This window comes from Cavia porcellus, unplaced genomic scaffold, assembly GCF_034190915.1.
Source record: "Cavia porcellus strain 051 isolate PalLab524CR breed Dunkin Hartley unplaced genomic scaffold, mCavPor4.1 scaffold_1, whole genome shotgun sequence".
Classification (NCBI taxonomy): domain Eukaryota; kingdom Metazoa; phylum Chordata; class Mammalia; order Rodentia; family Caviidae; genus Cavia; species Cavia porcellus.
The window spans coordinates 72859542-73003720 of NW_026947484.1; the positions used below are offsets into that span (position 1 = coordinate 72859542).

Genomic DNA, 144179 nt, shown 5'->3' on the forward strand with positions numbered 1-144179 from the left:
AACAGAAATACAAGGAGTTGGCCTCCATCACATCTGTGGTTAGTTCCGTCTGTCATTACCAGACCACTCATTTTTTGCTACAGTGTAATAGCTTAGGAGTTCTTAACAGAGGCTTGGTGACACTTAAAGGCGCCAATGCGTGGGGTTCTAAAAACTTATGAATCTTCTGAAATCACCCACCCCAGGGGATGAGCCCTCTCTTTTGGCACATTTTAAAGGAGCCTTAGAACCTTTCACAGAGGTTAAGGACTCCTTTAAATAGTTGTGATTGTCATCGTTCACTGTGTCTCCCCTCCTTGAAGCCTCATTGCTGATTGTGAACATTTCATTGTACAGGACTTTAAATTGGGCAGAGGCTCAGGAGTGGCAGAGCCCTGGAGTTATTTCCCCCATGTGTTAGCAACATGAAGAAATTTGGTTCCTGTGAAAGTTGGCCATAAATACTAAAGAATAAAAACCTAGGATCAGTTAACAGCCATAATCTCCTCCTAGCCATCTCCAGTCCTAGAGCAAATCATCTGTGAGGCACATTCATGCATATTTAAGGACATCAATTTGACCTTTCATTCCATTTCTCTGTTCACCCAATCCGTGCATTTGGGTCTATGCCCATCCATCCATGTGAAACAACTCCCTACAACAAGTCTTTCTCCACTGAGTGAGAACTACTCTGTTCTCAGATTCTAATCTTGGTGTATAATTCCACTGAGTGATCCATGGTTGAGATCACTTTCTTTCTTATTACTTAATGCAGTTCTGATCTTAGACATAAAAATAATATTTTCTGTAGCATTTTCAAACATTGTACAGCGTTGTGGTTAATATTCAGTGAAAGTGAAACTGAGATGGAGGGGGAAGACAGGAAAGGGATAAAAAAGAAGTAAGATATTTTACTACAATGTTTTACTTACTTTCTCATCAATGAGATGCAATTCCTGACACCCACAGCTCTAAAGAGGAAAGAGATTTTTTGGTTCATAGTTTGTAGACATTGTGGTCAATAGCTGGCTGGGCAGGGAGGTGTGTTAGTTACTTTTTACTCATCGCTGAGACAAAATACCTGATACACCAAGTTGGGAAAGGAAAGGTTTATTTCTTACACTTTTTGAAGGTTTCAGTCCATATTTAGTTGGCACCAAGGCAGGGTGGCATGGCGGGGCTGCAGTTCATGGCGGCTGCAAACAGCAAGCAGAAACCAGCAAGAGAACAAGACACTCCTTCTTCCTGCCATTACATCACATCCTGGCTCCACTCCTATGTGAGTGTAGCACTGATACTAAGCACTATACAATGAACCAATCACAGAAGCATAATGTAAACACATGAGCCCTGGGGGCCACCCACATAAACGATGACAAGAGGCAAGGCAGAGAAGAAAGACTTGGATCAAAGGAGGACAGAGGGAGACCCTTCCAGGCCTCGCCCCCAGGGACCCATCTGCTCCAATGAGGCTTCACCTCCCAAATTACAGTTAGCTGTAAACTCCTCCAGGGACTACTTCACACAATGAGTATCATGTCCCTATGGCCCAGTCACCTCCCCAAATTCCCACCTGCATGAGCACATGAGGCTTTGGGGAACATCTGGATATAAACCATAGCACCCATATACCAGATCCTTCAGTATGTGCAGTCATTATGTAATGCAAACATGTACTAATAAAAATAAAAATTACAATATTAAAAATATCTTATGCCAGGGATTTGGCTCAGTGGCACAGCACCTGCCTGGCAAGCATGAGGTCCTGAGTTTAATTCTTGGCACACACACAAAAATTATGTACACGAATAAAAAATGTATATATTGTAAAAAAAGAAAAGATTTCTTCTTGAAATCAAAATGACCATTTTTCATATTTAATGAAGTAATTACTGATACAAAAATTTTTGTTGTATTTTAAATTTTAAAGAGTCACTTAAGGCTGCACATGTGGTAGTAGATTTTTGCTTAGCATTTGGCAATCCCTGGGTTTAATCCTCAACACAGCAAGGAAAAACAGTGGATAAAGACCAATTCCAGAAGTGGATATTTCCCTAGATATTTATGAATTTCCAAAATTGAACCAAGAAGATTTAAAAATCCTGCATAATCCAATAACAGGAAATAAAATGGAAACAATAAAAACAAACAAATAGAAAACAACAGAACAAAACAAAACAAAAACCTAACAAATAAGAAAAGCCCAGGACCTGATGGATTCATCACTGAATTCTACAAGAATTTTGAGGAAGCTTTAGCATCACTACTCTTTTATCAAAGTTGAAAAGGAAGGCACACTCCCGGAGTCATCCATGGAAGTTGGTCTCATCCTGATTCCAAAACAGACAAAAGACCCAACGGAAAAAAGAGAACTACAGACTGGTCTCTGTAATGAACAGATGCAAAAATCCTCAGCAAGGTACTGGCAAATCAAGTGCATGGCTTCTCTTCTATGAGAAACCCAAACTATAAATAAAAAGCAAGATGTGAGATAGCTTAGGGAAAGTAGGGCTCCAGATCTTTTGCAAAATGAAAGGGAATCAAGAGATGGAAGGAGGGGAAGGTAGGAGAAGAGAAGAAGACAAATAAGGAATTTAGATATGTTATGTACCTACACCAGCTCCCCACAAGGAATGTTACTATTGTGTGCTGCAAACATGCACTGATAAAGTAATAAAAAATCATTAAATTGTATTCCACCTCAGTAGCCATCATTGCAGCCTGTGTTTCTCTGGATCAGTCAGTTGCTTATGGAGGGGGTAGGATGGGGGGTTTGGCTCCTGTTTCCCAGCCCGTGCACTGGAAAAAAGGGGCTGGCATCTGGCTCTCCCCACATCAGCTCGCAGATGGTGCCAATTCCCAGGAAGGCCTTGCTTCTTGTTGACTTCTTGTTCTCTTCTCCAGCAGTCCATGAATGGCACTGACTCATGGGAGAAGGCTGGGGTCTGGCTGTCTCCCACAGTGGCCTGCGCGTGGTGCCAATTTGCAGGGAGAGCTTACTTCTTAGTAAACAGTTTTGAATCAACAAACTAGCTTTTAAAAACACATCCTCATTAAGGAACACTGAGATCATTTTCTATTATTACAAACAGTCCTGAGTGAACATCCTTGAATAAATATCCACATGCACTTGTCTTAATATTTCTTTGTTTCGACCTTTTTTTTGTAGTTGGGAACTTAGCCTTTAAAAAAGCAGTTGAATTGCATGATCTCAAACTTTTCCTCTCAGAGTCCAATTCAGAAGGTATTTCAGGTTAAACCTTGATGTGCTAGCTGATGCATAAAATATATCTTGTATTTCTCAGATAAGAAAATATTTAGTGTTTAAAAAAATAAAAAAAGAACTAAAAAGAAACCTAAACTTTTAAAGATCGCTAGAAATTCTTCTGGTAATGTGTATTCATACTATGTTCTTGCAGCTTTTCGTCACCTTTTTGCCTCGCTCAAACCTGATACTATCATGTAAATTGAATTGCCCTCATAGCAGAGCTTGTCTGAACCTTGTCCTACAGAACAATGTTCCTTATGCATATTCTCAAAGGTAACGATTCAAGTTTTCCCTTTTTCTTTAAAAATAATTGTAGCTATTGTTGAAGAAGAGAAAGGCAGAATGGACAGAACCTGAATTATAGATGGTTATTAGCTTTTCTGCCTCAGTGAAAAGCATTACGTGAAACAGTACCCTGCACTGGTTGAATGTTTGTACAATGAAAGACAGGGAGAGGTGGAGGAGTGTTCAGATGAAGAGAGGCGGAAGGGACACCCCAAATGTGTGATCCTTGGCTGGGTCTTGACTTCTGGACTGGGCAAAAATTCTGTAAAGGACATTGTTGAACAAGTTGAAAGTCTAAGTATAGATTGTATGCTAAGCTTTCTGAATTTTGTTTATTATGTTGTTATCTTAAAAAGTCCGTTTCAGATCCATATTGCAGGAAATGACATCGCCATTTATTTTTAGATGTATCTTACTGTGAAATGTACACAAAATATATTTTACTGTGAAAGCAGAGAAAAAGATACGTAAACGCGGCAAAGTGTTAATACCTGATGATGAGCCTAGGTGATGGGTACATAGGAATTCTCATACTGTTTTTATAGCTCCTGTAAGATTGAAATGATGCCAAAATAATAAGCAGAGAAAATTGTTCACTGAAAAAAAGCCTCTTCAGAGCAAATGCTACTTTTTTCAAGTGGGGTGAGGATGGATGTGATCAGAGAGGGTTATAGCTATGAAATATCACTCGAATGTGACATGAGAACTTCTCTTCAATTTATGTCACCTATGCACCATGTTTTTATGCACTGAAAGTAAGTTAAGGGGAAGATGAAACAATAGACAAAGGCATTCAAATGAGAAATGAATATTTTCTAACAGTTTTCATTATGAAAAATTTAATTTATAGAAAATAGAGAATAGTAAAATGAGCACTTAACACAAAATTAATAATCGTTGACATACTGCCATAGATTGTCATTTATTATTTTGTGCTAACATCTTTTAAAGTAAAGATGTCATAACGTTTCACCCCTAATACTTCAGTGGGAAATCTAAAAATCAGTAAAACCTCCCTATTATAAAGACATTATCATACTTGACAAAATGAACGATAATTCTTTATTATCACTTATTCTTTGTCTATGTTTAATTTTCTCATGTGATCCCCAGTGCGTCTTGCAGTGATTTTTGCATATCAGGATATAGTCAAAGACTATGTATTGTCCCTGATTATTTCATATCTTAAATCTTTTGTAATTTACAACAGGCCCTGTTTCTGTTCTGACCTTTAACTTCTTTTCTATTGTGAACAGAAAATAATCCAGGGTTGGGGTTTGGGAGCGTGAATAGGGAGTTTGAATAAGACTGAAACTATAAATAACATGAACTAATGGTGCAAAACACTTAAAAATCCAGAATGTTTATTTTTATTGAAACACACTGCGTACTATTTTGAGTGGGGTTTACCATCCCTGGAGGCTACTCTTCTATTTAGTGAGGATGTAGTCTTCATCGTGCCCAATCTGTAAGTGTCTCAGTAAGACAGTTCGTGAGCATGTTCTCTTCACTAATACGCATGTGTCTGTCCGCATTATTTTTGTTATTCTGCCTGGCAGAACGACTTCAAGGTCTTTGCCCTTGAGAGTGACTTGAGACATTAAATCCATGAACTTCCAAGGGCAGGAGGAAGCAAGGAAAGGAAAGTGCTTTTGGCCCCACTTGTCCTGTTATTCTTCCCCTCCTAAGATCCAAACCCTAAACCTGAACCGATGATAATAGCTAGGAACCAAAGCACAGACACCGTATTATGACGTGGGCTGTCCTCTTCCTCCGCTCCAAATCTGAGCCTTGAGTCTCATGTAAGCAGCTGCCAGATGCAGCCCGAGGCAAGAAACAGCACCACGATGGCATGTGACATTTTGGCAGAAACAAGCCGCTCTCCCAGCTCTGCCCTTTCTCCTCTCCGTGCGTCAGTGCCCCTGCAGTACACAGCATGAGCAACTGTGCTGCTGACAGTGTGATTTCCCGTGTGAATGAAAGGTTGCTTCATCAGGAGGTGACACCGAGGGTCTGGCTTTTGGGAACATCTCCAGTTTGTTGCTCTGCTCTCCCTGAGTGATGTGGCCTCACCAGGTGCAGGCATCTCTTGCTTCCTGTTTTATATGTGTTTCTTCATTCCACTCAAACCCCTTTCGCTGAGAATTTGGGCCCGTGAGTTCTCAGTGCTGGAAGGGACCTCAGAATTACTGACACCAATAACACCCACATTTGTTTATTGCCCCTCACACTATTGCTTATGTGTGGCGGGCGCAGTGGTTAACACCCAAGGCTCCCAGCATGCAAATTTCTGGTACCACTACCTGTCTAATTCCCACAAACTAATTAGCTACTCTGCTTGAGTTTCCTCACCTATAAAGTAAGGGGAATGATAACATCTCTTCACACTGGGGTTGTGTCGATATATGTGTGTAAAACACACATTACAGTGCCTGGCTCATAGCAAGTACTGTTTGTGTCACTATCTGCAGGTGTCCCCTCTTCAGAAAACACCACCAGGGATGGTAGATTTCCAGGCTCATGAAGCAAGTCATTTAATCTTTGGTCAATTGCAACTCCTTGGATTGGATGATTTGGGGTCAAGGAGGGAAATATAGTACTAAAAATATACTAGATACCATGGGTGAATTTTTTTTTTGTATGCTGTGTTTTGTAACTTTCTGTATTATTTGTCCCCATTTTATGACTTACATGTGGCAAAAATTGAAGCAAAAAGGACTTGGGAAACCTATCAGAGTCAATGAGTGAATGAAAGTCAGGATGTGAATGTGGAGTTTTAAGGCTCCAAAACATTAAATCTTGGAAGTCATTTTCCCATTAAGACCTCGGTTTCTGTTAGTAGTTGGCATGTGGGAAGCTCTCAAATCTTAACTTTTAAATTTAAATGCTGTCAGTGCCCTCTAGGACCATTCCGTCTTTTCTTTCTTTCTTTCTTTCTTTCTTTCTTTCTTTCTTTCTTTCTTTCTTTCTTTTCTCTTTCTTTCTTTCTTTCTTTCTTTCTTTCTTTCTTTCTTTCTTTCTTTCTTTCTTTCTTTCCATCCTGCTGAAGTTGGTTGCTTACATTTCCCTTTACTGGATTTTACTGAATAAAAATGTCCATAGATTGCATTTGTGTCTGGAAACTTTGTCCCATAGAAACAATGACTCATGTGGAAAGAAGTGCTTACCAAAGTGTTTTTTTTTTTTTTTTAAGTTCTTTCTCCTGAAGGACAGCAAGTTTCAGAGTCAGTGTTCAGTCTCTGACCATCTTGAGAGGCATTTCTCCTCTTGCATTCTCACTAAGGTAGTCTTTTCCCTAGAGAGTCCTAGGAAACAGTTCAGTGCCCCTATGCCTTTACTCTAACTCTTTATCAGGTGTGTGGCTGTAGTTGCTTCTCGGAGCAGGCCGGGAGCAGCCTGTCTCATTTTGGACAGTTTCTATTGCTCACTTTATTCATTCAACAGATACTTGAAGAGGGCAAAGATCCTTGTGCTCAGTGCTGATACAGAGTCTGGGGATATAAGAGAATCCATCTCTTGATCCACCTGTTGATATCACCTCTGCCCTCTTTAACTGCAGAATTTCTGATCCTGAAGATGGTTTGCTTGTTTCCTGTGTGAGGAAGATTTTTTTCCTCCACGTTTTCCATGTTAAAATAAAACAAAACAAAAAAACCTTTCTTTAATATTTTAAGTAACCTGAGATGATGGAAGAGAATGAGTTTGCTGACTTTCTCTGTGAAATGAGGACAGTTGATTGAAAATTTCAGGTATTGCGTTGTCTTACCCAGTATGATAATGTTAGTGTACTGGTGTTCATTAATCATATTAAATAACTTGAACTGTATTCCTATGTGTTCTTCTGTCTGTGTCCCATTGATTGATGAACTGTCCTAACAGCTCAGGGAAGTGGGTACCATTATTCTTTTTACAGATGAAGACATGGAGGCACAGAGAGGTTAAGTGATATATCCAAAGTCATGCAGCTAGACCGTGGCAGAGCAGAGCCCAGATCTGAGAGGGCAAACCTCCAGCATACTGCTGCGCAGTCACTTTTATGGGAGGAGGAGCTGAAAGGGGTTCAAGGGGCCCAGAAAGTAAGAAGTAACTTAAATACTGGGCTTAGTATCTGACCTCACCTAGTGGTGTCACCACTGTTTGTGGCTAACAGCTTGACCCCTGGTCTCTCCATGGGGCGCCCTAGTTCCCTGCTTGAAGGAGCCAGCTCTCTACACACTTTCCACACAGTTCTTGGGAGCAAATACTAGCATTTCTTTCTTCAGTAAAGCACTGTTAGTTTCTTTCACAGGTTCAAGCTGCAGCTTATACATATTTTTTTTATTTTAATGTACTTTCCTTGGTATGGTTTGGTTCCTAGATGTATTTCAAATCTGTCTGCTAAACAGGCAAAATATACTTTCAACCCAAATCATAAACAAAGGGACAATTTCCATAATATAAGTCTTCACAAATTAATGAGTGAATGAACAACAGCCACATAGGAAAAAAAAGAGCAAGACAGAGGAACAGGGAGAGCACAGAAGCCATCAACAGTGCATTGCCTATGTGGAAAGACATTTACCTTCGACCGATGTTCTTACTACACACTGAAGTTACGACACCACTTTTCCCTCTGGCCAATGTAGGCACACGTGTGTCTGTACCTGTGCTGCATCAATTTCTACCTGGTGATATGTGCTGCAGACTCCTGGTTACCTATCTGCGTCCTCAGTATATGCTTTGTTAGGCCAGAGTTTCTCAGTCTTGGCCTTACTGATACTCTGGGTAGACAGTTCTTTGTTCTGTGTATGGCAGGATGTTTAGAATCATGCCTGACCTCTATCCACTAAATGCCAGTAAACACCTCCCGCCCTCCTCCCCCCACACTCAAGTGATGTGGGGATCAGAGCTGCCTCCAGACATTGTATCCTCTGGGACACAAAAGTGCCTCCATTTAAGAACCACTAGTTGAGATTTTTACTGATGCGTAGCCCATACCCAAACTCAGTGGTTTAGAATAACAACTGTTTTATGGCTCATAATTCTGAAATCTGGATCTGGCTCAGCAGGGCACATTCTCTGCAGCACCTGAGCAGTCACTTAATGCTTGCGTACTTGAGGGGCAAAGAGAGCTAAACTCAGACAGAATACAGAGATGGCTGAGGTTTCCTTCTCTGATGTCTCTGATCCTCTTTCCTCACAAATGACCTCTCGGTGGAGCAAGGAACTGGAGGTAACAATACTCTGTTTACGTGGCTTTTCTATCCAGATAGCTGGGTTGTTACATGGCGGTCCCTGGTTTCCAACAGCAGAAGAATCCAAGCTGCCTGAGCCTCTACACCTGTTGCTGACTTTCAACTGAGCAGTTTTCCACATTTCAATATAAAGTGAAATGTGTGTAGGGAAAAGTAGTGGGTGTTGCCACTTCTTTTTATTTATTAGCTTACCCAGGGAGGGTAGTTCAAGTAGAGATTGTGCAAAAAGTTTGCCATTAGCCTTTCTTGGGCTCACAGTGTTTGAGCCTGGATCCTCTGGTCTTCAGGTTTTTACTTGATCTGATCATATATCTGCCTTCTTAAGTTTCTATTTTCAGAGTTAATTTCCTTTAGAGCTTCATTTTCACTTCCTCAAAGTTGTGTTCCCTGACCACCAAATCATAGCTCCTTCTCTCCAAGGTCCTTGATGTCCCTCCTTACAGCACTCTTCTACTTGTCACATAGGCCAGAGCAAGTCATGTGGCCATGTGCAGAAGCCACGTAACATAAGAGGAGACTTCACTTGCAGGAAAACATCAAGAATATCGAAAAGTGTGGTTACATCAAAGACCAGCAATCTGTGTCTCTTTCTCTCTGTCTCTCTTTCTGGCACTGGGGTTTGAACTCAAGGTCCCCTGCATGCTAGCAAACATTCTCCCACTGAGCTACATCCCTAGCCCAGTTTTCTTTTACTCAAGGAGGAACCCCTATTAAAGTGTGGGGGCTTTGCTATCTCATTCACTCTCCAGAATCTATCAGTGTTTGGCATATAGGCCAACAATAAATAACCACTGAATACATTTACTTAGTTCTGAGTTACTTGGGGGGTACTGGGAATTGAACTCAGAGGGTGCAGAACTATAACCCTCACTCCTACCCTGTAAAATTGTAAAAATTTGGTACAGGGTTTCACTAGGTTGTCCAGACTGGTGTTAAACTTGTGATGCTTTTTCACAGATTGCTGGGTTATAGGAATGTACTACTGCACTGGGCTTGAGCTCTGAGTTTTCTAAACTTTAGCTCATCATCTACAAAAGATCCTGCCTCAACATGACCATGGGAAGGATTGAAATTCCTTCTTCTCTTTAAAATAGACCTTGTACATTTTAAGTGGTTTTCTAAAAATGCATTAGTTTCATGTGACCAAGTCAAATGGAATATAAAATCAAATTTTCTATTCTTAGCATGAAAGACATTTTTCCATTTTCTTCTTAGAAACAGGAAATATTTGATGATTGTTGTTAGTTTGTTAATATGATTTCAAGTCATTTTTTTTCTGGGTTTATAGAGAGATACTTGAGAAGGTATATATATTCAAGGCACACCATGTGATGATTTGATAGACATATACACTATATAATGATTACCATGATCAACTTTCAACACATCCTTCACCATATGCAGTAATCCACTTATCCTGAATATTCTTTAGAATAGTTTTATGTTCATTTCTTTAGGGAAAAATGTTTAAATGTCAGAAAAAGGATTTGTGGAATTGAGCCAGAGTAATACTTTCAAGAAGTTGTTAACTGTGGATTTTTACATCAAGGTGAGATCAAATTTCCTGAAGAGCTTTTGTTATCCAGGTGGTCTGGGGATTTTGCAGGAATTTTTTTCCCCTTGTACTTCAGTTCTTGTTAAACAATAAATGTAAAAATGTAGAGGGCTTTTATACAATTCTTTGAGGGAACTTTGACAGCTGTGCATTGATGCACATAAGGTACTCTTAATCTTACTTTTTCTTTCTAATTATGGTCTTTTGAAGGATCCTTAATCTTTCCAGGAAAGCTGGATTTATATTTCTTTACTGGTTGCCTGGAATAAAGACTCAGAAGGAAGTGATAAAACACTGGAGATAATGTACAATTTCAGAATACTGATATTACCTTAAAGTAAAGTTTGTATATTGTATTATACCATTTCCTGTTACTGTAACAAAATTCCTGGCTACTTTATATAGCAAAAAGGTTTATGGAACATGGAGTTTTGGAAGCCAAAAGTCCAAGTTTGGGCAGCTCCATCCATTTGGCCTCTACTGACGGCCTTGTGCTGGATGGCACCCCAGTGGCATTTTTTATAACAACTCCCTCTCTTAGAAACTAACCAGGGTCCTGAGAGAGCTCCATGAACCCCTTCCAAGAGAAACTAATTACCTTCCACTAGGCCTTGCCTTTTAAAGATTTCACCATACTGGAGACCAAATTGCCAGCAAGGAATCTCTGGGGATGCTCAAACCACGGCACATACATCACCATTCTTCTCCCACTTTCCTACAAACCCATCATTTAAAATATTTCGGTACATATCCAAATGTGAATATAATGTAAAAGTGCCCTCTTTCTTATGTGTAGTCTTTCAGTATTCATATGTCACATTACCTTCAAACAGAATAGTGGCAACAATACTGTATGTACCTTAGGTGAGTTTTAAGAGAAATGTACTCCATAAAAGTTTGCAGGAGCAACTTCATTCTGGCTGAGGCAACTCTGGCTCAGACAACTTATTTCCCTTCTCAGAGTTGGTGCTCCATAAGGGAGCAGGAACTGGGGAGATGTCCCTTCTAATTCTCAGATCTGGGTGCCAGCAGCAAGACAATACTACTTAGATAAAGATAGTTGGATTGGCCTTTAAAAAAGAAAATAGTATGGAAATATACCATATAAGGGTCTTGTGCAAAGTTTGAAAATGTTGGATGGCGATCAGTTTTTTTGTCTTTTTTTCAGAGTACAGAGTCATGTTTTTGATGGGGGAAAAAAGAAGTTCATTCTTATTGATCTAACAGAATTTAGAAGCTTAAACACATAAATGTTTTCCTTTCCTTGAAATGGCTACATGAAAGTTCTAGCTATATTAGAAGTGCTTACATCATAATTTAATGCAAGTGTCCAGAGAGCTAAGGAGTAAACAAGCAGCCTTCGTAATGAACTGATGAATTGAGGCTGAGGTCAGCTGGAGGGAGGGAAAGAAAGAAAAGTCTGTAGACGAAGCAGCTGTAGCACAGGGGAGAAGGTCACACCAGCATTCTGTAATGTTATTGCAGCGTGGATGGGGGAGAATTTCTTCTAAGGTGAGGATGGCAAACAGTGTGTCAACACTTTCCTGGTGAAGCGTTAGCCAACCGGAGAATCATTTCCACGCTCAGGCACCAGGGCCGAGAGGAGCAAGGATGAGCAGAACAACCCGGTTTTAAAATGATCCGTTTAGACCTTCATAGAAGGAAAGACTGTTTGAAGGGATTAATTTATAACAGCCTGGGGGAAAACAGAACTGAAGAGTGCCTAGAGTCAAGGCAGGTTCTGTCCTAAAAAGGTATAGATTTGGAAAATGCAGAGGCGCTGGAAGTGCTGAGCACAGCGGGGCATAAACCCTTTTTCTGTATCCAGTTGCTCTCGAAAAGGCCTCTACCCTCTCCTTTTCATCCACTCAGCAGCCACATGGCTCAGCACACACTGTGCAGGGGCCTCAGGATTGAAAAACCCGTAAGGCTCCATCTTGAATCTCTGAATTCATGTATGGAGTCCACCGGCTGTGGGAAGGGGCAGGACTGGGTCCGCTAGGGCAAGACACAGTGCATGGTCTTGTGGCAGCCAGATCAGGTTGGAGCAGGTATATCTATACAAAGCCATCAGTGCTGAGGGCAGGCCACAGGAGGTCTTGGTATGTTTCCCGGGAAAGGTGACGTTCGTGAGAAGCAGGAAAAGCAAGTGTGGGAAATCAGGGCCAGCGTTATTGAAAGGGGAGAACAGGCATTTCAGAGGCAGTGGAAGGAGACATGTGCAGAGGCAAAGAGGCTTGCAAGAGCGAGGCATGTCGGGGTTTCTCAACACGGGAAATTTCCAGCTGCTGTTAGGGACACCTCCTGCATTGCATCTCAAGCCTTCGCCATCTGAGCTGGATCTCAAGAGCACTGAGTTTCGGGTCCCTACCAAGTCACTGTGAATATAACTTCACTTACAATTCCCATCATGGAGTCTAAGGAAGAGATGACAGGAGGCATTCATAAGATGTGCAGCCCTTATAGAACTACTGGATGTCGTCCTCACTGGTTAGGTACTATTAGGATTCCTATGTTAAAATGAACACAAATGGCCATAGAGTCACAGGGAGGCTGGCACCTTGTCCAAGGTCACACCGGGGAGCTGTGGACCTTGGATCTAACACAGGCAATCTGACTCCTGGCTCTCAACTCTTAGCCTAGGTGCTGTGCTGCTGGAGACTGAATGCCCAGTCATGACTAGAAAAAAACATAAACAAAAACAAAAAACACAAAGACTGTGCTTTCTCTCATTTATGGAGAGCTGTGTAATGGTGATGATGTCACACTGTGTGTCAGCAGGTCACAGACCACTGCAGCTCCCTGGCCTGCCTGCAAGGATGCCCTGGCTGCCCAGTTCTGAGTGAGGGACTGCCTTGGCTGCGGTTCCCTGCCAAAGGTCTAGCCACTTGCAGGGAGGGTATCTGAGGTTCCAGTTACTTACATCCAGCAATCCTGATGGATCACGAGGAGGCCATTGAGTTCATATTGAGCTCAACTTTTCCTTCTGATTCATCCCGCTTCCTGCCCCTCTGCCCTAGATGTTGATACCTCCACATTTCTTAAGGATCAGCACACTCACTCAGAGCCTGTGATCTAAGAACCTGTTACAGATTAAAAACTGGTGGTCAACTTAATGCCAGTGTAACTAAATCATCATGGTCCTGAGCGTAGATGTTCCACCTGAGAAAAGTTGCCAGCATAAAGAGAGACATGGAGAAGGAGGCGTTGAGGAATTCTGGATTCTATGTGTTGCTGTTTGAGCCATTGGTTCTCCTGGAGAAGCTCTGGTCCTTACATCGCTTGCTGGCTCCAGAGGGGAAGATGTGTGCTACTTAATCTCTAGGATGAACTCGCCATGCTGGCTTCCTGGCATATACTTGACTGTGCTTACTGTCAGAGGATCTTGGGGCCTCTATGTCGCTGAGGATGGCTGTGGTGCTTTACAGAACAGCCCAGGTCTTTTTTTGAGTGTGACTTCTTGGCTCCAGTGTAGAACCCTCAACTTACCAGCATAGCTCCTTCACCCTGCTGGCATATACTTTCTAGCTTCCACAGCTGACCTTTGGGCCTTCCCAGTGCAGATCCATAAAAAAGACTGGCGTGAGTCCTTCTCGTGGGCTCTAGACCTCCAGTTGGACTCATGAGAGACTGGGTCTTCATCTGGACTCATGTGGGACATTGCTGTGGGATTCAGGCCCTTGGCTGAATATTCTATGTCTTTGGTATTGTGGGTAGATTTTCTGCATTTTCTTGTGTTAACTCTGGGTGACCATCATAAAGTAATATTATAAACCCCATATCCTGACTCTAATTGTTCTCTGCCCCACCCCTGACTACATCAGAACCCGATCTATGACACCAGTTCTATCCACCAGAGCTCTGTGTCCTCTCCGTCTCATTTGTGACTTCCTTTCACATTGGTTTCCTCTGGTTTTTCATGCTCCAGATTAAGTAACTGTGAACAAAAGTTTATACAGTTTTCAAGAAGCGGCTATATAAAGCCTCAATACTCCCCTCTTGTTTTAGTAGACTCTGGTCTTCAGCGCAGTTTCAGGTTCACACAACTGACAGGTGGTATAGAGAGTTTGCCTATACTCCCGCCCCATTTCGGCCTCCTTTGCTCTCAACCTCAATTCCCTAGGTTCTGGCAGTAGATGGAGATTGTGGGAGACCCCTTTACAAACAAAACTCCCATTAGAATGGTTTGCATGCATTAGTCATTGCTTTTATCTGTGACCCCGGGAGGGAACTCAGGGCCTTGCCCATGCTAGGGCGCTCTCTTAACACTGAGCTGTATCCCCAGCTCCACCCTCCGCCTTGTTTATTAGTAGAGGCTATTTTTAATATCTGAGTAGTTGAAAGACTTGGTTCTACTAGTCTTGTAGCTTTGGGCAGACTCCAACTTGCTGGGCCTCAGTGTCACATATCTGGAGTTAGAAATACAAGTTCAGGAAGGATTTCACTAGATAACACATCCTAACTCCGACCAAAGTCTCTGGTGCTTAATAAGGATTCAGAAAACAGGCATTTTTGTATAAACAAGCACAGGACTTCATATTTTTGTTTTCTGTGGCTTCAGTACCACATTGCTACAACTTGGTAGATCAAAACAGTAGAAGTTTAGTCTCACACTCCCAATTTTCATGCTTCTGGCTTCAGATGTCAGAGTTCAGTTCACCAGTCTAAAAATCAAGGTTCTCAAGGAAAATCCTTTCCTGACTTACAGCTCCTGCCTGCTGCTTGCTTCCTTGACTTGGGGCCACATCACTCCCAGTCTCGTCCCCTCCCTGTGTGTCAGATCTGTCTGTTTCTCTGGAAAAAGATACACGTGGCTGAGGGGGAGCTGACCCTGCCAACCTAGAATAATCTAGATGCAAGACCCTTAATTTAACTATGTTTCCAAGATCCCGCTTTTTTTTTTAATCAGGAAACGTTTATCAGAGCCAGGGATAAGAACCTCTTACCTTGGGGTGGGGCATTTTTCAGCCTGCTGAGCCTTTGGTTCCTGTCCTGTGTTAAGGAACAGTTCTAAATATTTTACTTGGCTACCACTTACTTAAACAGTCCCCTGTCTCTTCCACTTCATCATTAAAAATATCTGTTCTAAGAATCTTTATTCTCTACTCACAAGAGGGACAGTGACCGAGGAAGGGATTGGGTACCTTAAAAGTCTCAAAAGGAGATCCACTTATTGTTTGTGCGGCATCTTTCCAATGTTTTAATTAACTGTGGGTGCCTTCAATTTACATTTTCCAGACATCTGTCTCATTCAGGAGATTGGACCATGTCTGGGAATTCGAGTTTCTCCATGCCCCAGGGGATCCTTATCCTCAGCCAAGACTTGGATATACCAATTTCTCCTAGGAAGCCCCCCACCCCTTAGAGGGTAGCCCCTTTCTGCCTGCCGCGTGAGTGTCATCAGGACATGACTGATTCTTTTTTTTTTTTTTTTTAATTGGAAGGATGAGGCAAACAAAAAAGGGCAACCCTGGAAAGTGAGCAATCCTCTCCGTACAGTATTCGCTGAAAGAGCTCCCTCGCGGGAAAGCTTCCAATCCCGAATTAAACAGCGGATGACGACCGCCCGGATTTGGCAATCCTGCGAGGGAGCTCGTGGGTCTGACCCGCGAAGCCCGACCGCGCCCCTCGGCTATAGGAGCTTCCGCTAGGGGGGCGCGCAGTGGCGACCAGGACACGCCGGACCCCGCCAGGTGTTCACAGAGGTCCGCGGGCGTCGGGGGCTGCGGGAGAGTGGGCTTCTGACCCCTCCCACTCCGCCCCCAGCGAGCCGCAGCCACTCCCGAGTGGCGCGGGTAGGGGTGTGGGGAGGCGCAGGTCTATTTATTCTGGCCTGAACGCCGGCTGCTGGGGCTGCTCCCAGCTACCGGCCGTCCTGCCCGGAGCCCCAGAGCAGGCTGCTTCTGCCAGAGGGCTGAGGACCCAGCGCTTGCGGCTGGCCGGGTGAGGGCAGCCGTGGTGCGGGGACCCGAAGCCTAGAAAATTTCGTGGGGACGTGGAAGTTCCTTTGCGGATGAGGGGACGCGGAGGAGCTGCTCCTAGTCGGGGTCCCTGGGCCGGAGTGTCTGTCTCAGGGGTGATGGGCGAGGGAGGTCAGGTCTACCCCCGGGGGCGGGGGGCTCCCCCGGGTGGAGGTGGCGGTGGGGTGCGGGCGCACGCTCAGGTTTAGCCACAGCTGACGGGGCAGCAGGATCGGGCTCAGCGCGGGGTGCCGAGAGGGGCAGGACAGGACAGCGTTCGGCCAGGCCGGGTGCGCGCCGCCGGCATCGGGAGAACCGTGCACCGCAGCCCGGCACTGTTCCGGCCCGCAGCCTCCGCTCGCCGCCAGCTGAGGTGGTGGGCGGAGCCATGCGTGACCCCGCCTCCGCCGGACGCGGCTCCGCGCCCGGCCGCCCGCCCAATCTGCAGCCCGGGCCCGCAGCGGCAGAGCCGGGTGGTTCGTCTGGCCGGTGGAGGCTGAACGCGACCGTCGCGACCCGCGGCACCCGCCGACCGGAGACCAGCGCCACCCGGGGACGCGCTCCGCTTGGCGCCGCCGCCGCCTCCGCCCCATTGCCTCGGGGCCGCTGGGGCCCGCGCCACCCCGGCCGCGATTCTCCTCCTCTTCCTCCGGGCGAGGAGGGAACGCGAGAGCCGAGCCGAGGCCCCTGCCGCCGGGCTCGGGCTGGCGGAGGCGGAGGGACGCGCGCGGCCCCCGAGGAGCGCGGCTCAGCTCTCTGCGGCCGTGGCCGGCGCCGGGGCTCGCGCTGCCGCTGCGATGGCGAGGAGATCGGGCCCCGGGCGCTCCGGCAGCGCCGCCCGCGCCCCCGGGACCACCGAGTAGGCACCTGAGCCGAGCGCGCCGCCGCCCAGGGGGAGGGGAAGGTAAGCGGCGAGGTCGCCCGCGGGCCGGGCTCCGCCTCCTCGGCCGTCCCGGGGGCACCGCCAGGGCGCCGACCCCGCCTGGCGCACCTTGGCTCTCCGCGGGGGAGGCCTGGCCCGCCGGGTGCTGCGCCCGCTCGCGCGCAGGGGGAGCCCCCGCCGGCCCGCGCCCCGAGGTCGGCGCAGGGCTGCTCGCGGGCCGGGTCCTGCTGTCTGTTTCTCCGTCGCTCCTCTCAGTACGCTTACGGGGACGGGAACAATGGACCTTTGAAAGTCGGTGTGTACAGCTTAAACTTTCTGGGGAGGGCTGGGGCGAGGGAGTAAACCGCACAGGAAGCCGGCTGCGGCGAAAGGTGGGTGCAGCGTGCGCGGAGGAGCCCTGTCTTCGGGGCGCGCGCTTCCACTCTGGGTGGGGGGATCTTTGTTTCTGACGGGTCCCCTGGGCTGGCAAGTCCTACCCTGCTCACCTTACTTTATCTAAAAGGAGGCGAGGTTGCAAAATCGTGTGCAGCCTTCTGTAAAGCAGGGGCGTCAGCTCCGGACCTGCACTCAGCTTTGCGTTGTAGAGGTGGGGAGATCCTGGGAGAGGAGGGGGCCCTTGCTGTGAGGACCCAAGGTGGGGTAGGGCATGCTGCGCAGTAACTACACCCTCGGTGATGAAGCCGAGGTCCTTACTTCCCTGGGTACTCTGCTGAGGGTTGCTGTGTGTCACCAGACCTCTCCGCGGGGCGGAAACAGCTCACTTAAAGTCCCCATAAGGTTGGGAAAACAGACTTTGATATATGCCAGCTTTCCTCAGCAGCTGAGGGTCAGGATGTAGAGCGTCTGATAGTTTTCGGAACTTTTATTTAGCTCCCGAGCCACTCACTGCGTTGAGTTCACGCCCCTTGTGCTAGCGAGGCGACCGGAGGCAGCCAGCTTGTGCAGTTGCACGTGTTGAGTGTGTGCAGAGGTCTTGTGAGTGAGTCCAGTGTAAAATAAAAACAATTTCCAGAACGAGGGAGGAGAGGTATCATCTGAGTAGAGGGCTGACTGAATTCCCAGGGTAGCCAGGCGTACTCTTTGGAAATGGCCACTCAAAACAAAAACATGTAAAACAGTTTGCCCTATGGGTGGATAGCATAGAGTTCCTGAGTTTTTATTTGATCTGTGAAAAAACTTACTGTTTCAGAGTTTGTCTGGGCAGCACAGTCTGCTTGTGTTGTCTGTCCAAGGGTTTTTCTGAGTTTGCATTTCCAGGCAGAGCACGACTGTGTGCAGCAGACACGACCTCTACTTAGAAAACTGTCACTTGATGGTGTTGTATCCATTTTGTATGTTGAAATCACGCCCCTCAAATATCCGTATGTGAACTAGAGGGTGAGTAAACAGGCTTTCACCTCCGTCTAGCGCATGCTGTTTTATCTGATGAGTGGGTATCTGCATGTGAGAAAACTAGCTTAGAAGTAGTACTGAATCATCTCACCTGTTTGTCAGCTCTCCATGGGACATTTAGCTGAGGACTGGCTCTTTGTGTGAGAGAGGGAGTGAGTGTGTGTGTGTGTGTGTGTGTGTGTGTATTGGGGGACTGAATCTGTAAATTGCTACATGGTGCTTTTGTGGAGTTCCTGAATCATAGTTAATTGACTTCTTGATCTAGCCAGTAACTGGTGGAGTTTTTAAAGCCTCAGATTCACAGCAGGGAACATGAGTGGTGCTATCTTTGCTTTCATGTACTGGTAGACTCAATCAAGCCTGTCCTCAAGCAGGTCCCTAGAAAATGAGAAGACAGAAATGGGCAGAGTACATTGTGGGTCATTTCGAAGTTGAAAGGTCACTGCATACTAGCTGTGGGCAAGTTTTTGAAGTTGAGAAAGATGAACCACACTTCAGAAAGAGAAAATATAATAATCATAGTTGAATTTACAGTTTGAGGCTCCCAGTTTAAATGCTATATATAAATATTTGTGACAAAGTGCTTTAGAGTATTTATGAATGTTATATCATTAATCCATCCACTCACCATCTTATCTATTGACCTAACCTTTATGAATCACCTGTTGTGTTCCAGAGGCCCGGGAAGGAATTTTCACCATATGTTTTGTGCACTGTTTTGTTGGTAGACAAAGGCAGTTGAATGGAGAGTTTGAGGGTTTGCAGCTTGGTGGCTGTGGGAATGAGAAAGACACACTCTTCTGTGGAAATGAGTCTGGGAAGCCAGAAAGGAAATTGACAATTAGGAGTCCAGGAAATTGACAATTAGGAGTCCAGTACTGGTGGGAGTGGTCAGGAGAACCATTAGGCATAAGACTTTTTAAGAAGCCTGGAGAGGAAGTGATTGGGGGTGGGGTGGCAGAGGAGTTTTTGGGGAAAAAAACCCATATTTTTGTTGGCATACTAGTGATTGGATCCATCATGATAGGCAAGTGCGCTACCACTGAGCTATGTCCCTAGCCTAAAAAATAAATACAATTTATTAAATCAGACAAAATAGTGGAGACTGAAAACTGGTGCCATGGGCATCATTTTAAAGTGTAAAGACTTAAGTGTAAAGGGTTTAGAACAAGTCTCTGATAAATGCTAATCGTTTGTGGTTGGCAAATCCTCTCCTTTTATTCTTCTGTAAAATAAGTTTTTAAAGACTTTATGGACCATTCTGAAGATTTAATTCAATTTAAATTTACTGTGTATGTGACAGATTTACTATGTAGCTACAGCTGTCTGGTATGAAAAGGTATTTCAAGATGTGTGTGTGTTTTAAAACTATTATAACTAGTTAACTGTAACTCTCAATTAACCAGTTGATCTCAGCAATAGATTCCCATTCTTTCCAGAATGTTCTGAACCCCATCATGGGAGCCCAGTCTTTGGTCTTCAGGCTAGCTGTTGAAATGTGGTATTCCCCACTTGTCTAACCGCTGGAAAGCTTTTCATTCCGTTTGGATTGTGACATTAATTAGATGGGAGACTGGCTCTTACAGTAAGTCATTGGAGAAGGGCTTGTCTGAGTTTGTACCCTCATTTCCGTCCTCATCTCCAGGCCTCCCAAGCCATGCTGATGCTTCTCCCCTCTTTCATCCTACCAAGGTGGAAATGGGGAAGAAAAAAGAAAAGAAAACTTTCCGGTTGTCTCCATTTGTAAACAGAAATGGAGTAATTTTTAAGCAGACTGTTGAGGAAAGGCTGTTCTCACACCACCAACAGCTGCTGTCTGGGTGAAACTTGAATCTGTAAGCTTGCTTTTAGTTCTCCATTTGAAATGGACTTAAGCTTATCTGACATCTTAATAAATTGTCTTTGGTAGAAATCACAACTCAGCTATTTAAAGCTATCAAATTAAATGTGACTTCTTTGGTGAGAGGAGGTAAATTCTGTATAAATGTTTTCTGGATGGGGCTCTATATACTGAATCGTAGCATGTAGTTACAAGGAATCTTAAAAATACTGTTTAAACAAGGAAGCTCAGACCCAGAGAGGCTAGCTAATCAATCAGTTAAGATCACATAGTAAATTAATGACTGAGCTGGGACAAGAACTCCTGTGTCCTTTCCCTGCAACACCCCGTATATATTCTTGTTTATTGCAGTTTGGCTTGGTTAACAGTTGCTATTTTAATTGTCAAATAGTTCATATTTGAGTATAGACCCAATTTAAGGCGAGTAGTATGTCTTTTCATTTCCCAATTCTTACTCATGAGATTTTGCACAAATTGGGTGATGTTACTTGTAATGGATTTCTATAAGATAAGGAACTAAGAATAAGAATAATGTTAGCTTTAGTTGCATTTTCTATTTAAAAAAAAAGACAGATCTGAAACATTATACCAGAACATACTTTTTCAAAGAAGCAAGTTCCTGGGAACATCAGATTTGTCTTGTGAATCATCACATAAAAGCATACAAGGAGTAGTTTGTAGGTTCTTTTGTTTTCCCTGCACTTGCTTTGGGAAGCCTTTAGTGTTGGTTTTCAGGAAGTAGGTTCAGCAAAAATTTTGTTCCATTTCTGTGTGTACAGAGCAGTGCTGGTTGCTCTGCAGCCTCAAGATAAATGAGGCGTAGGGTCTGTCTTAAATTAGCTTTCTTAAAAAATGAAAATTTGGAAGCTTTTCTAATGAATCAGTCCTTTGATCTACAAGGCAAATTTGCTTTAAAGTTATTGTTAGATTAACCTTGTAACCATATATGTAACAAGATCCATATTTTCAGTATAGCCTGGGTGATGACAAACCTTTTACATTTGTTGTATCAGGGAAGTTTGATGGTATTAGATGAGAATTTTACGTTATGAGAAATCACTGAAGAGAAATGGTGGCATTCTTAGCTTTACTGTATTAAAGAATTTATTCTTAGCTTTGTTATATTCAGGAATGTATTTAATACCATATTCAGCTGCCCTTCTGACATTGGTGCCATAACGCATTGTAATTTAAGACAATCCATACTGAGTCACTGAGAAAAGAATTGTACACCTTGACAATGAATTTGATGGAAGTATGTATCTTGAAACCTTACATCAAGTAAGTATCTTAGGTGTGGTGACTGCATCTCCAGGAGTGAGAATTATTATTGATTTAGAGGTGCTTACCTTGGTATTGGCTTGTACTTTGGAGACTGTAAACCTCTGTTGCCATAATTGTTTTCTGCTATTGGTGATTCACTTCCCTGAAGAATGAAAAGTTCTCACATACAGTGAAACTGAGACATTAATTACTAATATCTTAGGGATTAGCAACCTTAATTTAGCACTAAGGAAAAAAAAAAGGTCATTGGGATTGTTTTTAAAAATTGTGATTACAACAAAAAGCTCCCCCAAAACCCATAGTGAGTTTCTGATAGCATCAGTGCCACCACTGTAAAATCAGCTTTATAATACAGTTTTTTTTTTTTTTTGTCTTTTTCTTTTTTATCGGTACCGGGGATCGAACTCACGACTGCCTGCTTGCAAGGCAGATGCTTATGCCGCTGAGCTAAATCCCCGGCCCCTATAATACAGAGTTAAAAAAAAAAATAATTATAGTCTGTGAATGAAAAAGATGTGGCTCTCATTGCTTCCTAGGTACATAGAATACCTGTTCCCCAGCTGGCTCGCAGCATATTCAAATGCAGGTTACTGCGGCTGAGGTTGAAGACCTGGCAGTTTGATCTGAGACAGATGTGTATGAAGATACAGCCCCAAAGGCCAGCTGAGGGTGAACAGCCTTGCTGTCCGGCTTACTGACATGTCTTGATTAATGACAACTGCTGCTTTCCCAAGTGTGCGTCGTGAATAACTTTTCTGAACTGCCTGGTTGCCTTTGTTGCCTCTTGTTTGTGCTTGTGGAGCTAAGAGCACAGCATGCAACCCTTACTTGCCTGCCTGGTTTTCAGCCATTCCTGTTTATTTTTTGATTTTACAGAGAAAAACCAATAAAGACAATGGTAGAGTATCAAAACAAGATGATGGGACGTTAATTGGTTACTATGTTGCATATTTTAATCTTCACAGTAGTTGTTCAGATTGTAAAATAGGAGCCTGAAGCTGTCTCTGTTTAGCAATTCAAAGTCTAGCCTCCAGGAAGGTCCTGCCTTTTGACTCTCTGGCACCCTGGAGTCTTGGTGGTCAAGCAGCACCAAAACTGGTGAGAAGGGTAATATGATCCCAATGGCAGGCCTGGGTTTAGCCTAAGGAGACAAGACTCTAGCTGTTTTTATTTTGGCATGGGAATCCCCTGCAGGTGACACCTTGCCTGTCAGCCTTCAAAAAACCGTGGAAGATTCCATGGGTCTGTTATTTTCCCTGCCATATTGGTCATGGATGGGCAATCCTTTGCCATTTTTGTGGCAGAATTCAGTGATCAATTTTATAGCACATTCACAAAGTTAGGAGGTCACCAGTGGTGGTCTGATGGTACCCATTTGGGTGAGCGACTTTGCCAAGGGCCTTTAGAAAATTTAAACTGTTCCATTCATAGAGATTGAAGAAACTCATGCAATTCCACATTGGACCCGCCAGCCTGGTTTCTTTGCCCTGTACTGAAGTACCTTGTTTCCTGGAACCATCTCTCCCCGCTTTTCGCTGGCTCCTGCACTCTTTAAAGGTGAGGAATGTAGACGTGTATGTGTGTTTTTCACTGCTGTGTCTCCATTGTCTAGCAGAATCCTTGTGCCAATAGGTGCTGAAAACTGAATGTCTTCCCTGCTGGGGAAGGTTTTGCTCCCAGTAGCTATAATTGTATTAAAAAGAAGCGGTGTATTCCAGTTTCTTGCCATTAGTGGAAACCTTGCTTTAATGATGGGTTGAGTGGCCCTAGATCATTTCAGTTTGGACATCTTATTATTCATTTGGCATAGTTCTTGGTTTGAAAGGCATGTCAAAACATAATGTTTCACATTCCCATTGCATTTCGGGGCAGTATATCTTAAGATCATGAACATGGGGTGGCTGTGCTTGTTCACCAAGCTCACCTCTTGCTGTATCTTTCCCTCCACCTTTTGCCATTCTACCAACACAAGTTTCTTGACTCTTTATTCCAGAAGCATTTGAAAGCGTCTCCCCTGACACTGCAGAGAATGCGTCCCAGAGGCAGCTCTGCCCTTTGTTGTACCCTTAATTAAGTCAGCCTCCCTCCAGTCAGGCTTCTGCTCTGGTTCTCTCTTTGAAGGTCAGCTGCTGGCTGACGACAGGCCTGCATGTCATTGTGTGTGTGCCCTGCGCAGCCAGCAGTCCTTCAGTGTCAGCGGACTGGGGGCCTCTGAGCCTTCCCAGCCTGTTGCTAGCAGGGCCAGCAGGTGCTCTACAGAGCATGGGGGTGGAGGAGAAAGCAGGGCAGCGGCTTTTCAATAGAACCTGCGAGCGGGAGTAACAGAAAAGCGGAAAATGACTGACAGCTGAGCCGACCCTGTCCCCTTTGTCTCATTTTCCAGGTTCGGGTTATAGTTTTGTTATATCGGAAGACAAAACTATAGCAGATTTAGTCAGGGATCCACAGGCTTTTATTGGAGATCTATGCTCAATTCTGCAGAATAGAGCGAGAGCCCGTACCTACTCCTTGCACCCACTGGGCAGAGGGTTTTGTTAGGTGGTGAGGAAGGAGAATTTGGTTGGTTAGGGCGGTTACTTCAGTTACTTTGTGTGAGCCTTAAAGCAGAGTGGTCTTCATTGTTCTGTGGGCTTAGGGAGACTGGAATCTCCTATTTTCAGGAAAGTAAATGATCTTCAGAATCTCTCTTCCTTAAGGTTTCAGTTGATTACGTGGCATGTAGCGTCATCCCGTGCAGTGTCCTCCTGTAATTCTGTTCAATAGCTCTTTACTCCTCCCAAAGGCCTTTGTACTTTGCTCCTTTAAAATTGTACTTCTGCCAGAGCAAGAGGGTTAGATATTCTTACAACTGCCCTTTCCACCTGTGTGGTCCATAGTAGCTTCTTTTTTGATGTAATGATGTCCTTTAGCATCAGCCATCTAGGCTTTAGGGTCAAGGATTTCTTCTTACGGACATTAACACCTTGAAAAAAGATTAATTAGTATGTTTGGTGTTAGAAAAGTTGTTCCTTGTGTTAAAGGATAGAGGTTTTAACAGTGAATTTAAGATTTTTCTTTTCTTTTTTTTTTGGTGTTTGAAATGGAACTCATGACCTTACATTTGCCAGGCAGACCTTACATTTGCCAGGCAGATACTAAGATGTTTCTAAAGGTCATGTATTTAGTTGTACTATTGGGAAGTACTTTCTTGGTTGAATTTTGGCATTAGGCATCATAAATAAAAATTCTTTGTTTAGAGGATTCATATCTTAATAAGAAATTCTAACTTAATTTTTCAAGAGTATATCTTTTAGTGAAATTGTGGCTGATTTACTAATCTGAATTCCTTTAAATATAGACCATAGCCACTTGAGTTTTGTTCTCTCAGGGTAAGTCAACTCAGTATTTTAATTTTTGTTATCCAACAGTTTACTATTTCATGACTCTTACTAACTTCTCTTAACTAAAAAATGAATTTCTGTGCTGGAAAAATAAGTTTTTTTTTGCCTTAAATAATACTCCAATGCGTAGTGACACAGATTTATGAAAAGAAAGTTAAATCTTAGGATATGTTTAAAATATTTCTTACCATTTCCCTGTATCATGTTTTAATAAAGTTAGTGGCTTTGGAGGAATTTTTCCTTCTGAGGAAGAAGATAATTTGAGTAATACATGGTTGGCTTGGAGAATATCATTCACTATGTACCTGAGTCAATCAAATGGAGAAAGGAGGTAGGGGAATATTAAATAATTGACATTCTCAGCCTTTTCCCTGTTGCTTCTAATTAAGGGTCGACATCTTCCACTTCCGTCAGTCAACACTGGCCTGAGTACAGTCAGTTTAGTAAAAATGAACCAGGCTAGAAATCAGTAGCTAACTGCATAGCTGGTTATTTCTTGCTAGTTGCCAGACATTTGCAGGTGACTGTGAATCATACTGATTTGAGAGTTGAAGGAAAGAGGCCAAAGAATATGAAAAGTACAATATTACAGTGGAGACTTGATGGCTGTAACTGTGTAAAGGGGTTGTCTTGTGTTCAGGTGTGGGCGGTATGCTTACATAAAATCACACAGATCTCTGAAAGAAAGTGACCGAACTTTTTCAGTGAACTGTTTTTTCCTAACTAGCTATTTGTATTGACCTAGGATTTTTGCTAAATTTCTTAAAAGTTGTTGTTTTAGAAAAGCACATTTTCTTCTGTGTGCTCTGGAAATAGAATATGTAATACAGTATATTACTCTAAACTATATATATATATATATATATATATATATATATATCAAAGAACCCCCAAAACTCTTTGTTCCAGAAAGCCTGTAGATATGTAGAGCACATGATCTTTATGACAATATTTATCACACTTAAAGATTTGTTTGAAAATTTGAAGGATCTAAAAAGTCAACTCTGCTGTTATTGAACAGTTTTTATGATAAATATTGAACTCATTGTTTATTAACATACAGTAATCTGAATTGAAAACAAAACTAAATAAAATTATCCCCTTTCCAAGCTCCCAAAAAACCAAACCCCAAAGTCTGAAAATCACTTTGATGTTTTCCTATATTTAGGCTCATTTTCCTAAGAGTAGAAGTTTGGGAATAGGGAATCATTAATCGAAGATTCTAAGTAGTTGGGGGCCACTTAAATATTTTGTAGGGTCAGAAGTACTACTACTAATAGTGAAATTTATGGTACTTTTCATAATAATTCAAGTACCTTTTCTGGCATGTCCTGCTTTTATTGCTTTTTTTTTTTTTGTACTGTTTGATGCATATTTTTACTTTGTGAGTAGACTAGTCAGTATTTTATAGGTGAAAGAGTTTTGGCCCAGACTGGACACTGTAGCTGGTAAAGCCTTGGAGGCGGAACCAAGGAGCTCCATCTCCCCGCCCCTAGGAATTTACCTATGGCTCTACCTTCCCCACCCCTAGGAATTTGCCTCTGGAGCCAAAAGAATACCAGTGGGCTACCTGTGCATCCCTAATGCCCCTCAGGCACCACCCCCAACCTAAGCTACATGTATGCCCCCACTCCACGTGTTCCACATAGAGATGGGGGGGGGGTGCTGTGCCCCACGAGATTGGGGATATCTCTCCCCATATTCTCAAAATAAAGCTCATTTATATTTTATACCGCTGCTGCTGGTCCCCCACAGTTCTATCAATAGGGAGTTTCCAAAATCTTAATAAAAAGCCAGATTTTGACTAGTTATGGAAACCATTGGAAAGCAAGGCTGGTTACCTTACAGAATTGACCCTTGGGTTGAATATTGTTTCAAAATTATGCTCATCCGAAAAAAGAAACATTTGATGGTCCCATTCTATCTTCTTGACTGTCCCTACCTGCGCTTTCCATTTAAAAATAAACCCTCATGAAAAGCTTAGGTGGCTTTTGAAAGAGCTTAAGTGAGTCAGAGGAACCGCATTTTCATTATGTGTTCAGTATGGTGGCACGGATGCTTACGTCCTGGCATCAAGTGCATTGGATGGAAGGGCTGGATGATTCTGGGAACTGATGACATGGTCTGGGGACAATGTCCTCAACCATGGAGGAAGTGATAAGCATGTGTAGCAGTGAATTTGTTTGCATTTTAGCATCTCAGGAGTAGAAAGACCATAAAAACTAAAGCCTTTAAAAAACTCTTACTAGTTCTGAAGTACTGTTGGCTATCCCTAATTTGAGTATTTTCCCTTTGACCATAGCATTTCTTGGCAGCCAGTATAAACATGGAGAGTGGGATGTTTTCCATTTACCTGTGTGCTAGTACATTTCATAGTGTGTGGTTCAAACTACTGTGTTACAAATCGTGAAAAGTTAACTTTGTCCAGGTTACTTGCACCATCATTAGAAGTCCTCTCTGCTGTTGTTCATGATATCTTTTAGTCACTTGTTAGGTTTCATATTAGAATTGCATTTTGCTATAGTTAATGGATTTATTTTTTGTTTGAATTAATACATATTAATTTCACCCAACTCAGAGACCATGTTAGAGATTAAATTTCCCAGAACTGCAAGAATATTGAAGAAGGATTGAATGGTTAATTCTAATCTCAGTCTGTGTGTGTGTGTTTGAGCAAAAGACAGAGAAGAAAATAAAGAGAGACAGAAACACAGAAGATCCTGTAGTGGTTGAACAGATTGTTTGGGAGTTTATTAATTACACAAAATCGAACAGCTCTGAATGAAAGTGCACTTAATTGTTTGGCCTCAAATATAGATGTGTATACCTAGCATTTGTGTCAAATGCCTTTGGAGGAATTTGTGATCTAAATTAAACCATCACTGACTGAGAATCTGCAGTGGGTGAGGTCTCGTGAGAATACCAAGATGAGAATGGATTATTCTAGTCTCAAGAAGCTTGTAGTCTGCACTGCAGCAGATGCACGAGTACCTACGTCTACTGAATCACAAGGCTCACAGCCTTGATGATCCTGGCAGAGCTTTAAACAGGGAAAAGCCAACAGATTGCAAACATAGTGAAATTTCGGGAAGGCTTTGTGGATGAGAGAGCACAGTGTTGAAAACTATGTGAGTTTCTCAGTTTTCTGACAATCATTCCTCCTTTTGCAGGTTAAAAGGGAGCGTGTCCTTCAGTGCGATCAAATTTTCAGAGTTACTGCTTTTGGTGATTATATATTGTAATTTATTATCAAATGGGTTGAATTCTCTTACGAGCCATATACGTTCATCCCATATTCAGCTGTTTGAGGTAATATACTCATTTTTACCAAGTGTTTTATTTAAAAAGTGAGTTTTAAAGTGTCTTTTGGGGAACACATGAGAATTAAAAGTAGTTGATACTTCTTTGAATGCTTACTTTTTTCTTGTCTTTTTGTTTTTTATCTTTTCGGTTACTGTGACATTTTCATAGTGTTAGTAATTTGTCTTTTTTTAGTATTAGACTAAATTGCATGTGTAGAAAGTTTTCTTTTGGTCCTGGGATCAAACTCCTATCTTCATGAGTGTGATGCTAACTAATGCTGTATTACTGAGTTATACCCTGATCCCTGCCAGTATAAATTTTTAGTGGCTTGGTAGCTTGTTTTATAATAAGCCTTTTGGGCTGTGACTTTTTGTCATCCTGTAAATAAACACTCACACAGTACTTCTTTCAAGGGACATCTAGATACCAAAAGTTTTGCTTTAAAAAACTGAGAAATGTATTTCCAATTGCCGTATTAGTAACTTGGGTTATGTCCTCGTTTTGGATTCTCTGACTTTAGGGCCTGTCAGAGAGTGTGACAGTCCTTAAAATATAAATATTGATGTGTCCCTTCTATGTATTAAGGGCTTTTTCGATAGGGAAGGTGCATTACAGCCCTTTAATAAAGGTGTGTCACACACACACACACACACACACACACACACACACAGAGCGATAAACCGAAACAGCGGTCTGTAGCCAAGGTAAACTGGCACCCCATGCTTGCACTGAAGCCTGGAATCCCAGAGGAATCACTTCCTTATCTTTACCGTCCCTCCTTTGTCTCTCAAAACCAAAGCCCAAGCAGTAGGAATGGCTTTTTGGGTACAGCTGCTTTGTCCAGGTAGCCTGGGGACCTGGACACCATCTGGTTTCCTGTCAATTTGCCCTGCCTTCCTAACAGCTGGTTTCAAGGTGAATCCCCAAGTCATGTTTCTGCCGGCTCTGCAGCTCTTCTGCATCTCCTCTGCGGCTCCTGTCACAGCTGCTCCCTCCAGTGAAGTATCATTTTCCCCTGCCAAGGATTTAGACCTGACTTAGCCATCAATAGCTTTTTTAACCTAATTGATTCAAAGTAAAAGTGAAATGAAATCTTAAAGATAATGTGTTTGCATCATATCTTTAAAAAATTTAACAAACTGGTGGGGCTGTTTGCTTAAATATGATTTTTTTTTTTTCTGCTTTACATTTTACTTTCCAGGATAGGATGCTTGTGTATTTTGTGTTTCAGTAAAACAGAGCTGCTGTGTTTTCTCTGTCACTGTATGGAGGTACGCATCCCTGCATGTCCTCTTAGTTTGTGGCAGGCACCACCAGAGTTTCCTGTTGGTTTGCCCTTTTGTGAACTTGCAGGCGCGAATTATTCTCAGTGGGCTGGTTGCTTCATTGAGCTGCTCACCGCCTTTCCTTTCTTTATCCTCACAAAGGGACCCTTCAGCCTGTTAAGTCCTGACAGCCCTCCTCACCCTGAAACAGTGAGGAGGCATCGGATGACTGCAGCCCAAGACACAAAGGCCTCCCCCTCCCTTTCATAGCAGATGAGGGTTGTGATCCCAGAGTCTGGCCTTCAGGAATATGTAGTTCGGTTTCTGCATTTGTTAACGGAGGCTGGAGGCTGTAAAAGGTCTTTGTTGTACTCCTCCTTTTGTCTCTGCCCGGTGTATCCATTGTTTTGTCTGCTGCTTGGCATCAGCAGCAGTTTCTGCACCTGCACCTTGAGAGATGGTGTTTTTCCATTGTCAGGAAACATGTGTTCCCTCTAAATAATTACTTTTGTTCACAAATCACAAATCACAGCTCACAAACCAGGTGTTTCTTACAGACACACTGACTTTGAGAATGGTCTTTGCCTTGAATAAAATCAACATCAATTCCTAATCTGACTTCCTTTCTGTTCCCAGTAATTTTCAGGTCTTTTGGGTCTTAGGAATGTTTATTTGTGGCATCTCTAATGACCCTTTGCATGTAATGGATTTGCTGAGATTGTAGAGCAGTTTGGGCACCGTCATGACTAGAATCTTGTTATTTGGCAAAAGATGAGGGGATTAATTGTAAGGTCATTGAAAGAGGTCAGGTGGCTCTGAGGTGCTCTAGTTGTTAAGGAGCAGGTGTACTGGAAGAGTCCAGCATCCTTCACTTGTCCATGGTCACTGCAGTATGATAGTTATGGTTTAGCTAACCGGCTTTTCCTTCCTTCCCCTTCCCCTTCTCACCGGTAGCCAAGTTTCGTTCAAAGCTTAGTCTTATAAATCCTCACTCTAAACAGGGCTCCCCAGCCCTTCGGGTCCATAGTGAAGGGGGAAAATGATAGAGCACAACTATGTCTGTATTTTTGGGGGGAGGGGCATGGAATCAAATTCAAGACCTCACACTTTGCCAGTAAGGACTGCACCACTGAGCTAAATCCCAGGCCTACTTGATCCACATTTACAGCTACTGCCTGTCCCTCACATTAGCCTGTGCTCAACTCATGTCAGTGCAGTGATGGCATTAGATTCCTGTAAGAGTGTGAACCTACACTGTGAGGGATCTGGGTTGTAGCCCTCTTTATGAGCATCCTAATGCCTTGTAATTTGAGGTGGAGCTGAGGTAGTGATGCTAGCACCAGGAATGTAATGATCGTATATGAAAAGCATTAAAAAAAATACATCTCTACTCGTTCCTCCTGAAAAAATTGTCTTCTATAAAACTGACCAGTTCTGCTGTGAAAAGTTGGAGTACCACTGCTGTAAAGAATATAAAAAATAAAAAAGGACTTTTTCTGTGTCAGCTTTTCGTAGGTAAAAAAGAGTCATGTCTTGTATAGTTCAGTGAACTTCTGCATAGAGAGTGGCTGAAAGGATTAATATGTCATCTCAAGCCAGCATAGTTCTGATTACACTGTGGCAAAAAGGTGTTCTTTGGAGTTATTGCTTCTCACTTGTTTGGTCAGACATAGTAGCGTAACTGTTCAGAGCCTGATCTTGAGAGTCGGTGTCTGGTTCTCTCTACTGGCTGTGTGATGTTTGAGGAAGTTAATCTTTCTAGGCCTCAAAATTTCTGATGGGCAAATGGGGATGATGGTATTTACTCATAAATTTGCCATACCAAGTTTGTACGTAGCACTCAAAGTGTTTAATACTGTGCTAAGCAGTAAACATGTTAGCTGTTTTAAAAATCTGAACTATAACATTTGAATGTGTACTGTTAAATTTAATTTCAGGATCTAAAGACTTCAGACCTTCTTACTGTATTGATCAGAATATGTAGTTAAGTGAGAACACAGGTAGAAATGCTTAAATTGCTTAATCCTGTGATAAATTTAGTGGGAAACTTCAACTCCCAAACATAAATGCCTGTCTTTCAGAACTTTCTAGGCCACCCTTTGGCCCTCATGTGACATGTAGACTTGTAACTCCAATTTGAAGACTTTAGCATAGTGATACTCAAAGCATGAACTTATTTGAGTGCCACCAAGGTATATATATATATATATATATATATATATATATTTTTTTTTTTTTTTTTTTTTTAAATGTAAAATCCAGAGTTTCTGCACCAAATAGGCCAGAATCACAGGCACAAAGCCTGGGAATCTACGTTTTTAAGCAGCTTCCCTGGTGATTGTTATGGACACTGAAAACTGAGACCAGTTGGGGAAAGCAGTTGGCCCTAGATGCTCATTAGATTCACTTGGGAAGCATTTTAAACATACAGATGATTGGATGCCAGGCTTCATCATTCTGATACCATTGTCTGGGCTATGGCCCTGGGTATTAGCATTAACAGGTGGTTATGTTGTGTAGCTGGTGTGGAGAAGCAGCCCATTAGAAGACAGTTGGTACAGGGGATGGTTTACAGAGTTCCTTTACTGCGTTGTAAGCTGACTTGATACTTTGCAAAAGTCATTCCAGTACTTGCCAGGGTCTGGGAGGGAATGAAGGGTTACTTAAAGGGTGAAGATGGGCCCATGAAAGAAATCTTAGAAGTGGAGGTGGTCATAACTTTGTGTATATTTAATGCCACTGAACCTAAAATGGTTAACATGGCAAGTGTTATATATATTTTACCATGATAAAATACTGTAGCATTTCACATATCCTGAGTCTCATTTTGTTTTTTTTTTTTGGTTCTTTTCACAGTGAAAAGGTATCATGTATGCCACTGGTTCCAGGGGACAGTCCCCTGCTTTTGTACCTCAGAACGGAAGCAGTCATCGCTCACCTGGTTATGTTCCAGGGAAGGTTGTCCCCCTGCGCCCCCCTCCTCCTCCAAAGAGCCAGTTGCCAGCTAAATCCACCTCCATCAGACAGGAAGCCCAGCCGACCTTTGCATTCTCCCCTGAAGAACAGCAGATCCAGAGAGACAGCAGGAAGCAGAAGAGACACAAGAACACGTTCATCTGCTTTGCCATTACTAGTTTCTCATTTTTTGTTGCACTTGCAGTCATTTTAGGGATATCCTCAAAATACGCTCCAGATGGTAAGTGTGTGTGCATTCGCGTGCATGTGTGTGTTTGTGCCCGTGCATAAAGGGGAGGAATACTAAAGAACTTTTATTGCATTAATTAAGCTCCATTACTCAGGTAATATAAAGTGTAACTGCTTATAAATGAAGATAGTTATTCAAGGAATCCATTAGAAATTAGAAATTTGATTGGTCTTTTCTATTTTTCTACTTTGTCCTGGTACTCAAATTGTTCTTGGGACATCTTTTTTGGAAATGCTTTTAAGAATCTTTACTGAATTCTTCTGGTGACATACTTTTCGTCCTTTGTGACAGCCATTGTTCTTGGAATGCCAAAAAGGTTTGTTTGTTTATTTTGGTCTCAAGTGTAATAATAAACTAGATTTGATTTTTAAAAAATGAAGTGACCAAAAATAATACTTGTGTTTTGTGGTTTGAAATAGATTTGGTAATACACTTCCAAAAGAGGGGTTGTATTTTTGAGTTATACTGTATATCCTTGAAGAAAAATTTTTCACCAGGATGGTAACTTCTGATATTTTTGTCTAAAAATCATTTACTACATCATAGTTGAATGTCGTGTAGTGAGCTTTTAATTTCTTAAATGGTCTTTGCTTTTTTAAGAAATCAGATCATCAAAGAATTGCCTTATAAAAGAACCCAGTGTGTGGTACATTTTAGATATGTATCGTGATCACGTGATCATCATAAGGAATTTGGACCTGTACATGTTATATCTTGCTAGTTTTTTCCCCACCCCCTCCCCTTCCTTCAGTCCCTCCTCCCCTCCTGACTTACAAAAGCTTTGCTTCTGTTTTATCCTTCTGTTCTCTCTCTTTCTTGTCCCTTCTTTGCTTCACCTCAGCCCCATCCCTTGTTCCCCTTTCCATTTGAACATTTTCTTCCCACTTCCCAATATCTGTGGTATGCTTTGGCCCTTATTTATACTTTTGGTTTCTCTCTCACATCAGAAAAACAATGCAGTATTTAAATATATGTGTCCAGTTTATTTCACTTAAGAGTATAGTTTCAGGGTCATTCATTTAGCTAGGAAGTTTCAAGCTTAGCCTTCATTAGGGCAGAGAAGTATTCCATTGTATAAAAACCCCCACATCTTCTTTATCCATGTATTAGTGGATGGGCACTTCGCTTGTTCCCAGGATTAGCTACTACAGACTGTGTGGCTATAAATACGGGTGTGCAAAAACAAAACACAACAACCCAGTGTATCTGTCTAAAAATCAGGGTGCTGGAGGTGATAGAGAATCACACTATTACAACCTGGATTGGGCCCCAAATACTTCTCTGTGTTTTAAAAAATGACATCTACAACAGATTTTTGTCAAATTAGATGTATTTTGTCAAATGGCTGCAGCAGCTGAGGAGCATCACGCTATGTATAAGACTTAGAAACACTATTCAGGTTTTCATGGGTGATGTGGAGAATTTATAGGCTGTGAGGTCCACATGGGATAGAGGACAGGGACATAGGCTAATATTCCTAAGAGAATAGACTGGAAGTAAGAGAGATGCTCATATTAAGTAACATCTTTGTTGCCACAGCCAAGCAGACCACACTATGAATTTGTAACATTGATTCCATTGCTCGCAGTGGTACTGTACTAACTTCCTGTCTCTTCTTCCCAGTGGACTGGCCAGTTTCACTGCTGTTGACTTGTCCTTTCTAAGGAATCTGCACTAACAGCATGCCCGACTGGTGGGAAATAGGGGCTTAAAGCTGTGGTTTTCTGGGATGTTAAATTGCTGATGCGGTTCCTTGAATCAGCATTCTTCAGTTTCACATGTTGGCAGTGTAAGTGCAGACTATCAGTGGAAAGCTCTGGTATGCTGAGGTGGTTCGGAGCCAGCCTCGCTGTGGTTTTTGCTGTTACAAAGCACTCAACTGCTCTGCCAGTGGGTAGCCAGGAAGGCAGGGCTGCCTGAGCTATTTTTCAGTGCTTTCTGTACACCATACATTTCCTATTAAGTAGATTTTATTAGAAGAAAACAGACTGGAATTTTTGGTGACTGTTCTGGTGAAGTATACTCTCTTAGGGAATAATTATTAAAATAATTAAGAGAAATTATGTAACTACAGTAGTAGGCTCTGAATCTCAAGCCTGGGTTTCCACTGCACTGGTTGAGTACAGTGTTTGTTACATGGGGCATGGATTTGCCTTGTAAATAACACCATAGAGAATTCAGCTAAGACATTTCATGGGATGACAGGGAGGCTGAAGAAAAGTTTAAGAAATCCTCACTATTAAGTCAGAAAAATTTTGTGCATTCTTATTTCTTTGATGAGAAGAAAAATTGAAGTATTATTTTTACTTTTATTATTTTTTTTTGCAGGGCCAGGCATCGACCCTCATGCATGCTAAGCAAGGAGTCTACCACTGAGCTATACCCCCACTATTAGAATTGTTAATAGTATAAGTGATGATCCAATTATCAATTTTGTAATTCTGTGAGAAAAATTAAGCCCATGAAATAATGGCCAAGGCCTTAACTAGTGAGGCTGATTTTAACTGTAGTTACTGTCACCTCTATGAGGAAACATAAGCCTAAGGCAATGTAAGTGTTTTGAAATATGATTGCATCAGGGTTATGCAAGTTCCGAGTGAGGACTCAGAATGAATAATCTTTTTTGTGTGTGTGGTACTAGGAGTTGAACCAAGAGAGTGCTGAGCTACACTGCTAACCCTTTAAGAAAACATTTTTATTTTGAGCAAGACGTCATTGTATTGCCCTGAGTGGCCTTAAAATTGGGATCTTCCTGCCTGCATTGGCTCCCAGGCAGGGTGGCACATGGCAAAGGGGCAACCATACATGATGGCAGAAGACAGCAAAAGCGGCAAGCTACCTTAACAGTGTCTTTCTGCCCCATTTGTACTGTAACTAGGATGCTGCAGTTAAGGCTGTGCCAAACTAGTCACTGAATTATCACACACATGTAATCCCAGAGTCACACATGATAGGTTCCACCGCCTTTAAAAAGCTACTTCCCCATGACTGTGTGAGGCTTGGGAACATCCAGACACAAACCATAACATTCTGCCCCTGGGTCCCCAAAGACTCATGCACATTTTTTTATTCAAAAGGCATTAGGTGCATCACCAAGAGTTGCCAAAGCCCATAGTTTGAGCCTTGCTGAAAAGTTTAAGTCCCAAGTCTCCTATGAGATTTAAGGCAAACTCTTAGCTGTGAGCCCCAGTACAAATGGAAAGAAAGTTAAACATTTCTGACTTCAGTGGTACAAGATAGGTATTTCCAGTCCAAAAGTTGCAAACAGGGACACAAAGGAATGGGACCATGCAAGTCCAGAATTCAGTAGGCCAGACATTAAGTCCTATAGCTCCATGTGTAGCAGCTGAGGCAATCTGTGGCCAGTTGTGAGCTCCAAAGGACTTGGGTAGCTCTGCCGGACAGCACTTGCAGCAGTTGTAGCTCCCATGGCTTCTCCCTTGACCCTACTTTACTCCTCCCTTCCAGATTTCCTCAGATGATTCATGCTCCTGATGTCTTCAAACTTCTGGGGGTCTCCACTGCATCCTCAGCTTCATACTCATAGCTTTTGGAATGGAGTGCTCTGGGGCTCTCCTGGAAGGAAAGGCTTTCACTTTTGCAATTTTGAGGAAGGGTGGAGTCCTGTTGCTTCTTGTGATACCCTCAGGCCATCTTTTCTATTTTCCTCCTCCTCAGCAATCAAGATCTCCTTTGCTCTATCTTTGCAGTCCACAGCTGTGCTGAAACTTCCTTTCTGGTCTGACTCACAAGGTTTTAAGTCATTCTTTTGGGCCCTTTGCTTTTGATTCTCAACATAAATCTGGCCAAAAGCCCCAACAGTAGCCCTGCCACCGGGCTGCATGAGGCTTGGGTCAAGGGGGGCAGGCATCTAGACACAAACCATAACAGAATGCTGTCTTCAGCCCCTGCCTTGGAAGAGGTGCTGGTATTGCCAGCTTTGTGATTCACTGTGCATAGGCAGAAGCTTGTGACTATGTAATACACATACAGTTTAGCAATTTTCATTTACCAGTGTGTTGTGATTTTTATTCTTATTTTTGTGGTGGTGCTGGGGATTGAATCTAGGGCCTCATGTATTCTAGGGGAATGGTCTACCACTGAGCTCCATAACCAAACCCATATTTTCTTTTTCTAAAACAGCTTTCTAGTGTGAGTCCAGGGCAATCATAATTTTCCCTCCTATTGTTGGTTTATTTCCAGAGTAGATAGTTCAGGGAAACTCCATTTTTACCTTCTGCAGTTTGACCTGAACTATATATGCTAGCAACTGAGTTCTATGGTAGTAACTTTTTTTTTTTTTAAAAACTGTTCAAGTAAAGTTTATGACATTTCTCTGGTGAATGAGAAGGGTAAAATTTTTATCCTAATGGCACAAAATCCAAATGTTTCAGTACCTTACTTGGAGATCTTTTTTTCAGTGATAATAATGCTTGGATTTGGCTGCTGGTACTTTTGCTTTTGCTTGGATTGGATGGGATATCAATGCTGTGTTGTTTTATAGAGAATTGCCCAGATCAAAACCCCCGTCTCAGGAACTGGGATCCAGGACAAGATTCTGCAAAAAAAGTTGTGATTAAGGAGGGTGATTTATTCCGTCTGACCTCAGATGCCACAGTGAATTCGATAGTCATTCAGGATGGAGGTGGGTAATAGTCCTTGACCATAGGAGCCACAAATGTGGCCTTGATTGTGATGGTTGCTTGATGTTTTTTATGTGGAAATCTGCTCTTAAATTGGATGTGTCACTCTGTGGGGATGTGTGTAGTTCCTAAGTTTGAATCATAGAATTGAGGAGGTATAAGGACCTTAGAAATAACTCCCCACCTGAATTTATAGACCATGAACAAGACAAGTGATTTCTCATAAATGAATCTTTGTTATACCTGATAGAGAAACAGTTAACACAGGTTACTGCCATAAACGAGATTCAGGTTTGTAGATTTTTAGGTATGTTTTCTAGAAATAATTTGTCTCTAAAGTGCATAAGTGAATACCTCTATAGTGAAATTCATATTCTTGAATATCTTTAGTATGTTGAGAAATTAACTCCTCTTTTTTTTCTTTATGTTGAAAACTAGTTTAGTTTTCTAAACATACCCTTAGTAAATTTTGCCACCTTAATTGTGCAAAAAAATATACATATATCCTTTAAAAAAAAAAAATATATATATATCCTTAAAGTGAAATTGATTTTTCTACAACGTAGGAGGATGTTTAAGGAGTTGACTTAGCATAATGTCATTCCCTGCAGGACTGCTTGTATTTGGGGATGATAAAGATGGATCCAGAAATATTACTTTGAGGACTCGTTACATCCTAATCCAGGATGGTGGGGCGCTTCATATTGGAGCAGAAAAATGCCGCTATAAATCCAAAGCGACAATTGCTTTGTATGGCAGGTCAGATGAAGGTGAAAGTATGCCAATATTTGGCAAAAAGTTTATTGGTGTAGAAGCTGGTGGGACACTGGAGTTACATGGGACAAGGAAGACATCTTGGACGTCATTGGCACGGACTCTGAACTCTTCAGGCTTGCCCTTCGGGTCCTACACCTTTGAGAAGGACTTTTCCCGGGGCCTCAATGTAAGGGTCATTGACCAAGACACAGCCAAAATTTTAGAGAGTGTGAAGTTTGATACTCATGAGTACCAAAATGAGAGTCGGAAACTTCAGGAATTTCTGAGAGTCCAGGACCCAGGACGAATTGTTGCCATAGCAGTCGGAGATTCAGCAGTCAAGAACCTCTTACAAGGAACTATCCAGATGATCCAGGATCGCCTGGGAAGTAAGCTGATCCAAGGACTGGGCTATAGGTAGGTGAGCCTTGCTCTTACTCCGCAGCCCTGGGTGAGAGCCCTGTCTGTGAGAGGCGAGAGGGTGGAGAAAACCCGCAGCGCCCCACAACCTGGCCACTCCGCTTGGGTTTGCTTTGGCCTTGAAATTTGGGATTGGACAGTTGTAAATGGGCTACAAAAGCTCTTGTCAGGGATTTGATTTATGAAGTCTTTGGTGAGCTCTCCTGTCACATTTGTGAAAAGAACAGAAATATGGTACTGAAAAAGAAATGTTACTTTTGAAGAAACTTTCTTCTTTCACTACATTCTGGCTAACTTAGGCAGCTTAGGACTTGAAAGGTTGGGGCATAGTTCTCTGCTAAAAGGATAACCTGTTATAGAAGCCCAGTGAGGTGGGAGGTGCTCAGTTTTCTTTTCTGTAATTTTTTTCTGAATCTTTTGCATGCTAATTTGAATCTACTTGTTTGATTGGCTCTATCTATGGAGTTTGACAAATGTGAGGAGGCAAAACATGGGGGAACTAAAAAATCCGTTCAGACAGAATTTATCTGTACTCTGTGATTTTTGTGCCATCTGCTTATTAACTATGAGTTCCTAACATGGTCTTGAGTCCTGGTGCAATGTTTAATTCAGAAAACAGAAGTTGTAGTTCTGCTGAAAGTTAGGAAATACCTGCAATGTGAAAAGTCCACATACTGAAGTGACCTAGTTTGCTTTTCCTGTGATGTTAGGTTATTGAATGTACTATTGGCTACAGAAATTTTAGAAGACGAAAGTTAGTAAAGAAAAGGAGTCTGTAAGACTTTTAGAAATGACTTTTATTCACCTTTTTTTTAAAGAGTAACTTCAGAAGTATGTTGTGTAGACAGCAAAGAAGAAAAGTTTTCTGTTTAACAGAGTACCATGGGCAAAATTTTGGAGTTTTTTTTTTTTTTTTAATATGTATACAAAAAAGGGCTAAAAACAAGGATGTAGTGATTTAGCACAATGCAGTACCTATATAACCACCATCTAGGTCAGGAAATAGAAAATTGCCTTTCACCGAGCTATGAACTGATTGCTTTCTTCCTACCGACAGCCATTCTTACATTCATGCGATACACTGAAATTTACTCTGCCTGTTTTTCTAACTTCATAAATTGAAGCAGACAATATGTTTTATGTCTAGTTTTTTGTGTTCTGACATTCAGCATTGTGTTATTTCATTGTCATGTATGTTATTTTGTGTAGTGCTGGCTCATTTTTGTTGTTTATTTTCTATTTTATGAATGTGCCGTAATATATTGACTGGTGGACACCTGAGTGGCTTTCCAGTTTGGATCTGTTACAAGAAATACTTCTCTAAATGTTCCTTTCTCATCTCTCAATGAACATGCACATGTATTTCTATAATTTATGCACTTGGAGTGGAAGCATGGTCTTTTCAAGTGAGGCACACACTGTGTTGGTCAGCTCTCTGTTATTGTGACAGGATGCCTTAGATAATTGACTTCTAAGAGGAAAGTGTTTATCTTGGCTCATAACCGTGGTCACTTGGCTGTCACATTGAGCCTATGGCTCAAATGCGGCTGAAGGGACTGGGTCCCTGTATCCCCGTCAGGGTACTTAATGATTTAAAGCCCTCCCTCCTAAAGGTTCTCTCAGGACACTGTCATCTGGGGATCAAGCCTTCAGCTCATGAGCCTTTTGGAGTCGTTTAAGATGCAAACCGTAAAAACCACTAATGAGTTACCTGGTAGCGTTGGGGATTACAGTGTCTATTTCCTTATGTTATCTTGGTTTCTAGATTTGCATGATCACCAGTATGACTATTTTGACTTTGGTTATTTTGCCTCGCTGTATTGTACTGCTTTCTAAATTCCCTTTGAAATACCATCACTGTTTGGGTGGAGGAATTAGAATTGTGAGCTTTTGCTAACCCTGCATTCCACTGACATTTATCGCTTGTGTTCACAAACACACTCCTTTGAAGACAATGTTCTAGTGTGTTGAAATTTTCCTCAAGTGGAGGAGGGAAGTGAAGTATTTTGGAGATAGTGTCAGTAGAATACAAAACTGTTTTATAGTTGCTGAGACAGTTCCGGTATTAAAGGACATCTCTGACAGTCTTCTTTTTCTCTGTTAAATATGAAATAATAAATTGAGACATTTGGTATTAGATCCTTCCTGCTGTGTCAAAGGAGTAAATAGATAACACTGTCAGCCAAAGAGTCACTGATCTGCACAGGGGTGGTGTGGAATTTTACGGGCGTGGGCATGCTTTGGGTTAATTTTTAACCAGTGTCTATTCAGCCATCTGTCTGACACAGATAAGGTTTTGTATTTTTCCCTTAAGGTAGGAAGTTGATCGTTTTCTTTTCATGTTTTGAACCAAGAGCTTCAGGGCAAATGTTCAGGCTTTTTGTTGTGTTTTTCTTCTTTGATCAGTTCTGGCCACAAGCTTGAACAAGTCTGTCAGATAATGCAGCTTCACAAAAGTAAAATGGCATTTTAACAGAATGCCATTTCACCAAAGACTCAACAGTGTATAACATGAAAGTCTGTTAGAAGAGTGATTCTGCAGGTTTAAATGTTAAGAAACCTCTTACTCTGCTTTGCAACCTTTTCTGCACACTGGAAATGTTAAAAAATCCTGATCCCTGGTGCCAGTCTTGGATCAGGATCTCAAAGTGTAAGATGCTTTGGTGATTGAAGGTTAATAATTTCTGGTCTACCTTCTAGGATCTAATTTAGGTCTTCTGTAAGTGTGGTCCCCTGACCAGCAGCATTGACATCGCTTGGAAACTTGTTGGAAAGGCAGATTCCCCAGTCCCACCTGGGATATTCAAAGGTGGGATCTAGCAATCTAATCCCTCTAAAAGGCAAACCTTTTAGCGCTTTCAGTGATACAAAACCCTCTGTGCACATGTGCCATAGGTTTGCTGCCACTACTGGGTGATCCTGAGGCTAACTGGAGTTTCAGAATCATTGCTCACATTCAGTGGTTCCAGGTCTAGATCCTCCTGATTACCTGGAGGAGTACAGTAAGTGTACTCTTACTGAGCCTGCCCTTTAGATACCAGCTTGGCTCTGAGCCTTGGTATGTATTACATATTTATGAAAAGCTCATGTGATTCTGTTACGCAGCTGGGTTTCTGAGACTATTGCGGAGGATAGTTTGAAAGAGAAGTCGATCATCGTTTTGAAGGAAAGGCCCTGAGTGTGACTAGAACGCTGTGCAAGTGAGATGGGTGTGCAGCAGGGTAGGAAGCCTGTGATTAATTGAAGTCACAATGTTTTATCTGTTACAGAGCTGGATAAGGAAGTACTCAAAAATCAAGAGTGTTTTATTTCTGTGATGTTGATTATTTTGATCAAAGTTTGGTGTCGCAACCTCATGGGAAAAAAGAGGCTTAGGGACCAGCAAAAGTGAGATGCAGGAATTAAACAGCACCTCTCCACACATCTCAGTCAAAGACTTGGGTCAACACTGTGATAAATAATCACATGTGCACCCTGTTTCCCTTCTAGGCAACCCTGGGCGTTAGTTGGAGTCATTGATGGCGGAAGCGCTTCTTGCAATGAATCTGTGAGATACTATGAAAACCATAGCAGTGGTGGCAAGGCGCTTGCCCAAAGAGAATTTTATACCGTGGATGGTCAGAAGTTCTCCGTGACAGCTTATAGTGAATGGGACAAAGGTAAGCTTTACTGTAATCTACACTTTTGTAAATTATACAATAATTTTGTATAATTATGATTTTGTAAATTATCACACTGGTAAACAGTGTGATAGATTTTTTTTTAAGGTATAATGTGTTCCTATCCCAGTCTGTCTGGTTGATTTCTCTACCAGTTGAAACTTGTATCCCTGCTGTATGTTAAGTCTTTCACACTTGAGAGTTTTTTCTGGACTAGAGAATGATCTATTCTAGTTTGGGTATCCCCAGTTGAACTTTGTTCTTGATATTTGAGTTGAGCTACAGAGTGTGATTCGGTAGTAGAAATGGACTTGCTTCCGGGGTTTGGTGCCAGCTGAACCAATTTGAATGTGACGAGGTGAGCTGTCTTTGCGTATGTGCTTTGGTGGTGAACATGATTTATCCTTTGAATCTTCATGCTGACAAACCAGCAAATAATACCTTTGAACACAGGCTGTGTATACAGACTTTGCATTTACCTGGCAAGTTTTACCCTCTGATACAGCTAACACATTTATCTATGGACAAATCGAAAACAGGAGAGCTACACACTAAAAGTGAATCTTCAGCCCATTTTTTCAGATAATTATTTTATTGCACAGTGTTCTAGGATTTAAAGAAGTCTTACGTATATTCTCCCTATTTTTTTTGTTTTGACTCATTTTCCTAAAATAGTTATTTTATGTCTTCAAATGTTATTAGAATACATGTTTTAATTCTGGCACAGGTTGTTTGGGGAGCCCCTGATTTTTTCTTTGAAGGCCACTGTGAAATTTTATGGTTTACTTATCTTGCTGTGTGTGGCTGCCACCTTTCTTTTCCAAGTAAATATGTTACCAGATTAACATAGAGTGAGTAAAATCAAGGGGCACTAATTGCGTCTCTAACTGCCCACAAAGCTTTGTTTACACTGGGATCCTACCTCTATTTCAAGCAGCAATGTGACAAAGTGTTTACTAATAAGGATTTCTGGTGACAGAATGTTGGGACTCCTGCCCCAGCTCTTTCACTTACTGATTTTACTCCCTAAATCTCATTACCTGTCTGATGAATAGGGCCACAGGAAACCTGCATGTAGGGCTGCCAAGGGTAGCAGATGTGAAGATGTGGAGTTTCCAGTGCAGTGTGTGCGGTAAGAAGACGTGTTGATGGTGCAGAGGGACTTGAGTTACAGTGGTTTATTTCAGTCACTGTGTTTAAGGACTGTCTTTCGCTTAATAGCAGATAGAGTCTTTAGAGTGCAACTGGAACATTTTCATGTGGCCTCCAAGAAACCTGGGTTTGGGGTGAGACAGTGCTGTCAGGTAGGAAGGCATGGTCCAGCTTTCTCCTTCCCACCAGAAGGCCACTTGTTCTACACTGTTGTTGCCTTTGGCAAAAGGTCCAGGCAGGTGAGGAGCTCCCCTGAGCAGGGTTTGCTCCTTTGAGAGGAGTTTACCGCCTGCTTCCAGGAAGTGGATGATTCCTGACCCATCTTAAGTCAGCCCTTCCTGTGTAGGAAATGTCATCTTTATTCCCACAGTACCAGGGCCCCTCCTTCCTGGGCGAGGGCCATCCGAGCTGTGTGTCATAGGCCATTGTCTCATCCCATGTTCCCGTGACTCTTACTCCCTGGAAAAGGTGGACATTCTCTCCAGGAAGCCGGGAGACTGAACTGACTTCCTTTTAAGTTTCCAGTTAGTAGTGCTAATAAGAGGTAACCTCAGGCAGAATTTTCTTCTAAAGCAAGAAAAAAAAGTGAATTACTGAGCAGTGTAATCTTTTCTATTTAATTTTATTTTTTAACAGATAAGTGATCTTTCAAGTCAGTACTTACCTAGTAGTCATCTCAGTACTTATCTAGTAGTCATCTTTTTGAAGAAGTATTGAAGTTTTACATAAAACAGTGTTTTCTAGTTCTTTTTTAAGACAGGAATTTTTTTTTTCTTTCATTCTTTTTGGGTAAAACTTCACATTTTGGGAAATGATTGTTGCTCCCATGAATTGTTTTTTTTTGGTGCTGGGGATCGAACTCAGGATCTTGTGCTTGCTAGGCAGGCACTTATGCTGCTACTCTTAATCCCCAATCCATGAATTTTTTTTTTTAAATCTTTGTTTTTAAGCTGCCTTTTTATTCTTAAAAGACAGAAGACAGTATAACATAGAGTAAAAACTTGGGTTCTGGCAGTAGGTTAAAATTCAGTTCTGGAAGCCACCTTTATTTAGCTGCTGTTTTAGTTGTTATTCAAACGCCTAGGACTTTGGTTGCTATATTTCTAAGGAATATAATTTTTTCTAATCTCTGATGGTGGTTTTATAAAGGTTATTATACATGTAAAATTCCAACAGATGTTAGGTGTTATTATAATTGTTAGGATTATTATTTGTATCACTACTGGGATAAAAATCCCATTATAGGCTTTGGTATTTAGATGCAGGAAATTAAAAAAAAATGTATTGTTTATTAGGTTGTGTGTGATATATGCTTGGTAAAAGTATAAAAGCAAGGCAGTTTGGAATCTCAAAGAACAGAATCCAAGAGTTTGCCATGTTCAGTTTTATCTGGGTGGTGGGCTTAACACTTGAAGGCTATTTATATTATTCCTGGTTCCTTATCTGAATTTTCTTCTTCAGATGCTACTAATCTCAGTAAATGTATTCTTTAGCTTACGTCGTTGTGCTTTAGAGTCATCTTAGTTCCGGGGTGGTATGTAGTTGGGTAGGTAGATGGAGAAGTACATGTATTTATAAAATAACTGTCTTTACAAGGTGGCAGTAAGGTTTTCCCTTCTCTACGGATGCTATAAAGTAGCTGTGCATTACTGTGAGATGAGCTTTTGAATCAGGCAGAGAACATCATAGACATTTAGAAGCAGGAAATGCTTCTTTATCAGGTTGCATATGAAAGAAATGTAAGTGATGATTAACCTGGGTTAGCTTGGGTTCCTGTTTATGTAATTGACAACCAGGTTTTTTTTCTTACTCGTACATGAAGTTTACAGTCACCTTGGGAGCGGCTGCTGTGCATCATTAATAGCTTATTTTTTTAAAATTAATTCTCTTGCCCTTCCCATCCATTTTTCTCCCTCCTTCTCTAAATCTCTATTTTTGTTCTTACTGATATTATGAATCCTAGCTCCTGTCTAGGAGATATATGACTTATATTTACTGAGGTTGTTAGGCTCTTGGACATGGTAGATCTTCATTTTACTTATGTTCCTCTCCCCACTTCTCTTGCTCTGGATCATAATGGAAAACTACTTGGCTATAAAGAAGGACAAGTTGGAAACATTGGTAGGACAGTGGATACACCTGGAAAATAAGCTGTTGTGTGCGTGAATCAAGACACCCACGCTTAAATGCCACATAGCAGTGGTGGCGAAGCTAAGGCAGATGTGCTGCAGTGGACTGTTCGTTATCATTGAAAGCTCTGCGAGGCTCCCCATCACTGCTGTGTAGCGTCTCTTAGTGGATACAGCAAGTACAACAAGGAGCATAATAAAGGATGGACAGAAGGAATCGAGGGGCAGATCTCTTACAAATGGGACAGGGTCTGGTAGTAGACTTGAGAATAAGTTCTGAATTTCAAAGGAGGTGTTAGGAGAGATTAGTCCATTAGCAGTTCTCACTCATCATCAGCGGACCTCTGCACTGCAGCGGAGACAGCAGTGACTCCAGGGCGGCCTCACCTACCGACTTCAGGGAGGTGGGCTGTCTTCCTCCCACTGCTGGGAAGGAAAGACTCATACTTAAGGCAGTGCATGAGCCCAGAAAGAAATGTTAGTTTGGCAGCGAAGACTGGGGAATCTTTAAAGATCTGCCTGGAGTTTATGAAGGTGAATGGTGTCTTGACTGGTAGATCAGAGTGGAAGGACATTTTAGGTAAAAGCACCTGTGTATGCCCTGGCACCTTGTTGAGGACTCAGAAGAGGAGGTGACTCGCCTTGACCAAACACTGACTTTGTGGGTGGCTTGACCTTGGGCTTCATTGTCTCTAGAACTGGGAAGAATAAATTTCTCTTCTTTATTTGGAGAAGGAGAAAACATAAAGACACAGAAATGAATCATTTTCTGAGCTAATGTTGAGACTGTGTGCTGAAGAGCTGTCTCTTCAATGCTAGATCAAACCGAGGGCTGGAGCATTGATTCCACACAGATCTGTTCTGTGCATGGACGCTTCTGTCACTCAAGAGTGATGTGTTCTTGTTCCATGTTAAGGTTGAGGACAGGATTTTACTTCTACCACTGAGCTGAAATACAAGGGATCTGGAAATTGAGGCTTAAAAGATTTAAAAGAATATTTTACTAGGCAATGTCCAGCATCCCAGCTAGGATTGCATGGAGCTCTCTTTCCTTGAGGGCTAGGGTCTGTATTTTCATGTTTTTGTTATTTATATCTACAGACACACTGGCACATGCTTAGCATTAATAAAAAAAATCGCTGAATTGTGTTTACCTTATCTTTTGATTTATGAATCAAGGAGAGGAGAGCTTTTAGAAAAAAAAAATTCTATTGATGTATATTTTCTTTTTTCTGTTTTTGGTGTAGGGGTTTCGCTTTCAGGTTTCCGGGTGGAGATTGTGGATGGAGTGAAGCTTCACCTGCTGGACGACGTTAGCAGTTGGCAGCCGGGAGAGCGGATTGTGGTTGCAAGCACAGATTATTCCATGTACCAAGCTGAGGAGTTCACGCTTCTCCCCTGTCCGGAGTGTAGCCAATTTCAGGTCAAGGTCAAAGGTATTAAGATGCTCAGAATACTGTGTAGGCAGAACACTCTTTTCTTGGAACTTGACTCTTGGACTCCATCATCATCATTGTCATGATCATCATCAGCAGCAGCACTGATAGTTAATATTATCATCATCAATAATAAAAACCTTGGGGCCGGATTTAGCTCAGCAGCATAAGCGCCTGCCTTGCAAGCGTGCAGTCGTGAGTTTGATCCCTGGTACTGATTAAAAAAAAAAAAAAAAAAAATCTTAGTGGGGTGGTGGCCAATGCCTATAATCCCAGCACTCAGGAGGCCGAGGCAGGAGGATTGCCATGAGTTTGAGGCCAGCCTGAGCTGCATAGTGAGTTCAAGCTCACATTGAACTGAGCTACATTGTGAGACCCTGTCTCAGAACAAAACAAAAAGTCTTAGCAATGGGGTTCATTAAACTCTGGATCCCAGAGGATTGTATCGTAGTTTTGCCATTAATGATACATAGCTAGCAAATCAGTGTTTGTGTGCCTCACTTTCTTGGTTTAAAAAAACAAAACCAAAAACCTGGATTAGATGAATAGATTTTTCCAAGGCCCTTTATAATCTTACAAATTTTGCACTACAGTGTAGTAGTCCAATTATCAACTAGATCAATTTTGAAGTACAAGTCTTTCTTCATTAAAAAAAAATTACAAGGGTTTTAAATGTTTTGTTTATTAAGAGAACTCATTAGTATTTAAAATGGAACCAAATAGGTATTTTTCAAAGACTTTTACTTTCTACTATGATCTTGAAAAATACCCTCCCCCTCTAGTACTGAGGATTGAACCCAAGGACCACTGAGCTCTTTTTATTTTGAGTCAAGGTCTCATTAAATTGCTTAAACTGGCCTCAGACTTGTAATCTTCCTGTTTCAACCTCCTCTGTAGCTGGGATTACAGATGTATACTACCACACTCGGCTCTGATGTTTAATAATATGTAAACGGATCATCGGCATAAGCAACGCACAGACATAAACCTAAAATTCAAAAGTGAGAGACCACCTAAAAGTCTGGTGACACCGGCTAGCATTACTGTTTGTGTTTTTTTAGATATGTATTGTTGTCAGTTAGCCTACGTGACACTAAGCCTATCAGAGAAAAATGCATTATTAAAAACTTAGGAACTTCCAGTAAAGATAGAAATTTAAAAGAACTTACAATGCGATTAAATATCAAAAGTAAATAGGCAAGAAAAGATAGTGATTTCTGTGTGGGTCTTTTCCAGATGCAGATTACTGTAGCTCTGAAATAGAAGCGTGAAAACTTCATGCTCTGATATCACTATCTGTAAAATCTTTTGTTCCTATGAACTTACCTGCAGCTGGCTCTTCCATGCTCTCAGAGTGCAGGAATTGGAAACAGTGTGCATTGTTAGACTGGGGAGCTTCAGGAAGGAGCAGGCTTTCTGTCAGCGCCTGGGCTTAAGGACTGGCAGAGCAAGCGGTAGTGAGGATTCAGGCTGTGGGCAGGTGATTGGACGAGGTCGTCTTTCAAATCGCTGCCCCCTAGAATTCAGTGATTGAGAAGTATTCAGGAATGAGAGCAGGCAGTAAGTTGTTGAAATGCTCTACGGCTATAGAGTAAAGAAGAATGTCTCTGTGGAAGTGGCTCCTGTTTTTGGTTTTTGCTCCAATATTCTTTTTTTCCCTCAATCAGAAACTCCGCAGTTCCTGCACATGGGGGAGATCATAGATGGCGTGGACATGAGAGCAGAAGTTGGAATTCTTACTCGGAATATTGTGATCCAAGGAGAAATGGAGGACGCATGTTATGCTGAAAATCAGTGCCAGTTCTTCGATTATGATACCTTTGGGGGACATGTCTTGGTAGGTGAAAGGACTTGATTTCTTTGAAATCCCTGTTTCTGTGCACATACATATGAAGACACTTTCAAGTGAAATGTATTTCAGTATTAAGAGAAGTCATGTTGTATTTCTCTTTTAAATATCATGAGGCACTTTTAAAAAGTTAAAACAGAATGTTGTACCTTACCTGGACTTGTAGTTTGACTATTTAAGAATTGTTCCAGGGGCTGGGATTTAGCTCAGTGGCATAAGCACCTGTCTTGCAAGCAGGCAGTCAAGAGTTCGATCCCCGGTACTGGAAAAAAAAAAAAAAAGAATTGTTCCAGCAAGAATTAAACTGATATGTTGGGAAAGACCCAGTTCTATAGAGAGAAAAACATAAATGGTCTTTGGTGTCCATGCATGAAGTTTCTGAAAGAATCAGTTCTTTTAAAGGTGTATTACTAAAGAGTAAGCAATGCTAATATGCACACATAAGATACACCTCTGTAAAATACTCTTTCATGTACAGATTTTTACCATGTAAAAATATTGAGCTCTTCCCCTGTGTTACACAGTATTATATACCTAAGCTGTTGCACTTCAGGTCTGTGCTTTGGATGTGCATGTTAGTCTGCCATGTTGCACTCATTTTTCGGAACTGTTGGGCAGCCTTAGTCTCTTGCTTTTAGTTATAAGATTAAAAGTACATTGTTTAAACACTGAGCGTGTCCAAACTTTGGGTCATAAAGGAATTTTAAAAAGGATTCATACAAACAATATTATGTGCTAATCTAAAACACTGTAGAGCATTTACATTTAGATATAAGTAATATCAAGTAGCCGTTGGGTTTAGAAAGAACTAGGTAAAGACTTAAGAGTGACTGTAATACACAGAGTCCCTGACTCTAATTTGTCCATTTTAAAGATAGCATACAAATGACACGCATGTAGTGGACACCTTACTTCTGGTTCACAATTTTGATGTTCCCATACTAGTGATAAGGCACTTGGGTATTTAAGTGCTCGGCAACTCCTAGTCAGCTTGTGATCTCCAGGGGTGACAACCCGGACTCTACAGTGTGCTGTTTTGTTAAACGGTGATGTTTAGTAAGTTAGGCACCATAAATGCATTTTTGACGTAAAAGAGGATTTTCAGATGAGCAATGATTTTATCAGAACATAACCTTATTTTTATTCATTCAGGAACATCTATATTTGAGCAGGTCATTTTTGTGACTTTCTTGGTTATACCCATGTTTCAAGTTAGAAACTCTGTGACTTGTAAAAGCATACATCTGTGTAAAAAGCCATTTGCTGAATTATTAACTGGAGATGTGGGAAAACAGAATGCTAAAAAAAGTAAAGTTTTAATGCACCCCTACCTAAGGTGTTTCTATTAAAACACTTCTATTCATTTGTTTGCTGTGTTCTTGTTCTGATTTTGGTTTCCTTGTCTGACAGATAAAGAAGAATTTTACTTCAGTCCATCTTTCTTACGTGGAATTGAAACATATGGGTCAGCAGCACCTGGGGCGGTACCCGGTACATTTCCACCTGTGCGGAGACGTGGACTACCGAGGGGGGTACAGGCACCCGACGTCTGTGGATGGCCTGTCCATCCATCACAGCTTCTCCAGGTGCATCACAGTGCATGGGACTCACGGCTTGCTAGTAAGTAGGCCCCGACTCAGACGGCAGGTGTCACTGATCACTGTCATGGGAACTGCCTTTGATTCTCTGCCTTCTCGTTTCTTCATAAGGAAACTATTTTATCGAGTGCCTTGCTGTCACCTACTCTTACTGAGGATTCTGCTGTTTATCTGGAGGAAGCCTACGATTTTTTTACCATCCAACATACTCTTCTAAGGGGGAAATGAACCCTAACATTTGACTTCATCCATTCTGCCAAGATTAAAAACGTCTTTTTGCACTTGTACTGAGTGTGTTAAATTGAGTAGCAATTGTCACTTACATCTTAATCAGTCTTGTTACCAGTGACACTGTATACTTGTGTTTCTGCAGATAAAGGACACCATTGGATTTGACACACTAGGTCATTGTTTCTTTTTGGAAGATGGTGTTGAACAGAGGAATACTTTGTTCCACAATCTCGGGCTGCTCACCAAGCCAGGCACTCTCCTCCCCACCGATAGGAACAACTCCATGTGCACTGCCATACGAGACCGAGTGTTTGGAAATTATGTCCCTGTGCCTGCCACGGACTGTATGTGAGTAATGACTGAGAGATCATGTGTGTGATGATCAAGCCTTTGACCTGGGGGAAGATGTTGTGGGAAAGCTGTTTGCGGGCAGGATTTTCTTTCTTTTTTTTTTTTTTTGGTCTTTTTCATTTTTATCGGCACCAGGTACTCATGACTGCTTGCTTGCAAGGCAGGCGCTTATGCCCCTGAGCTAAATCTCCAGTGCGGGCAGGATTTTCTGAAGAATGTTTAAATCACCTTTGACAATGCCTTGCAGGGCTGTTTCTACTTTCTGGATTGCTCATCCCAACAATAATCTGATTAATAATGCAGCTGCAGGCTCCCAGGTAAGTAGTATTAAAGTGTGTTTTGCATGGTCTTTCTGGCTTTTCACATTTTCCCAGTGTGACGCTGATCATTTTTGTTTCTGGTGCTGATGAACCAGGAAAGCCTCAGCTTTTGCTTATACAAGTGGATTGATCTGTAGAATGCTGTGATAGCCATCACTCTGGTCACTAAATGTAGGGGTTCTGTTTGGAAATTTCATCTTGATAAAGCAGCTAAAATCTCAGCTCTATGCCATCAGTGAACTACGTGCCTTGAGTTAAGACATGCGCGCACACGCACACACACCTAAGATTAATTTTTAAGAGGATTAATGGATTATTTTTAGGTGATAGATGTGTCCAATGGATAAATCTGGAGAAACTTACATTTACAATTGAGTATAATTCAGGGCTCCTAATTTAAGGCATAAGTGAACCCTTTTAAGACATTGTACTATTAAGATTGTACATGGGATGAAAAATCCTGTACAAAATTGCAAACATTGCTGTAATACTTAAATGTTCATGTCTGTACCTCGTGAGTATTTAAAATGTTTGAATGGAAGGAAGCGACTAGCATCATTTCTAAGCACTAAGTGAACGATTGGTTGAAGGAAGTGTTTGTGTCTTTGAGGTAGCGAGGGTACAGGTGTTGGTGGGTAATGGTTGAGCTCACATCTGTGACTTTTTTTTGGTCTTTTTCTTTTTTATCAGTACCAGGAATTGAACTCATGACCGCCTGCTTGCAAGGCAGGTGCTTAGGCCGCTGAGCTAAATCCCCAGCCCCTGTGACTTTTTGAAAGCATTAAATGTAGTCTGACATCCTTGCCATAAAAGAATTTTTTTTTTTTGTTTTAAAAAGGAAAAAGAAAGAAAAACCAAGAAGCAAACCAAAACAACAAAAGCAAAATGAAACAAAACAAAACAAAATGATATGTGAATTTAACAGTGAATTCACAGTGAACACTGTGAATTTAACAGTGGTTGTTATATTGCATATTGCTATCTTCAGAATAGTTGCTCAGGTTACCAGCTACAGAAATAAAACAAAACATTAAAATAGAACAAAACCTTGGATTTCAAAAACAATACAGAAGGAAATCTCCCATAGTTGCTGTAATGCATTGTTATTCTCCAAATAGATGCTCAGACCAACAGCTTTAGGCCTACAAAGTCAGTCAGATAATACAGACAATAAGTGTTTGTTTTTTGCTTCAGTTGCTGTCCTGTCAGCCTGAGTTCCTCCGAATCAGCCAGTTGCTTATGGGGTAGGGTGAGCGGTTGCTCTTCTTGTCTCCCAGCCTGTGCACTGGCTGGCTCACGGGCAAGCATGGTTTGGCTTCTTGATTCTTTTCCCATTCCATGTGGCAACCCTCGGCTCATGAGAAGGCCCATCTGAGGATTCTTACTTCATAGGCCAGAGATCTAGACATCACATCTTTTCCGGTTTTCAGCCATCATTTTCCTTCAAGTATCCATTGAGCTTGCGTGAGGTCTGCACTGGGAGTTTCTCACCAGGCAGCGATGAGTGAGAGATGGCTCTGTACTTTGCCCCTGCCAGCTTCTGACCTTGTCACACTGTGAATCTGAAGCCACAAGCCTTCTCTGAGCTCTTTTCTGTAGTCAGGATCTGAAGTATAAGGGACATTACAAATAGTCTATGAAAATGTAAGCCGTGGTTGCCAGGTGCCCCTCCTGGGGCTCAGGTGAGGAGCAGGAAAGCATCTCCTGTATGTTCTGCTTTTTTGTCCTGTGCATTCCTGCTCCTGTGAAGCAGCTGCTCCAGGGAAGCCAGTGGTTGGCAGGGCTTTCCTCCCAGCATCAATGGGATCTTTTCTTCATTGGCTCTGCCAGAGCTCCCTTACCTGTTTGGACATCACAGTGCTTCACAGGAAACAGCTGCTACCCACTCCCCATCCCAACTCCATGTCACCCAGGAGGATCCGTGCCACCCTCAGCTTGCAGGGCTGGGATGTGGAGCCTTTCAGCAGTTCTTTTAAGTCATCTTCTGTTGAATTGTTTTGTGCTCAAACTGCAGACATTTTTTAGATTAGTTTTTTTTTTTTTTTTTTAATTGGGACCCATTTGTAAACTTTTGTCGTAAAAAAATGTGAAATATTCCATTCTTTTTGGCATGGATGTGTGTGTGCTTCCATAGTGTATCCTTTTTCTCTGTCCTCCTAAAGACTAATGTGAAAGCTATCACATGCATTTGAATTATCGGTGTATTTGGCACAGGACCATACACTGTTTCACTGTACACCCAGCAGGTAGTAGGCACTAAATGAATGTTTGCTGAGTTTGAAATAAGAGTATCCTTTTACAGTGTGTGTTTAGGTTTTAACAACCTGTGTAACCAAACACCCAAAATCCTTTACATTGAAGTTATCCTTTACATTGGGTTGGCTTTTTAATTCACTTGAGAAGTAAATAGTCACAGAAATTAAGAACATTTATTTCTATTTTCATGTTTCTTTTAGAGTGTCAAAAAATTTTAAACTATTCTACTCCTGTTAGGAGCAGTAATACTGAAATTGAGCAGACAGGGTCCAGTTTGAGACAGCATACTAATTCATGTGTGTGGTAGGGGTTTTTTTTTCTCCCTCTTTGGCAAAAATTTGCCTTGGGACAGGAAGGCCATTGGAGTTGCTTGAAAGAAGGCAGTGAGTGCTGCATGTTGGTGGACAGCTGTTTAATAGGCATGACTCATCGATTGATCAGGTCTGGAGGAAAACCAGAGAACCATGCTGCTTACAGGCTGTGCTGTTCTGGTTGTTTTGGTTTGCATTCTGTATAACATTTTAAGGTAGATAGTGATGGGAAAGTTGTTTTGAAAGTAAATTTTGCTATCAGCCAATCACTTTTTTCCCCAGGCTTATGAGGAACATTAAATTTGCTTTTTAAAAATATGCATGATGTAATTGCTTTGAGGATGCTAGATGTGTGCAGCTTCTCATAGTTGATTCTGAACCTGAAACAATGAAATGTTTGTTTTAAGAAGATTAAACTTGCTTGCAAAGCAATTATTTTTGAGGGCATTTCACAGAGTGGCTTTATAAACTAAGGCTTTTATTAATCTGTGTTTTCATTATAGGATGCTGGAATATGGTATTTATTCCACAAAGAGGCTACGGGGGAGTCCAGTGGGTTACAGCTCTTAGCAAAACCAGAGCTCACTCCACTGGGAATATTTTATAACAACAGGGTCCATTCGAGTTTTAAGGTAGGTTTCTGAATTTTCACAATCAGCGCATACTACTTACAATATTTAAAGGAGGGATCATCTCTCATTCCCTCCTGTGCTGCTTAACAAAACATTGCAGACTGGGTAATTTATAGTGAAGACCAACAAGCATACTTGGCTTGTGATTCTGGGGCTGCGAAGCCCGATCGAGGGCCTAACGTCTGGTGCAGGCCTCCTTGCTGCATTGATCCACAGCTCAAGAACAAAGTGAGGGTGCGTGAGAGTGGAAGAGAGGAAGCCGGCAGCCTTCCCAGTCCTCTCTGTGGTCTGCGCTAGTCTGTCCTTGAGGATGGCGCCTCTCGGGACCCAAAGGTCTCCTGGGAGGGGCCATGCCCAGCTCCATGGCTCTGGGGATCGGGTTTCTAACACTTGTACTTGGTGAATATTTTCAGGCAATGCCAGGTTACAGCTTAGAAACAGCACTTCTGGTGGAACTTGTCACCAGAGAATAATGCGTCACCAGAGAATAATAATTGAAAAAGCAAAAGCAAAAAGGGCAGCGAGCCTTCTGTATTCAGGCTGTGCACACGGCATCTGCCAGGGCTCACCGAAGCGCAGCATGCATGTGCACATGTGTTTGATTAAGTCATGGATCTTGTCCTTGGGACCTCCTCTGCTCTCTTGCCCCTGCCTACTCCCACACTGTCTTTGTGATCTCTGGTGTCCTGTGGTTCTGGAGAGATACACGTTAGATCATGTAATCTGAGGGTTCAACGCCCATCTTTCTCTGTTCACAGTGCTGGTCAGGTGTCCTCCTGAGCATTTAATGCTGGTTACATAAATAGTGAAATATTGCTTAAGAATCTTTGGCCTAACTGAAGCAGATACAGATGGAATCATCTACACACCCAATCGGAAGCATCAGTTTTCCTGCTATTCAGCACTCACTGGTGCCCTTCTTGTGGATAAGCACTTGTGGCTTTTTTTGTGCTTAAAGGCACTTTCATATTTCCATCATATATGTGATGCCCAGGTCCTCGCGCTGGTGGCACTCCTACCAAAGTTTAGTTAATCCTCTCCATGTAATCCTCTCTAGTAAGAGAGTCTTTCAAAACATAAGTAGGTGATAGTTTAAAGAGCTTAGAATTGGTTGATGAAGACCGGAGAGAGGATAAACCCCTGCTGTGGTTTTTATGAGCTAAATAGTTGATTAAGACAAATAATTATTGAAAGTAGCATTTCAAGGTGAAAATCTTCAATTAAAAGATTATAAATGTCAGAAAAGCACATCTTCCTAATTTTTTAGTGTCAAACATAATAATGATGCGGTAGTCTCTTATTAATTGTGAGAATCCAAATAATATGACTGGTTGGTTAGGTTTTAATTTGTTAAGTTTGGGAATAACACTACAGGATAAAATAATGGTTAAAGGAAATTGAACCATTGGAGTCTTCAAAAAGAATTTGCCCCGGTGGGGTCACTCATAAACCAACACACACACACACACACACACACACACACACACACACGCACGCACGCGCACACGCACACGCACACCCTTCCTGAGGCTTCAGTTACTGATGGCTCCCGAGTCTGTGTTAGTCTAGTTGATTACATTTATTTGACTACCTACTGGGTTCCATTTCAGTGTCTCAGGGATGCATTTCATATATGTGTGTGTGTGTGTGTGTGTGTGTGTGTGTGTGTGTGTGTGTATTTAAATAGACATTCAGATATATATGTTCAAGTAGATATTATATCTATCTATAATATATAGATGTTGTATATCATATGTATATATCCAAAACTGAAATCCTTCCTTTTGGGCCTGGGTCATTCCTATATGTCAATTTCAGCAAATGAAGCCACTAGTTCTCTAGTTACCCAAATTAAAATAAAAAAATAAGAGCTTCTCTTACTCTTTCCCTCATCCCAGTCACAAACAGTGCTGCCTAATAAAACTTTCTCACTCTGTCTGATTTTTTCTGTTGTGACTGCCACAAATCTAGGTCATTTCATTTCTCTTTTGGGTCGCCAGAGTTATCTCCTATTTCATTTCTTACCTTTTTTGACTTCTTTCAATTAATTCTACATCTCTTAGCTATCGTTTTTTTCTCCTTAAAATGTAAGTGGTTGTGACATTTTTTATTCAATTCCTGTTCTTTTGACTCTGTCGGCCTTTTGCGATCTGATGTTTGCTTCCCCAGCCTCCTTCACTTTTCTCCCCTTTGTGGGTTTCCTTAGCGTACCCAGGTTGTTTTCTCATCTAGTCCATGCTATGTTTCATTGCTAGACTTTATCAGCATTTCGAATGCGTTCTCTTACATGCTGTATATGAGCCAAAATCAAGTGTCTCAGATGGAACCAAAATATCTAGAAAAGATGGCAACTAAAGTGATATTCAGTGGAACTTGGGTACATATTTTTCTTAAACTTCAGGGTGATGAGGCCTGTTTATGGATGGAACAGGCTACATATAATAGGCTCTGTTGAAAGTCGTTTAGGAGAATGCCAGGCCCACTTGTTATGAGGGGAACAAAGAAGGAACCACAGTGCAGGTTGAGTACTTTTCTCTTGAATCTTCAGCTGCTTCCGCTCGTTCAAACCCATTCTTTTGACTGGTTAATTCCTCCCCAGCCGTACCTAGGTGACTTCCTTTGGGAGACTCCCGTGAATCCCTTTCACCCCAGAAAGAGCCTCCTGTGGTGCCTCTCTTTCCTTATCATTTGTGCAGTCCTTATCATAGGACTGCAGTTGTTTAATCGATGCCTTCCTGATGGCGTTTGTTTTAGGAGGAGCACAAATGTATTCTACTTACTAACCAGTGTATACATCAAGCAGGCATTGTGTGATAGAATGAATACAAAACCATCCATGAAAGTAGCTGCTATGGTTTGCTGTTTAACATCTTTCCCCTACTTTTTTGAGTAGAAGCGATAATTTAAAATTTACTTTTTGCCTCATTTTTATGTTTTTCAGGCTGGTTTGTTTATTGACAAAGGTGTCAAAACCACCAACTCCAGTGGCACCGACCCGAGGGAGTACCTCTGCTTGGATAACAGTGCAAGGTATGGCTGGCTTTTCAGCACCACACTCAAATCTTTCCTTGCCACGGTGCAACGTCCCATCAAGCACGAGGTATTCTCTTCTTCAGTAGCATGTTTAGAGTGAAGTGATAAACATTCATAAAAGGGTTTTAGAAAAGCACCCTGCTGTCTCTGGTCCTGATCCTGGGTGTTTCTCTTAGTCACACACTGAGGAAGTTGGTACTTCTCTACCTTTTCCGAGTGAGCAATTGTTAGAGGGAGTCACAGAAAGAGAAAAAGAAGAGAGATGTTGGAAGACGATCTCAGATTTGGAGCGGAGTGATTCATTGGAAAAACATGTTAAGCTAAGTCGAGGTAGTCTAATCCTGAAAGCCAAAGCATATAGAATTTATACTTAGTGGTCAAAAGGGAACATTTTGTTGACTCTATTTCAAAGAAAAAAACCCTCAGTTTGATGATCAAGCTGGTTCTGGTTCGGTTATTTGTAGTCTCCAATTCAAGTCCTAGCCAGGCTCTTTAGAGGTTAGCCCTGCTGCATAATCACAGAGTACAGGGTGGGAAATGCATCAGCCCTACTTTAGCGTTCTCTTACATGCTGTATGTGAGCCAGAATAAATAAAATGGCTCAGATGGAAATCAGATTATCTGGAAAAGACGGCAAGTGATATTCAGTAGAAGCTGGGTATATATATCTTTTTTTATATTTCAGACTGTTGACTAGTTTATTGAGCTGAATGGGTGCTACACTGGAATAGGCTCTTTTGAAAGTCATTTAAGAAAAGAATGCCAGACCTGATTGTATTAAGGGAATGAAACAGAAACCATACTGTAGGCTGATGAATCTGATTTAAGTGTGAATCAGCATCTTTGCAATACATTACTGAAATGTGAAGTCAGGAGAAAACTGGGGAAAGGTTGAGAAATTACTCATTAGGATTTCTCAAAGGTCAAGTGAAATAAAATAGTTCATAGCAATGTCAGATATCATTTGAGAAGTCCAGAAACTGGGCATTATTTAAATAAAACTCAAGGTACTGGATACGTCATAGTCAACATATGGGTTAGAAAAATAGAAACGATAAATGTAAGACAAAGATGAAAATAGACAAGAACAAATAGTGAACCAAGAAGACAGTTATTAGTTGACAAAAGTTAAGGAATTTGTATTAGAAGGTTGCTCCTGTTCTTTTTAGTTTTATAGTCTGTAGAGTTAAGAGTATGTAGTTTGCAAAGTTAGCATTGCCAGGGGAATCCCAAGCAGAACAAATTTGGCTCTTTTTTTGCCTTAAATAATTACTTAAATAATTTGTATAAGGTGTGTTTGTGTATATTTTTATGAATAGATAAGTAAACATATTTTAAGAATCCCATAATATTTTAACCATATTTGACAATAAAACACTTTATTCATAATAGTATGAGATCTTTCTCCAATGTGTCCATGTGATGTTGTGATATGAAAGTGGTAATCTTTCCTCTGCACTCCATTATTTCTGTTATCGTTTTATAAATGCATACGTATTATTAAGGCATTGTACTCTATTTGGAATTTGTTCTTGAAAAGAATGGATTATAGAAAAAGAGCTACAAGACATTTGGCCGCTGTGCGTGCACTTAATCTTTCTATGAACTAATGTACAGAGTATACTCACATGTATCACGCAGTATAGACACGGACAAAAATCATACAGCACAGAGAAGTAGTGACCCAGCCTAGGAATTGAACTCCAGGCCACGGAATCCAGGAGATTCTCAGTCTGTTCAGCGGGAGCGGACTCACCAGTTATTCAGACCGAGTTTTCCTTCTGTTTTCAAGATGCGAAATTACAGGAATCCAAAGGATCTTAAGAGGGAAAACTTTACCCCGAGAAAGCGTTTTGTTTGAAATTGGTAAATTTCATCTAAAAAAATGAAGGAGCATTAGAACCAATTGGTTTTATTGAGAGCAAAGGGTCACTGAGGGAGGGCCAGGAAATGTGCTGAAATCACATAGATGACAACGAGAAATTGGAACAGTTAACTGCATTTTCTGTATACCGAGTGGGCAAGTAATTGAGAATAAAGGGTAGCAAAGCAAGTAGCTGGTGATTGAATTATATGGACAGGAAATTAAGAAAGGTGAGGCAGGTGTAACCCACAGATTGCTGCAGGGCTCCTTCCCTTCCCCCCTTACCTCCCCCCTTTCCTGTCCTGCCCGCCTTCCCCTCCCTTCCTGTTCCTCTTTCTCTTCTTCCTCTTCCTCTTTTCTTGGTCACCTTTTAGAATGTGTATACTGCCTTTGCAGAACTCTTCTATCTGCTTGGCATTGTAAGTATTGGCTTAGGTCAGAGCTACCTAGGGCCAGTGTCCTGGGCCACGTAATGTAAGGATCGACATACAGCTGCGTCCCCACTGCTGCCGCCCTGTTATACCTCTGGCCTAAAGAGTCTAGCCTGGGTGTACAGTCCATTCTCCAATAGCAGCCAGCAGTCTGCTGAAAGAACTGTAAGAAATAGGATCACATCACCTCCCTTAGCTTCCCATTGCATTCAGATGAAGAACCATATCCTTGCTGACACTTGCTGGCCTCTCTGCTCTCTCGCCGCTCACTCTGGCCAGTTTGCTTGGGGATGAGTGCCGAGTTCACTTCACAGGTCAGGCCACACTGCTTCCTGTGTTTTCTTCTGAGCTGCTTCTCCCATGTTGCGTTTAGTGAGTACCTACTGTGTGCCAGCAAGTGTGCTAGCAGCCTTGTGCAAAGGGTGACCCCGACTGCATGGTCAAAAGATCACAATGTGCTGAATTTAGTTTTGAAAAGTTCTGTCTAGCTTGTCAAGGTGGTGGTTTGATGGGATTATATGAGTTGTTACACTGGGCAATTTTTGGCTCCCAAGTTTTTGACTTTTACATTAAGCACCTTACAAAATGTTTTAGAGCAAGGAGAAAGATAAGGCAAAATTCAGTTGTTTTAACAAAGTCAAATATAACATTTAATTTTAAGCATTTTAAGCTATTAAGCTGAGTTCTGTCTCAGACATTTAAGTAGCACATAACTTGATATTACAGTTCACTTATATGTACATTGAAATACGTTATACAATAAGTTTATACTCGTAGCATGTAATTTAAGAATTTGTGCAGATATGTAGATTTCCTGGTGAGGATGCGTGTTTTAATGGAAGTGATTTTTGCGCTTATAATGTTTTATAGTGTTGCTTTATAAGTTGATTTTAAAAACTAAGAAGCTATGAAGTTACCTGGATAGTCATGTGTAAATAAGTGTAATTTTTTTCTTTGAAATATAATAATTAAGTGGTTCGTGTTAAGATCTTTTTCAATTAGTTTGTTTTGGCTAAATTTAAGTCTTACTTTTTGACCCTACTGTGTATCACTGTAGTTAGCTAATTTCCTTTGTTTTGTAAACCTTAGATTTCGGCCTCATCAGGATGCAGATCCTGAGAAACCTCGCGTTGCTGCTGTGATTGACAGGCTCATTGCTTTTAAAAACAACGACCACGGGGCGTGGATCAGAGGGGGAGACATCCTCGTTCAGAACTCAGCGTGGGTATTCTTTACGTGGCCCTGTCTGATAGCAGTGCTGTGTTTGTTAAGGATTTCTGTAATCCTGGTGGAATATGCTGAGAGTTCAGTGGCGTTCCCTGGGATAGGCACAGGCGGGATGAGCTCTGGAAAGTGTGATCGCGTTGGAGACTGCAAATGTTTGACATTGGCTCATCCTGGTGCTTTTATTGAAACTGACCTTGTCTAGTGACATGGGAGCTTTGGATGAGACTGAACAGAAACTCGGGATGAGCTTTTTATAGAATAAGCATGGTTTTTATGTCGAAGCACTAAATTATGGTTTTGAAACTACCTGGCCTTTTTTTCCCCCTCTTGGATATGCCTTAAAGCTTTTCTGATTTTCTTCCTTTACCATTCAAAACAAAAGCTGTCTAATTCCACATTAATAATCTGTTAACTTTTATGTCTTGCTGTGACTTGAGGCAGGAAGCCTCTCACTTCTTTTCCCATTTGTGTATTTTTAAGAGAGGCGTGAGGCATGTCACACTGAGACTGGTAATTAGCAGTCTAGAAAAAAAGTGTTCTGCTTTTTTCTGCCACTGAGCAGTAGTTTCTTGACATTGTACCGTCTTTTGACTTTTGTCATCCAGAAAATTGGCACTGTTTTGAATCTGTCGAAGTAACTTTGGTGTCCTCTAATTGTTTTCTAAAAAATAATTCTAAAAATTTTTAACTAATACTTACATACTACTTACTGTGTTCTGGTGTTGTTTTAAATACTTGAAATAATTTAATGTGTTTGATGTTCTCAAGAATTCTATAAAGAAGGTTATATTATAAATGAGAATATTAGCGGGGAGAGAGGTTGAGGCACTTCCCTGAGGTCACACAGCTAATAATTGGCAAGACACACATTCAGATCAGATACTCTGAATGCACAGCTTGTGCTTTGTGTATTAGTAATTGAGAAATTAAAGTTTTTTGTTTTTTTAGAGAGTAAACATCAGGACCTTCTAGATTTTCTAAGTAAATAATTGAATTACCTTTTATGTGATATGGTAAATTAAAATGTTCTTGTATTCTCTTTTCTCTTATAGATTTGCAGATAACGGAATAGGACTGACCTTTGCCAGGTTTGTAATGGCTTAAAGAATGCGTATTTCATTATTTTAAAGGTCTCAGGTAACATTTCTTTAAAGGGGAAATAACACAGGAATATTTCATAATTTATTAGCATTTTAAAAAATAGCACCCTCTTCTTGATACCACTAGAGGACTAGAAATACGTTTTTATTGATTAATCAGATTCATACTGAGGTGGTACTTGGAATTCCAGAAAAGAAAGGCAATTACAATTTTTGCTTAGAAAAAGGCACCTGAGATTTAGATTAAAAGTCTTTTAAAGTGGAAGAAAGAGAAGAAGCAGCACAAGGAGATTAAAAAACTAGTATTTTTCTTAGAATATACTTTAACTTAGCAGTAACCTTTGAAGAACTAAACTTTGGTTGTTGTGTATTTATCTGTGGGTGCTGGTTCTCCAGTGGCCATGTTAAACATGCTTATTTAATTGTTCTGGTCAGCTGCATTCTTATTTGCAGGATTCTTGGTCGAGAATGATGTTACTGCTGATTAGTTAAATTTCCTTTGTTCACATGTAATCTATAAGCCATACTTTACAAGAGATACTTTTACATTTTAAAAGAAATTTCCGAGTGCGTGGCTAACATGCACAAGGACTGTTTGACTGTTTGAGGTCTCGTGCCTGCACCCCAAAAGCAGTTTCTAAGCATTAATGAGTATTAGAAGCTCTTGGCTTTTTATTGTTTATTTTTGTATAAGAACAGACTCATGACCTCACATTTGCCAAGCTGGCACATTTACCACTGACCTAAATGCCTGGCTTTTTAGTTTTTACTATTTTGTGTTAGGTTATTTTATTTTTTGATACCAGGAATTGAGCTCAGGACTTTGTGCTGTCTCTGGGCTGTGCCATTTGTTTTTTAGAAGAGTTTTAGCTTTTTGAGTTACAAGGTGCCTTCACGTGGGGTGAGTGTAAGTTTCCTGTGGAAGAGGGGCTAACGATTGTCCTCATGTTGACAGTGATGGGAGCTTCCCCAGTGACGAAGGGTCTAGCCAGGAAGTGTCTGAGTCCCTCTTCGTTGGGGAGAGCAGGAATTACGGCTTCCACGGTGGTCAGAACAAGTACATGGGCGTCGGAGGAGTTGACCAGAAACCTCGCACATTACCTCGGAACAGGTGAGGATCACTACCGCGTGGACACCCACCCCCAGTCAAGTTTTAAGTAGTAACTTTAGATTCATTGGAATCTATTGTGATTCTTTTTCTTAACTCACTACTACTATTATCATGTGTATCCTCATCAAGTTTTGTGCAGTTATTAACCATTCCACAGATTCCATTATCAGTTTTTTAAAACAGAAAGGCCAATCTTGTTTCTTACATAAGGACTTATATAAGCTGGCGATCTTTTTTTTTTTTTGGTCTTTTTTTGAGGCAGGGTCTCACCATATATTCAGGCTGGCCTTGAGCTCACTTTGTAGCCCAGGCTGGTCTCGAAATTGCAACGATCCTCCTGCCTCAGCCTCCCGAGTGCTGGGATTACAGGCATGAGCCACCATGCCCGGCCTCTCTCTCTCTCTTTTTTTTTTTTCTGTTTGTTTTCCTTTCCTGAGACATAGAAGAGGTGCCAAGCCATAAACTATGATGTTAGGTCAGTTTTCCCTCAACTTGCGATGTTGGTTTTTAGAAATCGGCACTGGAAAAGGAAATTACCTACTGAAAAGTACTAGAAAATGAGTACTGACTGATGCCAGAGTGGACCCGAAGCCTCACCGCAGCTATGTAATTCACAGTGTTTGAGATGTTGGAGGAGGTGAGGGTGGGCTCGGCATGTTTTCTGTTGTCCTGATCACAGTCATTAAAAGATTCTTCAGGGCTTTTAAGGGCTATTGACTGATTCATCTGTACCTCAGTTCTGGCACTCAGCTGGAGTTGTCCTCATTTTACTTAGGGGAAAACTTAATCTTGTTATAAAGGCCTCACATCTGAGCCAGTGCTCTCGTTTGCCACTGTGATCCTGACCTGGGAGGCTGAGGCAGGAGGATCCAGGGCAACTTAGCAATTCAATGAAACGCTGTCATAAAATATAAAAAGGGCTGGCTGGGAATGCAGCTCATTGTGAAGGTCCTGGGTTCAGTGTCTTGTACTGCAAAAAGCAAAAGTCATGTTCTTAATGTCATCTCTGGACACTGAGCTGAGACATGACACAGCAGCCGGACAAACAGACTGTCAGCTGTGCTTATTACCGTGATGCTGTGGTTTTTCCTGCTGTGGTGCTGGGTGTGGAACCCACCGGGCTTGCCCATGGGAGGCAGCCAGTGTACCACTGAGTCTCGTCCCCAGCAAAGGAGCCTAACTGGGATAGCATTTTCCTGGTGACACTGGGCTCCGAGTAAGTACAAGGAAGCCAGAGTTGCCACTTCGGAGAGGCCCCCATCTACCCTAGGTGGGGCCTTCTTCTCAGCCAGTGTATCATATAGCTGTGTCCTGGTGCCTCCGTAACACTGATCATCTGAAATTATCCTTCCGTTTTGCGTGCGTGCGTGCGTCTGTCTGTCTGTCTTTCCCACTATAGCACCTATTTCATTTCACCGGGATCTTGTCTTGGTTACCACAGTACCCTGGAATTTTGCTGAGTGCTTGCAGGACATGAAGCAATATTTATAAAGCAAGTAAGTGCTGTTCAAGAGCTCGGCCCACATGCACTGAACAGAACCTTGTGTCTTTAACAGGACTTTCCCAATAAGAGGCTTTCAGATTTACGATGGACCCATTCATCTCACCAGAAGCACTTTCAAAAAATACGTGCCGACTCCCGATAGATACAGTAGTGCAATTGGCTTCCTTATGAAGAATACCTGGCAGATAACCCCCAGGAATAACATTTCCCTGGTGAAGTTCGGGCCACACGTAAGTACGCTCTTAAGTTTTCTGTCGGTGACTGAGGGAGGGACAGCTTAGTGGATCGGTACTGAGTCTTGATGACAGGGCAGAAAAGGCATAAAACAGCAAATTGTAGTCCCTCTACTCTGTCTTGTTGAGTTCAAGGTGTGACCAGTGATCGCATGTATTTTTGAATTCAGATGTCCCTTGAGCAGGACAAGGACTTGAAGCTATGACTGGGGGCTTGTAAAGTTTTCCAGGAACAAAGGACAGGATTCTTGGGGAACGCAGTGGACTAAGCTGTAGAGTGGTCCCAGCTCCACTGAGAGACTGGGTCCTGCCTGGTATTATTTTTGTCCAAGGCTATGCTAGGGAATAAGAGCATAGAAGTTGGAGCTGAGGAAGAATCCGAGGGCAGTGTGGTAAGAACTGGTCCTGATAGAAGGCCCTGTTGGGTGGCTTTATAGAGGTTGCAGAGAAGATACGGAAATCACTGCTTCTGGGCAGCGGTGCCCGCCAAGCTCGGTCTAGCTTAGTCTGGGCCTGTGCTCTCTGCCTTTGTGGGTTCATTCACTCACCTGCAACCAAGAACATAAGAAAATAAGAAAAACACACAACAATGGAAAAACAGCATATTTACAATTTAGCTAAATCGAGAGGGCAGGTATTGTGTGCCCATCCCGCACACCAAGCACAGAAGCATTCTGGCTTTAAGGGGCGTAGAACAAAAGCCAGGAGATACCTGTATGGAGATTTAGTGGGCTCTGGCCCAGTGGGCTGGAAGTGTGGACCACCCTGTGCTATCATGGATGGGGGAGGTGTGATGGTGACATCTGTGATAGCCTGAGGGAACTTGGTTTATCTTTAATAAAAACTCCAAAGTTTTACAGATCTGAGTCACAGCTGCCAACGGAAGTAGCTTTCTGAGCAGTCACACCGTCTGCCTGTCCTCCCACGAGGCATGGAACAGTCTGATTGTGTCCCAGTAGGCTTTAACCAGTTTGCTACCTCCACACCAGCAGTGGCGTGAGAGAGCTGGTGTCATGGATTCCGTGACTGTGCTCCCCCAGAAAGCCACAGCGGGACCATAGCTCACAGTTCTTTCATTCACATTTCAATATAAACGCTGGTGTGGTCCAGTTGAAAGCAGAGCTTGAGAAAGGTTGAAGTCTGGCTTGCTAGAAGAGCTGAGGCACGGGTATAGATGGGTGTGCCCACGTCACTTGGTTGGTTCTCTTTTGGGCCATATAGGTTAGAAATAGACAGTAGATGGCTTCCCACATCAGTAAATAGGGCAGGTTGTCCCCCCTCCCCCAGGCTTTGCACAAGGGCTTTATCATTGTACCACTAAATTATATCCCCAGCCATTTAGGAAAGGTCACCTTTCCAGTGTGGAGGCTGGCCGTGCACATGGACCTCCATGCATAGAGTTTAGTGACCAGCGACTTGGTCACACTGAAAAGCAGTTTATTTAATGCTGTAAAAGTCCTACCATTGTAACACTGTAAGAGAATTCTTATGGTTTATGTCCAGTGCTTTAGCCTGAAGCTTTTTAAAGTGCTAATGGACTTCTAATAGTTTTTTTTTTTTTTTTTTTTTTTTTGTCTTTTTCATTTTTATCGGTACCAAGGATCGAACTCACGACCGCCTGCTTACAAGGCAGGTGCTTATGCCACTGAGCTAAATCCCCAGCCCCACTTCTAATAGTTTTTAAGTGGGAAAAAGATTGAGGTTTTTTTTGGCAGCAGGGTGGGGGGGTCTTTTTGAGACAGGGTTCTCACCATGGAGTTCAAGCTGGCCTTGGACTCACTTTGTGACTCAGGCTTGCATCGATCCTGATCCTCCTGCTTCAGCCTCCCAAATGCTGGGATTACAGGTGTGAACAACCATCAAGCCCCACCAGAGCTCCTGGAGGTTTTGGTATTTGTTTTTCCCCTCAAGCATTCCCTTGATTGAGTAGAAAACCTAGGTAGGTCTCACTGTTGGCAGCAATGTGCAGTCAGCATAGCAGGTTGGCAGTGGTCCTCACTTTGTGCTGTCCGTGGTTTTCACTGCTCAGGTCTCTCTGAACGTCTTTTTTGGAAAGCCCGGTCCCTGGTTTGAAGATTGTGAGCTGGATGGTGATAAGAATTCCATCTTCCATGATGTTGACGGCTCGGTGACGGGCTACCGAGATGCTTACGTGGGCAGAATGGACAACTACCTAATCCGCCACCCGAGCTGCATCAACGTCACCAAGTGGAACGCAGTGGTCTGCAGCGGCACCTATGCCCAGGTAGGTGCAGGGAGCAGCTGAGGCCCGAGCTCTGCAGCTGCTGCCAGAACTACTTGTGGGAAGGGGATACTTTTACTTCTTTTGCTCTTTGGTGCTTTCTCAAGTATGAGTTTCTTTAAAATAAAATTAAGAAAAAAAAAAAAGAATTGCTCCGAAAGGACCCCTTCACCTCAAGAGAGTAAGTCAGCAGGGAGAAGTGATTTGCTGCGGGTTACGCACAGTTGGGAGGTCACTGATGTCAGAACCGTGTTTCTTGGCTCAGGTTTTAGTGCGGCATGGAAGCTGTGTCCCCTTAGAGGGGACTTTTATCCTTTTCATTTCAGGGTCATTATATCTACTTTGTTAGGGAGTCTGATTTTTGAGGCAGAAAATTGGTGAGTCACATGGAAAAGTGAGATGTAGACGGAGCTGGAAATTGAAAACGAGTGGACAAGGAAGGAATCAAAGGAAATAACTGTAATAATCAACAGAGTATCTGTGATTATGGGAAGGAGATGACACAGGCTGGGAAACGTCTCTGAGGTTAGGTGGTGGGTGTTTACTGATGGGTACTCTGTAGGAGGCTGGCAAAGTAGTGAGTGGAGTTAAGCGCACAGACTTCAGAGCCAGTTCCCGGCATGTGTACCGTAGCTTTATTATTTCCCGAGTGTGAGCTGGGCCAGGGGAGAGGACTCTGTGAGGGTGCGGAAGGAGGGCAGCAGCTCCTCCGCTGTGAGGCTGTCTGATGACCGCGAGCATCAATACTTGGAGGGCGTGTAGCATGTGGTCCGCAGGCTGCGTGGCACGGTGCTGCTGCTGCTGGTGCGGTGGGGCCGTGGTCACAGGGGTTTTGTAAGAGAGGTTTGCAGGATGGGATTGGCCACATAGCAGTGCTCCCATTGCCCAAAATTTCAATTCTGGGCCGATTTTAGACAGTTGGGGAGGTTTTTGCAGTGGGCTGCCGGGGGAGAATGATGGAAGGGTGCATGGAGAAGAGCGTTGGAGGCTGAGTGGTGGATGGAGGCGGGGATGGAGCTCAGATGCACTCCTGTAGCGTGGGCTTCTCCTGGGGGAGGACCGTGCTGTGGGCCTGCCCCTCCACTGACCACCTTTACTTTCCTACCTAGCGGGTGTTCTGGGATGCTGCTTGTGACTTCTGAGCCCCCAATCTGACATAGTTTTTATGAGCTTAGCTTTTTATTTTTTGGTAGTACTAGAGATTGAACCCAGGACCTTCACCCTGAGCCCTTTTTATTTTATTTTATTTTTTATTTTGAAATAGGGTCTCACTGAATTTCCCAGGCTGGGCCCAGAGTTGCAGTCCTCCTGCCTCAGCCTGCCTAAGTGCTGGGATTACAGGCATGTGCCACCATGCCCAGCCCCACTGTATCTTCCTATCGCTGGAACTCTGTAGCGCAGATTTTGTGACTGTTGTGATTTTGAATCACCACTGCTACACAGTGTTATTCTTACCTTTAAAACCATTAAAAATAAGTTCAGATTCTTACCTATAAACAAGACAAAGAGCTTAAAAGGGATAGAGACTAGATAGTGTTTCTTGGTTATTTTAATGAGGATAATGGTTTCTTTGTTCCCAGGAGAGGAGAAAAAAATATGACTAAGACCTGGAGCAACAAGGACGGAGAATTAGCTACAGTCTAAAAAGTAGTTTAAAATGAGATTTCATTTTTCTATTTATTTGATTGTTAATCAGAATTGGCTTTGCTTCATACTATATTTTCCCACCTATGCGAAATAATCTTCGGACACTCTGGAATTAAAAACTAAAGCAAAAACAAAAATAAAAGGCCTTTTGTGTTTCTGTAGCTGCTGAACTTCTAGCCAAGCGTGTGTACTCCTGGGTGTGCATGTATCTGCCTGCTGTCTCTCTGAAAGTGGGACATGCTCACTAGTGAAAGTTTGTATCTTCTAAATTATTAGTTATAAATGTGTCTATAAAATGCCTCGTGCAGTAGCTCATAATTTTTATAAATTATCATTAACTATCAATGTACTTTTTCACTTATTCACCAGTCAATATATTCTTCAGTCCTTTGCATTTTTGGTTACTTGAAATATGAACTTACTCCTCCCATACAAAGCAGCAATAACTCTATTTTGATTTGTAGCTGGAGAAAGAAGCAAGTTATCTAATACCTCTAGGAGACCATGAATAGTAGAACGAGGGGTCAGACACCCTCTCCTGAGAATTTGTAACGTGGGTGGGAAGCCCAAACCTACAGCCATTTGCTATTTCTTAGAAATAGTGTAGGCAAAAGATCTCAAGATAGAGCAGCCGTTATTCAGCTCTTTGTAAATATTTTTAAAGGGAGTATTTGCTCTTTGCTGATATAAGGGATAAAGGTGCCCAGGAAGGAGGAGGGCAGCAGGGAGTTAAGGTTGTGTCACCACGGCCCACAGATCATCCCCAGGCTGGAAGAGCAAGCAGGTACCTCTGTCTGTCTGCCTGCCTCCTTCTTGCATATGAATATATGTTAAATAGGACTATATTTAAGAAAATTATGCATTAAAATGCATACCAAATATGTATCTATGTGGAGACAGTCAGTATTAAAAGTATGTTTCCCATATGTGTTTTCAACGTGAAATGGTATCAGTCGAGAGTATTAATCACATGCCAAGGAGAGGAAAGAAGCTTTCCTGGCTCAAAGGACGTGTTGAGGACAAAATTATAGAAATGCCAGAAAATACAGAATGTAGATAAACTGAAAATATTCTGCAAACATCTAGATGCATCTGGAGAATTTAGTTACTAGATGCTGATCTGTTTGAGGAGATTGTTCTGAAGCTCGTCTTTCAGGGGATGAATTTGTGGGAGGTTTTATTTTGGCATAGAAAGTGGCTCAAATGCCACTGGAATAAATTCAGGATTTCCAAATTTGTCTTGGCTTATTATGTTTTTCCAGTTGCTGCAGAACATTTTATAGGTTTTTTTTTTCTTTCCCCCGAAGGGGTGAAAGTTGACTTTTCAGACTAACGTAGATCATGGAAAATTGAAAGCCAGAGTACTAAGATACATAGATTTTCCATCTCATGGAAAGTCTTAGATTTGACGAGCGGGTGGTATCAGTTTTCCCATTAATTTAGTACATTTTGTATGTGCATTCCTCAGATAGAGGTCGTGCATTGACCGCATGCGTTTTATGTTTTGGTGAGCAAGCTGGCCTGTGGTGATAGAGCTGATGGCAAGGAGCCTGGTGGGCCGAATGCAGTCTGTGTTCACCACGTCTGGTTTGAGCAGGCTGCTGTAAGCAAGGCGCAGGTAGCTGCTGTCCGCTGACTCTAGCCCACAGGTCACAGAACATCTCTTTTCAAAGACAGATCCTTGACTGTGTGCTGGAAAGTTCGTTTAGCCATGGAAACTCCCATTATCTTCCCTTTCTTAATTTTTTTATTTTTGATTTTTTAAGGTATATGTGCAGACGTGGAGCACTCAGAATCTTATGATGACCATCGTGCGAGATGAGTACCCGTCCCACCCGATGGTGCTCCGGGGCATTAACCAGAGGGCTGCCTTCCCGCAGTACCAGCCTGTGATCATGCTGGAGAAGGGCTACACTGTGCACTGGAATGGGCCTGCGCCTCGGATCATGTTCCTGTACCTGGTGAACTTCAACAAGTAGGCTTCTGTTACTGTTGTTTCCAGTGTGTGAGCAAACAGTGATTTAGCAGGTAGAAAGAGTAACATTTTAAGTATGTCTTGATGAAACCCTTTATTTTGTGCAGTTAATATTTGCTAATCATCACAATTTTAAAAAGGAGAAAATACTTCCTATGAAGAATGCCACTTTCACGTGTTTTTCTCCTTTCATGGAGAGGTGGAGAGGCTCTGTGTTGTGTGTTGATGAATTAAGAGGCGCACAGATTGAGTCCTCTCGTGTTAAGAAAACCGCTGAGAAATAGTTCAGTGTCTGATGAATGCTTTAGTCCTGTTCAGGTAGGACAGGAAGATGTTTCATATGGTTTATTAGATGATCTCCTATAAAATGAAAGATTTTTGAGGCCAAATTTAGATTTAACAGAAGAAAGTAGATTTGATCCATAGCATCTGCTATGGGTAAGAGGTGAAAGTTGGGGCACCAATCCCAGGTATTTGACACTTGTGCCGTGACACAAAAGGATGCCTTTGTCCTTTTTATAGGTGTATGCCACCATGCCTGGCCATTTACTGTTTTTTTGTTTTTTGGTACTGGGGATCAAACTCATGACCTCGCAATTACCAGGCAAGCACTTGAGCCGCTGAGCTAAATCCCCATCCCCATTTATTGTTTTTTATGGTAAAAACATTCAAATTTATTATTTCTTAAAGCCTAATCTGGATAGAGGTGCACAGAAGTCAAGAAAAGAAGTCAATGATAGGAGGATGGAGGAGAAATGTCAAAGAGGGATCAGTTTTCCAAAAAGTTGCATTCATGCCAGGGCATTGATGCAAGTCTGTAACCCCGGCTACTCAGGTGACTGAGGCAGGAGGGTTGCGAGTTGGTGAGACCTTGTCTAGGACAGATAGACAGACGGATAGGGCTAAGATGTAGCTCACTGGTGTAGAGCACTTGGCTAGCAATTGTGAGGCTCTGAATTCAATCCTCCAAAATAATAATTTTTTTTTTTTAGAAGGATTTTGAGGTGGAGGTGAGAGGTTACAATAAAATCAGGTGCAGGTTCTGCAGAGTGCCACCACACATTTTTGTCAACCAGTAAGGAAGTGAAAACATTCTACAGTGAAAAAAGACTGAGCCTAGAAGTTTCGGACATCCACGTGGCTGGGAATTTAATCATCCTTTCCTTTTGTTTTTTGTTTTCTTTTTTGAGACAGGTGTCACTATGTAGTTCCGGCTAACCTGGACTCACTGTGTACCCCAGGCTAGCCTCAAATTCAAGGTGATCCTCCTGCCTCAGCCTCCTAGTGCTGGGATTATGAATGGGTGCTATCACACCTGCCTCAGTCATCCTTTTCCTTTTTTAATAAGTAAAAGTATAAAAATTACATGTTGGGCAGATGCAAAGGGAAGAAGTGATGGATCATTTTTTTCCTCAGAACTTAATGGTAGTTATAGGAGAGGCATAGAGTTTTCATAATTGTACTTCCAGAAATAATACTTAAGTTACAAAAGCTAGATTTAAGGATGGTAAGGAAAATAAACCGTGGAAATAATCTGTAGTCTTTCCAATCAGAAGAAGGCATGTAAACACTGAAAGTCCACGGTGCTTTTCTTTGTCTACCCTCAGGATTTTCTGAGCATACGGGTATAGTGTACCATAATTGTCTTTCACCAGGGTACATTTAATGCCCCTTCGTCTTTTTGTTAGTATAAGCGTTACCTCATAGAATACCTTCTTTTGTCCACATTTCTAATTATTTCCTAGAATAATTAAACCTGTGTGGGGAGGACTTGTGTGAGCAGTTTTACCGTCCTGTCACGTACTGTTTGGAGCCTATACAGAGTGATGGGGAGGTTCTGAAAATGGACAGTGGTCACGTGTGCACAACCTTGGGAACATGCTCAATGTCGTTGAACAGTTCAGGAAAAATGATTCAGTTGCTAAATTTTATGATGTGTGTGTGTCTTAGTACGATAAAAATAATCAAAAAAGAAAATAAGATACTTTTAATAGTTTCAAAGAATTAGCTCTATGCCAAAGAACTTTTAAGAAAAATGCTGTGGTAAATTAGTACTGTACATCAGAAGCTTCAAAAAGGTGTGTACTTTTATATTCAGTAATTTTGCCACTAAAAATTCATCTTAATAATATTTAAAAAGGTAGTGATATATTTATAAACAAAAACGTTCCTCAGAATGAAGAATTGAGTGGTGCTTATTTCCGTTGTCAAGCTGTGTTTTCATCTTAGACGTAGCCAACCACCTCACTTTCCTTTGTTAACCATTCGGAGTATTCCAGCACACTCGATCCAGCTTCCATTCATATTCCTCTCAATCCTGTGGAAGCTAATTTTTCTATAGGTCCTATTATTGTGTGACATTTAATGATAAGAGAAATCAGGATAACAGAGATGGCTGATGGCTAGTGTGGCAAGGTTTCAGTATTTCCATTGCTCAACGTTTCTGGGTAAAATTTATGTATGTGTAATGCTCAGAATCCCGGCTCAAGAGAATTAATTTTTTGATGCTCTCCCCTTTGAAGGAATGACTGGATTCGGGTTGGCCTCTGCTACCCAGCAAACACGACTTTCCAGGTGACCTTCGGCTTCCTGCAGCGGCAGAATGGGTCCTTATCCAGGAGCGAGGACTACCAGCCTGTGCATTCCCTGGAGGAGCTGCAGAGGAAGCAGGATGAGAGGAAATTCTACTTCGACTCCAGCACCGGGTAATTCGGTGGAGCCAGGGAATAAGAATCAATGCTATTTTCTTCAGTGGTGAAATTACTAGTTCTTCAGAGTAGCTAAGAATAGGTGGTGGTATGACGGCTGTTAGAAAAGCAGCTGATGTAGGGACTTCTCTGCACATCGTTATTAGGGGTTTCAGGGAGAGCTAGAATGATGTGTAATTATAGCTGGCAGACAGAATTGAATGGAGATGTTTGCTGCTTACCTATTAAGGCAATTTAGAAGGAGAGATTATCCTTGTGAGTGAACCAGTAGGCTCAGTTGAAAATGAAAATAATTTTTCTTGTAACGACTCTGAAGACAGTGACATACTACACAGGAGGGATAGAGTTCATGTTTTAATGAAAACTCAGTTTTCTCTTCCTGCTTGCTGACTTAAGGTTGACCTTGAACTTGTAAAAATCACTGGATAACCATGGCATATTTGCTTTCAACTTTCTCTAGGCTGCATCTTTGCACTTTGTAATTTTAATCCTGTTTTCCTGGGGTCCTGCTGGCCTTGTCACTTTAGTCCAGTGACAGTCTCTCAGCCTGGGGGCTCTGGTGGGCTCGATCTCCTGTCCTATTGCAGCAAGCAGCCCACTCTTCAACTGTCCTTCCTTAGACAGACATTCCTCCTACATGCTTCGGTCTAGGTACTTTCAGGGTATTAATGTAAATAAGAGGCATTTCTTCTGCAAATTAATCCAGGGAAGGGCGTGCAAATCCAGTCACTGGAAAGGGAAAGGTTTCAATGCTGTAAGTGCTATAGCGTGAGATAACTGTGCCTTTGTGGGGAACTCCCCCCCCCCCCATCCCCCTATGGGGAACTCTTTTAAATTCACCCTACGTAAACCAGTGACATCTTGAGAGGGCGATACTGAGCTGAGTCTTGGGGCGGTTAGGTTGAAAAAGGGGGTGAGGTAATCAGGCAGAATGAGCAGTGTGCACAGATGCATGGAGGCATGGAAGAACTGCGTGGCACGTGTGGGGAGATGAGTGGGGAGACCAATTGGGGAGGGAAGTTGGGGTGCAGTCTCTGAGTGCTGGTGAGCTTTGTCTCAGCGTATCTGCTGGTCAGTGTCAGTGTCAATGTTTTCTTGTACTCATCACTGATTTTCAGTTTCTAGTAGATGCAAACAACCTACCTGCCCTTCTGTTTTGTGGATGGAGAGAATACATTCCCTGTTGCTTTTCCCCAGAAATAAATGGAGTACCTCAATTTGTTGACATTCTTGGAACCACAAATTAATGGTTACCTGTATAAAGAGGCAGGAAGTATTTTCTGGTTTGGGCATTTCAAGAATCCTCAATGCTCTGAAGATCTGTTTTTATTTCTATTTGTTCTGACTATTTTAACTATATATTGAAAAGGTCATGTCCAGTTAGATCTGTATCTTTCCTTAGCATGTGTCTAATAAAGTCACTGGATGTTGAAACAGTTGCTGATTTTTTATCTCGTAATTGCAGCTGCACATTGCTCGTTGACCTCATTAATTAAAACATAAATTCTTGATTTCTGTTAATCATATTTTGTCAAGTCCTTTAGGATCTTGAGTTCCTTTGGTTTAGAAAGACTGTGTTTGCAGATAGACTTTGGACTGCTGCCTGGAAGTTAGATTTTTTTGTTCATCTTGGCAGGAAGAAGATAATTCAGAACGGATGGGGTTGTTCTTTTAGCTTGATTAGGACCAAGTTACAGACCGAAGAAGGACCCTGGGTCCATGTGCTCTTGGAAAACACAAGAATTGATTTGAGATAGTCCTTGGCTTTAGCCAAAAAAAGCACAGTTGCAATTCTAAGTTTTGTGCCTTAAACCAAAATGATTTATGGACAATAACAACAAAAGAATAAACCACATTAAGTTACTGAGTCCTAAACTCAACATACTTATATAGTTTTCCAAGGACTTTTGAGCCATGGCCAAATTCCATACTCTCAAATTACGTAGTGAACTAAGTTAAACCAGAAATTAACTTTGATATCTTCCAGAGTGACTAAATCCAGGTATCAAAATATTTTCCATAGCAGTACTGCATTCGACTGAAGACCCTTGGAGGATAGGAAGAAAAGCAACCCTTTTATTAAATTTATAATTTACTTCTCTTTTAAGGAAAAGTTATTTGTTGGAGGAATCTCCTTCTTGCCATGAGTCACTCCGAGGGGTTTTATTAGTTTCTGAGAGGAGTCCAACACCACGTGGCTTGGTTTCTGTTTCGTGCAGGTTACTGTTTCTGTATCTCAAAGCCAAAAGCCACAGGGATGGCCACAGTTACTGCTCATCTCAGGGATGTGAAAGAGTCAAGATCCAGGCGACAACGGACTCAAAAGACGTCAGTAACTGCATGGCCAAGGCGTATCCACAGTATTACCGGAAGCCGTCTGCGGTCAGGCGCATGCCGTCCATGCTCACAGGACTCTGCCAGGACTGTGGCACCCACCAGGTAGAGGGGCGAGGTGTGGTCTGGCAGGAGGAATAAGAGGGTTTCCTTGAGATCACGCTATGCTACTCTAAAGCATCCGCATTTCCAGTTTATAATACTTCAGCCTCATCACCTGAGTTCCACCCAGAGTGGAATGGGGGGCTCAGAAACAGAGTAGTCCAAATTTGTGTTAAAGTACTTTTCCCTTGTGATACATCGATTGACTGACTGGCTGTATGTTTTATACACTTGGAAATTAGAGGTGGCGATGTTGGTTATCATCTCTTAGTTCCCAGACTTGTGACTATTAAAATATTATCATTAGGGTTGCATCTCAAAGAGTGATACAAGAATGACTTGTTTTATTGGTGCTTCTCAAAAAAAAAAAAAATGCAACGCATATGAAAGTTGTTTACTTTTTTTACTTCTTTTTTTTTTTTTTTAAATGGTCTGAAGATTGACCCCAGATCCTTAAGCACTAGAGGCAGGTGTTCTGCCATTGCACTGCCTCCTCAGCCTTGTATTCTTTCTTTTTGTTTTTAAAATTTTCTTGGGAGAGGGGCTGGGGATTTAGCTCAGCGGCATAAGTACCTGCCTTGCAAGCAGGTGGTCGTGAGTTCGATCCCCGGTACTGATAAAAATGAAAAAAAAGACCAAAAAAAAAAATTTTCTTGGGAGAATAAAACCAAAATAAAATAGGTCAATCAAAACAAAACAGTGAAAACGATACAGGGTTTCAAAACAGGATAATAGGAAACCAACCATGACTATCATCATGCCTCTTGTTATCTTCAAAATTGCTGCCCATACCATCAGACATAATGAAGTCAAACAGGACAGAATAAAACTGATCAAAACAGAACAATGAATAAAATGAAACAAAACAAAACAGTGAGAATAATACTGGATTTCAAAAACAAGACAGAAGCAATCCACCATAGTTGCATATTGCATATTGTTATCCTTTCAATAGATGCTTAGGCTGCTGCTGGCTCTAGGCCTGCAAAGTTAATCACACAATATCAGCATTAAATTATTTTTGTATCCTAGTTGCTCACAGGTCAGCCTGCATTCCTCCGAATCAGCTGGTTGCTTACTGGGAGTTGGAGGTGGGGTGGGGGAAGGAGGCGTTCTGGCCTCCCAGCATGCATGCCAGTTGGCTCACAGGAAGGGTGAAATGGCTTCTTGTTTCTCCTCCTGGGACCTATGTGGCTCCTGCTGGCTCATAGAAAGGGCGAATTCTTGAATTATTTCTTTAAAGCAAAAGTTTTTAAGGTGGAAAGCCACTTTGTTTTTTCATTTTTTACTTTTATTTTAAAGAGAATATAACCAAGCAAAATAAAATAGAATAAAGCCAATCAAAACAAAAACAGTGTGATAGAGAATTTCAAAACAAGACAATAGGAAACAGCAATGGCCACTGTAATGTCCCTTGTCTTCAAAGTAGCTGCCCACACCGTCAGACAGTAAAATCAAACAAAATAGAACAGAATAACAGAATAAACCAATAAAAACAAAACAGTACAGGACTTCAAAACAAGACAATAGTAAATCAGTCCAAAGTGGCTACCTTAATAGATCTTGTTACCTTTGAACTAGCTGCCAAAAGCCACTTTGTATTAAAGTATGTGCTATTAATATTTACTGTAGGTAGCAATACAAACTGACTTTGGTTAGAAGTGGTTAGAAGTAGAGCAGTTGCCTTGCATGTGTGAGGCCCTACGTTTCATTCTTAACACCATAAATAAAATTCCCTCTCACCCCCAAAGTGAAAATAAACCCAAAGTAGGAGTCAAAATTGCATATTCTTATGGGGTTCCAGAGGACATCAGACCAGCTGCATGTGAAAAAGAAATGCTATGCTAGTACAGCACTGATTCATGTTCAGTCATTACAGAAAACACATACGGATTTAGAGAAATGGTTCTCGAGGTTGGTTCCCCCATCAGCAGCAGCACCAGTGTCCTCTGGGAACCTGCGAGAAATGGGAATTCTTGGGCCCCACCTACTCGTACTGAGTCAGCAGGTGGAGGGTGGAGGGTAGGGCGCAGTCTGTGCTTCAGTAGCCCTGAGGTGACTGGTAGGTGGTCACATTGGAGTTCCACTAGGGATTTTTTAAAAGCAAGAATTACGCAAAAATACATAGTACCTGTTAATAAGGAAAAAATCTACATCCTTTCATTTCTGATCATTCTTAATGATTAAAGAAAAAAACATTTCATCTTCCACTATTTTAAGTTCTCATTTTTTCTACCTTTTTCTCATTTGTTTTTGTCATGTGGTGGCATTAAACAGTAGGAAGAGAAAGATGGACTTAGGCTTTTCATTTGCATTAGAAAGGATTTTTTGCTTGTTTTTCTGTTTTGCAGCACTAGGGCTCAAACTCAGGACCTGGCATAGCCAGGCAAACGCTCTGCCACTGAGCTGCGTCCCAGCCCCTGTGTCCAGTCAGTTTTATCAGCATTGATGTAATGCGTGCACTTCGCAGACTCCTTGGGAGCAGGTGCAGTTACGTTAACATGAACCCTACTCCTGTCCAGGTGGTGTTCACCAGCGACCCTCACAAGAGCTACCTCCCCGTGCAGTTCCGGTCACCCAGTAAAGCAGAAGCCCACCGCGGAGAGCTGTCTGTTGTTTCTGTAAGTACTGTGTGCTGTTGCCATAGTCCCTTTGTGATGTGTGACCAAATGCCATAGCCTGGGTGGCTTACAAGCAGCAGCTCCAAAGGCTGGGGAGTCCCAGATGGAGGCACGGCAGGTGTGTTTGGTGAGGGCTTATTTTCTGTTCACTGATGCGCTTCCTTGCTTTGTGCTCACATGATGGAAGTGGCCTTCTTTTGTCCAATCCCACTCATGAAGACTGTCCTCGTGTCCTAATTAGTTCCTGAATGTCCCACCTTCTCCTGCCATCACTAGGGGAACTGGGATGTCATCACTGAGTGGGGGAGAGGACGCACATTCAGACCACAGAATTTGTCCACATTGCTGCATCTTCGGGCTTTTGTTATTCATCTTGATGACATAAGTGAACTCTGGCAGCAGTCACTGGTTTGTAGTCACTTGTCGATTATTGGTGGCAAGCAGTATAAGAGAGCTATGGTTGTCTTCTAAACGTTATTGTCTTGAAACAAATTATTTTAATGACATTTTTTCTGAGTGGATTGTATTTACTGATTGCTTTCTTTGGAATCAAACTCACTAACTTGCCCTTGCTAGGCAGGGGCTATACTGTTGAGCTATATCCCCAGCTCTACTGGTTGTTTTTAAGCTAATGTTGAAATTTATTATTTATTTTTTTTGGGGGGGGGTGGGGACCAGGAATCGAACTCGCTACCTCGCACTCGCAGTTGCCAGGCAGGCTCTATGCTGCTGAGCTGTATCCCTGGCCCTTAACGTTGAAATGTATTCACATTGCTCTTCACTGAGTGTTATCTAACTCGTGTTTCATTTCTATAAAAGAAAGAGGCATCTTTGGTGATAAAAAGAGTAGTGATGTTTGACGGTGGTTTTTTTAAACTTAAAGTAAGGTCTCTTGTGGATTAAGATGTGGTAAATGAAGGGTTAGAAAAATTTCTTTAGCCTTTTAAACCATCTCGCTTGTTCTTTTTTAGTTAAGAAAAGTGCAGATTTGAAGTGTTGCCTTTTCTAAGTGAGGTAGTGGGAGTACAGACACGAGTCTCACATCAGCGATAGAACTGGGCTTGGAGCCAGTTAGCACAGGACTAAGTCGTGTTGATCTGGTGTTGTCCTATAGAGCACCCTTTGAGGTGCAAGTGACCAAAACATCTCATGTACGACCATCCAGGGCTTGTGCCCCGGCTGCATATTGTCTTTAGGAGGCCACTTTTTTTCAGTGGTTGGCAACATAATCACAAATCCATGCACATGTGGAGAAAACTAAGTTTTTGTCTCTTCTTTCCCTGTACTTTTCTTATAGTAAAGTACATATAACCTGAAATTTAATTTAACCATTGCAGTTAGCCAATTGGGTGGTACAGGCTTTACCACTGTCTAGTTCTGGGATTTAAATGTTACTTTAAGTAAAAGATATCCCTGTTTAACACAGACGTTCTTCAAGTGTATGTTTACGTCGGTCGATACCCCTTTGTCCCCAGGCCTTTGCTTTGTCAGGTGCTCAGGATGTAATTTCCTGTGTGTGAGAGTCCCTTGCTCAGTCTCCAGAGTGTGCAGCTGCGGGCACACCAGACCCCAGCCTGCTGGTGCCCTGTCGGGAAGAGGCACCAAACTTGCGGGAGGCAAGTGCACAAGAGGCGTCCCCCCCACCCTGAAAGCTCCCTGGATACCTACAGGCATTGCTTGGCCAAACCCAAAGTCTCAGGCACATCATGCCTCATGGTCTGACGTCTTTGTTTGACTCCTTTGCTGCATGTTGGGGCCTGGGATTGTAGAAGAGTCATAGAACGCCAGGGAGCTGTCATGTTAATCGCCAGTACTTTTCACACATGTAACTCGTACATCTTTTCCTAGTACTTGGGCTTTGCTTTAGTTTTTATGGAAAGATTCATTTTCTTTAACCAGCAAGTTATTTTGGTGCTTTTCATAAGGACAATTTGAGTATGTTGAGGATCATTATATTGTTTTTCTCAAATATACCTCAATTTTAAGTATTCAGATCCTTTGAACATGAGCAAATCGCTCGTAATCCTTTGACACTTACCTCAGGACCTATGGTACTTTTCACTGGATTGAAGCAATTTGAGTATGACTAACAGCCATTTTGAATTCAAGTGAGATCAGTAGTGATGAGAAATAATATTTACATACAATTTTGCCAAAAAAGGACAAGTTTAGTGAGAGCATTTCTTTTGTGGCCTTCAGAATAGTGTGTTGTAATTTTACAGCTCAGCAATGGTGCCTCTGAGTTACTAGTCTGTTGTTCCATTTTGTTGTTTTCCTTTTGTGGCTGAGGAATTAATGATATTTGGAAGGGTCTGAAGCCCTTTCTTGAAAAGACCACAAACCATTAATTGAAAGAAGGCGATTATGGATATTCAGCTCACAATAGTTGCTAAGCAAAATGTTAGTCATACCTTGTATTTTAAATCTCAGTAAGAGGACCACTTTGCCTTTTTCATAGTAGAAGAGCTGTATTTGGACAAAAGGAAATAAAGCAGTTTGACTTCTATAATATTCCAAATCTAAACTTTAACGGGAAGAAGGATTGTCTCTTCGGGTCAAATCATGTTGGTATGTGAGTGTAGTACAGAAGCCAAGTCCCGATCACTGACTTAAAGTGAAGCCTTGTGTGCGTGTGTGTGCGCGTGTGTGTATGTGAATGAATGAATGAAAATGGGAGCTCTGCAAAGTCGCCCAGCTCAGCTGAGTAGAGGTGGCCATGCCTTGTCTCAGTAGCAAAGAGCAGTTGAGGCAGAATCAAGAGGAATGCAGGCACAGTGGGGGGAAAGAATGCATGAGACCACAGTTCGAATCCTGGGGCTATCGTTCAAATCCTGGGTTTGGAAGGGAGTAGAAGGAAAGTCATCTTGTAGATACCCAGGATGCGCGTGATGGAAGACGACATGTTTGTGTTCTCAGGTCAACGGCACCGACTTCACCTTCCAAAGCGCAGGTGTCCTCCTCCTCATTGTGGATGCGTGCAGCATTCCCTTCCGGTTGATAGAGAAAAAGTTTTTCCCTCTCACTGATGTTGATGGCATGAAACAGTATTTGACAACAAGCATCCCTCCAAGGTAGGTCAAGCTAACTGGTAGTGGGGACTGACCGCCTTAGAAGATGGGGATAACCCCAGGGTACCCCTAAGCCTTGGATCCTGTGCATGGATACTCATGGCTCTGCAGAAGGCATCTATTCCTTCCTCGCCTCTGATCAGAGGGTTACCTGTGTAAACCAAGGTGCTTATCATTGACAAGTAATTACTGTGAATCAGTGGCAGAAATTGGATTGTAAGAGATTTACAAACAGTAGGAAGGCTCTTAAGAGAAAAACTACTGCCTGGAAAATTACACTCTCTTTTTAGTGTAAAGTTGACTGACTTTATACCCGTCTTACTCAGAAGACTTATTACTGTCCTGAATGAATTTTCCAGGCAGTTTTCCCTTTGTTGCCCTGGCCCAGCAATAGCTTTTCAGACAGCATTGTACTATGGCTGAGGTTTAGGACATTGTTGCCTGGATTGCTTGGGAATGACTGGAAGAGGGTAAATTGATTTTTAAGTGGTTGAGTGTCTGGTTTTCCTTTTAAGAGCACTGATTTTTTGTTTTTTGAATCTCTGGGGGAAAAAAATGATAGGAGAGAAAAACCTTTCTTTTCTTGGGTTGAATGGGCTTCCTGGGCACAAAGAGGTGAATTCATGGTTCTTCCTGCACTTTAGCCTCAATGCAGATATTAAACACATCCATTAAGGGAAAAACATAAGCTTTCCAGGGAGAAACCTGTCCAGCTTTCAACAGGTTTTCAGTCGATGTGATCATTTATGTTGTGTGTAGATGACAGAACCAGATTTCAGCAAGTCCCATGAAGTCTTTGTAGTATTTTGGTGCAGTTTTCCATGCCTATGTAGTCAGTCACTCTTCTGATCCATCCATGAGGTGACTGGTTTCAGGATTTCCTACAGATACTGAAAATACCTTACATAAAAAGCAATGTAATTGCATATAAGCCGTGCATATCCATCTGTATATTTTAAAACATCTCCAGATCATTTAATACCATGTAAATGCTATATATTTTTATATGGAGTTGATTTAAGGCCTAAAGAATAGTCTCAAGGGAGAAGGTGTTCATGTCCATACAGACACAGTTTCTTTTTCCAATTATGCTTTATCTGTGGCCGGCTGAACTCCTGTATGTAGAACCTGTAGCTATGGAGGGCCAGCAGTAACTGTTTTCTGGTTCTAGACAAGTACAGGCGAATCCTTTTAGAGGTTGCAGTGTTTAAGGCTTTAAAGGTTTTTCCTCATGTTGGAAATGCACACACTTCCTCTAAAGCAATGCAGGACACAAATCTCATTAAAAATATTTAGGACAACATAGTACTCCTGCAAAATAACCCTGTAGATTTAAGAGGAAAGGCTTTTGAGAGCCTGGCAGTGTTGTTTCTTGATCCAGCTGCTGGTTATACAAGTGTGTTTAGTTGGCAAAAACTTAAGTGTGTTACACAACTAAGAATTTTTTTTTTTTATGTTGCTCTTTAACAAAGCATTGAGAAGTAATGGGCCACCGGTCGTGATTTCTAGAGAGGCTGAAGATACGTGCGTGAGCATGCATCCGCGTGCCTGTGTCTGTGTGCCTGTGTGTGCATGTGACCTCCTCATGATCTCCCGGGCCTGGCCTGAGTGTTTCTGACTCGGTGGAGAAGGTCAGGTCTGCAGGCTTGCTGTGGCTGGCCCTCTGCCCTGATTCTGAGTCACGAGCAAGGACTGAATGAGAGGAGAGATTGTCTCTTTCTGGATAGACGGTTAATGTTGTAAAGCTGTCCTTCTGCCTAAATTAAAACACAAATTCAACCCATTTTCATTAATGGAGATAAATGGTAGTCAGTACAGAAGCTCACCTGGAGTCATAAATGTGGCAGTGTTACTCTCTTGCTAAGTAAATTATAATAATGCAGGGGGTTTGCTGTATCGGATATGTAAAAAACCATGAAGCCATAGTAAGCATTCCATGAAGCAATCATAAGAGAGTCCACAAACAGATCTGAGTCCACAAACAGACCTGTTTTGACTGTATATTTGTGTTATTATGTACTAGACTACAGATGCCAGTGGTGTGTACCTGCAATCCCAGCTCCTTGGGAGCCTCAGGCAAAAGGATTGCAGGTTTGAGCCCAGCCTGCATAACTTAAGAGAAACCATCTCAAAAAAAAAAAAAAAAAATTAAATTTTAAAAAAATGAAAGGACTGAGAACATCACTTAGCACTCTCTACTACTAAGAAGTTAAAAAAAAAAAAGATTGTGATTAAAAACCTAAACATTTTTAAGTGTTGAGAACAGTTACTTATTTATTTATTTATCCATTGGCTCTGATTGTCTTACCTTTCACCTACAGGTCAATAGTTCTGTTGAGTACAAGAGAAGAAATAAAGCAGTTGAATATTTCAGATTCCTTAATACCTCTGGGATTAGCCAGACCAGCTCACCTTTATAACAAAGGTTTGTGTTTGTGTCATTCTCTGAAGTTCTTACAAGAGCAGGAGCATGTGGGTTTTGATTGTGAAATTTTGCTGCTGGATTAAATTTTTATGAGTCTTCCCAGAGTGAGCATCACTAATATAATATCTAATCAGGGGCAGTATCAGAGGAGGTGTGGAGGGATGTGGTTTGTTGCTTGTTTGGGAGCAGTCGTTTGCTGAGCTCAGAGGTGTGGAGTATCTATAAAGTTGTCTTTGTTTTTCTCAACTCTGACTCACCTGCGTTACCGGGCCAGAAGTAGCTGTACAAATTGAACTTTTTATTTGTTGTAGGGAGCATCATATTTTTGGGATTCAGTGGAAACTTCAAACCATCATGGACTAAGCTGCTTACCAGTCCTGCTGGACAGGGCCTTGGGGTGTTCGAACAGTTCATACCTTTGCAGCTGGATGACTACGGCTGTCCCCGGAGCGCCAGTGTCCGCAGAAGAGACCTGGAACTGTTGAAGCAAGCTTCTAAAGTGCTTTAGAGACTGACTATAACTTAAGTGCTGGGAAACAAAATGTGAACTAACTTATTTAATTTATGGCATTTTAAAATGACACTGTTAACCCAACAGAACCATTTTTCTGTCTGATACAAAAAAGAGAAAAAGAGTTCAGAGAGGTTGCCTGAACGCCAGCTTACGCACCTTCTAGTTGTACAAATGTTAAAGACTGTAAGGCTGGTGTCTTCAGAACGCGCCTCTCCTGTTCCTCACCTGGTGCCTCCGGATTTGGTGATGACCATCAGCAGTGTTTGAGCTGCGGTAAAATGGAATGTGCTAAGGTGGGTGGGGGCTTCTGAGTTGTCGTCTTGAGAGGACCAGCACCTTGTATACTTGAAGTCTGCCCTCAGTTGTGCCCTGTGGCAGTTGACCAGGGTAGACGGTATGCTCTGCAATCCCTGGGGCCCTGTTTTGGGCAACCATTGTGGATTTTCTGTGATGCTGAATGACGTTTTAAGTGGCATCTCAGGCCCAGCTCATGCCCATTTTTGCCTGGACATGTGCTATTTTTATTCATTTGTATATTGATTACTTTTAAGGGTGCAACTTTCAAACAGGAAGTACATTGGGGCAAAAGGGCTTTTAGGGATTAGAAATCCCCGTAATTTGTGACTATTGGATAAACATTTGACCTGCATCAAGTCTGAGATTGTTTGAATCATTTTGCAGCTTTAACCCTTAGCCTGTTTTGACTGTATATTTGTGTTCAAAATGCAGAGCTAAGCTGATTATTTTTTTTAAAGAAGCAGGCCGTTTTCCTGAACTCCAAACTTGTGTCATTTTAACTTGCACAGAGGAGGTTTCTTCTTGATATTGCTCTTGCACCTGGGTTTTTTGTTATTGTTGTTTTTGTGTGGGTGTGGGTGTGTGGATGTGTTTGTGTGTTTTAGAAAAGATTCTCTGCTCACCATCCTACCAGGAAAATCCCAAAAGCTTAATGATAACCCAAAATGATGGTAATCCAGGGTGGGAAGAAGGAGGAGCCTTTTAAGGACCAGAATCATGGAGGGAATATTGGGCAATGAATCCTTTTGTAGCCTTAGAGGAGTGAGTCACTCTTACCTAAACTGTTAAAGACAATTGATAAGAACAGAGTGATTTCCAGTTTCCCTTCCCCTGGAATCTTGTGTCTTGCCAGTGAGAATTACATTTGCCAATGAAATTAGGTTCCACCTGGGATGCTGCCCCCCTCCAAGAGGAAGGAAAGAAGCCTTTGGATTTATAAATGTAGACCCACAAGGCACAAATCTGGAAGAGAGAAGGCCAAGTGTGTTTGGGCTGCTGAGCCTGGCAGTGAGTGCAGACAAATTTCCTTTCTTTTACCATGTGCCAGGGTGATGGCTTCTACCTTTGTGTCCAGGAGAAACTACAGAACAACTCTGCAACTTGTTTTACTTTACGAAATGTGCTACCTCAAAGTGCTGCCAATAGAAACCATTCTGACTGTTTGTGCTCACCCTAAGGGCACGTGTCTTAATCAAAGTTTGGTTAGTGTTTTTGGGTGTGGGGTTGTTTTTTGTTTTTGTTTTTGTTTTTTTTGTACAGTAATGAATGAGATCTTACCTATTAAATGTATTATTGGAAAATGGTTCCTGAAGGTAATTAAAATTTGTGTGTTTTATGACTTAAATATCTTTGATGTGTGTTTTTTAGAGTTTGGTTCTTTTTTTTTTTTTTAATTTTATTTTAGAATAAAACCAAGCAAAATAAAACAGAATAAAGCCAATCAAACCAAGACTGTGATGAAGGATTTCAAAACAAAGTAATAGCAAATCAACAATGTTTATCACAATGCCTCTTGTTGTCTTCAGACATAGTAAAATCAAAACATAAATAGAACTAATAAAAACAAAACAATGAATACAATACAGGACTTCAAAGCAAGATACTAGTAAATCCAAAATGGCTACCATAATATATCTTGTTAGCTTCGAAATAGCTGCCCATGCCATCATATATAATAAAATCAAACAAGATAAAATAATGAAATCCAAACAAAACAATGAGAACAATACAGGATTGTAAAAAAAAGATAATAGGGAATTAACAATGGCCACCACCTTCAGCAGGAGCTTGCTCATAAATACTGTATTGTGCATTATCATCTATTGAACAGGCGATGAGTCTACCAGTTGAAATATAACATTACAAGCATTAAATTGTATTTTACCCCATTAGGTAGAATCACAGCCTGTGTTTGTCTGGATCAGCTGGTCACAGAGAGAGGGAGGGGGAGGAACATAGACTCTCTTTATCTCCCTGCTTGCATGCTGGAAGGGGCTAGCATCCGGATCTCCCCCAGTCAGTCCGCACATGGTGCCGACTCATCTCTTTAAAGATTTGGGAAAGATATGTAAGTTCCAAGGCATTCACTTTTTCTGATTTATCTAATATTCAGGGCCTACATTAATAAATGCATGTGCTTTATCTATGTGTGAATATGGATCTTTCTATCATGTTTTAATTTTACATTGCAGCTATAATACAAAGGTTATTGACAGGAATAAGAAAATTCATTAAGTGAATTTTGTGAAACTAAGCACTAGAAATTCAGATTTACATTCTCTAGTGCAGAAATTCTCAATCTTGGAATAACCTAGGGAGCTTTAAAAAATATGGAAGTCTCCCACCCACTCCTAGGTTTGCATTTACTTGGCGTGAGGTGCAGCCTGGGAATTGGGATTTTGTTTAAAGCTCTTTGGGTAAGTCTAAACACCCAGCCAGCTTTTAGAACTATTATACTTATGTAGTCTTTAATTTTGTTCTGTGATTCTTTTGTGATTAAAAGATTTCATTTATCTGTTTTTATTTTAGATCTTTATATTACAGAACTAAAACAAATGCTAAACCATTTCATTACTGGTTCTTTTTAACGGCACTTTTAAATACAGTTTAAAGGTTTAATCATCCCTGTTAAATTAGTCATACGAAAGGTTGCAAACATTTTGGGCAGTTGGAGGCTAGCTGTCTTTTTTTTTTTTTTTTTTTTTTTTTGCTGATAAATTGTATTCCAACATGATTTATAAGTTTGTAAGCATTTTTCTATCAGGTGAGGTGATTGGCAGAATTCCAGAAATACGGCTGTCTGCAAACCAGGCGGCTGATGAGAAATGCAGAGGTTTCTCGTGTATCAGTGGACTGGTGTTTTTCCGTTTTTACCGTATGGTCCTGCCACTCCACCTGAGCCAGGATCCCGTATATAATCTTCAGAGGCTGTAAGAGAGTGCTTTGGGAGATGAAAGGGGTACACAGCCCTCCTGAAAGATGACTCCAATGAGCTGCAAGCTGAGGCTTAGACCGAGGGCTGGTGGGGAATTCATGGCTCTCCTGTTTCCTGGCTTCCACATAGGTTCTCAGGCCATTAAGCAGATTTTGAGGATGGGTTTCTGATGAGGTGATGGCCAAAGGTTTGAATGCTTCAGATAAATATATTGTCATCCCTTAGTGAATGAGGAAGTGATTGGACTAGTCCACTTAGAAGGTGTTTGAGTGGTAGGAATGCTCTCTAAGGGTTTTTTTCCTGTTATTCTTAGTAGATAAGTACAATAATTTCACTAAGACAATGCTTATGGATTTTGCATCGCAGAATTGGAGTTTATCCTCCAATATTACCATTTAGCTTTTAGGTTCTTAGTAAGCCAGCCTTAATAAGCTGAAAAGTTTTCCTAGAGGTGAACACCTTGAATAGGGTAACAGATTTGTGTCCATTAAAATAGTCTGACTTGTTAATGACCCAGTGTGCTAGCAATGCAAGCAGACATTCTGGAGTGGAGCTAATTTTCAATAAAAGATCAGGGAAATGCATTCCAGTTCCGTGATCACAGATGGCAAAATATTTGCAACTTACTAGATTCCCGAGTCATTTGGAAGACAAATTTTTTCACTCTTGTGTAGTCATATGAGGAAGAAGGTGATAACATGGATGCTTAATTAGGACTTGGTGTTGTGGATAAAGGCACACACACATTTTCTATTCTTGGGTAGTAAAATCTGAGTATGACTGAACTGTGATTTTCTAAATAAGTAATCATGCTCCGGAGGACATGCAGAAATATCAGCCATACCAAGCTGTGAAAATTATGTCTGAAAATTACATTTCTTGTAATTTTCTTTACATGAACAAAATTAGTCTATAAAAAAGTGATAGTTTTCTCCTTAGGAAAGCTTAGACATCATGATCATAGTTGGTTAATCACAGTTGCCAAACTGTGGTGTCTGCCCATAACTGAGTGTTTTTGTTCTTGCTTTAATTTCTTGATTCACATATATTTTTATATATTATTTGTGAAGTAGACTGTAATATTTTAATTCCTTGCGTACGCTGGGTAGTGATCAACTCAGGTAGTATAACCATCAGCTTAAACTTTTATTGTACATTCAGATTCTCCCAAGTATCTCAAGATACGAGTTCTAGTATTCTGTAGGGGGGTGGGGGTGGCGGTTAGGGATAGTGTTTGATGTTTTTAAATATAACACACTTTCCCAAAAGATCAAAAGAAATTATATTTTGTGATACAGAAATTGTGTGGAATTTAAACTTCTGTGTCCATGAATAAGGTCCCATTTGAAGGAACCTAGCGGAGCTTGTGTTCATGTTGACTGCTGGTGCTTTGTGTGATCAGGGCAGAGTTGAACGGTTAAGGAGACTGCAAGCCCCAGACAGCTGAAAAGATTTACTTTTAGGCCCTTTCCTAAAAAAAAACAAAATCTGCCTCTTGATCTTGGTAAAGGATACACTAATGTTCATGGTCCTAATCTTGCCTACATTTTAAGAATGTAAAAAAATAGCATAAGTAAGCTAAGGAATAAATCTGCTGCAGAATGACAGGAGGTGGTGGATGAAAATGCAGAATCCCAGCTCCGACTCAGACTGTAGACTTGGCAGCTCTGAATGTTGGAGCTGGGAATCAAATTTTTCGATAAACTCTCCAGGTGTTTCTTGTGAAGGCTAAAGGGTGAAAATCCCACAGCACAGTGAGCTGGGTCTTTCTCCATTTCCTTCCCCTCAATAGAGAAAACATCCAAAAAACTCAAACTGCTTGTTTTTGCTTTTTGAAACTATTAATTCCATTGGCATCATCTTTCCCAGAGCTTGCTTGCTTGCTTGCTTTCTTGTCTAGTGCAGGGCAGATGTGATGCACAGCAAAATGTGTGGTGTTGCTGAGACAGGCTTGTAAAGCACGTATTAGGTCTTCCATGATGTCTGAAATACTTAAAAACTTTTATATCTGACTACATTTATTTATACTCTAAAATCAAGGCTGTCTTTTGTTTTCTGCAGTTTTTACTATTTTAAGAAACTTGAAGGAAAATGTATGTTTTAGTGAAAATGAGGCTGCACAGAATAACAAAAACAGGTTTTGCTTTTGGATAACTCTGTAACTCTTATTTCAAGTTTATTAACAGTACTTGATAATTGTGGGTGTATTTTTTTAAGGTAGAATGAATGGTGTCATACAATTTATAAGGAAAAGCCTTTCACTGGATCATCTTCATGGAGGACTCTGGGGCTTAAGGGGTCCTCAAGTTGATCCTTGTCAGGGAAGAGGAGTGGGCTGGGCCGGTGTGGCTAACTCAGCTGCCATCGGCCCATGTTTATTAACAGCATGCAGTTCCTGAGGAAGGAGGGCCTAGCACGGGAAGGTTTGTGATGCAGGAGGGTGAGGAACCTGCTGGTGTCAAGGTAAGAGCCATGACTAACTCCCAAAATGGTAGCGAGGAGGAGAGATTTATGACCAGAAAGAAAGACTGATAAAACTTAATTCCGTCAGTTGTGCATGTGTGGTCAGTGTTAAGGAATATCAATCACTATTGATAAGTTTGAAATAGAGTTACTCAGTGAGCAGGAAATGGACGGGTGTGGGAGTGAAGTGCTTGATGGTTGCTTGCCAGATGGTGAATGTTTTGGTGACCAGCCTCAGTTTTATCCCAGGTAAGGTGCTTTATGAGTGGTTTACTTAGAGCACGTTTCTACTTCTGGTCCTCTGCTTTTACAGCTATAAAATGGGACTATTATTATTTTTATGGAGTTAGGATATTAAATGAAAACAACCCTGGCTAACAAAAAAGCTGGCAATTAAATATCAGCTGTTTTTTTTTTTAAAATCAGAATTAATGCTTTTACACAGATTGAGAGTTAGGGAATTTATGTTCTTAAAACAAATTTCCAAGGTAATACCAGGTTTGAAAACTGCTAGACTAATTTTAATATGCTTCTGGTGGTGCAGGCTGTTTATGCACAGAAAACAGGACCTCGGGCCAGGCAATGCTTGCGTAGTGAATTGGCTTGAGCTTTCACAGAAAGTTTGCACTTAGGCCCTCACTAATGCTATAGCTCAGCAAGTGGTACTTAGACAAGAGCTATGAGGCGTGTGTGCGTGCACGTGCGTGCGTACATGTGCGTGCGTGCGCGTGCATGTGTGTGTATATGTGAGAAACCTGGAATGAAAACATGGCCGTACCCTGTGCAGCTGGTATGTGTAGTTTTCTACTTTTATTCTTGCTAGGGGAGACTTCGGCGCTTCTAATAGTTTGCTTCTGCTAGTCCCTTTTCTGCCATAAACAAGCTGTTTCAGTGAGCTGTTTTCAGCCACTCACGTTTACACTCTTCCCATCAGCTGGGAAAAATATTAACATGCAGATGGTCCAAAGCTCAGGTTTATATGTCAAGCTGAATTAGAGAACTCGGAGAATGAGTGCCTCTGGGTGCAAACTATGTTCCTGCGCCCCATTTCTCCGTAGTTACATGTCTTCCCTGCCTGCTGCCCAAGGTCTATTACTGGTGGGGTGTTGGAGAGAGGTCCCCCTCTTTTTTTAACATACTCCCCATCTCATGAGTTTCTTTTTCAGTACTCAGGATTTTCAGCCCTTAAAATTAGGTTTTGTGTCTAAAAAATTTTTTTGAAGTAGTGATGGTATTTAAAAAATCTTCCCGCAATACCTATAGTGCTGCAAGCAATGTACAGTTGGAATTTTTGATTATTCTTCTGATTTGGTGGGTGTGTAAGGCAAGTTTGGACTCAAGCATATTGCCTTACATAGGAGAATGCTATCTATGTGGGAAAATTACATGGGAAATCTAGACAGGAATCAGTTGCAGAGTAATGGAGCCAGTACCATCGACAGGACTTGTATTTGGATATATTTGGATGAAAGGCTGTGGATAATACTATGATTTGCCTACTTCTGTAAGTAATGCTTTCAGGACACAGACTCAGTGAGTAGCATTACCTGGCTCTAAGGCATGTAATCCATTTCTATTCCGTCCATCTCGGGGACTTGATTACATGAAAGGACATTTTCTCATCTTTTATCTGGAGACTGTGCTCAGCTAACATTGGAAAATCCCCGTTGTTGAGTGGTGTCTTGCATTTCTGTTTATCACCTTGTTTCAATAGCTGAAAGGGAGAGATTTGGTAATTCCAGCTTTCCTTTGTCACAGCTCTTTATTAAAAACATAGGCCAGCAAAGTGAAGGATCTCAGTGGATAGATAAAACCTAAACAAGGTTAGGAATGATAAGGTGTAGGGGCTTCCCATGCAGTTTGGGCCACAGGTTGGTTATGTAAGTTTTTTTGTGGAAAGAGGTTTTATCACACTGATGGCTTATAATTTCTGATTCATCTTTCCAATTCCTTGAAATGAGTTGTTTGAATTCAATTATAATTTAAAAATATCTCTATAATCAAATTAAAATTTATGGACAGGAATGATTATTAGTCATCTAAATTATCAATTTAATAAATATGTTATTGTGCCTTACTAATAACACAAGAGAATCTTTTATTTGGTCCTTTAATTTACGAAAGACAAGTTAGTGTGAAGCATAAAGCTAACCAATTAGAATGTAAAGAACATTGGAAATAATGAAAAGAAAAAATGTCTTACTGTAGTTTTCTCACACTTTCCCTATTACTATTTTTAACCTTAAATCAACTTAAAGCTCACCTAATTATTGAGTTTTCTGTATGTACTTAGTATGATGCAATAGATTTCTGTCTCCCACGTAACTTAGTATGTGTGCTGCTCTCATGTGTCTGAGAATTTGTCGCAGCAATATAATTAGTTTGTGAGGGCTACAAAGATAATATTACAGTGTGGTAGAGAGTCCTGCCTCACAGGGTAATTATCATGGAGAGGTTAGCTATTTAGACATACTGTGGCTACCTGCTTAGTGTAAGTTTCTAAGTTTGGAGGGAAGGGAAGGCTTAGGCTCCGTCTCTGATTAGATTTCTGTGGTCTCATTACCTTGAAGTGGGTTGTTGAATAATGATTGTTAAAAGTTTAAGTCAGCTCATGATGAATATCATCATTATGTAGTGCAAACATGTTGTAATAAAAATAGTTTTAAAATAAAGTTTAAGGTACTCTATGAGAAGAGTTTTAAAGGGGCAGGGAATGTCTGAATTATAGAATATTATCCTCTGCGCTCTGCCATATTTTGTTGTTTACCAAAGCCTAGGTTCATTTTGTTTTGTTTTGTTTCTTTTTTTGGTTGAGATAGAGTCTCGCTGTGTAGTTTAGGCTGAGCTTGAATTCACTGCGTAGCTGAGGCTGGTCTCGAATTTACTGCATGGTGATTCTCCTGCCTCAGCCCCCCCCAAGTACTAGCATTACAGGCGTACACAACTCCCAACTCCAGGACTGTTTCTAACAGTCAGGCTTATGGGTAATTTCCATCTAAACCTTGGGTTTACTGCTGAGATTAGGTTCTTGAACTTCACTCTAGATGGTTTGCGTTAAAATCTTGGGTTGAAACTCAGAAATCTGCATTTCAATAAGGGATTGAAGCAGTAGAATTAATCACAGAACCTAGAAATGTAGCAGAGATGGCTGATGGGCAGAGGAGAAACCATTCAGTAAGCAACATGAGACTAATTGGTTTTTTAAGTGGAAAAAATGCACTTAGAGCCTTATCTCTAATGATGAAGAATAACCTCCATACAGAGTAAATATGCAAGTGTGAAAAGTAGAACTTCTAGGAAAAAATACAGGAGAATAGCATCTTGACACTAGAATACAGTATCTTCAATGCATTAAAAAATCATAAAGCAACAGGAAGATTCTGTTACAACTTGTTAAATTTATTTCAGTTATTCATATATGTGCTCACCAAGTGCTCTACGATTGAGCTACACTCCTATCCCTTAAAAGCTTTGTATATGTCCTTCCCTGATTATTTTCATTCCTTGAGAAATTGTCTACCATAAATAAATACAAACCAAACATGTGAAGAGATACTCATTACTGTGTTTATATTGGTGAAAATTGGAAAGAATATAAAATTTACCAAGCTAAGGCTGCATAAATATCTTAAGGTTACTCATACAGTAGACCACACATCATAATGAATGAATGATATCCAGGGCATCAATAGATATACATTTAGAAGCATACTATTAGGCAGGTAAGTTACGAATGGGTGACATGAAATGATAAGATATTTATGGATCTTGAGGATATGTGATCCAATTTCCTCCCTTTAACAAGAGATACTCTTTCTACTCTTGCTATATTTGGAGATTCTCCCAATTTCTTCCTTTGAACTTAAAAAAAATGGACTTTTTTTTTTTTTTTGTCTTTTTCCTTTTTATCGGTACCAGGGATCAAACTCATGACTGCCTGCTTGCAAGGCAGGCGCTTATGCCGCTGAGCTAAATCCCCAGCCCCTAAAAAAAATGGACTTTAAACTTTAGAATAATTTTAGATATACACAACATTATGAAGCTAAAACAGAGAGTTCCCAAGTACCCATACCTAGTTTCCTTAGTATCGTCATCCTACTAAGGCACATTTGTTACAATTAATGAACTAATATTGATATAAACTGTTTTATGCATATTTCGTTTTTACCAAAGTCCTCGATCTATCTGGGACATCATGTCTAACTTGCTGGTCACACCCTGTTAGGTTTCTGTAAGTATAGCTGTGTTCAACTTTCTTCTATTGGAGCTCATGGTGGTGGTTTTGGTTTTTGATGATTTTGATAGTTTTGAAGATTCTGGTCAGGTATTTTGGACTCTAGAATGTGACTGATCTTTTTCTCAGTGTAGGCTAGGTTTTGGAGAGGAAAACTGTTAAGGTGAACTACCGTTCTTATCACATTGTATCAAGTGTATGTATTATTAATACAACATCAATTTGTATGCTAACCTTTGTCAACTGATGCAGGAGACCGTACTGAGTTTCTTTTTTTTTTTTTTTAATTTAAATTTTTAAAAATTATTTTGAAGATAGTAAAATACAACAGTACAATGCAGAACAAAGCCAATTGAGACAATGCAGTGAAATTGGTACAGAACTTCACAGGTTCTGTTCACAGGTTCTGGTACAGAACTTCGCAGGTTACCGGGACAACAGTAATAGGTACCATAGTATATCGCATTATCTTCACAATAGTTCTCCTTTCAATCAGGTATAGCAAAATCAGACCAAATACACAACACTATAGAACTTACCGAAACAGAATATTGAATAAAGCAATACAATTAATCAGAATAAAGCAAAACAGTAGTAAAAATATTGGCCTTCAAAGAGATGGTAGAAGGAAACCCCCTTTATTTGCTATATTTCATATGGTCAACCTCCCAAAAGATGTTCAGACCTCTGTCTCCCATTTGCTAAGGGGTGGGGGAGGTGGGATATTTGATTCTCAGCCCACGGGCAGGTGGGCTCACAGCCGCTAACCAGGGAGGCAAGCTGGTTGCTTGGTTTCCCAGTGCCCTAAGTTCCAATATGGCATGGATCTTGCGAGTCGCTGTCTGGTTCTTTCCTGGGGTGCTCACCTCTTGCTTGAACCACAGCTGCTTACCAGGGAGGTTAGCTGGTTGCTTGCTTTCTCAGCACCCTAAGTTCCAACATGGTGAGGATCTTGGGAGATGCTGGCTTGTTCTCTCCCTGGGGCGCCTGACATTTACTCGAGTCACAGTTGTTCCTTATTGAGTTTCTTAACTGTAAAGTTGCTCTTCTGGCTCATCATATTGTGTTCTTTGGAATGAAGTCACTATATGTGTTTGTGTATATATCCATATATATATATACACACACACACACACACACACACACACATACATATCTGAAAAAAAAAAGTGAACTGCCCCAGGTCACAGAATCATATGTGTATCCCGAGATATGGTTTAGGCCACATAAGAATTACTACATAATTAAATAACTTAATAGAATCTAATGTAAAACCTAATATGACTTGATTAATTTTATTGCAGTTAAATTTTACATTTGATTTATATGTTAAATTAAGACAGTGAGTTTGGTTGGCATGTACAATAGCTACTTTTGCTTTCTCGAAACAACTCTTCTATTGTTAGGTTTGGAATCTAGAATTAATAAACACCAGATTTTTTATATTAACACATACACCCACACATCCATCTACAGAGCAGAGCTCAACATGAATAAAGCGAAATTTGCACAGGTAGGAAGCAGGAAGGAACTACTACCAATGAGGAGGAGATAAAGTTCCACAGGGAGCAAAGTGCCATCCTGAAATCCCATCCTTAATCTGTGCCCTTTGGGAAGAAATCCCCGGGCCCCTGGATCTTTGGCATGTGGTCTAAAAGAAGACGAGAGGTGCACACCCAGGTGGTGGTTGTCTTGGGCTCAAGGGTTCCTTAGCTGTTGGGGGCCACCCTGATGAATGGTGGCTGTAACACACTGTGGGGTGTAGCTCAGGGGTTGAGTACTTGCCTAGCATATGCCAGGCCCTGGACTGTGTCCTCAGCACCACCAAAAAACAAATCAGTAACGAGCAAATAAAAGCACTACCACTGAAGTGGTGGGTTACAAGGCCAGCATCCCGATATCTAGCTCTTAAGGTGCTATTCTAATAGGCCATGGGGCTGTACTTCAGTGGGAAGGAAAGTGCCTGCAGAGTGAGGTGAACTAACAAAAGGAACGATGAGCAAAGAAATAACATAGTGCATAATAAAGGCACTGTTGTTTGTGTTTCAAAAGAGGCTGGAAAAAAATAATTTGGAAGACAGGAAGCAGTAGAAGTTTGGAGAATTACCGTGTATTGAGGTCCTTGTCTTTTTCAATAGAGAAAAAACATACTGATTAATTTTGATTTTATCAGTTGATTATAATATAAGAGTATATGCTAAAAATAAACAGTTGCATAAATTCTAAGTTGTAAAATGAGAAGCTTAAAAATTGATCTATTTAATGCAAGATAAAGTATATAAAAAATACAAAGATGGTAGATATCAATAATTATTAAAATGAATGTATCAATTTTTAAAATGAATAAAGGTTAAATTGATCTCATATTGCACACAAAAATTTCTGTTCGAATTTAAAAATATAGTTATCCATTGTTTGTGGACATACCTTGGCATGATACAGAGTGATGAAAAATGAAAAGACAATATGGTATATTAACAATAATATTAAACACTATTAAATTTTTGGGCTACTAGCAGAATATTAAGCAAAAAAAAAAAAAAAATGCAAAAAGAAAGAGAACAACAGAATCACAGGAGAGGGCATTCCAGACAGAAAATTGCTAGATCAAGGAGGCCAAATTAAGCAGCCAGTTGTTCTGCTGAATCATGAAAGTGGAAATAGGAGGGCTGTCTTGTCTAATTTGCAATCTGTGGTTGGTCATGAATTTGACACGCTGTGGTGTATTTCCCCTGTGTTTAAGCACATGTTTCCAGGTCTCCAAACTCATTACAAACTCTCTCGTCTGTGGGCCTTCATACACCCTTTTCTCTTTCCAGATGTTTTTCCTCCCTAGTTTTTTTTCTTGGCAAATGGCTCCTTTTTGTGTTTTTCAGGTGGCAGTTTAACTGCAGTATTATATTCTTAGGAAATTTGCCACTGTGCCCTGGACTCCCAGAGCGCCCTGTACTCCTCCCACAGTGGCATATGCACCTTTAATACATTCCTTTCTCTGTGACTAGATAATAAACTTTCCAGGTCTAAGGCCAGGCCCCTCCCCTTCTGCAGCACAGGACTTGTTTTGTTTTTTTGAGGAAATCTTTGAAGGAAAGAGTTATGCAGAAATGATCTGTACTAGTAATGGATCTGTACTAGTAATGATCTGTACTAGTAATTTTCCCTAAGGAAAAGGCTTCAAAAATGAAGTGACTTTTAGAAAAATCTTGGAGGTAAAAGTGAGGTGAAATGCGCCTGGGGCCAGAGAGGCTGTGTGTGACCGGCAATTGTAGTAGTCAAGTCGAGTATGCCTGGGATGTCATGTGGCAAAACAGAAGAAATTGAGGCAGACAGGATGGGGATCACTATAGGAACTTGAATGCTGTGCTGAATGTAAACTTTACATGCAAGATATCACTCAAAATATTTAAATATTAAAGTATTAGAGCAAATCACAGTAATTTCAGTTCTAGTTCTATTCTTATGTTGTTTGTACTCTCTGCTTTTGAAATCATTCAAGGCCACATAACTCACTTTGACCAGTGTCTGGCAGAAACTGTGAGAAACACTGATTTGTCTTTGATCCTTTGCCAGCCTTAGCTATTGTGGAAGCATGGGCCGTGGCTCTTGAATGAAGAGACTTCATAGATACGAAGACCCTTAGCTGTTTTTCACAGACTGAATAAGACACAGACTGATGTTTTAAGACACTGACATAAGGTGGTTATTTGTTCTTACAGAACGATCTTGACTATTTTGATCAATTTTGTCATTTTTAAAATCTTACCTGACATGAATTAGACTTGAGATAGGAAGAAAATTTAGGGGATCATTCTGATAGAGCGTTGCAATAGGAAAAACTGCAGGATGGCCTATGTGAGAGCAAGGAGTGGAATTCCTGGTGCCTGATGCAGTTGCTGGGATAAAAGAAGTAGAGGGAGAATCTTTGTCCCCATGTGTCTTAGTTACTTTATGCTCGTTGCTGAGACAAAATACCTGATGCCCAAGTTGGGAAAGGAAAGGTTTATTTCTTACAGTTTTTGGAGGTTTCAGTCCATACTCAGTTGGCTCCAAGGCAGGTGGGCATGGCTGGACCGCAGTTCATGGCAGCTGCAAACAGTAAGCGGGAACCAGCAAAGAGCAAGACACACCTTCTTCCTGCCATTACATCACATCCTGGCTCCACCCCTATGTGGGTGGAGCACTGACACCATCAATCCAAGCACTATACAATGAACCATCACAAATGAACAATGCAAACTCATGAGGCCTGGGGGACACAGACATAAACCATGACACCATGCTTCTACATGGATTTGTGGTGGGTTGCTTAGTACTCCCCCATGGAAAGGGAATGTCCCAATAGAGTTAGTGTTCTGCCAACAGATTTAGTGTTTCCATTTTAATATTCAAATCTTTGATCCATTTAGATTTTAGTTTATTATAAGGTAATAGGCATGGGTCTAGTTTTAGTTTTTGGCACATGGAGAGCCAGTTTTTCTAGCACCATTTATTAAAGAGACTGTCGTTCTTCCAGTGAACATGTTTGGCCCCTTTATCAAAGATAAGGTGGTTGAGTGTGTTGGTAGTTGTGGTTGTATCTTCTAGTCTATTCCATTGAAGACATAGGGGTAGGTAGAGAATTCATGAACAGGAATCAAACTGCACGGGAAATACTTCCTAGAATCAATAATTGGGATCACATCTTATTAAAAAGTTTCTGCATGTCAAAAGAAATCTCCAGCATAGTGAAAAGAAAACCAACAAACTAAGAAAAAATCTTAGTGAACTGACCTCAGACAAAGGACTTCTGTCTTAAACATATGAAGAATTAAAAAAAATTAGACCCCCAAAACTCAAGGACCCAATCCAAAAATGGGCATTTGAGATGAATACACAGTTCGCAGATGAAGAAATACAAATGAGGGGCTGGGGATTTAGCTCAGCGGCATAAGTGCCTGCCTTGCAAGCAGGGAGTCGTGAGTTTGATCCGTGGTACCGATAAAAAGGAAAAAGACAAAAAAAAAAAAAAAAAAAAAAAAAAGAAATACAAACGGAAAATAAATACATGAAAAAATGTTCATCATTGTTAGTCATTAGAGAAATATAAATTAAAACCACACTGAGATTCCATCTCACTCCTGAAAGAATGGCCAGGATCAAGAAAACTACCAACAACAAATGCTGGAGAGGCTGTGGAGAAGAAGGAATTCTGCACTGTGGTGGGAGTATAGACTGGTGCAACCACTGTGGAGGTCATTCTGGAGAGTCTTCAAAAAGCTAGGATTGGAGGTCCCATTCAACCCAGCTATTCCACTTCTGGGCATATTCCCAGAAGAACTGAAAATATCATCGCACAGTGATGAATGTGCACCCATATTTATAGCAGCACAATTTGAAATAGCCAGATCTTGGAAACAACCTAAGTGTCCATCAACTGAGGGATGGATAAAAAAAGTTGTGGTATTTTTATACAATGGAGTACTACTCATCTATAAAGAATTATCACATTGAGATATTTACTAATAAATGTGCGCAACTTGAGACCATACTCATAAGCAAAATAAATCAAACTCACCTGTAGAAACGCCGTATAGTCACCCTAGTGTAAGAAATGGTAAGAGTACGTAAGAATTTATGGTAATCATGATTCCCCATTACATTGTTTTGAAGCCTTATAATGATTGCATTTGTTAGTTGTAATGGGTTTGTCCTTGTTTGTTTGATTTTATTAACTGTGATGGTATGGACAGCTAATTTGAGGGAAACAAGTCATTATAATAGCCAGTTCTGATATAATATCATCTTACTCTGATGTCCTACCATGCTTTTGCTCTTCTGTTTCCATTGGCTCTATCATGTTATACCTTACTGGATTGTATTACGTGTGAAAGTATAAACAAATTTTCTATGGAAAATGAGATAATATAGTAGCCGTTGTTTGTTTTCTGTTATTTGGTTCTGAATGCCCTGTAATACTCTCATTCTCTTGAATGTTTTTATACTATTTTGTTATGTTTGATACTATTGTACATGAAGTTATACTTGTTTCAAAGAAAGAGACATTGTGGTAGTTACTGTTAATTACGGGTTGTCTTCTGGTGAAATTCTGTGTTGTTTACATTTTTCTGTTCTGATCTGCTCTGTTACGTCCTGCTTTGTCTTAATCTCTTTAAAATAAAAAAGAAGCTATATTTAAAAAAGGGAATGTCTTAGTTTTAACCTCTGTACATAAGAATGTGATCTCCCTTAGAAATAAATCTTTGCAGATATAATTTAGCTAAGAATCTTGGGATGAGATTTTTCTACATTTAGATGGGACCTAAATCCAATGACGTATCTTGCCAAGAGAACGGTGATAGAAATTTGACATAGAGAGGTAGGCAGGAGGCTAAGTAACTTTCTCGTCACTTGGGCATAATTCCCAACACTCACAACTTAAAGAAGGAAAGGTTTATTTTGGCTCGTGGTTTGTAGAGGTTTCAGCCTATAATTGATGGGTTCCAAGGGAGGGGGTGGTATGACAGAGGGTCATGGCAGGGGAGAAAGAACTTGTGGTATGGCAGCAGGAAAGAGAGAGATCAAGGAAAAAGGGGGGAGACAGAACATTCTAGACCAATGACCCACCTCCTCTGGCCAGACTTCAATCTCCCAATATTATTACATTTAGGTATAAACTCACTAGTGGACTAATCCATTGATCAATATCACTACCATCATCCCATCACCTCCCAACAGCCACAACCATGAGAACATGAGGCTTCAGGTGGACAAGCAGGTATAAAGTATAACAGACCAGGTGAAGATGGAGGCAGAGACCAGAGTTATGCAACTGCAAGCCAAAGAATCCCTAGGATTCCCAACAGCTGTCAAAGAGCATGACAAGGTGAGGAATGGGGTTTCCTTTAGGCCTCTGGTTCAGAGATGGCAAACCTGTGGCACATGCTGCATTGGGCACCCAGCGCCCTTTGTTGGCAAACAGGCTAAGTCAGGCTGCTCAGCATCAGATAAGGTCTAGTTTCTTTCATAAACCAAAACCTCAGTACTCTGGTTTAATTGCAGTATTAGCACTTGGGTTGGCAGTGTTGAAATTTGGGTACTCAGTCTCTAAAGAGTTCACCATCTCTTCTCTAGTTAAAACTTTGGTTTTGGAGCTCTGGTCTCTCTAGAAATGTGAGAGGAAAAATCCAATTGTTTTTAAGCCACTAAGTTATTGGTAATATTTCGTGGTAGCGGTAGAAAGCTAATAGAGGTTTCGGTACATTTTATCAGATGATCATAGCATTATATTCAAGCAATATTTTCAAGGATATCTTCTCTCTCCATGCTATTCTTCACCTTGTTCACAAAATGGGAGTGAGTTACCTGATTTGTGATGTTGAGGAATTCATTCAACAGCTAATGCTGGTTGGTCCTGTCCTCAGGGGTGGCCTATAGGGTAAATGTGTTCCCCTCCTTATCTCTTTTATTAGGTAAGCAAGCCTGAGTGATCACTCTGCACCCATTTTCTAAACACTGTAGGCTTGAGGGTTCCAAGACAGCACACAGCTCTTGCTGGCTGTACATACATGTTTTCCAGACTCTCCTTTTAGGTGTGTTACAAAATTAGGCATGTGTGTGTGTGTACGTGTGTGTATGTGTGCCTGTGGGTGTAGCCATATAATGTTTATATTGTGGTAAGGAGTCTAATTTTATTTTCCGACCTAAATCAAATTCTCTTATTTATATCTCTCAGCTTTAAACTTAAAAAAGGGATATAAGTGCTCTTCTAGGAAGTCATTCCCAAGAGAGGTGTTTATTAAGCATTTGCACAAATTAATAATGATAAAAAGTAATTGAATTAAAAGCTACCATTTGGTTAAATTTAACAGGATTAGGTGATGGTTAGTGTTGGAGTTGAAAAAGAGAGAAAGTTACAAAATGCTGCAAAATTTTCTCACTTGGATGCTACATAAGTAATTGTATTCAAATCTGAGTATTTGAAGGGAGGAAAAATAGTGAAAACAGAGTTTTCTGGATTAGGGATATAGGACAAGTAGGTTTTTGTAAGTCAGCTAAGTGAAGATTTTCGGTAGGGAACTTGAAATGCGTAGACCCAGGCTAGAGATGGAAGAGTAGATTTGGAATACGATAGAAATGTATATATAGACTTCAAATCAAAAACTGTAAAAGGTGACACAGAGGCCATTATATAATGATAAACTGGCCAGTTCAGCAAGGGGATGTAATAATTGTAAATATACATGCACCCAACATTGAAATACCCAAATAAATGAAGTAAATATTATTAGGTATAGAGGGAGAATTGTAGAGTTGTACAATAATAATAGAGGACTCATGTACCCTGCTTTCAGCAATGGACAGAACATATAGTTAGAAAATTAACCAAAAACCATCAAAGTTAAATTAAACAACATAGACTGAATAGCATTTACATAACATCTTACTCAACAGCTACAGAGAATATACTGTTCCCATCAGAGCATAGAACTTTCTCCAGGACAGACCATAGGTTTCTCTTGGACAAAATGAGTCCCAACAAATGAAAAATTGAAATATCAGGTATCAGTTTTGGCCATAAGCCAATAAGACTAGCAATCAACAACAGGAAGAACTTCAAAAACTATGAAAGCACTTAACTTCTACTAAGCAAGAATTATCTAAACTATACATAAGTCAAAGAAGAAATTGTAAAGGGTATTTAAAAATTTCTAGAAATAAAAGTAGAAGACATGACTTATCAAAACCTGTAAGATATTGATAAATCAGATTTAATAGAAAAACTTATAGCAATAAATATCTACATCAAGAACTCAGAAATATTTAAATAAACCACCTAAAGTTATAGTTCAAACAACCAGAAAAACATGATAAAGTAATCCCAAAACAGTAGAAGGGAAGAAATAATAAAGATCAGAAATAAATGAAATAGAGACTAAAATAATACAAAATGTAATGAAATAAAGGTTTTTTTTGAAAAAAAAAAAAAACCTCTAGTAAGGCAAGTTAAAAATATTCAGATAAATGAAGTCAGAGGTGGAAAAAGACTTTACAAATAAAACCACAAAAAACCAAATGATATTAGGGACTATTATGAGTTCATGTTAACAAATCAATAAATCTAAAAGAAATAGAAAAGTTTGTGGGTATATATAACCTGCCAAAATTTAAGAAAATCTCAGAATCTGATGATTCAATACTGAATTCTACCAAATGTTTAAGGAACTAATGCCAATTAGCATATTGACTAAACCTACAGATCGTGAATATAGGCATGAATACACATGCAAAAATCCTCAAGAAAATATTGGCAAACTGAATTCAACAGCACATTAAAAGAAGATTCACTGTGACTAGATGGAATTCATCTAAGAAGTACAATATACTCCTTGGATCAATATACAAAGTAATAAATGTGATACACTATATAACAGAACCAAGAAAAAATAAAAACAAATGAGCACTTCAATAGATGCAGAAAAAGCCTCGGATAGGTTTGAAGATTCTTTCATAATAACAAATTAGATATGGAAAGAATACCTTGACTCAGTAAAGGCTGTATATGACAAAATCACAGAACAGTATTTTTTAATGGGAAAAACAGAAAGGTTTCTTCCTCTGAGAACTGAATCATAGAGCTAGATCTAAGATCTAGAGACAGATTTTCTCCTAAGATCTTGAACAAGACAAGGATGCTACTTTTGCTACCTTTATTCATCAAAATACTGGAAGTCCTAGATAGAACAATTAAGCAAAGAAAAAAAAAGAATTCTGATCAGAAAGGAGCATGTCAAATTGCCCATATTTTCAGGCAACATGATCATATAGATAGAAAAATTAGGCTGCACTGCAAAACTGGTAGAATAAATGAGTTCAGTAAAAACATAGGATACAAAATCGATACACAAAATAGGTAGAATTTCTACACACCAACAATGAACTGTCTAAAAAGCATCCAAGGAATCCACCTCAATTAAAATACCTACAAAAAAAGTCAAATACCTGGGAATAAGTTCAACCAAAGATACAAAAATTCTTGACAATGAAAACTATAAATAGGTGATAAGATAAAGTGGTTATAAATAAATGGAAAGATATCTCATGATTGGAAATACTAATGCAAAATTCCAAATTATCCAAATTGATTTACAATGCAATCCCTATCAAATACCTATTAGATTCTTCACAGAAATAGAAAAATGAAATTCATAGGGAACCTCAAATCTCCCTAATAGCCAAAGCAATCTTGAGCAAAAAAGAATGAAGTTGACAGCATCACTCTCAGCAGCTGACACAGTGGCTGGAGCCCCAATATGTGACACCAGGTCCCAGGGGGATGCGTGACTTGGGGATGTGTGACTTGGGGGCACCTCACATCTGGCCAGAACATGAAAGAATCCCCAAGGATTCGAGCAAAGATGGTGGATAGATAATGGCTGGCTACAGAGGCTCCCTGAGATAGTCAGCTTAGAATTCAACATAATACAGCGTGGGGAGCCCTGAACAGAGGGAGATGAATTCTCTCATCCCTAGAAAAAACTAAGGTGAGAAGAATCAATCAAACATACAGTCCTGGTGCTATTATTGAAACAGCTAAAGGTTCAGTGCTCCTGTTGCAATGGGCAACTTGCTGAGCCATCTGGGGTCCCGCCGCTTTGACTCAGTGGAGGCACAGTCACACTGAGGTTGGGGGTCGGCCAGTCAAACAGAGAACTGAGCTGGTGGGGAGGCTGCATTGACCTGTGGTGAGTGCTGAGAGTGGAGCCATTCCACAGAAAGGGGGGCTCCAGTGGATGACATTCTGGGACTGGGCAGGACTGGCTAGTATAAGGGGCACCAGTGACTTTAGTCAGTTGTTCCCTTCCCGAATGGGATTGGTGGAGTGAGCTAGGCCTGGGTCACATGTCCTGGCTGAGACCCAATAGGTTATCTGAAATCAATTCCCCATGGTGGTGGCACACACTAACACAGTGAAGACCTCAGAAGTTTGACTGACCTGTAGGGGAGGTGGCACACAGTAATATAGTGCAGGCCTAAGCAGCTTGACTGATCCGGAGGGGAGAGGCTAACATATGCTGCCCCTGTTTGCAACTCACTAGCACACTGCAGTGGGAAGGGTCACCTAGCCAGTGTGCTTCAGAAGAATTGTAACCAACAAAGAAAGAAACTGGGGCCTCCTGGAAAAAACAAAAAAGATGGGAAGAGGAAACAACAAGAAAAAGTCCCCAGGTCCCAACTCTGAGAACTTTGACCCAGGACAGGTAAATACACAGGAGAATGAGAACAGAAAACATGCAATATCAGACACAGTGCCAGTGGACACAAAGAGATATCTTCGGGATCTCATGGATGAGTTCAAAAGTGAAATATTTAGCCAAGTAAAGCAAGATCAAAGAAGATTAATAAAAGAGATGTTAAGCACCCCTCAAGAAGACACAGACGGAAGTAGGGAGGAACTCAAACAAAGGAGAGAACCATTTGATGAAGAATATAAAGAAAATATAGAATACATGAAGCAGATTCAAAGAGATTACCAAGAAATTAAAAACTCTATGGAAAGATGGCAAATCTGCCTGAAAGAAACTAAGGACAGATAATCCAAACTGGAGAACAGGTTTGCAATGTAGGATTATGAAAGGAAAAAATTTTTAAAAGTAACAAGGAAACAAGCAGTAACAATTCAAAGGCTAGAAGATGACAAGAGGCTCTATAACTTGAGAATAAAGAATGTGAATGAAGAAGCAGGGGTACAAACAAAGGAACTATAAAGGCTATTCATAGAACTAATTAAGGAAAACTTCCCAAACATAGGAAAAGGAAATAATATTCAGATATATGAGGCATACAGAACTCCAGCCACCTACAACCAAAACAGAGCTACACCCAGGCATATAAAAATCAAGATCCCAGAAATTCAGTATAAGACCAGAATACTAAAAGCTGTTAAGAGACATGAAACAGATCACCTATAAAGGAAGGTCCATCATAATAACAGCAGAGTTCTCAACACAAATCATCAAGTCAAGAAGAGCCTGGAGCAAAATATTTGAAGTGCTGAAAGAAAATAACCTCCAGCCCAGATTCATATACTCTGCTAAACTGTCTCTAGAAATTAATGGAGGAACAAGATGGCTTCCAAGACAAAGAGGATCTTGGGATATTCGCAACCACCAATCCAACTCTGCAGAGAATACTGCAGGGCATTCTAGAGAGAGAGAAGAGTACTAGGATTCCAGGAACAGTGGCAGAGAGGCCTCAATGAATGGAGCAGAAAACAGAATGAAGAAGATAAGTAGACAACTGATGGCAAAAAAAGAGCATAACAGAAATGAGGCAGAGAAGGTTGGTTATAATCTCTAATATAGGTGGCCTAGATACACTAAATTAAAAAAATAAATAAAAAGAACCACACATGGAGTAGATTAAAAGGTAGGGCCCACTGAGATGCTATTTTTAGGAAATATAATTAACATGAAAAAGGGTACATGGACTGAAAATCAAATATGAGAAAACAATGCTCTATGTGACAGAGAACCAGAGGGTAATAAGGGCTACTAGACCAGTATTTGTGGATAAGGAAAGACGGGCTTTAATAGGTAAAGGAATACAATTAGAGATCAAGTCCAGGAGAGAGAAGGTTCAGAACCACTTAGGTAAATAGCAGTTTGCCCACCCCAATTTAAAACCAAGGGTCTTGGTCAGACCCCAAAATGCACAGTGTACCGTGGGAAGTGAAAGGGGAGGGAGAGTCTTAAAAAAGATGGCAGAAGATATTGTTAATAGTGTATCAGGAAATTTTGTTATCGACAGATTTTATTCAAAACTGATATGATTGATAGTATGAAGTCTGAGGGTATAGGCAACTACACTGAAGATGACAAGACTCTATGGATACACATTCTGGTTTGATAACTGCCTGTTTTTGAAGTTTTATACTATATACAGAGTTGTGTTTTTATTAATACTCTTATGTACTGACATATTCAATTATACTGTGTCTGATTAGAGCTGATCTATTGAAGCTAATCTATTGATATAGCTAATTCTATTGAAGATAACAAGAGACAACACAGGAACTATGGTAGAACCCCTTGTACAATGGTCTTATATGTCTTTTTTGTTTTATGTGTTTATAGGAATATGTTTTGTTTTTGTCTTGTTTTATTTTGTTTCTCCCTTTAATATAGAAAGGATAGAAATACATGTTAAGACTCATGCATGTGTAAAATCTATAAACAGTTTATGAGAACTGATCTTATGATACATGATGAAATGAACAGATACTTTGAAGAAAAAGAGACACTAATGTACCCATTGCTGATCCTGGAGTGTCATAATGTGAAACCCAGCAATAGTATTATTCTTTGTTCAGAGTGATTTTAGCCTGCTTGGGTTTGTTCAATCTCAACATAATTGAAGATATGGATAACTGCATGTATGTTTAAGTGTATAGGATTGATAACCAGATTTCCAAGTTTTTGTTGGATAGTTGAATAGAACTGGTTGCAGTCTCACTGTTTGAATCCCCACTTTATATGCTCCACGTTAGTATCTTGAATAACTATTTGCAAGAGGACAATCTGTAATCATCAACTAGTGATTTCTTACTGTTTATTTTTTTTCTTTGAAAGTATATATTACTTCTACCTGTTTTCTGTTTTGTTTAGTCTTTCTTTAAATACAATTAAAAAAAAAAGACACTACAGTACCCAGTGCTGATCCCGGAGTGTCATGATGTGAAATCCAGCAATAATATTCTTTGTTCGGAATGATTTTAGCTTGTTTTAGTTTGTTTAATCTCAACATAAATGAAGATATGGATAACTACCTGTATGTTTAAGTGTATAGGATTAGCAACCATATTACTAAGTTTTTGTTGGATAGTTGTACAGAACTGTTTGCAGACTTGCTGTTTGAATTCCTACTTTATATGTTCCATTTTTGTATCTTGAACAACTGTTTGTAAAAACACAGTATGTAAACATCAACTAGTGATTTCTTACTATTTATTTCTTCTCTGAATGTATGTATTATTTATACCCATTTTCTGTTTTGTTTAGTCTTTCTTTAAATAAAATTTAAAGAAAAATTAAAAAAAAGAAATCGTCACTCTCCCCAAGCTCAAAATGCATTTTTTTAATTTTAAAGAGAAAAAAACCAAACCAAACAAAATAGAATAAAGCCAATCAAAACAGTGAAAGTGATACAGAACTTCAAAACAGGATAATAGGAAATATGCAGTGGCTACCATAATAACTCTTGTTACTTTCAAAATTGCTGTGCATGCCATCAGATATAAAATCAAAACAAACAGAACAGAATAAAACCAATTAAAACAGAACATTGAATGAAACAAACAGTGAAACAATGCAAAACAAAACAGAACAATATTGGATTTCAAAAAAGCAAGAAAATCTCCCATAGTTGCTGTATTGCATATTGTTATCTTCTAAATAGATGCTCAGACTACTGGCTTTAGGCCTGCAAGGTCAGTCTAACAATATAAGGAATAAATTATTTTTGTACCCTGGTGGTTATTAACTCAGTCTCTGTTCCTCTGAGTTAGTTCTTTGCTTACAAGAGGTGGGAGACTCAGCTCTTCTTGTCTCCCAGTTGATGTGCCAGCTGGCTCATGGGAAGGGCATGTCCTGTTTCTCCTCCTGGCCCAGAGTTACACATCCAGATACCTTATAAAAGCTGCAGGAACAACAACAAAACAGTGTGAGATTGACATTAAAAATGGATACGTGGACTTAGAGAATAAAACAGGAAACACAGACATAATTCCATGCACCTATACCCAACTGATTTTCAACAAGAGTGCCAAAGTTTGGGGAAAGCTTAGTCTCTTTGGTAAATATTTTTGATCAAACATGAATGTCTACATTTTTAAAAAACTAGGCTCCTATCTCTTACCATAGACAAAAATCAACTCATAGTGGATCAAAAACTTGCATTTAGAACTCAAAAATATAAAACTTCTAGAAGAAAAAATAGCAAAATGGTTCATGACATTGGTCTAGGCAAGGATTTTTTTGGATAAGAGCTGAAAAGCATAAGTAACATAAGCACAATTAGACATGTGAGGAATACATCCAACTAAAAATTCTTCTGCATGACAAAGAAAATAACAGTGAAGAAAAAACAGAATAAAGGAAAGTGTTTTCAAACTATGCATTTGGCAAAAAATTAATGTCTAGAATATATAAGGAACTCATTGTAAAAACAAATGACAATTAAAAACTAGACAAAGGACATCAATAGACATTTCTTAAATGAAGACATAACAAAGATGTAGAAAAAATGCTTGATATCACTAATTATGTAAGTATAAATTAAAATCATAATAAAACATCCCTTTTTCCAATTAGAATGGCCACCACCAAAAAGACAAAAAGTAACAAGTTCTGGCATAAATGTAGAGAAATGGGAATTTTTATACATTGTTGGTAGGAATGTAAGTTGGTGCAGCTACTAAGGAAAATAGTATGGAAGTTTTTTAAAAAATTAAGAGATCTACCATTTGATCCTGCAATTCTGGATGTATCCATCCACAAGAAATTGATAAAGAGGTCCCTCCACTTGTATGCTTGTCGTAGCATTATTGACAGTATCCAAGATATGGAATCCATGGAAATATCCAAAAATGGATAAACGAATACAGAAAATCTGGCACATAGGTGTAGTGGAATACAACTCAGCCCTAACAAACAAGGATGAAAAGCTATCATTTGGAACAACAAAGATAGGCCATTATATAAAATGAAATTGTCAGGCACAAAAAAAGCAGACAGTGCATTTGTGGAATTTTAAAAATCTGTTGTCATAAAGTGGGGAGTAAAAAGTGGTGATCGTAGCTAGGGTGATTAGGAGAGTTTGGTCCATGGGTATAAATTTACAGTTACCATTAGAAAGAAGGAATAAGTTCTGGTGATGTATAACTGAGTCAGATAACTATAGTTTACTACATTTTAGTGTATACTTCAAAATACTGACACTAGAGATTTTAAATATTATCACAAAGAAATGATAAAATTTTGATGTGATGTTAATTAAATATGATTTTCTCATTAATATATACTGTCTATATAGGCACATCACACTGTGCTACATAAATGTGTTCAATTATTTTTTGTCAATTAAAAAAACCAGTGCCTCACTTTTAAGTAGAGGTAAAGATTGTTGAAAAGATAATTCAGAAAGTTTTCAGAAACATTAAAGGAAACAAGAGAAACTAGCATTTCAAAAGTCAGAAAAAAAAATTTCAGGAACAAAGGAATTTCAAATGGCATCTAATACTGCTGAGACATGCAACTGAAATTAGAACTCAGGAAGCAGCAGGACTGCATTATGGACTTTCCCCCTGTGATTTATTTTTAGAGAAGGAGTCGGGGTCAGAGTAAGTTTTAAAAATGGCGACCTCTGAGTGTGAATGCAAGTGGGGATGGAGGAAGTTGAATAGATGAGCTCTGTGGTATCCCTGGAGAAGGTAGGCACAGAGGAGGCAGTTTGGGAGCTGCCATGAGCAGAAGTGATAAAAGAACCAACCATTTATTAAATACAGGCAGGAATATTTTTCTCAAGATCAGATACAAACAGAAGACATTGACCAATATAGGAAATCATGAAGAACTGGTTTTTAAGGTATTGGTTAGGTCATTTCATAAAAGCATAATGACTAATTTTGGGAATGTAAGCAGAGTCAGAATGGATGTAATGCTGACTGGGAGAGGCAGTAGACCATCTTGTCTACTCTGAGGGTTGGAGGTTCTGGAGGTCAGGAAGAGGATGGTTTTCTGTGAGAGTTGGCACACTACACCACATGTTACCTCAACCTCTTCTCAAGATCTACCTGACATTCGGTCTCGATGTGAATAATGTATTCCATCAACCAGAAGATACTATCAGTTGCAAGACTCACCATTATGTTATGTACTACTAAGGAGGTCAAAAGAGAAATGAAATCCCACTCCATATTAACTGATCATACTTGCCTGTTAGTGCTTCAAAACCTTTCTCAGCTACTCCAAAGAGTTTGCCAATTTGCCTTATCTTCAGTTGAATCTTTGGCTTGTTGTGCATTTATCTCAAAGACCTCTATGACAACATCAATTTGTGAACATCTTTCTTAATCCTTGTGTAGCACTTGGCGATCAGAAAATACATTCATGCTGTCTTTTCTTCTCTCCCACAGTATTCTTCTGCTAAATTTCAGTGTCTTCCTCCATACACAATAGATCTTATTTCACTTTCACATTAATACTCTTCTTTGTTTCTGTTCTTTTCTGCATTCTCAGAACTTTTGTTTAAATGTCAAATCATATTGAAAGATTTTGAAATCATTAAAACAGTAGTTAATTCAGCACTGTAGAACCAGATTGTAAATAACTTCCGAAGTGTTGGCATTTACATGAACAGCTATGACTTACATGTCAGGTACCTGGGTAGTAACTACTGCCTCAGAAATAGGGATTATAAAGTGCAACTCCATGCCCACAAAGTGGCATTCTCATTCCAAAGATGTTAATGTGAAAAAAAATCTTAATATTGTTGAAATATGAAAAGCAACTTTTACAGAAATATGATAATTGAAATTTATAGATAAAATTCAACTTAATTCTGACAGTTCTTTGCCACATAACTTCTACTTAGCACCGATAACAGGTACTGTGTAAGGGTTGATTTGAGTCTTATATTTTTTGTTTCCTCCCCAAGCAGGTATGAAATGTCCAAGAGGCAATAAATACTCTGGGCAAGAGGAAAAGGAAAGCATCCTAGATTTTGTCCCTCTTTTAAAGAGCTCAAACTGGTATATTTCTCTTCATCACATAGTGATAGGTATAATCTTGCTCAAAACCTTAGGGTCTACCTTAATTCTTTTGAGCTCCCTTTAATTCTTAGGGAAGGGAAAAGATACAGTTTTCTGAAATTAAAGGACAAATCATTTATAGAATTGTAGCGCTCTAAGAGCTCGGGAAACCTATGAGATATGCTCAAGTGTTTATATTCTTTAGTGTGAAAAGAAAAAAAGCAATGCAGGTTAAGCAACCAAGTTGGAATTTTAGCAAGTGAAAAAGTTGTTCTTGGAAGACATGGTTCGAAATGCCAGGCAGGTGTTTTTTGCTGTATATTACACACCTTAAGGACAAATCCTCTACGCTGTCTCTGTGTCTGCCTTCCCATCAGTCATACCTGTGTCTTGTTTCTGTTTACTTTGCTTTGTTTTTGTCCAATGTCGGGTTAAGATTGGTTTGTTCTGTGGATTTCCTGCTTTCCAGAGCTCTGGGGTCAGTTAAATCTACAGATGTTTATGAGTGGTGACAATCGTGTTGGCGTACATTGCAGAAATACTTTTGTTTGGGATCTGGCTTCACTGCATGATGCTAGTTAAAGGAGAATCCCAGGAATTTGCCTTCAATTAGATCAGACATTTGAACCAACTGAAGAATGGCCCCACTTTTTCCAGTTCTTATGAGCCCTTGTGAGACCCAAATTTTGTTTGTGCAATCTGAGAACAATTTTTTGCTTTCATCTGATCTGGCTCGGGCTACGGGAATGGGAGACTGTTGTTCAAAAGGAAGCCTTTTGTTCATCCGGGCTCTCAGATCTGATTCATAGGAAAATTTCCATAGGAAGTCTAGGAAGAGAAACAAATGGCTGAGGCAGACAGTAACGTTTGTTCTGTTAAACATTCTGGAGGCTGCATCTGTGGCCAGCAGGGCAGCCAAGCCTGAGGAATTCCACGGAACAGAGCCCATGTCTGGCCAGGATGCTAATTGTTTCACTTCAGCGATTTGGTATATTGTGCAAGGGGGGTTCCCTGGTTTCTTTGGTCAGAAACAGGCTAACTCCTAGTGTTTATTCAAAAGGGTTACAATGAGAAAGGATAGTGGAACAGAGCTTGAGAAAGTAAACACAGGGACCAGTCTCCCTTTCATCCTAAATCACTTCCTGTTCCCTGCTTCTGTGGCTGTTACATGATAAATGATTGTGTTTTGGGGATTCTTTCTTCCTAGGAAAGGACACCATGTACCGTGGGGAGCAGATATCTGAATGAAAGAGCTGGCATGGGAAGCAGGCATAGAAGGGGAAGCCGGTGGTGACTGGAACAAAGTCTAAACATTCCTGGGGTTAACTTGATTTACAAGAATCAACAGAACCTGGAAAAACCCTAAGCCTTGAAGCCTTTGGAAAGTTTTGCAGGACAAAGGCTTGCCAGATCTAAATACAGCTTTTCCATCACGGTTTCAAAACAAAACACTGAAAAAAACAAAAAGGCACGGCTCACTTTCCTTGCCACTGGTCAAAGTTTTAAGTTCAGCCAGAGGATTTATAACTGGAAGTGGAAAAGATGGGCTCAGTCTCTAAAAACCTCAAGAACCTGGCGCATATAACCACTGCAGGGTCGCAATGCATGAACTCAATTACTTCATTTCCCCTGACTTTTAAAATTAGGATTTAATATTTGTAGGATTCACACCAAAAATAGCAACAATGTCAAGATGGCACATGAAACACTCATGACCCTTAAATGCTTTATAGGATGGGGCGTGCATGAGTCCCTTTCATTCCGGGGTGCCATCTCTAGCATGCTCACTAAACAGAAATTGAAGTCTCAGCTTACCCTTCTGTGGAATGGTGATACAAAAAACAATACTAATTTTACAGACAAACAAACCAACAACCAGAAAATAAAAAGCAATTGAAAACCCATATGTAAATGTAGCACTTTGTCATGTGTACCTTAAACACCACAGACTTCTTTGTGTGTGCTGATTCATCTGTTCATGCATCCAGTAATATTAATGTAACCAAAAACCACACAGTACTTGCTCCATTAGCATTTGTTGAATGAAAATGTTTTGTGGCAAAGTGTCATTGTGTTTTTTTTTTAATAGCAGTGTTCAGTGAATCACAGCCTGCAGATCTCTCTTCTTCTTTTTTTTATTTTTATCCTGGGGATCCAACTCACAAAGTGGTGCTTGCCATGCAGGCGTTTGTGCCATTGAGCTAAATCCCTGGCCTTAAATCTATTTTTGTAAATGATGTTTTGCTCTAACATAGCCCCACCAGTAATTGACTCTGGTTGTTTTTGTGCAGAAATGAGTATTTGAAAGAGAGACTTCTTTGCTTATAAAGCACAAAACTTTTACTATCTGCCCTTCATGGGGAAAATTTTTAGACTACTGCTCCATTGAATTAATCTAAAACAATTAGCCACATTTCCTAAACTTTTTAACTTTTGTGTGAATAATGCATTCATGGAAGTATGTAGAGCAAAAGTTTTCTAATTGTGTTTCATAGGACCTTTTTGCTATAAGCTGCTCCTTCATGGGTTATGGAGTGAGAAAATATTGATTTATACTGAATATTGTTAAGGCTGACAGTTAACAAAAGAATTCTTGATTTCGAGCCCATGTTTTCAAATTGATTTGACTCTATTTTTGGCAGTTCTTCATGTTTTATAGAAGAAATTTGCCAAGAAACATCTTAGGAAATATTGGTAAGCAAAATTTATTTTGTGTGCTTTCTTCAGAAAATTTGAAGTGACTGACATGTGTATTATGTTAAGAAGGGTCACAAGGCACTGCCAGTTTACACTGGAAAAGAAAGAGGTCAACAACCACTTACCACAGTTACAGCGGTGTGTGTACCTCCGGTTTGCTAAGGCTTGTTTAGACCTTATCAGAGTGCTTCCCAGTGACAGTCAACAAGTTCCGTGTCCTATATTGCTGCATACAAAGTATGACTTTGAGGATGCTGATTTGGTGTGAATTATAAGCTAATCATGAAGAAATTTCACAAAAATTATAGTGAGGGAATATAGTCTTACTTTACAAGAGGGAAGTATAGAAGATGAAATTTAATTGGTTATATATGTAGATTTACAAATTGCTTATTATATATCATTCTACTTCATGTATTCCCATTATATATGCTATTTTGTAGTTTTTGGATATATATATATATATATATATATATATATATATATATATTTGTTGTTGTTGTACTGGGAATCAAACTCCAGACTTTGCACGTGCCAAGCAGGCGCTGTGTCACTGAGCTGTATCCCCAGCCCTATTTTGATACATTTTTATCAGTCCTTTTTCTCTTTGCTCTCAGATTGGAAATTAATGCTGACTTATTTGAGGCTCAGAGATTTTTTTTCCATTGTTGTGTTCAGTCTACTGTTTAGCCTCTCAAAGGCATTCTTTATTTCTGCTGCAGTGCTTTTCATCTCTAGTATTTCTCCTTGGTTGGGATGGGAATCTCGACACCTAAGTGACTCTGGGTATCTTTCTTGGAATTTCTATCTCTTTGGTTATAGATTAGCTGTGTTTCCTATTTAAAGCCCTTAACTTATTAATTATACTCTTTTCAATTTCTTGTCTGGCAATTTCAACACCTTGTCATACCCAAGAGCTTCCGATGCTGATTCTGTGTCATCCATTTGTGGTTTTTGCAGTTTAGTACCCCTTGCAATGTTTTGGTTGAAAGCTAGACGTGAAGTGCTGATGACAGGAACAGTAGTAAGCAGAGCACTGATGACATGGTGAGAAGGATGGGCAGGGAGGGGTGGCCTTCTATAGTCCTGGGGTTCGTTTTCAGCCTTGTGGTAAGGCTGTGCCCTAGGGCTGTGAATTACACAAATGCCTTTCCATGTTTTAGTAGTACAGGATGGGAACAGTCAATGGATTTGGCATTTCCCTTTCTTTTTCATTTTATTTTATTTTTAACTTTAACTTTTTATCAGTACCAGGGATCGAACTCACGACCAACTGCTTGCAAGGCAGGTACTTATGCCACTGAGCTAAATCTCCAGCCCCCATTTCCCTTTCTTTAAGTGGGTTAAACTCTGTAAGTATGCCCTTATGTTAGGCTCTGGTAAAATAGTTTTTCTAAGGGGCAGAATTTGGCAAGATTTGAATGATCTGGCAAATTTTGAATTGGTTCCCTTTCTCCTCACCCTGCAAAACTGTTCTGTCTTTATTGAACATTTTTCTCCTGTCTTTATTGTGGGAATTTGGTGGAGAGCTTGGAGGGTGATCATAAAAGCATGAGATCTCCCCAGCCAAGCTGGGTCTCTAAGGTGTTTTTAACCACCCAAATTTATTTGTTTACAACAAGCTTCCAGGAACTCCTCAGTTACAAAGTTGATTTTTCTACCTTTTCTCTCAGAGCCTTCTCATGGATTTTTACTCTGGTGAATTATAATTCTTTTTGACCACCTGTGAGTTTCTCCAGTTTCCCAGGTAGAAGTTTGCTCTCTGGCCTCAATTCTCTGACAGATTTAGCTAGAGCTGCTGATTTTCATTTTGTTTGTTTTATTTGTTTGTATGGAGTGATAACTTCAAACTTCTTGCCTCTAGTTGGGAATCTGGATACCTGTGTGACTCTGGGTACCTTTCTGGGCCCTATGAGCACATCAAAGTGTCCTTTGTCACATCTTGGTGTCAATAACTTATTTATAAGTTTATCCTTTGAGCTGCTGCCTTTGCTCCAGTAGCACTAAAAAGAATAACATATTTCTGTGTTAGAAATACAACAAAACCACAAAGCTGTGCTTGAGGGGAGGTTCTGGCACCTGCCGGCCTGTGTCAGAAAGCAGGTAGGAGTTTTTTGAAGTCAGGACAGTGCAATCCCTTGGTTAACAAAGAAGTCTGGAAAGATCCTCAGGGCTACCATTTTCATCTTGATTTTAACCAAAAAGGAGAGAAACTGTCTGAGTCTACTTCTTGAAGTGAAGCAAGCCACATTGAGTGGACTGTATAAGAAACTAATTTCTGCAGTGTCATCAAGGATATGAGGAGTAAGGGAGAGATCATTGCAAGTCACCATTAGAGGTTGGGAAGGCCACACAGATGTGACTTTAAAAGTTGGAGGAACTTAGGCTGCAAATTGAAACACAGTAGACTGGATCAACTCTAGGCTAAAGAAGCTAAAGAAGAAAACAATACTTTAAAAATTGATTTGTAAATCACAAGAGTAGAAGCTAGGAAGAAAAAGAAAAAATATGGACACTCAGGGAAGAGATGTGGAAGACAAGATTAAGAGATTTCAGAATACATTCAACAGGGAGCTCAGAAGAAAGTTGAAAAATGATGGTGTAAAACAACATTTGAAGAAGCAAGTTGGAATGTTTTTAGAATTTAAGAAACTCACAAATCTTCACATTTAAAGGAACATAAATAACAGTGAAACAGATAACTAGAAAGAAATGAACCTGCAGACACGGATGGCCTATCACAGAACTCCAAGTGCACTGGGTAAGATTTCCAAAGCCATAGGAGACAAAGACAGAATTCCTGCTAACGAGCTCTCATTAGATGAACAGAAGACTTCTCCTCTGCACCAGATGCCAGGATACAAAAATAATTTTTTTTTAATTTAAAAGGAAACGAGAAAAAACAAAACAAAACAAAGCAGTATAAGGGTACAATTAATACAGAACTACAAAAAAAAAAAAAAAAAACAGTAAGAAATCACCAGTTAATAGATTACAATTATCATCCTACAGACAGTTGCTCAAGTCACAGTATACACATTTTGGGTTTTATTACTCCTTAGTTCTTCTTATTATTTTTTTTTTTTTGTTTTTTTGGAAGAGAATAAAGTCAAATATGGCAAAACAAATATGTTTTTAAGGTACCCATAACTACAAACTTTGAATTCTAAACCCAAATAACTATGATACAAAAAAATGAAGATCATATAAAGATTGTTTCAAACATACATTATGAAAATTTGCCACTTAACATTCCTAATGGAAGATGTCCAAGGATTGAGATCCCGAATACCAAGAGAAACTAAGATTGTTAAATGCTGTTATATTTAATTGACCACTGTCACCACACACACACACACACACACACACACACACACATCAAAAGTCTAGGTAAGAGGTGCTGGACCATTTTTTGTTTAGACTTATGAATTATGTCTTTTTCAAGACCCAGGTAAATTAAAAAGAAATTCTAGATAAAAAGATCAAAGAAGACAGTGGAATAGGGGTGGAGGTCTTTTCATTGGGAGCCATGGTTTGATGTCTGTCAAAGGCCTGTGGAGACATTGAGAGCTATTGAAACTGTCAGGAGAGGAGTGCCGGTGGGAGGTGTTATGTCATGGGTGGTGTGTCTTTGGATAAGATTGTGGGGGCCTCTTCTCTCTTCTCTCTCTTTGCTTCCTGTCCAGCATTGATATAGGGAAATAAAACTCCCAACCTACTATATGTCCGATATGATTTTGTGTTTTGTAAAATTGAAAAATGAATTTTAGGAACAATGGAGGTTAAGAGCAGAATGTATATACTGAGAGAAAGAAAGCTTCTGTCTCAGAGAGCTAGAAGGGGTCCTGAGTGGGTTGCCAAAGACTGCCTTTTTACGGGTTTTTATAGAGCAAAACCATGAGGTGAGATGGGTCCAAATTGGGAACTTGCAACGTGGGCATGAGATGGAACAGAACTATGGTCAACCAGTAAGATTAATTGCTCAGGTAAAATTGATTAAATCAGGGAAAAATGAGAAAGCTGGCATGCAGTGACTCTTCCTGTAGGGAGTTGGGATGGTGACTCCTGGCTTCCTCAGGGTGATAGAGACCTATTTAGAATGTCAGTCTTTAGGATTGACAAATCCTGGGTGCATTTGTTTAATCTTTTGTTTTGAGGTCTGGCCTACAGTGGGAGGGGAGTGTCTTCCCCACAGTTGCAAGTTATCTGGTCTTCTGCACCAGCTCCTTGGAGGACGTAGCCCTGCCTGACTGCCTGTAGTCTTTCTGTCTAACTCAGTTATTGTAACAGAATGAGGTGAGCAGCGTGAGCCTCCATGTACTTTCTGTCACGATGTGCAGCTTTTGCCACAGGACCAAAAGCAATGGGTCAGCTAACTGTAGACTGAAATCTCAAAAACTGTGAGCCAAAATAACCCTTTCCTCTTTATGGGCTGATTATTTTGTGTATTTATTATATTAAGGCAAAGTTGACTAACACTGTAGGAGAACCAGGCTTTGGTTTTGGAAGTGTTCAGTGATGTTAGGTAATTCCAGACTAATGCTTTTCAAATTTCAGTACATATCAGATCTCCTTGAGGGATAATTTGTGGACACTACCCCAAGATTTCTTGATCATGAGGTTTGGGCTGGGGGTGTCTAAGATCTTCATTTTCAGTGAGTCCCAACTGATGTTACCATTGCTCTCCTGGGGCCTGTGCTTGGAGACACGTTCCTTTAGACTTTATTAGAAAAACACAACTAAGTATAAAGGTCAAAAATTTGAAACTCATCATTAAAAGTATAGAAGCTATATGGAATTTAAAAACCAAACAAGAGTCAAGCTGGGCTGGGGATTTAGCTCAGCGGCATAAGCGTCTGCCTTGCAAGCAGGCAGTCGTGAGTTTGATCCCCGGTACCGATGAAAATGGAAAAGACAAAAAACAAACAAACAAACAAACAAACAAACAAAAAAACCCCCCACAAAAAAACAAAAAAAGAGTCAAGCTACACACACACACACACACACACACACACACACACACATTTTAAGTACAACATAAAGCTAGAAAAGATGAATGATACAAATTATAGCAGTAAAACTAAACCTACAGACTAGCAGGAGGGTTTTCAACAAGAACAACAACAACAAAAAAAACTGAAAAAAATTATATCCAGGATAGAGCAAGAATTCCTGAAAATTTTAAAAAAAAGGCAAAGCCTTGAGAAATTCTGCAAAGAATATGATCAAGCAATTAATTCACCAAAAAGGAAACCGGCATGGCCAAAAACATATGAAAGTGTTTAATTTTATTAGGAGGCAGGGAAAAAAATCTAGATTTCTTTCTAATATATTGGTGACAATGTAACCATCTGGTTATTCCAAATCTGAGTGAAGAGTTGAAGAAACAAGACAGGAAGTTCACAATGATGTGAGTCCACTGATCTAACTGCTTCATAAACAACCTGATAACCTTTCGTAAAGATCCGATCTTTGCATCATGTCAAAGAACTGGGTGTATCTTTTGCCAAAAGAAAAAAATTATGTTAGTCTTTCCACTTTTGTTCTGAGCAGTTCATAAAAATTGTTTATTTAGATTTCTCTGAAAACAATTTTTTTCCAGATAAAATATTAGTGGTTCGTTAACATGGACAGGGCTTCTTTTTCCTCCTTCTCCCCTCTCCTTTTACAGCACTAGGGATTGCACCGGAGGCTCTGATCCTGGTAGGCAGGCACTGTGACACTGAGTAGCAGCTCTATCTCCATCACACCCTTCTTTTGCTAGAGACTGTAGTGTCAGGTAAACAAAGATACTGCTTATCCTTAAGGATTAGTTGTGAAAATACAAAAATGTAAAGGTAGTCAAGGACTGGGATGCACTTTTTTGTACTGGAAACTGAACTGATGACCTTGTGCTTGCCAGGCGGGTGTGCTATACCCCAAGCCCGTGGGATGAATTTTGAAGAGAAGGAGGGGCTTCAATGATATTGTTATGTTTGATGCTTAGATTAGGACAGACATAGAATTTATTGATGTGGATTCTTATACATTAGGACTTAAAGGAGATAAGCCACCCATGTATTCTTTTTTTTTTTTTTTTTTTTTTTTGATTATAGGTGGGGAAATAAATACAAGAGAGTACACTCTGTTTTCCCATATTGAATGGTGGGATTATAGGTATGTGCCACCACGTCCAGGTCTCATATATACAATTCTTATTAATTCTACACAACAGAGCTTTCCTCATTTTTCACCAGCCAGGTCTTGGATGTTCACAGAGATGCTACAGAATCACGCGTAGCTCCAGGAAAGCCATGGTCTGCCACCGTGGCCCTGGGAAGGAGCAGCAGCTGTCCTAGCTCCAGTGATGTTCCCACACGGTCCTAGTGGTCAGCTTGTCCTCTCAGCAGTGCTGCAGGCACTCAGCAGGTGACAGCATCGGCGGTTTCATGAGGCACATACAGATTAGGAGGTGGTCTTCCGTGGATGTCGTCTCTCCTTTCTGTCTTTTAAGGCTTCCACTGAATGTGTGAGGCCACCCACGTATGGAAGGCAATATTGCTTATTCACTATATAAATGCTCATCACATCTAAAAAATATCTTCATGGAAAACTGTGGGCCAGCATTTCCCAGGCACCACTCTGATCACTGGACCCTCCACTTCCTCTGTCTTCTGGGATCTGACTCTGCAGCCTTTAATTTTCTCTATTTGCTTAGTTTGTCTAAGAACAGTGGCCTTCACACTCCATTAATCGATCTGTATTCCTTGTTCTCATTTTTCCTTTTACTTTTTCAAAAAATCAGTGAAGGCTCCATTTTCTCCTGTGTGTTTTATTCCGCTCCTCATTGGTGTCTAATTATTTTAAACTGTCTTCCATCTTTAAAAAAAACAATCTACTTTTATTTTCCATGCTTCTTTCATTTTCCCTTTCCTAGGCCTCTGGTAATACTTTGCTTCACTTCTGAAAATTCTGTTGTTAAATGAATAACCATTAAGGGAAGAAAATATTTCCATTAATTTTAATGAAAACAATATGATGGATTCCATGTGAACTCCTAACACTCAAGTTTTTGAATGACCAAAACAAGTTTTTATAAGTAATGAATGAGATTTTGAAGGGCAGTGATTTGTGCACTAAAGGTGATGTAACAGAAGTTTGTTAAGTTAAAGATTTCTGCTTGCCTCACGTTCTTCAACAATGTTTCAACCTGCTTTTGGCTGGTGGTATTTTTATGCAGAGATTAGCTAAGGTAAGGGTCTAACACAGATGTATGCTGTTAGCTCAAAAGACAGTGTAGACAAGAGAGTGCTCAGAACGATGGAAAAGGGGCATAGGAAAAAAGACAGAAGAATCCCTAGAAGTGCCATCGCCTTAGCTTCTAATTTGCTGTATGAGAGGGAAGTTATCTAGGTTTGTGCAAACAAGAGTATCATGCAAATGTTTGTGGTTTCTGACAAGAATCTGTTGTGTCAAGTAAATTAGTGAGAGAGACTTTTCCTAGAACTGCAATATCAATGTGTCTATCAACATGTCACTTTTTTACTTTTTGTTTTTTGCAGTGTTGGGGTGCAAAACCCAGGGTGTTTTCACTGAGCTACAATCCCAGCCTTTGATAGTATGCATGTGTATATACGTATATATTTTTTCTTTCTTTCTTTCTTTTTGTTTGTTTGTTTGTTTTGAGACAGGGTCTTGCTAATTCCCAGGCTAGGCTTGAACTTGCCATCCTCCTGCCTCAGCTCCCTAGAGTGCTGGGATTACATGTGTGTGCTACCATGTCTGGAAAAATACCATTTCTCATAGGATATGTGTGCGCTATGTTTAGGCAAAGAAATCATTATAATAAAACAGAAGGAACTGCCTCAAAAGTGATAAACATCTTAAGAGTTATTAAGGTAAAAATTTTTTTTCCTGGCCAGCTATTTTAAGAGGTAATGAAACCCCTCACTGCCAAGCTTCTCAAGAGAAAAATGCGATTTTCCTTTCCCTGTGCTCTTGACCCGCTTCCATGGTTGTTTGATTTCTGCTTCTCTAAGTTCTCTTGCCAAAGGCGCTGCCAACTGATCATCTTGTTTTTGAGTACAATGTTTTGACTGGGCCTCTTGGAAGTAATTCATACAGCCAATCATTTCCTGTTATTTGGATGACTTTCCTTTTTTGATTTATATTTTGTTGAACAAATATTTAGACCAGATACTTTGTGTCAGAAATCAAACCAGGCGCTAGAGATGCAGAAGAATGTGGAAAACTCAGATCCTACTCTTAAGGGTTTTATAAGCTGTGTTTGAGGGTGGCCAGAGGACCCAGCTGACTACTGCTTCAAAATAATGCCTTGGATCCCGGCTATCACTATGCTTAAGAGCAGAAAGTGAAAGCAGCTTTTTATGATGGGATGGGAAGGGACTGGGACAGAGTTTTTCTGGCACAGTGACATGTGAACTGTGTCTTAGGATTTTCAGCTTGTCATGTTTTCTCTCTCTCTGGCTCCCTCTCTGTATTTATGTTCTCTGCTTGGCTCTTTATTCTCTGCTCATTCTGCTCTCTTCTCTGTTATGTCTGTGACCGCAACAACCACTTGTATCCTGCCCATCTCTGCCTCTGAAGTGCCCAGTGGAATCTATTGTAGCCCTCTTAAACACTCAGCCTGCTCTACACATTTCAAAGAGAACTCAGCCTAAAGTGGGTGATTATTTAAGTCCATTCCTTCGTCCTGGGTGTGCTCTCAGTAAATGCCAGCTCAGTGAGGCCAGACCCGAGCCGGCAAAACACCTTCGTCTCTTCTCCCCTTGTCTGTGGAGCCTACTTGCTCAGCAGGCATTGAGGGCTTTGCTAATCCATCCGTCCTACAGCCATCTGCTCATTTGCTCTCCCGATTACACTCTTCTCGTGCAACTTCCTTCTTTGTTTTTGTGTCCCTCCACTGATGGCTGTCTGCAGGCTTGTTTTCGTGTTAGTCACCTCGCAAAGCACAAATCCAGCATCTCTGCTCTCCTGATTAAAATCCCTTTGTCGCTCTCCATTGACTTCAGAGTGCACTGCAAAGTGCTAAAATTGACTCATGCAACCTGCGCTCTGGAGCCTCCCCATCTTCTTCCAAACTCCCAACAAATGAAACCGCACGTGGTTCTCAGGGGACCAGATGCCCTCAGGTCTTTGTGCCTGTGCGTATGCCATCCTGTCTGGCAGAGCCTTCCTCATAGCCTTTCTTTATTTGACTGAATGAAGCTGAGTCACCCAGTTGTCAAACTCCAAAAAATTTTCCCTGCTCTTTTTCCCCAGTTTACCTTACTTTGGTGCCTGGGCTCTCATAGCATCCTATAAATTATTGTGGCACAAGTCCTAAATACTGACTTTGACATTTCCTGAAGGATATATATTTTAGGAAGGTCAAACATGATATATGTGTGTGTGTGTGTGTATGTGTGTGTGTAATTGTTATGTACCACAAACATTCATCATTAAAAATAGATAAAGCTTCTCCATGTCTGGAAAGATATATCCTAGGCAGATTTACCTATTAATAATTACTGCTTAAGCTAACTTTTATGAGCATGTTCTGCATATTGGGCATCGTACTGAGTATTTCGCATGTATTATCTCAATCTCTGCAAAACACTGTGAAGTAGATATAATCTTTGTGGTAGGGCTGCAGATGAAGAAAGTGAAGCCTTCGCATCTAGGTCAGTTGGATGGAAACTGGGGCTTTCTGTCTTCTAAGAAGTTGTTTTCTTCCCAGGGTCCAGGTCTTGGCTCTCCAGGTAATGCCGAGGCAGTGTTATGTCCTTCCTGGGGCCAAACCAGCTCTCACACAGACTGTAATAGTGCATCAGAGGCAATAAAGAAAGCTGAGCAAATTAATATTGTGAATCATTTTCCCCTGTGGGCTGAGGGTGTACGTGCTGAGTGACAGCTTCCTCTGTGGGACCCGGAAGTGGCAGAAACAGGGGCTGCAATAACTGATCACAGCTCCCCGAGGAAGTGGCAAGAGTGAGATACTGAGTTTTCACCTCTGGACACTCTAGTGGCTTAAATTGGACACAGATGTGAGGAAAAGGAAGGAAGAGAAAGGGAATGGAATCCCTCAAATAAACAGTACAGACAGCAAGCGCAGAAATCCATCTCCACTCATGTTGAGGCTTCTTGAATTTAGAACCCACCTCAAAACAGCCTCAACCCACTTCATTGTCGGATGTCCTTGGTGGATTTGGAGGACTTCATGAACTATATATTATTTTATTGATTATTGGAACCATCATAAATTTGTCATTAGATATTCTTGATCCTTTTTATAATGATGAGAACATGGAGACTAAGAGAGGTTAAACAACTTGCTCAAAGGCACTTGTGAACATGAAGAATGGAGCTTGGGTCCCAGAGCAGGACCTTTACTGCTCACAAGTGAAAGGCTTGGATTTTTGTTATTTCATTAACTTGCAAGAGCTCCTTATAAAATATTTTAGCATTTCCAAGTTGGTTATTAAATCATAGATAGCTTGAAATCAGCACACAATCTCAGCTGAGCAGCAAGGTTTATCAGTGAGACTTGGTTTGCATCTACCAGAGCAAAGAGAAGTTGTGTACAAATAGAAAGTTGTGTGCAAAACTAAAAACATGGTGCCAGCTAAAGTGAGAATAGAGAGGAAAGGAAGGGAGGCCTGATGGATGGATGAATGGATGGATGGATGGATGGATGGATATGAGATAGAGGGAAGATGGAAAAAAGAAAGGGGGAAGTAAAGTTGGATGAAAAGAGAGAGTGAAGAGAAACAAAAGGAAAGAGAAAAGAAAAAGGGAAGGAACAAGAGACAAGAGAAAGAATAAAAGGCAGATGGGGAAGAAGAAAAAAAAAAAGGAGAAAAGGGAAAGAGTGGGCCAAGGAGGGAAAGAAGGGAAACATGGTAGGCAAAATGAAGAAATAGTTCAGTTTACTTTCTCTGGGTGTGATATTCATAAAAGAATTGTGAACAAGAGTTCCTTAGTAAGAACAGTTATCTATAAGATAAGAACTCAGAGAAAGAAAGGTAAAACAACAATAAAAACAGAACCAATGAAAGAGGAGATTTTGGAGCTCAGGGAGCAACATAGTAAACAAAATAATGTCATTAAAAATTACAAACTACAAAAAACAGAGTACAAACAGCTGAAAATCAAACGAGCTACACAGAGGAAGTGCTGAAGATAATTGTAGTGAACACAGAGGAAAATGCAGCAGTTAAGTGAGTTAGAATGAAAGGTCTGACTTCCGCTGGGTTCCAGGGACACTCTCAGGTCCCCACCCTGCCAGTTCTCTTTCTTGGGATCCTCCTTTCTAGGATTCAAGGATCCTTCCACTTTCCATTATTCCTGGAGTTTTCTAGGGTCACTTTCTCTTTATCCTATTTAGGCAAAAAAGACTCCTGGAAATCTGAAAAATAAGTTTTATTTTGTTTTTGTGTTTTGGCAAATGCCACCAGGAAGAATAGCCCTACTGGTATGGGCAGTACTTAGAAGTAAGCTTTTCCATACTGAAAAGTTCATTCTATGGTTTGTCACATTGAAAAACTCAGGGAATCAAGGAAGTTTTGAGTTAGCTCCTTTGAATATTTTTCCTCTCCTTACACCTGGCAAAACAAATGAACAAGAAAAACCAAACCAAAATCCAGAACGAAAATGTTTCCCTGAATAATCAAACTCTGTCTACTTGGAACATTTGAATGGGGCTGGAGTAACTAACAAAAATGGACTAGTTCTATTTTGAATTTTATGTACATAATTTACAAAAGACTACTTGATAATTTCTGGATTTCCTTGTATGTTTTGTTTACTCTCTGATTGCTAAAGAGACTTTTACACAGTTTCCTTTTTTCCTCCAATCTTTAGTATCACTATTCTTTCTTATTGATCATTGCCTTCACTTACCAGAGTAAATAAGTGGGTCTTACTGAACTTTCTCCACCGTATTGCTGTAACTTGGTCCTCATCTTTCTGCAGCAGAGCAGCATCTTCTGCAGAAGGCACTTTGTTGTCTTGGCTTCTAGAATGGGTCAAGATGATTTTCTAGTTATCCTACTGCCCTGGTTACTCTCTCTGGCTCCTTGGCTGGATTCTCCTTTTCTGACCTCTACATGTCAGTGTATCTGAAGGCTTAGATCTAGGTTCCCTTGTCTATCTGTGCTGATGCCACATCCTTTCCACACATTTATTGATTTATTTTGGGGATATGAACTGAATACAAGTTTTTTTTTAAATTTCTCAGATGAATTTTGGTCCCACAGTGAAGACCAAGGACTACTTACCCAGTCTAGGTGGTTTAAGTAATTTTTTTGTCATTACTATAATTGGATACATTTATTGATTGCTCTTAAATTTCTTTTAATGCTAAACTCTGGACTCAAGGTAGATACCTCTATCTACTGGATTTTAAGTAGACATCCAAATGTTACTATTCCCATTTCTCTGTCCAATCTAACCTATTACTTCTCCAGCCTTCCCTCTCTCAGTTAAGTTACATCAATTTTAACCTGGTTGCTCAAGTGAAACAAACCCAGCCAGCCAAACGCACACACACACACACACACACACACACACACACACGTCCTTAATTCTATTCTTTTCATTCCTCCACCTCCAAATCTGTTATCAAGTCTCATCTACTCTACATGTAACGCGTACCACAAGCTTCCTATATTTCTATATCCTTACTGCTCTTCTTCTAGTCCAAAATACCATCCTCTCTTCCTACACTGATCTTTTAAATAGCCTTTTGCATCTACTTTTCCACTCTTCTTTCAATTCTTTGTTTATATAGGAGTCAAATTGGTCTTCTAAAAATATAAATCCCTCTAACTTCCTCCAGCTTACATTGGCTTTGTAGTCCTTTTAAACAAAATCACAACTTCATGACTTGGTCTAAAATTCCTTGTGTGAAATGACTCCAACCACACAACTCCTTCCTGCTCTTCCACTGACTTTAGATTTATGGGCCTTCTTTCTGTTACTCCAATAAGTCAAATCCAGGCTACATTAGGCATTTTCTATTCCTTTTTTTGGGGGGGGGGATGATGAGGTGCTATTTTTGAATCAATCATGTCTTTGTTACTTTCTTGTTGTTGCTGGAACAGAATACCCAATACCTACAAGGTAAGGGAGGTCAGGCTTATTTTGGCTCATGGTTTGTAGAGGTTTCAGGCCATATTTGACTGGTTACAAAGCAGGGTACCATGACAGAGGAGAAACAGTCCATGGTGATGTAGACAGGAGGCAGGATGGACTTCTTTCCTTTCCTTTTTATTTCATCTAAGTTTCAACTATTTTGGTTGATTCCACCCACACCCAAGATGGGTCTTCTCTCTTCAGTAAGTCCGTCACCCACACTCAGAACTGTACTAAACTAATCAGTGAAGTGACCCAGCACTACACATCCATGATCCAGTGACTCCCAAAACCCTCACTGTGAGGCTTTGGTGGGACATTTGCATATGAGCCACAACTCAGAGCTAATGTCACATGCCGTGTCCAAAGGGAAGTCTTTCTTGCATAAAATAGTCTTTCCCCCATTCACTATCTGTGCATCACTGTGCAGATATTACTTTCAATATACACTCTGAGCATTATCTTGGCTTTTGGCTTGACTTGCTAATTTTCTTTTTCCTTCTCTACAATGTAAGTTCCATGAATGCAAGGATCATACCTTTTTTTTTTTTACTTTTATCTCTATTGTCTAGATGTTCCAAATCTATTTATTAAATAGACTCAAGAGTGGAAAGCCTATGGTAAAAATGATCATGTTGGGGATTGGATATATTTAGAGAACTATGGTTGACATTGGAGGATGATAATTACAGAACAGATGGTTAAGTATTAAAAATCTTGACACAGCTAAAATAACAATACAACCTATAAAAGAATGTGAAGGGAATTATAAAAGGCTAATTTTCTTATTGTTCAAAGTAAAGAGTCAGCCTTTTAATTTCACTTTCCAAACTTCTACTGCTAAATTCAAGTACAGTTGAATTTTATGTTTTACGACATAGCATATAGAGTATAACCCTGTTCTATAACGTCCCTCATTTTCCCACCTTCCTGTTGATATAAACAAGGGAGTGTTCAAAATGTACAGTGAACATTCAAGTTTTAAAAATGTATTGTGATGAGACATATTTCCATTAGTTCCCCTAAAAATACTCTTCTTTTTTTCCCTCTCGTTTTGAACATACAACTTTCTGAAACAGTGCCGCAAGTCCTCTTTTATGAGTGTCTTTATGAGGTAATAGTACAGTTAATACTGCTGCTGAGTGCTATCAAATTGAAAGGCAGTCTCATGAAAACATTATGGTGTGTCCTTATCCACACTATTTACCAGATCTCATTCCAGTGATACCTGGTTCTTCCTCAAAATCAAAATGACCAGGAAAGGTAAACTTTCTGAATCAGTTTACGACACTGAGGTCTACTTTATGATACAACTAAAGACGTGAAAGCAGACTTCCAGGACTGCTTTAGGAAATGACAAGGATAGGATAAATGTGTTTGAAGCCAAAGGGATATTTTAGAGTGGTTAATGGCAAAGTGTCTTTTATTGTAGAATATTTTTAAATCACCATTTTTAAAAGCATACCTCATATTTCTATAAAAGTGTTGTTATGAAGAGAAAAGAGAATTATTTCTGAGTTGTCAGAATTCAGGTGACTTTTAAAAATATTCTTTCTATTGCTTAAATTGATAAAAAGGGGCACATGCCAACTTAGTAAAGCTAATAATGTAAAAAACAGGGTCTGGGAAACAAAAAATAAAGACTGTAAGAGTAAACACCCTCTTCCAAGAAGCTGCCATGAAGGAGATAAGGGAGCAGAGTGCAAGCTAAAGGGCTTCTCTCTAAAGCTTTGCTTAGGAAGGAAAGCACCAGGGTGTAACTGGGTATGGTGAAATGGATTCAGAGGTCAGGAAGTTATGTGGGGTTATGTTTAGGGAAGACAGAAGGGAGCAAGACCCCTTCCTGAAAAAGAGAGAGGAGCTGGTTTCTCATGTCCTCCTTCATTTGGAGGTAGACAATTTATCTGTGGTGAGAAAGTGAAAAGAAGATGCATTTGGTCTAGGGAGGTGTTTAGGTTTTGCCCCAGTAGAGGGAAGTTGACTTTGATGCTTAATTTTTTTCTATTATTTCTGAAGTTACAGACAAGCCATTACTTATACAAATGTTGAGGCAATTGGAAGAGGTATAAAAATGGTGGGAAAGCTACTACTACAGAAGTATAAGCAGGTTAGTGGTCACTGTCGTGGGCTCAGCACAAGTTGCTGGTAATGAACTTAAAGTGGAAGCGGTCTATACGAGGGCTGTGCCGGTGCCAGCGTGAGGCAGATGAGCTGTCAAGTTCCCTCAAGAAGGGTGCTTTGCTCAGAGTCTGTGGTCTAAGGACACCAGGATCCCTAGAAGTTCAAGAATTTGCAGAAAGGAAATTGCAGTGGGTTCTAAGAGGAATGAGAAATGAAGAACCTCTGATGAATAAGAAGAAATTTGTGCAAGACTGTGTTGAAAGAGATGACAAATGAGAAGGAATATCGTCCCCAGGGTATTTTGAGTTGTGTGTCTTCCTTTCACACACAGTGAACAATGAGGCTGGGGCCTGCACAGCAAGTTCTAGACCCAGTTCCGTTGGGGTTTGACATAAGCCACTTACTTGGGACTCAGCTTCCTTATTTGTAAATTAACAGGGTTGAACTAGATCAGCATAGCATGCTGTAGCCTATGCATGTGCTGTACGAGCATCCTGTTAAAATACAGATTCTGAGTCAGGAGGTTGGGTGGGTCTGAAGGTCTGTATTTGCTATAAGCTCCCACCTCAAGTCAGTCTCTTATTGTTGGTCCACAAACCACACTTCGAGTAGCAAGCAACAGATAAACCCTGTAGGTTTCAAAATTCTGATGATAAAGCTTGAACCTTAAACTATATAGTATGTCCTTCTCTTTCTTATGAGCTTCCTTCTCTTTTCTCTGAGCTTTGCTAATTCATCTTGAAACCAAATCTTTTGGACACGCCTATAGATTTCCCTTAACTGGACAGGAAGTAAATATAAAAAGATGCAAACCCTGCAGAATGAACAATACCCAGGACGGAAACAGAAGGTTCTGATGACGTCTTATAGAGAGTGGCCTGTGGGGAAAGTGATACCACCTTTTCCCAGGCACGGTGTATCAGGCAGGGACATGCTATCGTGCAGGAAATGATTCCAGTATAAACAAGGACACCAGAGGCCTGCAGGAGACACTCTGGTCATGGCAAATGGCATGTTAGGGACACGGAGATCAATTTCCTTCCTTTGTAGCGTCAAAAGGTTTTGCTGTGTTAAGCTTCCTTTGCTTAAAGACATATGCTCTCAATTTAACGTGTTCAATGCTGACCACTACAAATCTTCTTAGTTACTCAATTTTAAGTTTCATTTTGTCTTACGGCCAAAGACTACCAGAAGATCATCTGGTACTGACTTAGAGAAACCCATGCAAACTGTTTCCATATTGTACTATATATATATATATATATATATATATATATATATATATATGCTTTCTTTTTGTACCAGGAGACAAACTCAGGACTTTGCACTTGCCAGGCAGGTGCTGTGCAGCTTAGCTATAAACCTGGCCCTATATATTTTAGAAGATTTAAACTACAGACAGAGATGCATTTTTCTGGCCTGAACATGTTTTCATAAACAATAAATAAATGTTTTGATTATTAGACAAATAATAAGTATTTCACAAGACAATCTGAAATATAAAATGCAAAGGGAAAATTTGTTATGCAGAGAAACAGATGAAAGGAAGGAACATAAAATTTTTGCAACATAACCATTTGAGGGCAGTTTTCATTTAATGAGATGCATGTTGATGATGGTAGGAAATGCTGAATATGACTAATTTAGAGCCAATGTTTCCTTTTAGGGTGCTTCAGTGGAGGAGGAAATCATTATAAGAAGTACTTTTTAGCTTGACACTGCACATGAAATTGCCTGTAGGCCAAATTTAAAAGGATGGCCAAAGAAATACCCAGGGTCTGAATGCTGAATGCCAGCCTCTAACCCTTCTTCCTGTGGGAGCTGTTTTCTTACAGAGGGAGCCCTACCACTCATGGGGGCTGAAGAAAGGGTTGATATTATTTTGTTTGTTTTGTTTTCAGGTGTTCAGTTAAAACTATATTTAAGGATAGCCAAGAGAGAGAAAGAGAGAGAGAGAGAGAGAGAGAGAGAGAGAGAGAGAGAGAGAGAGAGAGAAAGAGAGTGAGAGAGAGAAAGAAAGAGAGAGAGAAAGAGAGAGAGTGAGAGAGAAAGAGAGAGAGAGAAAGAGAGAGAGACAGAGAGAGAGAGAGAGAGAGAGAGAGAGAGAGAGAGAGAGAGAGAGAGAAAGGGCTGTCTTATCTATCAGGTTTTCTTTAAATATCCTGATCTGATTCAAGAGTTGCCTTGGAATATGTTTTACATTGTGCTGAAATCTAAGCCATCTTTATCTCCAGGAAATGGTGGTTGGGTCTCGCACATGAAAGTCAGGGTGTTTATTGATAGCAGCATTTGTGATGGAGCAAGAACTCTGTGGAACAATGGAAAGTACATTAAAAAAAACCCATGTGCACAAAAAACGAAAGCCATACGCCATATAAACACAAATGAACTCCTGCTCACTCTCCTAACCACATCGTACTGTGCCTTTATGTATTCTGTTGTATCTACCCACCATGAAATCAACCACAGCACTCGCTCATCAAGCTGAAGAACCACCTGAGGTCATTTGAATTATAAAATCAGAGTTTGTCAATAGATGGAAACAAGGAAAAGGACACTGGAATAATCTTGCTTGAAATGCATTCTGTTACCGGTCTGCTAAGCTAAGAAATTCTAAGGATTGTCACCATAGGCATTGTGGGTATTTGTTTTTCTTAACGAGCTGGGTAGCAGGTGTGAGAGCATTATAAAACGGTGAACTGCTTTGAATAAAGTAGTGATGTTTTTATGGATGGAGTTTCTACTACATGTAACAAATTAAATTCCAGATGTTCCTCACTGTGCGATCTCTACCAGATGGCTAAATGCTTGGTGGTTGGGAATGTTTATTGCAAGTAAGGCATTGAGCACCTGTTCTCTGGAGACCTTCCACTTACCTTTCCATCGGTACTAGTGCATTGATCATAAGGGAGTGATGAAATGCAGGCTTCATTCGATAATGGAGACATTTTAAAATTATTAATTACTTCACTCCTAAGGCCAGTTAAGAAAATATCCCTCATGGGGACATTTTTGAAATTTTATTCTTTTAAAATCTGGGCTACCTTTGTGACATCTAATTCAGAGACTTCAGAATAAATAATTCAACCCAAGGGAAAGATACTGACATTTAACATAGTGTCCTCCATTGAAAAGCGAGACAGCCCCAGTTGTTGTTGGAAAAGTAGCTGAAGAGACCCTTATTGTAGAACCTCCACTTTTATAAACCCAAGAAACATTTCTTTCTTTCATGTTCCATAGGGCAGATGATCACTGGGGCCCCAGCACAATATCCATCCATGAGGCCAGGTGGATGAGCTTTTGGAGGTGGATTCTTTAACCAGGTCACTTCTTCCTTCAGTGTGATGCTTCACTCTGATGTCAGGTTGAGTTTTTCCATTTGGGATCTACGTTAAATATAAGAGTGAAGAATACAGTCATTGCCACTTTTGAGTAAATCATTGCTACTTTGAATAAAGTCACTTCTACTTTTCCACTAAGTCATTAGAAATTTAACCAGTGTCTGCCATATGTAAAGTTAGTGCCTGTCTCTGTAGCTTACTGCCTGGTAAAAAGGTTGGGTAAGAGAAGGGAAATAATGTGCATTTCTTCAAAGTTCTTACTACCATATAGTTCATCACACATCCACACCCACACCCACACCTCTTTTCTTTCTATTTATGGGCCTTTTCAAAGCAAAACAAATTATCCTCTAGTGAACTTTTGCCTTGTAAGTTATTATATTCTTGTGATGGCTTAGCCTGATTGTAGGAACAAGTTTTATTTTATTTTTTTTAAAGATAGACGATTGTCTTTCAGAGCAGTTTAAAGTTTACAGCAAAATTGAGCGGAAGGTTCAGGATCCCCATGTGTCCTGTCTCCATGTAGGCACAGGGTCTCCCCTGCCCCCCAAACCTCATCACCATCCATCACCTGAGAGCTATTGGAGTAATTATTTTGATATAGATCAGAGCTTGTGCTGTCACTAAGTTGAAGAATGAAATCATGACCAAAAGGAAGGAGTTAGGAGAGTATTGATTGGAAATAAAAAAACTCTTGGTGGATACCTACCACAAGGGAATTTTGGAAGCAAAACTGACAATGTATTTCCACCGTTTTGGTCTCACATAGATAACTTAGCTGGAAACCAGTTATTCTACATATCTAAATTTCTAGGAACCAGATTGAAAGGAAGTCAATTACTGAGTTTCTGCCCCCTGGAGGTCAGGGAGGAATGGTCAACTGCTTTAGCACACTCTTCTTCAGAACCTTTTTCCTGGGAGAAATGTTCTTATCTTCCCTCTTAAGTGTTATCCTTCTTCTGGTAACTCAAATTGGTGTCCTGTGCTGATAGTCACCTCTGTCTTAGGCAGTCCTCACTAACTGCCCACTTACAGGCTAAATAACTGAGCCGTTTATTACACTCTATAACACTACGTTTCTTACAGTGGATGAACCTGTCACTGGACTAGGTCTGAAAACTTCTTGAAGAACTGAGATGAGGAGTTTAACCCAGGCTCAGCATAGAATACTTGGAGGTTTACCAGCTTCTGTCACAGAAAATGAATTTGTAGGACTAGTCAGTAAGAGGCACAGGAAAGGTTATATTAGGCAGAAATTCAAAAGTACCCATTCAAAAAAATAGAATGTGGGCCGTCAAGAAAGAGAGACGTGAGTTGGTATATTTTTGTGGTCCTGAAGGTGCGTTCAAGATGGGTGATCTAGGATGTGTATCCCTACAGTCTGGTTACGCATTTGACAGGCTGTGTCAGGATGCGAGCCTTTCCATGTGTTTGAAGGTGAGATCTGCTGCCAGGTAATATTGCTACTTCCTTATGAATGGAGGAAGTGCAGTATACACCTGGAAGGTTACTTCCGGAGTCCAATTTATAGACTTACTGTGTCACACTCTGTTTAAGATCTTTAGGAACAACAACAAAAGAGCTTTAGTAAATTTTTTTGGGGGGGGGGGAGGTAAGTACCCTGGAAGGGGAAAAGCCTTGAGTACTTTTTGTGTCCTAAAGCTGCAATGTCTCTTAAAAGTATGTCTAAAAAGTCCCAGTTTTCTTATTTCTTTTCTATTTAACAATTTTTTCTATCCTACCTCAAACCTACACTGATATATCATTGTCACCCAAATTTGAAGTTTACATTAAGGCTCACTCTTGGAGCTGTATACTATGAGTTTGCAGGTGTATAATGACAAGTATCTGCTGTTACAGTGTCATACAAAGCAGTTTCACTGCTATAAAACCCTCTGAGCTCTGGCTGTTCATCCCCATTCATCTTAATCCTTGATCATTTTACTGTCTCCATGGTTTTACTTTTTTCAGAACATTACATAGATGAATTCATACAGTGTGTAGCTTTTTCAGTTTGGCTTTTCACTTAGTGATGTGTAGTTAAGTCTCCTCCATCTTTTTAAGACCAAATTTCATTTTATAAATATAAAATATTGAGAGGGAGAGAGAGTAAAAATACTGAAATAGCAGTTTGCCAAGAGTTGGGGCTCTTTGTTTGCTATAGTCCCAGGCTAAAATACCTTGAATTCTGATGGCCTACCAGTGTACCTGGAAAGTTTTTATGCGCCCTTTATTCTGAGCCTGTTTTGCTGTTGTGATGTTTACGCCGGTCTGACGTTCCCCTGTCTTCCTTTTTTGCTTTCTATCTCAAAAACAAAACAAAACAAACAAAAAAACCCAGAATCTAATGAGGTTTTTGATGGGTTGTTATCATGAAAGGAGGAATTTATTCATTTCTGCAAATAAAGGGACACAGAGAATGTTTTTCTACTCAGACTGGTTGCCTTCTAATTCTAGCTTCCTCTCTCAGTAGAGGGCACTCCGACCTTGCCTAGAGCTTGGTTTTCTCATTTTATCAGTTGCAGAAAGTAGCTGGTTTATCATAATCATCCTTCAATTTTACAGTCAACGGTAGACACACAGTTGGGGTAGATAGCAGATTATCAACCCAGGGCTCGGTCCCAGCCTGTGAGATCCTTTCCCTTCTAGTTTGTGTCTCCTCTACAGCTCTTACTGCCTCCTAATATACTTTGTGCAGTCTTTCTCAGCAGTGTGACTGCTTTGGGGCTGGAATCTGTATTTCACCTTAGGTTGTAGCACAGTGCCAGACACAGATAACATATTCAAGAAATATCCACAGTAGTCTGCTCGTGGTGAGCCATGTAGGTACATAAATCCTAAGAGAATTTGGGCTGGCAAAAGTCAAGACAAGTACAATGTGTAAGTCTGAACGTCTTCTTTCCTGGTCCTTAAATGTTCTACCTTTCACGTTTGAACCTGAAAATACTAGCAAACATTCATTCCTCAGTTCATGTGCCACCCACCTCTTCCTCAAAGCTCTGCCACAGGCTACCATAACTTTATTTTGTGACCTCATGAGGAAGTCAGACCTCTGAACAACTCTCACGGCTCTTTCAGGTTTTCTCCTATCTCATAATTTTTCAATCCTGAGTATCATCTTTCCTTCTGGGACTTTTACTCCTTTAGGGAGGAACTTGTCATTTTTTTGGTGTCTGCTGCATATGTTATTACCTGTAACCCTTATACCTTTTCAGTAGTAGACATTACCCCTGTCATCTTGTTGCCAGGAGACTAGAGCTCAAAGAAGTATGACATCTTGACTCTTGTAACCCAGCTAGCAAATGATTGAGACAGATTTTAAAATGTGTGCCCTGATTCCAAGTCCATGTTCTCTTGGTTCCATTATGGAGCCTAAAACAAGATCCACTTTGCTCTGGGAGAAGTTTGAGTACTAAGTCAATGGGGAAAGTAAGGCCCTTTATTTTGCTCTATTCATGGGCTTCCACGGTCACTATGCTTTTATTATTTACCAATCATAACCTGTTTACAGAAGAGAATCTATGGACAAGTCAGTCATATTATGTATCATTAATTTTTTTAAAAAATTGGTATTTGATTTATGAAGGGATTGATAACTGGTGGCCAATTTGTAACACCAGCTAAACTGAATCAGCATGATGCTGAGTGTAGATGGCCCACTTGAAGACTGTTGCCAGCATAAAAAGGAGATCTGCAGAGGAAGAGTAGTGTTGTTGTCTCTCTGGTTTTGTTGGTTCTCCTGGAGGAGTGTGTTGAGTTTCTTCCCTGATATGCACTTGGCTGTTCTCATTGTCAGAGCAGCTTGGGACTTTGTTGTTGCTGATAATGGCTGGGGTTCTCTTGGGGGTAGCTGTGGTCCTTACTTTGAGCATCGCTTCCTGGTTCTGGAGGGGAAGATGTGTGCTGTTCAGTCTCTAGACGAAGCTTGTCACGCTGACTTCCTGATATGAACTCACCTGTTCTCATCCTTGGAGGAACTTTGAGATTTTGTTGTTGCTGCAGATGGCTGTGGTATTTTTTTGGTGGGGGAGCCCTGATCCTTATTTTGAGCATGGTTATTGGCTCTAGTGCAGAACCCTCAGCCTGCTTGCACAGCCCCTTCACCCCACTGGCATAGACTTCCTAGCTTCTACCACTGATCTTTGGGCCTTCCTGGCATAGATTTGTGAAACAGACTTGCAGGAGTCATTGTTGTGGGTTCTACACCTTCAGTTGGACTTGTGGGGGCTATTGTTATGGGCTCTAAGTCTTCAGCTAGACTTACACAGGGCATTGTGTGTGATCCAGGCCCTCAGTTGGATTTCTTGGGTCTTAATGTGTGGACAGATTTCTTTGTACTTCTTGCATTTAACTCTTTGGGTGACTATTAGAAAATAATTCTGTACATTATGTGTCCTGTATATAATTGTTTCCCTTGCAAAGCCCAAACTACAACAATCTGCATAGAGCAGAATACCAAAATCTAGTGTACAGTTGAGTGAAGTGTTGCATACAGCACAGAAAAAGCTAACCTGGGTGTCCTGACTGCTATCATTAGGAAGCCTTGTTTGCAGAGGTCGGCCCTTGGCCTGCAGCTGGAAACTTGAATTTCAGGAGGTTTCCCACCATTCTGATAAATGTGGCCCACTGTATGTTCATATTGAACAATCGCTTTCCTTCTGGGAGTCTGAGGTGCTACTATATGTTAGGCAGAGGCTGCCTGTTTGACTGGCTCTTAGTAACATGTCATATGGATTTACTGGAAGAAGATCTTGGAATCCTGCCTCCTAGTTTATTCCAAATTCAGCCCCATGCACCTTTTTCTATGATTTTACTTTGCTTCTTCTAAAATAAGTCATAGCCATGAGTCTTGTGAGTTTTCCTAGCAAATAGTCTCTCTAGTAGTGCTCATATGATCCCTTCTTGGTTTGAATGTGGTTTGCCCTCTCAGAAATTCACATTGTAGTTTAATCCCCATTCTGACATATAAGAGTGCAAAATTTAGCACGATTGTGTTCAGAGGTGGAGGTTTGGGAGGTGATTAGGATTAGAGAAGGTCATTAGAATGCGCCCCCATGATTGGGTACTGATGGCTTTGTAAGAAGACAGTGGCTTCCGGGAGAACATGGTGGACAAATAGCAGCCACAGAAGCTCTCTGAGATTACCAGCTTAGAATCCAGGAGCAGTGCCGTGTCAGGAGTCCTACGCGAGGGGAGATGTACCCTGCCAACCCAGGAACGAACTAAGCTGAGAGAAACCAACTGGAAATGCAATCCTGATGCTGTAACAGGAACAGATAAAATCTCAGCGCAGAAGCTGGATCCCGCGCCATTGGAAGCCACGATTTGAATTTCCTGCTGCCGATACTGCATCCCAATCCACACGGCAGGGAGAGAGATGGGCAAAAGCTCTGAGAGCAGGAATTGGCGAACCAAATGGCATTGAGAGTGGGACTGGCAGGGAGCCCTGCATCGAACTGTGGTGAGAGAAATGGGGACCCTTTCATAGACTAGGAGGCTCCAACAGAGGACATTCTGGGAACGAGCAGACCAGCCGAAACAGGGCCTTGCAGTGACTTTAGTTGCATATTCCCCTCTCAAGTGGGAGTGGTGGGGAGTGCTTGGCCTGGTGACCCTGCGGACTAAGATCCAGTAGGCTAGCCCAAATCAGGTCCCTGCGCCTGGCGGTGCACCCTAGCAGTGAAACATTCAGTAGGTTGGCCTGGAGGGGTGGGCCCAGCAGAGGCTGCCCAGGTCTGTGTTTCCCTAGTACACTGCAGTGGGCGGGAACACCTAGCCGGCGGATTCAAACAAACTGTAACAGACAAAGAGAAAAAAAAAAAAAAAACTGGGCCTCCTGCATATGCTTGTATGGAAGGAATAAAAAGTATGGGAAAAGGGAGCAACAGGAAAGGGTCCTCAGTCCCCAATCCTGAGAACACTGATGCAGGAAAGGTAAATGCAAAAGAGAATGAAGACAGAAAACATGCAATATCAAACATGGCACCTATAGACATAAAATGGTATCTCTGGAGCCTCATAGACGAGTTCAAAAATGAAGTATTTTTAATGAAATAAAGCAAGAAATAAGTAGAATAGTTAGAGAAATGCTAAGCACCACCCAAGAAAAAACAGATGGTGGAATGGAAGAACAGAAAAAAAGGGGAGAATTGTTTGATGGAGAAAATAGAGAAAACATAGAATACACGAAGCAGGTTCAAAGAGATTATCAGGAAACTAAAAACTCTATTGAAAGCTGGCATAACAGCTTGAAAGAAACTAAGGATAGATTATCTGAACTGGAGGACAGATTTCTAAAGTGGGAGCATGAAATAAAAAACTTCTTAAAAATAACAAGAAAGCAAACAGCAATAATACAAAGACTAGAAGATGATAAGAGGATCTATAGCTTAAGAATTAAGAACATAAAAGAAGAAGTAGGGACTCAAACAAATGAACTACAAAAGCTATTCACAGAAATAATCCAGGAGAATTTTCCTAATTTAGCAAAAGGTAAAAATACTCAGATGTATGAGGCATACAGGACCCCAGCCACCTACAACCCAAACAGAGCTACACCCAGGCATATAATAATCAAAATTCCAGAAATCCAATATAAGAACAGAATACTAAAAGCCATCAGAGACAAGAAACAGATCACTTACAAGGGAACACCCATCAGAATTACAGCAGACTTCTTGGCACAAACCATCAAATTATGAAGAGTGTGGGGAGAAATAATTCAAGCTTTGAAAGATAATAACCTCCAGCCAAGATTGATATATCCTGCACAACTGTCCCTAGAAATTGATGGAAAAACAAGGTGCTTCCAGGATAAAGAGGAACTAGGGGAATTTGAAACCACCAATTCAACTCTACAGAGATTACTGCAGGATATTCTAAAAATGAAAAATACCAAGATTCAAGAAACAATGGCAGAGTGGCCACAATGAATGGAGCAGAAAGCGAAATGAAGAGGACAAACTGACAACTAATGACAGAAAAAGAGCTCAACAGAAATGAGGCAGAGAAGATTGGATGGTAGGAACAGCCATTTTGGAGAAAACAAGACATCATAATAGGTAGTGCTGATTTAATATCCTCTTGTTTTGAAGTCCCATCAAGCTTTTGTTCTTCTGTCTCCATCAGTTTCAATGTGTTGTATCTTATTGGATTTTATTATATGTGATAATATAAACAAGAACTTTTATAGACCAGGAGATTTTACAGAAACCATTGTTCATTTTCTGTTAGTTGATTCTAAATACCCTGTAATACTTTCATTCTCTTGAAAGGTTTTACATTGTTTTGATACATTTGATGCTACAGTATACGAAGTTATACCCAAAAATTTTAAGGGAAGAGACACAATGGTAACTACACTATTTTGCTTAAATGACTATGTTTTAACCTGCGCTGTTTTGTTGTTATGCCCTCTTTTTATCTCAATCTCCTTTTTATTATCTATTTTTTCATTTTTATCCTTTTAATTAAGGGAAAAATAAATAAAATAGCAGGATATATTATAGTAACCCACTTTGGTTTCCTATTAACTTGATTTGAAACTCTGTATTGCTCTCACCATCTTGTTTTGACTGATTTTTCCTCTATTCTGTTATGCTTGATAGTACCAAGTTTGAAAGTATAGGCAACAACTATGAAGACAATAGGATTCATTGTGATGCCCATTCTGGTTGACTATTATCTTTTTTTGAAGACCTGTAATGTCTCCAGTGTTTTGGTTTTATTGGTCTTATTCTTTACTGTTTTGTTCAATTTTATTATAACTGATGATTTAGGCAATTCTTCTTAAGATAGCAAGAGACAGTATGGTAACCATTGTTGATCACCTTGTATTTTGTTTTTACATTATGTATTATGTCCATCCTTTTGATTTGACTGACTATGTCCTGGTATGTCACATTTGGTTTTACTTTCTTCAAAAAAAAAAAAAAGTAATAAGAACTGTGGGAGTAATAAAACCCAAAATGTGTAATTGTCATTGTACAAAAGAAAGGAAAAGAAAGTTCTCTAAAAGATATAACTGCATATATATTTAAGTGTATTAGATAGATAACCATATTACTGAGTTTTGTTGGATCATTGAATAAAACTGTTTGCAGTCTCACTGTTTGAAAGTCCTCTCTATATGCTTTAATTTTGTAACTTCAACAACTATTTCTAAGATGACAATATGTAATTAACTAGTGATTTCCTACTGTTTATTTTTTCTGAAATTCTGTATAACTTATACCCTTTTTCTGTTTTTTTCTTTTTTCTCCTTAAATAAAATTTAAAAAAAAAGAAGACAGTGATACACCAGAAGACATATGTAATCCCTGTCTATCGCCATGCTATGATTTGTGCTGTTTCATGACCTTCCAGCAAAAAGACCATCACAAGACGTGGCCTGATGACCTTGGACCAGAACTATGAGCCAGAATAAGCTTCTTTTTTTTTTAAAATGTTCCCATCTGTGGCACTGCATTAGTAACAATGGAAAAAGGACTAATACAGTCCCCAACCTGTATAAATAAGTGGAAGTACTATGCAGGTCAAAGTACAGATATTCCCATCATTCCAGAGTTTGTTCATGCTCCTTCCTAGTAAATACCATCATCTCCAAAAGAAAGGACCATTATTCTAACTCTATAGACTATTATTCTAACTGCCATAGATCGGTTTTGCCAGTTTTTGAACTTCAAATCAGTGGAGTTAAACATACTTACTCCTCTATCTGACTTCCTTCCTGTATTATAACATTTTTGATTAATCTACAGTTATAGCATATCAGAAGCTCATAAATACACCACAATTTATCTTTCCATGTCTTTGACTTTTTTTTTTTTTTTTGTGGTGCTGGAGATTGAACCCAGAGCTTTATGCATGCAAGACAAGAACTCCATCACTGAGACACACCCCAGCCCAGCTTCTCACCTCGTGAAGGACTGATTATTGTGAATTAGAGGTATGATGAATATTCTTATATAAACCTTTGTGAGGCCATATACTCATCTCCTTAGGAAAACACCTAGGAGCCAAATTGTTGGATCACAGGTTAGACACATATTTCCCTGTGTCAGAGACTGCCAAGTAGTTTACTAAAGCAATTGACTCATTTTACATTTCCACCTGCAGGAAGAGTTCATTACTCATATCTTTGCGTATCTTTGTAACTCATCTTTTCAGTTCCAGCCTCTGGGACAGCTATGTAGTAACAACAGGTAGTGATTTAATCTTGTTTTTCTGATGACTAACGACATTGAGCACCTTTCTACATTCCCACTGATCATGAGGACATTTTCTTTTTTAAAAATTTTTTTTTAATATTTTGAAGGTAGTAAAATACAACAGAACCAGATAGAACAAAACCAATTGAGACAGTGTAGTGAAATTGGTACAGAACTTCACAGCAGGTTACTGGGATAACAGTAATAGGTATCACAGTATATCTCGTTATCTTCACAATAGTTGCTCTTTCAATCAGGTATAGCAAAATCAAACGAATTACAGAACATTATAGAACTTATCAAAGCAGAATATTTAAGAAAGCAATATAGTTAATCAGAATAAAGCAAAACAGTGGTAAAAATATTTGCCTTCAAAGAGATGGTAGAAGGAACTCCCCCTTATTTTCTATATTGCATATGGTCAACCTCCCAAGAGATGCTCAGATCTCTAGCTCCCATTTGCTAAGGGGGGAGACGGGATGCTTGATTTTCAGTCCACATGCCAGTAGGCTCACAGCCACTTACCAGGAAGGCGAGCTGGTTGCTTGGTTTCCCAGTGACCTAAGTTCCAACATGGCTCAGATCTCAGGAATGCTGGTGGTTCTCCCCCTGGGGTGCCTGTAGCCTGCCACACCACAGCTGCTTACCAGGGGGGCATACTGGTTGCTTGCACCAGCGTCCTAAGTTCCAACATGGTGCAAATCTCAGGAGACACTGGTGGTTCTCGCCCTGGGGCAGCTGCAGCTTGCCAGGCCATGAAATAATTCATATTACATTTTGAAATGATGTTTAAAATTATTTCTAATTTTGTTTTTAGTTTGCTTAATATCTAAGATTCCACTAATTTTACTTGTAACACCTATTTTATGCTGTTCTTTCATCAAATTTACCATTTAAAATAGGTACATATTAATTTATTTAAAAAATATGAGATATAACTTTCTTGTGTTCTGTTGCCGTTACTCCTGAGTGCTCTTATTCTCTGTAAGGATGTTTGCCAGTGGCTGATTTTTTCTTTTCTTAGGAAAACATTGTTTGGAATTGGACTATGACCCTTTTTTATTGCTTATTTTTATATAAAGTTAGGTTTTGTTAAATTCGAGGAAGAAAATATGTCAGGTTAGTGTTTCTAGCTATATAGTAGTAGAATTCTGTCTTTTGTTGTTTCTTTGTTTTTCTTCGAAAATATGGCCACATACTTTTGGAGACCTGGCTTTGTTACTAATTTTTTGGTTTGGTTGCTTTCTCTGGACCTTCTCTTTCTTTTTT

The 144179-nt window shown here is 40.5% G+C and overlaps 1 protein-coding gene across 6 annotated transcripts; it reads left to right on the top strand.

Annotated features, from left to right (window-relative positions):
- The first annotated feature begins 16122 nt into the window (after positions 1–16122).
- On the top strand, positions 16123–86357 carry Cemip2 (cell migration inducing hyaluronidase 2). Of its 6 annotated transcripts, none has more exons than XM_003472213.5 (24): positions 16123–16264; positions 32485–32824; positions 37338–37478; positions 38088–38649; positions 42142–42311; positions 46840–47028; positions 48696–48865; positions 50288–50497; positions 50849–51054; positions 51305–51374; positions 54448–54576; positions 57518–57606; positions 60994–61125; positions 62184–62219; positions 63187–63342; positions 64899–65076; positions 67109–67324; positions 70735–70943; positions 73466–73648; positions 75871–76090; positions 78610–78708; positions 81625–81779; positions 84098–84201; positions 84513–86357. In XM_003472213.5, the coding sequence occupies exons 2-24, from the start codon at positions 32497–32499 to the stop codon at positions 84707–84709; spliced, it is 4149 nt and encodes a 1382-aa protein (XP_003472261.2). In that variant the 5' UTR covers positions 16123–16264; positions 32485–32496; the 3' UTR covers positions 84710–86357. The 6 variants fall into 6 exon arrangements, with proteins under 6 accessions (XP_003472261.2, XP_063105856.1, XP_063105842.1 ...); XM_063249772.1 differs by lacking the exon at positions 16123–16264 and adding an exon at positions 17046–17185; XM_013155065.3 differs by lacking the exon at positions 16123–16264 and adding an exon at positions 17329–17459.
- Positions 86358–144179: the final 57822 nt, after the last annotated feature.

What these genes read in the sequence shown, in the direction of transcription:
- Cemip2 (XM_003472213.5), top strand. Translation starts at nt 32,497, where the DNA reads ATGTATGCCACTGGTTCCAGGGGACAGTCCCCTGCTTTTGTACCTCAG. An exon ending in GGGTCCATTCGAGTTTTAAG is followed by an intron (nt 54,577 to 57,517) that starts GTAGGTTTCTGA and finishes TATGTTTTTCAG; the next exon opens with GCTGGTTTGTTTATTGACAA. An exon ending in TGGTGAAGTTCGGGCCACAC is followed by an intron (nt 65,077 to 67,108) that starts GTAAGTACGCTC and finishes TTCACTGCTCAG; the next exon opens with GTCTCTCTGAACGTCTTTTT.